The sequence below is a fragment of the Pinus tabuliformis genome, chromosome 3_1 (assembly GCF_031772625.1).
Source record: "Pinus tabuliformis cultivar Carrire ecotype Pingquan chromosome 3_1, CPIR1, whole genome shotgun sequence".
NCBI classification, from domain to species: Eukaryota; Viridiplantae; Streptophyta; class Pinopsida; order Pinales; family Pinaceae; genus Pinus; species Pinus tabuliformis.
Genome location: NC_142301.1, coordinates 962,221,064 through 962,365,242, shown reverse-complemented (window position 1 = coordinate 962,365,242; position 144,179 = coordinate 962,221,064).

The window sequence follows — 144,179 nt, the reverse complement described above, 5'->3', positions numbered from 1 at the left end:
ACAATCGTAAGTATTGGTGAAAAGAAAACGATTGGTAGTGCCGCACCTTGCTATAAGCAGTTGAAAGACTACCACAGGTGTAGGGGCGTGACAGGTGGTATCAGAGCTGGTCCAAATTTTGCAGGAAACTTGGTGAACTGAATCAATGAGTTGATTCTATGAAGACCGAAGACTTGAAAGGAAGTTCAAGTTTTGCAGGTGACAGGTCGAATATCAGGGTGATTTAGGTGAATGGTGGAACAAGTTTGTCAAAGGAGAAGCTTTGTGCTTGGGCCAAGCTGAACGACAAGGCATGGCAGGTTTGGAAGAATGCGAAGGGAAGCTCTTGCTTACCTTATACAGGTTGAAGTGGAAGAAAGAAGAGAATCCTAGGATTCGGAAGGAACTTGAAGTCTTCGAAACGAATGTTGAAGACGAACTTCTTCAACTTGGTTGGACAATGGAGCAAGATGAAGTTGCAGATTGTTCTGACAAGGAAGAGGAAGCCATGATGATTGAAGATGTTGCAGATGTGACAACGATGGAGGATGAACTAGAGATTAACCAAGTTGAACCAGGATCGTGCAGTTTGCAGACATGGATGGATGAGGATACTCACATGGAGGAGCCTCATGATGATGATTAAATAAGTATTGATACTTGTGTTTGATTTGAGCATTTGGTAGATGGACCGTATGCATAGAAGGGCAAAATCAGTTTACCGATGCTACGGAGTATCTTACCATGGATGACTATGATGAGACCTTGTATGGAGAAGCAAGGATTGTTGACTGTTGTAGGACTTGTTAGGGTTGTTTGTGACCTTATGATAGAAGGTACAAAGGCCCGTGACAAGGGAGGAACATGATGATCATTGCGGAGGATTGGGTCATGCTTTAGCCACATGGAGAATTGGCTAAGTGCCCGGCATGACTCATGGATAGATTGGAGGAGGGCACATACTTGAGGTATGATGATGCTTGGGTGGACTTCTCATGGCCAAGAGCAAGAGATAGTCTTGGTGGAACCTTTAGTGGGGGAGCTATGATGGAGAGACTCATGTGATGATGATATGGTTGGGTGACTAAGTTCACTAGACCAAAGATTGCAGACTTGAATGAGGATGACCAATTGTTGTGATGGGTCTACTTGGTTGGACTACATGGGCAGCTTAATTATGGACATCAGGTTGGAGACATGGAGCATGGTAGTCTTATGCAGGGACATTATGCAGGAGCACTTGAAGAGGTGTCGCTTATGGGCATCTAATGAGGAGTGCGAAGACAAGGATGTTGTGCAGATGGATTTGCTGATGTGACATGGAGATGTTTTGCTTATGAGCCAATGGAGAGGTTGTGCATTTATGTACAACAAGGCTATGGACTTGGATTGAGTTGTGGGCAGAATATGGAGCATTCCTACTACATGGAGCGCTGAGGCATTTTACAAAGACCTTTGGGCCGAGACTCGTATGCTTGCTGAGATGTTGGTTGGAGATGACTCATGCAGCTCATGATGACATGAGGTTGTGACTTTTAGGGACTTCATATATGGTGGACTTAATGGATCTGATGCATTGAGGAGCTGAGGTCAGAGACTTTGATGCAGTATGGGGTGCATACTTTCAAGTACATGTATGGGAATGGCTTGAAAGAGTGACTTGATGTGGAGGATCGATATGAAACACTTTGGAGTGATGGAGTTACAGCGATGATGATGCCTTGGTGGCAACACTTGGGCATGAGTTGAACCGAGGCTTAACCACTTTTGGCACATGGGAGCTGATTGATCTATGATCATGGGCAACACATGGATAGATGAGATAGGTGTATACTTGTTTCCGTGGCAGACTTGAGGGATGGCACATTGTAGATATGATGGAGGTTGCTTCATGGACCTGGATGTGGCACATCGAGAGTCGAGAGATGATCTCTTCACTTTGAGGAGACGGATGTTTTGCAGATGGATGATGATGTTGGGGTAGATGTGGCTGATTTCATGCGGCACATTAGTACCAAACATCATGGACAGCCTGTTGCAGATGAGATGAGGGCTACTTCATGGACCTGAGAATGGATTACACTTATATGGAGATGGATTCTTGATCGAGTTGAGGATGTGATGGGATGTTCTAAGAAACAACTGATGGTGGAACGAGGATGTTCACTCTTATGGTTTGAGCGTGACAGTTGGACTGATCACCTGACTAGTTCAAACATGGGGTCTGGAAGTGTACAGAGATTTGTTAGCATTTGTTGGAGTATCATGGCAGCAGTTCAGATGAGGACGACACATGACAGGGACGGCACAAGATGTTGCAGTGGGCATGTAGCTTGAGATGGAGGGACCAGCCTTCCACGATGGGGAGCAGCATCTGGAGATTGCGATGAGATGGTCGATGGTCATGGATTGAGATGATTTCTGATGTATGACATACCGATGGGGAGTATACCTTGGTATGGTGATCTTCGTGACTGATGGTTTCTGGGATGACATATTGTCGAGGATGACAATGACTTCCAGTGGGAGAGGATGTTAGGACCTGCGGTCCGTGTGACAGGCAGGGAGACTCCACTGTGTGAAGGACGTGTGAAATATGAAATGAAACGAGCCAAGAAACGAGTTTATAAGGTGTTGGACGAGTTGGGGGGCCTGACCCTCCTCATGGGCGAGACAACACATGTTGAACGAGTCGGCTTGGGCGTTAGGTGTGGGTCGGCCAGGTGACACAACCCGCCACCCGCCCATATATATTGGAGGGCGTTTGGAGGCAAACGACCATAATTCGATCACACAAGTTTGAACAAGGAGTTCTGCAGTGCGTGGATGAGCTCGCATGACGGGCGGAACTCGCGTGTAAAACTCATTCAAGAATTCGTTCAAGAAAGTTGTTCGAGGAAGTCGTTCGAGAGGTCATTCGAGAAAGTCATTCAAGAAGTCATTTGAGGTAGTCATTCGAGAATTCGTTCGAGAAAGTCATTCGAGGAAGTCGTTCGAGAATTCGTTCGAAAGGTCATTCGAGAAAGTCGTTCGAGAAAGTTGTTCAGAAAATTCGTTCGGGAAAGTCATTCAAAAAATGCGTTCAGGAAAAACTCGAGCGAGGTCATTCGGGCGACGTCGTGTGGCGACCTAGGTGAGGTCGTTCGGGCAACCTAGGTGAAGTCGTGTGGCAACCCGAGTGAGGTCGTTCGAGCGAACCGGGTGAAGTTGTGTGGCAACCCGGGTGAGGTCGTGTGGCGACTCGGGTGAACGAACTTGGGTGAACGAGTTGGGTGGACATGCGAACGGGTGGCCGGGCGACGGTCCACCGAAACGAAAAATCATGTGGATGGGCAACCGGGTGAGAGCGCGTTGTGCACGACGAAATGATGGAAACTGTGAAGTGTTATTGTGAATGAAGGTGTGACCAGTGCGGAGGCGCCCGTGTATGGCGACTTCGTTACAACGAGGCGTGGTCAAGTTGGGCAAACAACATGATCATGCAATGAGGTGAACGATGGGTTGGTGCGTCGTGCGACGACCGTGCGGAGGCACCGACGAGCTGCATAGCCGAGTTTGCCGAAGCTTGAAAGTTGGCTAAGTGTAAATTTGGGGTTTCCCAAGATTTAATTGTACTTGTAAAAGAATATTATATATATTGATTTGGGCAGACTCATATACTGTTGTGCATTTCTCTTGTATAATGCTCGTTATGTGAATGTTATGGGCTTTCACTTGTATAAAGGAACACATTAATAATACTTGGTTGCGAAACACAAACTAAGTAGGATAAATGGAATGTTAGGCGTAGTCTACAATCATAAATATTGGTGAAAATAAAACGATTGGTAATGCCGCACCTCGCTATAAGCGGTTGAAAGACTACCTCATGTGTAGAGGCGTGACAGTCAGGTTGTTATATAAGAGATATAGTTATTTCACAATGGTATTTAATCATACCAGCTTCCTTTTCGTTTAAAAAAATCACACATTCCTACATACGCAATAGATTTATTCAAACAATTACACTAGCAACTTCTTTTTATTTTTTATATAAAATAAAAATCATTAAAAGCACGAAAACCCCATATTTTTCATCACCGCAGAGGTAAGCGACTCTTGGAAAATAATTTTAATGTAACCCACGAATGTGAAATCTCCAATTAAGATTAATAATTTTGTAAAATTGTAACTTATGGATAGTAATTAGTAATCTAATTAGAGATTTTATGACTGTACGCCTAGTAAATTTGATTTAGTTCCTTTGTGAAACAACTAGAAACTTCAAGTGCCATGAGCAACTACAGAATTTGGGATTCAGATGTAACTCACTTCCCTTCGCGTGACGCTTCTTCCAACTTTGAACTTCTAATTCGTTAGAGTTTTTAAAAGCGAAGTGCGTTCTTTTTAAAATACTGTTTCGTTTCTTAAGGAGTATATTAGCATGAATTAAAAATTATTTGAATTGACACTCTTTCTCTTTCCAAATTTGAGATGTAATTAAGATATTTGTTATAGTTTCATATGTCAAAATTTTAAATATGTTTACCTACTTGTGCTCTCTATGAATGATTTATGCGTTATTTTTGTTAACCAGGCTTAAATTTCCCAATTAAAAATTGCATCCTTTCGCAATTAAAAATGGTGTTTATCAACTTGTCGATTGCAATAAACACGTTTATCAACTTGTGCTCTCTATGAATGATTTATGCGGTAATTTTCTTAGCCAAATTTAAATTTACCAATTAAAAATTGCATCCTTTAGCAGTTAAAATTTCAGCCTTTGCAAACTCTGCAAAAGCTAACTATTTAAATGTACCATTTCAATATGATCAGATGGCAGCAGTCCGTAAATTGACATTCACTTTTACAAAATATGGTAATAGAATGACATTAACATTATTAAAGACTAGTCAATGTGGACATGCATAAGCTTTCGATGGAGAAAAGCTTTTGCATTTCAAAATCTTAACAACTATCTGCGCGGTATTAGAAATTGATTATCATGCGACCAACAACATAATTTCCATATATTCGTTCTCGGATTTGCCAAAGTGAGTTGAGCTGCCACACTGGAATTTGCCAAAGTAATTTGAATTGCCATCTTGAAATTCGAAGCGAAGAGTTGGAGCTATGTCTGGCAATCCATAAATGCCAGCGGACAATCAGAAAACCAACAATACAATTTCCCTATTTTCAGGCTTGGAATTTGCCAAAGTGAGTTGAGTTGCCACATTGTAATCTGCGAGCTGAGTTCCCATACTGAGATTTAAAGCCAGGAGCTAGAGTTACGTCTGGCTCTCCATAAATGCTTGGGGAACCGCCTGCCTATGAAGCTCCTCAGGTGGCTAGTCTAATGTAACTCCATTGTCCGAACGTCGGTTTTCTTCTGCTTGCATTCGCATTAACTGCTCACATGAATACCATATTCACTCAGACGCAATACATCTCAATATATGCATATCTATTTATTGCTACCCAGTATATTTTATTGATCATATATGGTTGACCACAAGGACGAAATATAGTCTAAACATTAAATCCAGCGATATATATTGCGATTTTTAGTACAATATTTATTGTGTATATGTCAGTAGAGTATATGCATTATTACTGGATGCATATTATTGAAAAACTATATACGGATAAAACATACTGAAAAATCAGAATGAATACACAAAACGAAACAGATTTATTCCGTTAAAGAAAGAAATAAGTGATCAGTTGATAGAGAAATACAGATGAAGATCGCTTAAATTTTAAGCATCGATAACCTAAACAAACTCTCAGAAGAAAACGGTAACTGATGTGATACATATGCAGAAGAGTAGAGAAATGGCACATTAGCTACCAGAGAGCGATGAGATGAAACAATCGAGGTTTAGCTCTTCATGCCCTGCTTCACCCTGCATGTCTTTGGGGTTCATGGGCAGGGTCATAGAAACCCACACTCCATGAGCTGCCACAATTCTCCTGCGAAGATACGGTTAAGTAGCTCATGGGCTTGGGCATATACCAGCAGCATATGCTAAAGCATCCTTAATTTCCAAAGCATCCAGCTTTACATGTGTATAAACACTCAATTAGAATCGCCTTAGTTAGTGTGGAGGAGTTGCATGGAAAGTTATGAAAATTTTGGCAGAAAATTTAGATAAAGATTTTTGTAACTCTAAGTTATAATTGTTAAACTTCAAATTACAGGTGTTTTAGACGTTTTTGATGGTGCTGAACTTATTTCCATTAACAAAAATACAATTTAAACACTGTCTCTACAAGCTTTTTTGAAATTTTTTTGCCCTGATTCCGACCACTTTTAACAATCCCTGCAATTCTTTGGCCTCTTTAGAGGACCCCGAAAAAAAAAGACTTTTTTAACCAAGATTTTAATAAAATTTAACATAATTTTTTTGGAAATCCAAAATACAATTACTGAATTTTAAGTGTTTTAGATATTTGTCAAGATATTGAGTCCATGTCCACTATAAAAAAATATTCAAACACTTTCGAAATAAAAAATCACCAAATTTCGAAAGTCGCAGCCTAGACAGGTCATCTTAATTACAATCAGAGATGTCATTCGACTTTTGGATGGACAGCGACGTTCATACTTGTTAACCTACCACGTGAGATGCAGCATCTCGCCTATTAGGATTATGATTAGATATCTAGGGTAGCTTTCCAATAACAGCCCTTCAGCAAGATTGTCTTTTGGCTTTACTGGGAGGTTGATAATATTCCACCCATCAGATACAGCATCTCTCCTGCTCAGAGAGAAATTGGGCATATACAGCAGCATATCCTAAAGCATTCAACAGCTCACTCTTTATTGCAAATACAACAGTTCGACCCTGCAAACGTGCACGCCCATTACCCTCAAAAGTCGCCCAGACAATCATTCCATTAACGACTTAATAGATGTGGGCGTCGGTGCTTTCTATGACGATGCCTAAAATATTGACAAAATTTTCGAGTTTCAAACACTTTATCTAAATCTAAAGCTAGAAAACAAATTGATGTTATTTCTTTCTAACCCACCAACCGTGGCCACAATTGTGAAAAATTATAGTTTAATCCACGGTTGCCATGAATTTATAATTTATTTTTCCTTTTAGCATTGTGGCATCATCATAGGTGAGAGGTGAGATTGACATTGATTCGAAAGAATCCTCTTGCCCCTGCCTATCCTATTTATTATTACCATTGCGCAGAAGTGGCCTACTTTTTTCCCACTTGGGAAATGTGACAGTATTCTGATGATCATACGTAACCATATGCATGTATCAGAAGTTATATGTATGTATTAGAAGAGGTTTGGGTGGTGAGTTTTGTATTATGTATGTATTAGAAGAGGTTTGGGTGGTGAGAGTTTTGTTTTCTTATTCCATATAAGTAAGTAGAGGTAATAATAAAGGTGTTGTAATATAATGTTTTGTTTAATATTTTTATTTATTTAAAATAAAAATAAAATAAAAAATAAAGTTAATAATGGTAAAACAAATATTTTTTGTTTTTTTTTACTAAATTAAAATGTTAAATAAAATATTACATACATTATACTATATTATATTTACGATAAGAATACATTATATTATACCATATCTACATAGGAATACATTACATTACACCATATCTACTATAAGAACACTTCTCCTGCAACAAAAACTATGATTTTAACAACTTTTTTAATACATTTGTAATTTTGATTGAAAAAAAAAGAACATTTATGTAATTTGACCAATTCAAATCTCTAATTCTAGCCATTTTTAAGTAAATTTAAAGTAAAAATGATCGGAAGAGAAAAGAGATTTGGAAAACCAAACAGCTGCAACTTTTCTTAAGCCTGAAAATTCAAATCTCCAATTCTAGCCAATCTGGGTTATTAATTTTTTTTTAGAAGAAAAAAATGACAATCTGGGTTATTAATTTTTTTCAGAAGAAAAAATGAACTATTCTTTAAAAAAAATTGCATTTACATGGGATTTTATATCAATCATTGACCCGCCAATCATCCACTTCATTAAAATAAAATATCAAAGGAAGCTAATTAAATCTAAAGTCTCCATCATAAAAACTTTAAGAAACTACTAATCTACCTATTATGGGATCAAAATATCTCCCAAAAGAACTAATACCAAAACTTAGAGAAGAGACTTTGACCAAAGAAAAAGTAGTTGCAAGCCCATGTTGCACAAAAAAATACAGAGCTCCTCATATCTCCAGTTGTCCGTCCCTCAGGAGAGTGCCATATGTGAAGACTTGGAATTGAGTCAAGCCCATTACCACACTACACCCTTATTTAGATAAAGAGTCTACTTCAACGTTATGTTCTTTGTATATGTGCGAGACATAGAACATTTGAAAAGATGAAATCGATGACTTGATCCTAATCATCCAATGGTAGAGGGAAGAAACTTGAAGGGAGGATCTCATATTAGCCCATTCTATGATCACCTGTGAATCTCCAACCACGCTGGTCTCTACAATGGCCAACCATTTGGAACAATAGAGAGTACACCACAAAGCAAGTAACTCTTCCCTAGTATTAGGACCATTGCCGCTACACCATTTAAACTTGAAGAAATCACCAAATCTCATGATAATCAACATTTTGCTACTATAATTCCTGAAACAATATGCCCCATCAAAAAAATTGACTCAGAACATGTTCCAAATGTCTTTTATAGTAATGTGTCTACTCTACATCTTTTTGATCATAGGACCATTCTCTATAAAGTTGGAAAATATCTTAGTAGTAGTGACCTCCAAGGCCAACACCTTCTACTAAAAAATCATCACATTTCTCACTCTACAAACACCCTAAAATATATACAATGGAAGAGACCTATATTCCTCTTTCTCCATGAACCACTTTGATAGGAAGGTTCCCACCAAGTAATAATCCCAGAATGAAAATATATGTAGAATGTCTAGGACCTCCTTCCAAACTATAGCAATGAATGAACATTAAAGAAAGAGGTGGTTTGTGTCTTCCAAAGAAAATATACATAAAGCACATCTTCCAAACCCCAAAAATCCTTTCTTATGCAAATTTGGCCATGTGATAATTTTATCATGGACCACCAACAAATAAAAACATTTATCTTTAGTGGAATGTCCAACTTCCATGCTACAACCCATCTAATTATCCATGAAATGATCTTGTGATAAGAAAGTGTATATATCTTTAAAAATAGGTTGAACTTTAACAGTATTACCATTACATGTGAATTGGTCTTCCTCAACTAATGAAATCGTAGTCAACTTAAGACGAAGGATGTATTTTTTCCACTCAACAGCGAGATCTATAATGAGGCCTATGTCCCTTACCTCTTTCCAAGAACTTTGTTATAAATCAAGGCCTTTATCCACAAAAAGTTCATTTATTTTGGATAAGCCTTTATTGTTATGATATGTCAATAGGGGAAGAGACAATGTGTGATTCTTGGGCATATCTTTAATGACCTCCAACCTGATCTTAGCTCACTCTCGATTGCCAATAACCCATATCAAGTTACTTAGAAACCATGGATTAATTTTAATCACGCTTCTTCATGTCACAAATGCCTCCTTTTTAGTTGGAACACCCGCCCTTATCTATGACAACAAAGACATGCTTTTCAAGCATTTCTTCTTGATTAAATAATGTCAAGTGCCTCAACCACTGATAGCACACCATAATTTATTTATCAACAAAGAATAGTTGAAACTTACCAAATCAATGATAACCGAATAGCCTAAAGACACCTTCCTAGAGATATTTATATTTGACGAGGTGTATCTTCCTCTTACCCACAACACCGACCCATAGAAAGTTGGCTATTAGAAAATTCACTCTGTGGATAACAATACTTAGAGGACTAATAATATGCATCCAAACAATCACTATGTTCTGAAGCACAACCTTAATCATTAAAAGATGGCCTCCCAACAAAAACCATTTATTTGACCATGATCTTAGTCTCTTTTTGAATTTATGCACTAGATAATCCCAATTCTTGATCTCATAGCAATTAGGTTTTTGCAATGGACTCCTCCAACATTTACCCAAATTCATCAAGTTGTTAGGCTAAACATCAGAGGAAGAGATATTATGACATGACCTGAAATCCTAGATCACCTTAAGGATATTGAGTTGACAAAATGTAACCTTATAAACCTTCCTTAGGAAATACATGACCCCAAGAGCTAAACTACCCCTCTAGGTGCCCAAACCTTGAGTCATATTTCCCTTTTTGTCACCTAGATTCCTATTCTCTTGCATGAAATCCATGTGACTATAGGCCTCCAACTACATGCATAAGCTTCCAAGGTAGTGACCATGGTCCCAATTTCTCAATTCTGAGCCCGCAACCCTAGAATCAATTCCACCTTTCTAGGGATTCTCTTCAGAATACTACCTAGAACTTAATGATACTTTCTAGAAAGATAAATAGCATTTCGAGAAAACCATTCATATAAAACTTGATCAGTGACTTAACCTAACCAAGCCTAATCGTGACAATCAAATTCATCAAACATATGGTGAACATCTAATCTACTAGTCATGAATGCATATATGAACATAGGGGTTTGAAACTTATGTGAAAATCAATGAGAAGGTATAATTCTCTCTCATAATAGTTGCAATAACATTTTTTAGTTCATGCATTCATTATCCACTCATAAAATAATAAAAACATATCAAGAGCCATAGTTAGAACACTAGTCCCCATCATAAGTTTTCTCATGCCAAAGATGTCCACTTAATCCTCCACTATGCTTTTTCTTGATTAAATTTTCTCTCATTGAACATTTTGGAATGAAAATTTGACTATTTTTTAATAATAATCCATCCTGTAAAATATATTCAAGCCACTTGCTTCTTTCCATGATTGTTGGGTTTTTAAATGCTCCATAAGCCTCCTTGAAGTCCACACCATATTCAAATAATTCCTTCATAAAATCAAAACCTGTTACATATATCTAACTCTACTACATTATGAATATCCTTCAAGTGAAGGCGTTTTCAATTAGATTATCTTGGGCACCGATATTTAAAAAAAAAAGTTAAACATTGCAAGAATTATATCAATTTAACATGTTTTTGGATGAACGTTTCATACTACATTATATATTGTAAGGCATAATCATATGTATAAAAAACAAATTCATTCAACATTAAATAATTCCTCCACTATTTTAATGCTTGAACCACAACATAAAAATCCTTATCGTAGAACTTTTCAATGAAGTATGCGATGTGTTTCTCGTCTGGACTTAGCATAGCTCTAGTTGCTTCACTCCTACTGTCATTCACAACACTAAGAAAATTTGCTTTGTAATTTCTTTTCTTTAGGAACTACAATCCTTCCTTAGCTTCAACCTTCCATTGTAATGGTTGTTCCTCCTTATTTATGGTTTTTATGATTGGAGTACTCATTTTATTGAAATTTTTGATGAATTTCTATAAAATATATCTAAACAACAAAATATTATGGCTTCAAACACCTTTTTAAGAGAAGGCCAATCTATGATTTCTCTTACCTTGTCAGGATCCATCTTCCTATATGACAAAAACCGAGTACAAAAAATCTAGTTTCATGAATGAACACCTTTTTAATTTAATTAATAACTTCTAATGTAACTTTTCTAGAACATACATTAAGTTCCTCAAATTCTCCTCTTTAAACAATTTGTATACCAGGATATCACCTAAATACACAATCAAAATTTTCCTATGAATTCCCTTAGTACCTCATTCATTAATCTCATGAGGTTTCTAGGCAGATTAGACAATCCAAATGCCATGAGAAACGATTCATACAAACCATCACTAGTTTTAAATGTTGTTTTCCACTCATCCCTTCTTTAATCCTAATATCATGGTACCCACTTTCCTGATCAATCTTAGAGAAATATATAGCACCACTTAAGAAATATAATAAATCATCTATGTCGGGTAAAATAAATATGTACTTGATTGTGATCTTATTTATTTTCCTCGAATATGTTCACATTCTCCAACCACAATATTTTTTTGGTCTCAACACAGTTGGTACAACACATGGACTAAGGCTTTCTCTAATTGTTCCCTAATCTAGTAGCTCTTGAACTTTCTTTTTATACTTTTCATTTTCTTGAGGAGTCATTTTGTATGTCGCCTTGTTTAGTAGATTTACTCCATGTATCAAGTTAATATGATGAATTATACTTCTCATTCATGGAAAATCAATAGCTAAGTCATCCACAATGATATCACTACAATCAGTCAATATTTCTTGAATTACAATGGGTAAATTTGTAATAGTGGTTGCCATAAGAATTAATCTAGGCTTGAAAATTGAAACAAAATTTACCTTAGTGTCTTCGACTTGTTGCAAAAATTCCTTTCTACCAAGAAACATGGCCTTTCCATAATTACTCTCTCCTACACTTTCCTTGCAATGGTACCAAGGTGTGGTTTATGCCATCATTGTGAAACTTATAAGTGTTCTTCTTACCATCATACATAACATTCCTATTGAACTAATCAAATTTGGCACACATCCATGGGCATAACAAAACAAGATATTTTATCTTTATAGTTTCCAACCTACAACTCTACTTCACATTGCTAATTCACTAATAGTTCATGACATTTTTGAATCCAAGACACCTTATAAGTTGTTAGATCTTTAGTCTTCTTCAAATTCAACTTTTATACCACCTCTATGGACACTAAGTTATTTGTACTTCCATTGTCAATCATTACCTTGCATCACTTCTCTTTGACATTACAAATAGTTATGTGTTGGAAATAATACTGAGAGGGGGGGTGAATCAATATTAGCAAATCGATATAACTTTTTCATTTCATACTCTAATTCATATACACTACTTCAGTTAAGGGAACCCGCATGTACATGCAACTTTGTTTAATGCAACTAGCATATATCTAGTAAACTTATCATTCAGTTAATCCATTATATGTTGATCTTTAATTAGTGCATCAAAACTTCATTAACCATATAAATAGTAAACAGGTGCAGTAAAAATAGAACAAATCATCACACATAAGAAACACACATGAACACCATGATGTAAGGTGGAAACCCAATGTAGGACAAAAACCACCTATTGCCATCTTCCTTTAATATAAGAAAAACCTGTTTACAATCTTGTACTGGCACAAACTCATATTAGTACATAGGCACCTACATGCAGAAGGCTAAAACCTTCTCTCGTTCTCTAGCTACTACTGGAAGGGAGTTCCAACCCCCTAGATCTTGCACTAGCCAATATGTTTACCAATACGTAGGTGCCAGCCTACTGAAGGCTTCACCTTCTTCCTCTAGGGACCACGTTTCATAAATATTCATACTGGATACTCCTGGATCACAACACCATAATCTAAAGGCCATGTTTCATCCAATTTTCATACTAGAACCATTAACAACAATGAAGTAAAATATCAATCACCACTACAATACAACCATCAACCACATCTACATCATTAATCTTTTAGTCACCCAAGAACTGAATCACTGAAACCCTGTCATCAAAACATAGTCAACAGAACACAGAACATAACCCAGAACTCTGTAACAACCATCAGAACCATCTGCAAATTTAGATATCATATTTCATTATGTATATGTTACTCTAATGAAGCCAACCTATGTGTATAAGCGCTTTTACCAAAGTGAACCCGCGTACATATCTGCAAATAGTAACTTATAACTTTGTAGCTATTCCAAACATCAATCATACCCATATCATAACATTAATAGACTAAACATACGTCAATAATTTAGATCTAGTCTATCTATACATAATGATAAAACATTCCAAGCCTTAAGATCCCGATCCATCGTTCATCATCATCCACATGGGTGCATCCTTGGTTCAAATCAAGAAAAGCATCACAAACCCATAACCAGCATACTGGATCTCACATTTCATCAGATATTCAATCCTCTCACATCTTTCACCCCTTGGCCTAATGATCTTCTCCTCCTTATATAGGTTTAGGCCTCTCTCAATACCATGGTCCAAAACCACATAGGACCAATACCTTGGACCCAATACCTAGGGTCAATACCTTGGAAAAAATGCCATGGACCAATACCAAAATACCATGGACCAAATACCACAGACCAAAACTTAGTTTTCCAACATGTATGAACCTTTCCTTCTGTGAAAGTGTGTGTGTACATTATACGCTCCTTTTGTTCAATGAACCTACGTGTATACGCGTGTTGGTCAAGGTGAACCTACGTATACCTTTCTTTCTTCATTCTGTGTAGCCTGAACTATAATTCAATACTATTAACTTGCAATTCTTTGATCTTTCATCTGAGTAAGTTGCCATCAAGAACAACACCTGTATCATAATGACAACAATCTCCCTCTTTAGACTTGATGGCAATGTTAACTTGATGCACTATGAACTATCATCTTAGTGAGTTGCCATTATACATTACTTCTGAACTGATTCCTTTGAACTACCCTGCATCGCATCTGTTAACACAACTACCATGTATTTTGTCACATCTGATATCTCTTCCCTGCATCATATCTGTTAACACAACTACCATGTACAAGAGAGTTGTTCTGCTACAAGTGGGTTTCCATCCAGTACAACACATGCATTGTAATGCCAACAATCTCCCCCTTTGGACTTGATGGCAACAACAACACCAAATCACTCTCCCCCTTTGACATCAAGGGCAAAGGGTCATGCTCCCCCTGAGTACATGCTGAATGCTCTGAATGAGCTCCCCCTTTGTTCATGTTGAGATGTATCGTATCATCCATGCTCTCGTAAGCATATGCAAAGTTTGCAAATATTTTCAAGAAAAGTAGCATGACTCTAAAACTCAACTATGTGAGTTTGACCTTCCTATCACAACTAACTCATACATACATTCATTCTCCCAATCAAGTAGGGATATACTAAACTTGAGTCATCCACCCAACTAAGTGGGGATATACCAGGTGTTTGTGTGTGACTGAAATATTACATCATCCTTCCCATGCATAGTAGGGGTACAAATTACATCATATGAGTAAAAAGGGACTCATCAAAAGACTAAAATGGATAAAGACAAATTATTACATCATGATTCTTTATATGACCTTTACATTGAATGATATACATGACATTTATAACAGAGCCCAAATATCTAAATAAGATCATGATAGTCATAAACAACTATCATACACCATGTATGATCTGCTCCATAAGCATCTGTCAATAGTATCTAGACCAGTAACTTGTATATGTCCATGTCAGTGTAGATATCATCAACCTATGACAAAGTATGTCTATGTCAACTCATCCTCTTGATCTCATCAAGATCAACTTGCTTCATTTCCTTCCATGAGTCATCTTCAAGTAGTAACAAAAACCACTCACACCATATCATATGAGAAAACACCATACTCATCACATGATCTTTCACATCATCATTAAGAACTACATGATCTTTCCACAATCAACCATGTATCATCACTAGGTAACATCCTACATCTGATAAGCATCAACCATGATAATATGTGAGTATCAACCTATCATCATAAGGCAAGAACTCATTATCATTATGTGACTAATTAAGCCATGTCTTCGAATATCCATGTATTCAAATAGCTATGTCTTCATGAGACCTGTAATAACACCATTCTCTTGGCCAACCAACAATATCTGTCAGTATGCAACTTAAGTAATCATCCATGTATCTAGCATAGCAATATCTATCTAGCAAACCCTGAGCTCATGGTCATTTGTCAAGATTTCTTGATAACATCAACAATAACCATTCTTAACCATGTAAGAGCCAAGAACTATAGAAATCATAACTACACCATGTGAATTTTATGCATCTTTGGAGGTATGATGACAACAACATAAAGGAAATGAGTGGCTTATCACTAAATAATGAAGCTTTGTTCTTCTCTTTGTCCTTACGAAGATCATCATGTAAGCAACATATATGTACTATATGCATCATCAAAGAATCATCCATAAATATGATCTAAACACCAACTATGTGACCCCAAGCGTCATATGAGATTTTGTCATGGGCAACTCATAACTGTATCATATTAAGATGTATCATAAGCATCATCATCATTGATTAGGTACCAAAGAATTCTAAACATAATGCCAACAATGCTTTATTAGAACCATATAACATGTTCTCCCCTTGAACCGGCTCCATATTTTCACTGTCACATTTGATCATGCATATATCAGCAAGAAGTATCAAGGAATCATCATCAATCAGATATACATCAAGTTAACATGTGAGGGTCAAAAACAACATCTTAAGAGTATCAATACATTTCCAAACATTATCAGCAAATTGTAACCATCATCAAATAGAGAAAATAGTTGGCTGAACCATACCAGACCGTTTTCCCTGAGTCTGTCCCATTGCTTTTCGTCAAACTAACATATACGTGAATGTGCAGTGTCTAAATCGCATATATACATGACTTCTATTGATGAAACTTGTGTATGAGATTTAGAACACTCAAGTTTCACACTTTCAACTCCCTCTGATTATGTCATGTCTGTACATTGTGTTGTGCCACATCTTTTTGATTGTACTTCTTCTTCCATATCTTCGAGTGTGATGATGTTTTCTCCTTTTGATATGGTGCCCGTACTTTGTTCCTGCATTCCTTCCCTATATGTCCAAGCTTGTTACATGCATAACATCTCATATGTTTCATATTCCTTCTATAGAAGTCAATGGCTTTGTGACCAAACATATTGCAAGCAAAAAAATATACCTTAAAGTACCGGAACGTGATGATCTTTCTGTGTGATGGACTTGAACCATTCTACTTCTGCATCTGGCTGCAACATGTCCAAAATTATGACATAGATAACATTCAACATTCTTCATTTGAGGAAATAACTAACTATCACTTCCATAGTAAGGAATAATAGATTTTCTTTGAATCTTTCCTTAGTTGTTGATGGGATTGACCTCTCATCTTCTTGTTGAGCATTTCATATTTTGCATTAGAATTTCTTGTCTTACTTTATGAACTAGATTCACCTTCACCATATTCATGAAAACCAAGACCAGTTTTGATAGTAGGAGACCTTTGACTACTAAGAATATCTTCCAAGATCTTAGTACTATCTTGAAATCATAAGAGCTTATCCTTTTCCTCTAATTTATCTTTTAGAACATTTACCTCAACCTGATGTTGCTCTTCCTTTTCAAGATACTACTTCTTCATTATTCCTTCAGCTTTTCTTCCTTCTTCCAACTAATGTCTTAATTCAAGAACTTTTTTTCTTGTTTTTCAAGAGCTTGGAGTAGTTCTTTATTCTGCTTATTTGATTCTTCAAGATCTTCTTTTAGCGAGAGGATCTTAGCTTCAAGACTTTCATAGTAACTGGATCTATCTCTGAGTTTTGTTAATTGTTGTGCTCCTTTCATTTACTTCATTCGTTAATGACGTTACTTCACCCTGTAGCTTTTTACATTGATCTTCCTTTTCCTTGAATTGCCTCCTTCCCTTGTTTCTTTCCTCTAGTTGAGCTTTTAGTTTGGTAGCTTCTTCTTTGAAGGCACATTCCCTTTTGTCCAATAGACCTTGTTGATCTCTATTTTTGTCCGTAAGCCTTTTAAATTCTGCCTCTATTTGATATCTTTCTTCTTCACTCATAAAAGGAAATTCATTTGTTTTGCTATCACCTTCATCATATTCAAATGGATGGAGAAATGCATCACTGAAATTCATACCTGATAGTTCTTTTGTTTGTTCATCTTCATTCTGAGGTGATTCTGAATCTAAAGAGTTGCTTCCACATATTCCCCAATCAATTCTCCCACTTTCATAGTTCCTTTGAGATGTCTTCTTCTTCTGAGGCGCTTTCTTCTTTACCTTCTTTCCCATTGTTCTACGGATCTCCTTCAAATGAGAAAGCTTCTACCAAAGGACCTGCTCTGATACCAATTGTTGGAAATAATACTGAGAGGGGCGGGGGTGAATCAATATTAGAAAATCAATAATAATTTTTTCATTTCATACTTTGATTCATATATGTTACTTCAATTAAGGGAACCCGTGTGTACATGCAACTGTGTGTATTGCAACTAGCGTATATCTAGTAAACTTATGGTTCAGTTAATCCATTATATGTTGATCTTTAATTAGTGCATCAGAATTTCATTAACCATATAAACAGTAAACAGGTGCAGTAAAAACATAACAGACCATCACACATAAGAAACACACATGAGCACCATGATGTAAGGTGGAAACCCAATGCGGGACAAAAGCCACCTACTGTCGTCTTCCTTTAATATAAGAAAAACCTATTTACAATATTGTACTAGCACAAACTCATACCAGTACATAGGCACCTACCTGCAGAAGGCTACAACCTTCTCTCATTCTCCAGCTGCTACTGGAAGGGAGTTCCAACCCCGTGGCTCTTGCACTAGCTGATATGTTTAACGGTACGTAGGCGCCGACCTACTGAAGGATCCAACCTTCACTCTTCCTCAAGGGACCATGTTTCATAAATTTTCATACTGGATACTCCTAGATCACAACACCATAATTTGAAGGCCACGTTTCATCCAATTTTCATACAAGACCCATTAACAACATTGAAGCACAATATCAATCACCAATGCAATACAACCGTCAACCACATCTACATCATTAATCTTTGAATCACCTAACAACTGAATCACTGAAACCGTGTCATCAAAACATAGTCAACAGAACACAGAGCATAATACAGAACTCTATAACAACCATCAGAACCATCTGTGAATTTAGATATCATATTTCATTATGTATATGCTACTATGATGAACCCAACCTGCATGTATACACACTTTTACCAAAGTGAACCCATGTACAGATCTGAAAATACTAACTTATAACTTTGCAGCTATTCCACACATCAATCATACCCAGATCATAACATTTATAGAATAAACATGTCTTAATAATTCAGATCTAGCCTATCCATACATAATGATAAAACATTCCAAGCCTTAAGATCTCGATCGATTGTTCATCCTCATCCACGTGGGTGCATCCTTAGTTCAAATCAAGCAAAGCATCACAAACCCATAACCAGCATACTGGATCTCACACTTCATCAGATATTCAATCCTTTCACGTCTTTCACCCCTTGGCCTCATGATCCTCTCCTCCTTATATTGGTTTAGGCCTCTCTCAATACCACGGTCCAAAACAACCTAGGACCAATACCTTGGACCCAATACCTAGGGTCAATACCTCAGACCAAATTCCATGGATGAATACCAAAATACCATGGACCAAAACTTAGTTTTCCGACATGTACACCCCTTTCCTTCTGTGAAAGTGCATGTGTACATTATACACTATTTTTCTTCAATGAACCTGCGTGTATACGCAAGTTGGTCAAGGTGAACCTGCGTATACCTTTCTTTCTTCATTCTGTGTAGCCTGAACTGTAATTCAATACTGTTAGCTTGTAGTTCTTTAATCTTTCATCTAAGTCAATTTCCATCAAGGACAACACCTGTATCATAATCCCAACATTATGAAAAATGATTTTCTTTGGATTACTTTAATGGCTTATTTCTAGGTATTTAACAACACTTCACCAACAAACACTCCCCTGTATAAGGTACATTATCTACTTCTTGTACCTCTTCTTCTCTTTCTTGTGATTGTGTGACAATAGCAATCCTTTGGCCCGTCCTTTCATTTTTTCGGAATTCAAGTTACTTGTGTCCCATATTGCCATGTCTATATCATGAATTTGGCACACATCCATGGGCATAACAAAACAAGATATTTTATTTTTATAATTTCCAACCTACAACTCTATTTCACATTTCTAATTCACTAACAATTCATGACCTTTTCAAGGCCAAGACACCTCATAAGTTGTTAGATGTTTCGTCTTCTTCAAATTCAACTTTTATACCACCTCTATGGACACACAGTTATATGTACTTCCATTGTCTATAATTACCTTGCAGCACTTATTTTGACCTTACAAATAGCTACGAACAAGGATTTTCTTTGGGTTGCTTTAATGGATTATTTCTAGGGTTTTAAGAACACTTCACCAATAAACACACCACTATATCAGTTACATTATCTACTTATTTTACTTCTTCTTCTCTTTCTTGTGCTTGTGCAACAATAACATTCCTTTGGCCCGTCCTTTCATTCTTTTTGCATTCAAATGACCCGTGTTCCATCTTGCCAAATCTATAGCATGAATTTGGCACACATCCATGGGCATAACAAAACAAGATATTTTATCCTTATAGTTTCCAACCTATAACTCTACATTACATTGCTAATTCACTAATCGGTCATGACCGTTTTGAAGCCAAGACACCTTATAAGTTGTTAGATGTTTAGTCTTCTTCAAATTCAACTTTTATACCACCTCTATGGACACTAAGTTATATATACTTCTGTTGTCAATCATTACCTTGCAACATTTCTCTTTCACCTTACGAATAGTTATCAACAAGGATTTTCTTTGGGTTACATTAATGGCTTACTTCTAGGGCTTTAACAACACATAAAAAAAAATACTACGTTTTATCAGGTACATTACGTACTTCTTGTACCTATTATTCTCTTTCTTGTGCTTGTGCGATAGTAGCATTCCTTTGGCCTATCCTTTCATTTTTTGGGCATTCAAATGACGTTAAAGAGAGAGTCCATACAGGTTGGTAGAATTTTATGTTTGTGGAAAAACCTGTGAACATTTTATGAAACAAACGTTTTGGACTAGCTTGGTGAGTCCGAAACGTTGGTTTCATCCACAAACATAAAACTCTACCAACCTGTATGGACTCTTTCTTTAACACCATTAGGTCCCACCATGGAAGGGACATAATGAACAATTCTTTAAATTTTGAGAAGATGAGAATTTCCAGAATTTCAAATAACTATTAATAGCTCCATAATTTCTCGCTCTCTCTTCTCAAAATACAAATCTCATTTCCCTGATGATGGACTCACCAAGGTAGTCCTAAACGTTGGTTTCATAAACCGTTGACAGGTTTTTCCACAAACATAAAATTCAAATGACCTATATCCCATATCTCCACATCTATATCATGTATACTCTCTTCCTTTGCCTCTACTTCTTCCTATAGAATAAACTCTTCTACCTCTAGAGTCACTCTATGATGCTTCTTGATGACTTTAGCTTCTAGCTCCATCTCTCTATGCTATATATCTTCCTAGACTAGACTACTATCTTCTTCCTTTGATAGAGCTCTTTCCTCTTGCAAACTATTTCCTTGCAAGGTTATCCTTGGCTTTGAAACCAAGATCATATGCCCCTTCTACAATTTTAGTAGAAAACACATTGATTTCATCCTGGATGTCTAATCTAAGGCCATTTATATACCTAGATGTGTTCTCTGTAATGTCTTCTACAAATCCTTCTCTTATATTTACTTTATAGAACTCCTCTAAAAACTATCTTATAGACATTAATCCCTTCCTAAGGTCCTACAATTCTCTAAACAAATAAAGCTAGTAGTCTTTGGGTAAAACATTACCTTTGATTTTTGCAACCATCCTATCCTAGCTCTTGATTTATGCTTATTCTTCCTACATCTTTTAGCCCACATACCATCCCACCATAAATATGCATGCAATTTTTGGTTGCTAGTGGCAAACATGTTTTTTGTTCATCATCCATCTCCTCATATTTAAATAACATTTCCATGTCATTGATCCAATCCACGATCTCTTTAAGGTTCAAGCTACCACTGTAGGTTGAAAGTTCAGGTTTAGTCCTTGAGGTAGATCTAAGAAATGATATCAAGAACATAAGCTCACTTGTGTTAAGTTATGGTATGTTTATGCTTATAACAATTTACTTCTTTTTCTTATTATATTCCACCGATTAGCAATCACATGTACATAAAGTAAAGTGCAGATAGAACATTAAACGATCGACAGAAAACAAGACAAGACAAGAGACACAAGATGTGGCAGCTAGCCAGGGACAAACCCCACAATGTGTGGGGAAACCCTTTGATCAAATCTTCTTTTATCTTCAATAATTCAACAGAGAGAAATAGTACAATAAATCTGATTCATATCAGCAGTAGAAAACCCTAGATCAGTAGCATCAGCATTAGCGGCTTCATTATCAAACTAGGGCAGACCATATCTCACAAACTGACAGTCGGATTGACTCCATTCCACCACCAAAAGTTTCGGATTCCAGAGGAGGTTCAGATGAACCTACAGCGTAGTTCAGATGAGGAGATATTCTAGGCCACACAAGTCAATCTTTACTTTTGCAGTTGCAGCTTCAGTTTCAGCAGTTTTCGGCTTCAAACTAGGGCAGTCGATATCTTGCAAACCGTTCGTCGGATTGACTTCATTCCACCACCAAAAGTTGTGGCTTTCAAAGGAGGTTCAGATGAACCTACATCGCAGTTTCAAAGAGGAGATCTTTTAGGCCACGCAATTAAATCTTTACTTCTGCAGTTGCAGCTTCAAATTCAACAGCTTCCGGCTTCACATGTGTGAGAGAGAGAGACCCATTTCAGCGCAGTAGAGAAGAGACTCATATCTGCGCAGTAGAAAGAGAGAGATGTGATGAGATGAGTGAGTCCAAATGAGCAAAATTCCTCTTATATTTATACACAACTTTGGTGGGTGAATAGATGCAACTGTTGGGCTTCTGAGCCTACATGAGTTGTAGGTCGGCTTGATAATAATTCCATAATCAAAATAAATTCATATCTCCATGAATACTTATCGGAATCGGATGATCTTTATATCAATCCTACACCTCTCGACGAGAGGAATATAATAAAAATATTATCAGCCATGAATAAGATGACCCACATGAAGTTTTGCCCTGGTTGCCAATTTTAACACTCCCTCTCAACCATGGAGAACTTCATCTGCAATCTCTCTATCGGTTGTTACTATTCATCCATAAAATGCACTGCTCTGTACAGCCTGACCCTTGCCTTGCTCTGCTCTATTCTGCCTATTCTACTTTGTCTTGTTTTGCCCTGCACTGATTTGTATTGTTGTGCTCTGTTCTCCTCTACTCTTGCATTGTTTTGTTCTGCTCTGCTTTTGTCTGAATTATGAAGAAGAAGCAATGATCAAGGATGTATCATATTGACTCAAAGTCAGTCTCAGAGTATGTACCACTGGTCCCAGACCAGTCTCAACCAACCCGAAGTCAGCGTCATAGTGAGTACAACTCCACTGGTCCTAGACAAATATCATCCTCCACTGACTTAAAGTCAGTCTCAGAGTATGTACCACTGATCCCAGACCAGTCTCAACCAACCCGAAGTCAGCGTCATAGTATGGTACAACTCTTACCACTGGTCCCAGACCAGTATCATTGATCCCAGATCAATGGAGGTCATCCTAGCGTAGGGAGTACGGTAGTTACAACGATGCATCCATCGGTACTACTATGGTCCCTAACTTCATTTCCCTGCTCAGTGATTAGATGAGAGGTACTTCCCATGAGTCCCAGACTGCATGGGTAGGATGCCTCGACAGGAGAACTAATCAATCCTGTCCTCACAGGAGAACACATCAATCCTGCTACAATTTCCATGGAGAACACATCAATCTAGGCCTCATAGGAGAACACATCAATCCTGCTACAATTGCCATGGAGAACACATCAATCCAGGCTGCCATGGAGAACACATCAATCCAGGCCTCACAGGAGAACACATCAATCCTGCTACACAGGAGAGCAAATCATCCTGTTCCACAAGAGAGCGAATCATCTTGTCCCACAAGAGAGCGAATCATCTTGTTCTAGTGTGCACCACCAGGGGAGGGTGAGTCACCCTGTGGTCATATGTTGCTCCAGTAGGAACCGCAAGCCCTCAGAGCTCCCAGAGCTCAATGTATGCAACATGAAGGACCCTTGTACAAAGGTTTCTTGCTGACTCCAAGTCGTTTGGGAAAATCACAGATTAGATCTTTCCTCGGGGCTTTGACAAGGTGTATCAACCTGTACATCATCTTAATGTGATGGAGCTTCCTTGCTCATCAACTTACCATATCCCAGATGATGTCTATCTACTGGAGCAATTGACAAATACGAGATTCCTCAATAATCGAATCCCACCTTTGGTTGTTACAGAGAATCACAGTGGTATCCAATGTAAATCCAAATAGCTCACTGAAGAGCTTTCACAACCAAAGTGCCTCACACGAGGTTATGCTAGCAACAATATATCTTGCTTCGGCGGTGCTCAAAGCCACCGACTTCTGCTTCCTGCTCATCCAGGATATGGAAGCAGATCCCAAGGTGAAACAGTACCCGGAAGTGCTATTACGGTCCACCACACTGCCTGCCCAGTCAACATCAATATATCCAAGTAGTTTCACATCTTCGGCGGTGTATCTTAATCCATGAGAGATTGTGTCCTGAAGACATCTCAGAAGATTCCTGGCATCAATCCAGTGAGGCTCAAACAAATATGAGCTCACAATGCTAACTGCAAAACATATGTTCAAATGGAGGTTCACCAAGAACATCAATGAAAATGAGTTTTTGAAACTCAGAGGCATTTCCCAAGTCTGGTCCAACATCACTACCATATAACTTCTAAAAGTTAAGATCCTCGAGGTAGTCACAGGCTTGCAATCCATCATACCGAATCTTTCCAATATATTTACCACATATTTTCCTTGAGATAGGAAAATTTCCCTTGGCTTCTGCCACACTTCAAGTCCTTGGTCCTTCATTTCAAATTCAGAAGCCATCTCCCTCTTACATTTGTGAATGAGAGGGTTTGCACCTGTTAGAATGAGGTCATCCACATACAACACCAGTATGAGAGGCTTGTCATCTTCAACCTTAAAGTGAAGGTTAGGATCAGCTTCACTCCTAGTGAATCCCAGCTTCATCAAGTAGTTATCGATCCTCTCATACCATGCTCGGGGTGCTTGCTTCAGCCCATAGAGAGCCTTCTTCAACCTGCATACATGAGATTTTCAATCATAAATCTCAAATCCTTCAGGTTGCTCCACATAGACCTCTTCTTTGATAGAACCATGCAAGAATGCGGTCGTAACATCCATCTGATGTAGGTTCCATCGTTGTGAAGCCACAAGGGCTATGATCAAGCGGATGGTCGTATATCTGGCAACAGGTGCAAATATCATAGTCTATACCTCCCTTCTGGGATAAACCACGAGAAACAAAGTGAACCTTATACTTTTCCATACTTCCATTTGTTGCATGCTTTATCTTGTAAAGCCATTTTGAAGTAACAATTGTCTTGTCCAGGGTCTGGGAACTACTTCCCAGACATCACTCTCCATAATAGACTCATATTCTATGGTCATAGCATCCTTCCATATTTAATGCTTGATGACATCTAAGAATGATGAAGGTTCATTTTGTATGATCGTGCTCGTGATGGTCAGGTATCCCTGATACCTGTTAAGTTTCTTACTTTCACGAAAGGTTCCTCGGGGTGCAGCATGTCCTTCAGCATCATAAAGTATCCCCCCAAGGCATGAAGGCCTCTTCCTAGAAGAGGAAGGCTCATGTGGATGAGAATCAATCAGATCCATGGGTTCTTCTGCATCAGGCATTTATTCATCATCCTTTTCTTTCGGTTCCCCGATGTCGGCTTCTTGAGAGCTCCTCAAAGTCGGAAGATTGTTCACCTTGCGATGAACTTTTCTTCAGGAGTCTTAGAACCCAATGCTTGATGAGGGCATCGATTTTGTACATATACGGCGGTGATTGTAGTTTCAGCCCATAGAAACATCGGAAGTCTTTGATCATGTAGCATGGCCCGAACAGCTTCCATCATCATGCGGTTCTTCCTTCCCACCACACCATTCTGCTCAGGAGTATGTGGTGTAGTAGTCTCCCTCTTAATGCCAACCTCAGGTATGCCTGAGTGAACCAATTGTAATATATCAGAGGTCTTGCTTTGGCTTGAGGGGAATGGTCCCCTTTTGAGCTTTTCTTCGGCACATCCTGGACATACATCTTCTTTCTCTACTCAAAATTCAGGCATCCCTGTCACGTTTTGTCTTACACCGAGTATAGCTTTATAATGAAGGGGGGAAAACCTCTAATGCCAAAGTTCGAACTGAAGAGATGTGTCATAAGGCATGACACCTAGCAGACTTCCATCAACCTAATATAATGAATCAACACTAAACCCAAGAGTAAAGGTATCTTTAACATTATTTTTCCATATACATACCTTGCCATTGCTGAAGGTTACCTTGTAGCCTTTGTCTTCCATTACCGAGATGGACGCTAGGTTCTTTTTGAGGTCATGTGCATTTAATACATCCTGGACTTTCTAGCCTTCTTGAATGGTTGTCCTCTTCCTCGATCCCCAGCTCTCCTCTTACCTTTGTTGTTGAATTTGTCATTCCTTTGATTTTCCATCAGAGGGATTTTGATCATCATCCCGGTGTGAGTCCTTTCTATCAGGGCACTCCCTAGCATAGTGACCTTCTTTATCGCAGATGTAACATCATCCTTTTCTTCCACCCTTAGGTCCAGCATTTCCTTTTGATTTAGTCCCGGAATTATTTCTTTTCTTAGCATGAGAAGAAAAGGCAGCAGGAGGACCTTTAGGCATGGGCATTTCTTGCTCTTCTTCCCTTGTTTCTTCCTGAATGCATCTAGCCATTAATTCCTTGAAACCAGGAATTAAATTATAGTTTAGAAGAGTAGTCCTGAACACGTACCATTTGTATGGTAATCCTGCAAGAGTCGTGAGTGCCATTTCTCTGTCAGTAATGGTTTCCCCAATAGATATGAGATCCTTCTTGATCTTGGTGATTCTTAAGAAGTATGCTTGCATACTTTCATCTTTACCCTTCTTGATTTCCCTCAACTTATTTCTAAGAAACAAAACTTGATTTGCATCATTAACTTTAAATAAACTCACCAGTCTATCGTAGATTTCCTTGGAGGTGTCTAGATTAGAGATGTAGGCCACCAAGCGCTTCTCGATAGAGTCCCAGATGATCTTCTTTGTTTTGACTTCTTCTGCTTTCCATTTGTTCCATGCAGTAGCGGATGCATTTGATGGAGGCTCAACAATATTGCCTCTTACATGGTCCAGCACTCCTGGATCTTCTAGGGTTAGATCGATAGACATCTTCCATGTGTGATAGTCATCTTTCTCACGGAGCTTGTCTTCGGCAGGAAAGTGTGTTGAGGACCCCATAGTTCTTTTAGGATAGCCTTGCCAATCTTCTCTTCGGTGATTGCTCTTGCTCTTGCTCGGGCTTTGTCTTCACCTCAGCTCTGATACCATGTTAAGTTATGGTATGTTCTATGCTTATAACAGTTTACTTCTTTTTCTTATTATATTCCATCGATTAGCAATCACATGTACATAAAGTAAAGTGCAGATAAAACATTAAACGATCGACATAAAACAAGCCAAGACAAGAGACACAAGATGTGGCGGCTAGCTAGGGACAAACCCCACAATGCGTGGGGAAACCCTTTGATAAAATCTTCTTTTATCTTCAATAATTCAGCAGAGAGAAATAGTACAATAAATCTGATTCATATCAGCAGTAGCAAACCCTAGATCAGTAGCATCAGCATTAGCGGCTTCATTATCAAACTAGGGTAGACCATATCTCACAAACCGACAGTCGGATTAAATTCAATCCACCACCAAAAGTTTTGGCTTCTAGAGGAGGTTCAGATGAACCTACAGCATAGTTCAGATGAGGAGATCATCTAGGCCACACAAGTCAATCTTTACTTCTGCAGTTGCAGCTTCAGTTTCAGTAGTTTCCGGATTCAAACTAGGGCAATCGATATCTTGCAAACCATTCGTCGGATTGACTTCATTCCACCACCAAAAGTTGGGGCTTTCAAAGGAGGTTCAGATGAACCTACAGCATAGTTCCAAAGAGGAGATCTTTTAGGCCACGCAAGTCAATCTTTACTTCTGTAGTTGCAACTTCAAATTCAACAACTTCCGACTTCACATGTGTGAGAGAGAGAGACCCATTTCAGCGCAGTAGAGAAGAGACTCATATCTGCGCAGTAGAGAGAGAGAGAGATGTGATGAGATGAGTGAGTCCAAATGAGGAAAAGTCCTCTTATATTTATACACAACTTTGGTGGGTGAATAGATGCGACTGTTGGGCTTCTGAGCCTACATGAGTTGTAGGTCGGCTTGATAATAATTCCATAATCAAAATAATTTCATATCTCCATTAATACTTATCGGAATTGGAAGATATTTATATCAATCCTACACCTCTCGATGAGAGGAATCTAATAAAAATATTATCAGCCATGAATAATATGACCCACATGAAGTTTTTCCCTGGTTTCCAATTTTAACAACTTGTTTCTTCAGTTTCTTCTACTTCTTCACGAGGCTTCCTTTCTTCGTCACTCACATCACTAGCTTTGGGATCCCTCTATTTTTCAGCTTCCATAACATCCTCAATTGCTTCCAAAATTTTCATTGTTACTATCACGTTAGCATTAGCTACATACCTCCTTCCTCTTTGGTGTCCTCTTCTCAATCTTTGAGACATACTGAATTATCTTGTTCCAAAGCAGATGTTGAATTTACTATGACAATACAAATGAACCAAGACAGATGATATTCATTCAATAATAGTTAACTGTCTCGAAATTGAATTCCAAAACCAATTATTCCATGCCAATGACCCAATCTATGAAGAATTCTACTAATTTATATAGAGTGTTGTGTGTGTGAGAGTGTGTATATATATATATATATATAGGTAAGGGTCATCGAAAATTTCCTTCATAATACAAAACTTAATGTCAAACCCAAAAATGGCTTAGCACCAATGCTAGCAAAATGGGTCATAGGGCTAGGGTCATGTCCACCACACTAACTCCCAACCCCAAAACTCTTTCTAATGAGCCTCTTTGCAACCTTTCCCAACACCTGATGAAAAATTCCTAGGATCGGAATTTTCTTATGACACTTGTTGGGTAAGGGTCTCACCAAATTTTATGTCTAGAGACAAATTCCAAGTCACTGTAATTGTTGGCAATAATATTGTCTTGGCCTCAAATATCAACCATTTTATATGTGTTCCAGCCAATCTTAGCTAGTGAATTTTGGCCTATGACTCTTCTCCAAGATTTTGGTTCGACAAAAAACAAGAACTTTCCTTCGTAAAAAAATAAAACATAGCCTACTAAAAGGTTTCGCAACAATGTTTGAATATTTCTTTGCAAGGGTTACACTTAGGAACTCAAAAGCCAAAATATGTGAATTAGTAAATAAGATAGAAGGACTAATTTTCAACAAACAATCCTCTAGAGACTTAAAGAAACCCATAAATTGTTCGCATCAATAAATAAAATGGAAATAATAGTACTCATTATAATCTACACTAAAGGATTCTTTCATTTCTTAGCAGAGAAAGTACCTCAATTCAGTTAACACATGCAATAAGAATTCTTGTAATGCCACTATAGGTTATAAACCTAAAGAATAACAATTTCACACATGGACCATGAGGTTTTAGATTATACATATATAGGTCAGCGATGCGATACCATTTATACACTCACAAAATCCAACTTTTTTTATTGCTCAAGGTTTGATTAATACATTTACAAATTCATCTAGATCCTTGAGAATAGGATCAAATGGCCTAATTTTGGCCTAAAGTTGGATTCTTCGGGCACTTCCAAACTAATTAACAAAAACAATTAAAATCTAATTACATGGAAACTTTATTTCATTTCTTCTAATCTCCTAAAAAAATAATGAGAAAATTGATGAACGAACTCCTCTAGTAAAGATTCTTTTGAACTTCTAGAGGTCAAAACAAACTTTTGACCGATTTCCTTACATTAGGCATCTTGGATGGGTGATACTACAAGAGACAAATATTTTTGGTGAAAAAGTAAAAAATTATTACAATTTTTTGTTAGAAAGGGAGCAAATCGATGGCTCTTGACATCAAGGGAAGTGTGGGAGGAAGTAAAATCATATGGAATAATCTCAATTTTTCATTCCAATATAGGATAGTATACCCTAGGATCATTTGGGGAAAATTTCAATATTTAGGAACTAAATAAATATTGGTTTTGATGTCATTATATGGGCCTCACATTCTAGTAGAGAAGTTTATTTTTTTTTAAATATCCAATGCATTATAAAGGAGTAGTGAGATGAGCTATGGATTATAGGAGGTGAATTAAATGTTATAAGTCATTGGAAGAGAAGAAAGGTGATCTAAGGTGATTAGGTTTGGAAGTGTCCCAGTTCATAGATCGGATCCAAGATTTACAACTAGCGAATCAAGAATCCATGAATGGGGTCTTCACATTTAACAATTGGTGTGGAGAAAAACAACAAATTTCCAACCGCCTTGATATATTTCTTTTTTTAGAAGCCCTATTAAATAGAGATACTATTGTTGAATCATATATCCTACCTTTTCAAGGCTCATATATGTGGTCAATTAGATTGTAAATATACCTAAAAATGACTCCTAGAAGCTGGCATTTTTTGTTCAAGAGCTCTTTGTTGCAGGATCCAAAACTCATTTAAAAAGCTCAAGCATGGTGGGAAGACATTCACATACAAGGCTTAAATTGCATGCACTCCTTCTAGCTCAAGTTGGAAGATTTCAAGAAAAAAATAAGAGACTCAAACTACAAGGAATCTAGGCACATATTGTAAGAAAAACAAGAGCTAGAAACTTGCATGTATCAGGTACAATAGAAAATAATCAATAAGGGATGCTCTGAGGTGTTGATATTCAAAGAAGCGTAGTTTGTATAAAAAATATAGTAGAGATGAAAATAGGAGGAGACCCTATGGAAACAAAATTCGCGTGTGTAATGGGTAAGAGAAGGAGAGTACAATACTGCATATTTCTGTAAGACCATGATCAAGCATAAGCACCATAAGAGATTATTCTCTATTAAATATAGGGAGGTTCAATGGCTTCTACAATATAAAAAAATATGGGGGGATTTGTCTCACACAACAAAGATATTCGGATATAGATAATAACTAATTATAGGAAGGAAGTTATTCATAGGATTACTTCTCAAATCCCTCCATTCATCAATGAGGACCAAAATGAGGCTCTGATGAGATAAATACATTTCTCAAAAGTAGAAGAGGTGGTGACAGACATGCCATATGAAAATGACTCTAGAATTGATGGATTCACAACTGAATTTTTCGAGCTTTCTAGAAGTTCAGAGGTTGTAAAGTTCATGATTTAGTGGAGGAATATTGGTAGGCCCAAAATCTATGGGATGGACTTAATCCTACCTTAATTACTTTAATCCTCAAGGCTGGTAGATCAGATGAGCCCAATGGATTTTGTGCAAATGAATTATTTAATCTCATTTAGAATAGTGTATCTCATGTTATTATCAGTTGTTTAAAATCCTTGCTTAATAATATCGTATCCATAGAAGAAACTAGTTTTGCTGAAGGGTGAAAAATCTTGAATGATATTGTTACAGCGCATGAGGTTATCCATTCTCTAAAACAATCCAAAAAGTCAAGAATGTTGATAACCTTTAACCTTTCTAAGGCATGTGATAGATTAAGTTGGGAGTATTCTTTAGGTATTTTATTTTCCTTTGGGTTCTCTCCTGAATGGGTTCCTTGGATCAAATAATTGATCTCATCCTATTTCTATTCCATTATTTTAAATGGATTGCCATCCAAACCCTTTAATATGTTCCATGACCTTATTTAAAAGGATCCAATGTTTCTTTGCATTGTAGTCTTTCCATATGATGTCAACCAATTCTTAGTAGTGTTTAGTCTTATAATTATCATTTCTATGCATTGTTTAGGTCAAATGTATGTTCTCCTGTGTTCAGAACAATGCCTCAAAGTTGGATGTCCATAGCTTAAAGCTGAGCTGCAAATTGGTAGGTGAAGGCTTGTGATGATGTCCAGATACCTGCATGTGGATATTGAACATGTTTGGAGGATTTTTTATGGTCAATAGAGACTTGACAATGGTTTGCAAAGGTTTTACATGCTTAGGAGGTGATTGAAGACTTCCATGAAGATGTTTAAGAAGTTTGTAGCTGATCAAATACAAGAAAGGGGTTGAAATCATGACAACTTAGGTTTCCTAAAGGAAACTTGCATTAGTAACTCAAGTTTTATTAGTGAAACATGTGTCAACGCTTAATATAATGTTTTTCCTAAAGGAAGGACCTATGCCACCTCTCGTCAATGACTTTTTTTAGATTCGATCTGCATTCCAGTCATTTCTAAAGGTTTATACTTTAGTATTTTCTCATGGTAAATTATATTGTCGTCTAAGTGGCTAAACATGAAATAAAGGGAAAAATATTATATGTAGGAGAAAAACATGAGGTGTTGGAGGTTGAATGGATTGAGATTGTGGCCAATTGAGAGGGAATTGGTAAAGAAGTAGAGTGTTCATAGGATAATATTGAATATCTGAAGTCAGCAAGAGTTTATTGGGGAGATCCAAACATTTTTATATGTAGGTTGTAGTAATTAGAGTGGAGGAGAAACTACAAAGGATTGTGTGATCAGGACAAATGAACCTCTATGGAGTTTTCTTTCTGCTTATTTATTCGAGATTGTGTTACAGATAAATTTTCTTTAATGTTTGGGGTCCTAGTTTCAAATATGTTGAAAAGTGGCCCTAGAGAGTTTTAAGGGTAGTGGCTCCTGCTTAGTGTGGCCAACTAAATTGTTTAAGGGGTAGTGGCTTCGTGCTGGTGGTGTGGCTAGCTAAATTGTGATAGGGGTGGTGGCTCCTTTCTAGTAGTGGCGAACTAAACTTTATATGAAAATATTTTATGATTAATAGGAGATTCAAAGTAGTGTAGCAGAAATAGGGTGGTTTTTATCCCATTGAGTGTTTCGACCAGAAAAACTTGTCTCTATTTATGCATGCTTGTTTTGATGTTTTTCATGGATTTCTTATGTTGAGATTATACTAATTTTATATTCAAATCCTTTGTCATTCTTGATGTGTGTTTCTATTTAGTAAAGAAAAATAAATAAATTAAAATTATATAAGGGTTATCACTATTGATTCAAACTCCCTCTAAACAGTGACCTACATTTCTAACAAGTAGTATTAGAGTCAATTCTCTTGAGGGAACTTGATCACTCGAGAGTAGTGTCATAAAAGGAAGGGTAGAAAAAATGACAAGAAGACTTTAGATCTAGATGAACCCCTATTTTTGTTCTTCAAGAATAGATATAACAATCACAAAGGTAACTCAAGTGATGCATTTCACATTAATTGTAATTACTATGGTCATTATACATATAGCTTTCCATTTTGTTGTACTGGTAGTGATGATGGAATACTTTAGAATATTTAGCTAGAAGATGATCATTTATCATTTGAAGTTTATTTTCTATGTGTAAAGGCAGTTGATCATCAGATGGAGAAATTAAGATCAAAAGGATTCAAAGATGAAAATAGAATAAAAGCGGCACTTGAAGTTGAGATTAAAAGGATCGCAACTGAAAACAAAGATCAACATTATTTGCTACAATTTTTTGATGAGAAGGAATGTGCCTTCAAGGAAGAAATTATTATACTAAAAACTAAACTAGAAAAAGGAATGCTAGTTGAAGATGGAATAAGGAAGAAATATACAGGAAAGGAGGATCAATGTGAAAGGTTAGAAGTTGAAGTGGTTAATTTTTTTTGCTGAAGCAAGAGACTGTCCTTCTATTTCAATAACCCAAAAGTAAAGTTACAATAAGTACAAAAGGGCTGAAAATCTCAAGGCCTACGAAACCGCCGAGATCATGCTAATAAGGATGTGACCCACTGAACAAAGTAACGGACAAGCTAACCGATCAAATTTTCCCTGCGATTACAAGTTGACACAAGGTCAAAGTCCGCCATACCTTCCATCATTAACTCATAAAGATTAAACCAACTCGTGTCCCCCCAAACTAGCTCGAACCAATCTAACCATCGATTTCCCCCACCAAAAAGGACAGTGTAGAGATATCGGAGAGCCGAGATGCAAGGTTTTTAAGGTGCGATGAAGGGTGGTAAGGCAACCCCCATCCCTACCACGTTCTGAGAGCCGAGTGGAATTACACTCAAAAAACCCAAACTACTTACCATTTGAGAGCCTTGTGATCATAAGAAAACCATTTAACACCTGGTTTTCCAAATCGAAAGAAAAGTGCAAAGGAATTTCCTCTGTGGGAGCGATCCAGCCTATCAATCTGCTGAAACTGACAATGGAGCTTGCCGTCGAGACATTTTGTAGCTATAAATGGGACCTTATTTTGCCATTCAAGAAACGAAGGAGATAATTTCCTTTGCCCCAAAGAAAGTTATCACCATACAGAGAAAGCCGATTTTCAAAGAGCCGACCATCCAAATGAGTGAGAACAGGCATCAAGAGCTTTAATCATAGCCTACCCCTTGAGCCAAATGATAAAAAATTTCCTTTTCCTCTGTGGCTTGAGCATGGCAGAGAGATTTTAGCCTACTTGGAGGCATCTCCTACCAATTCATTTCGATTCTGCAATCTGGATTAGTCACTGCTTGGTTGGCTAGTAGATCTGGAAGTTTATTGGCCTTCCTCCAAACATGATTGAAGCTAACCTGTTTGCAGACTCTGGAGATGTTTTTGGATTCTCTGGTATACTTGTATAAGTCTCCATTGTTTTGAGACCCTTTGAGGCACTGTTCCATAGCTAATTTTCTTAACTGCATTTATAGAAATCTCTGAGTCTGCTTCGATGAGAACATTTGAGCTGTGATTGAGTTTAAGAAGATCTAGACAGTGTTCTAAAGCCATTAATCAACCATGTTGTTGGTGGCTCTGCCTGAATGACAGTGGAAAATAAAAATTATTTTTCCTTCATCATCTCTTAACACACCTCCATAACCTGCAGTCCCTGGGTTACTTTTTGAAGCCCCATCAATATTACATTTCAGATAACCTTATGGTGGAGGATGCCAGTACTCCTTTTCCCTTTCCAACACTCTTTCTTTTTTGTTAACACCCTTGAGGGTGATCTCATGCATTCTCAAATTCTTGAGAGTTCTCAATTCAAGTGGAGTTGGAGGATTCGGGGGATAACTGTGCACAGTGGTGGAAACGGTTCCTTAATCTGCTTTAAGATCAATTCCATCAGACAAAGAGGAGTAGTTTTTCCATCCTTGAAAACTCTCTTATTTCTTTCCTTCCAAACATTCCATATAATGAAGCTTGGTGTCAAGGTCCAGGCTAAATTAAGGATCTCATACTCTGAAAAAAAATTTCTCCACTTGTTCAGGGTATTAATAATGCTTCCATTATATCTGTCTGTCTGTTGAAAATTGATATTGAAAGAATCCCATAGACAGGTGGTATAGGTGCAGTTCTTGAGAATATGCTCCATTATATGCTCTTGAACGTCACATAATTGGCATCTATAAGGCTGCATAACCCCCCTCTTCTGAATGTTCTCCCAAGTTAATATTTTCTTATGTTGAACTAACCACATAAATAGTTTGATCTTCATCCATCCTTGGTGGCTCCAAAGTTTTTGCCAAGACTTAGCCAAAACGCAAGGATCTATGTTAAGGGTAATTCTTTTTGCTTCTTTGATATTAAAGATTCCTTCTTTGTTTTATCCCCATCTTAACTGATCCAGCCCATTTATAGCCAAGATCTTTCTCTGTTCTAAAATTTTCATGAGTTCTTTTATTTTTGCTTTTATGGGGCCATCCCCTGTGCATTCTATTTTCCTCCAGCTTCTCCATTTCTCAGTGTTAAGAGGGAGATTCCAGAAATCCCTAACATTTATTAGTCCTTGGAAGTCAGTTTCCTACTTGATGCTCATAAAGTCCTCCCTTAACAACATTGGTTCTTGTTGCCATTTATCTTCCCAGAAGAGAGCTTGTTCCCCTACTCTGATTTCCCAAAAGTTGTTGTTTTGTACTATGCTCCTATTACCCTAGGCTTTATTCCAGATGTGAGAGCCTTTTAAGTTCCCTGACATTCTGATAAGATCACACGTTTGCTAGGAACTTGCATATTTTTCTTTCCAAGTTTTATCCCAAAGCGCCCCTGGTTCTTTAACCCATCTCCACTAGAGTTTGGCTCCTAAAACATTACTTAGAATCTCCTGATCGTCTAAGCCTAGGCCTCCATGACGTTTGGGTTTACAGATTTTATCCCAAGAAATTAGAGCCCATTTCTTTCTGGTTTCCTCCTTGCCCCAGAGAAAGTCTGTTTTAATGTTCCTGAATTGCTATAAGACCCCTTTGGGAGCTGGCAGGGCTGATAAAAGGAAAATAGGGATAAATTGAATAACTGCCTTTGTTAAAACCAATCTGCCAGCAAGGTTCAACACTCTAAAAGTCCATCTTTTGATCTTGTCTTGCATCTTGTTGAGCACCGATTCCCAGATTTTTTTGTGCATTGGTTTATCCATGAGGGGGATTCCTAAACACTTTGAAGGGATGACCTCTGTATGGAAGCCCAGAATTCTAGAGATGTTCCTTTGAATAGCAATGTTAGTGTTAAAGAAAAAAAAAATTGATTTGGAGAGATTGACTTCCATACCTGAGGCTGAGGCCATGCCATTTAAGATTTTTTTGTATGATGTAGCTTCATTAAATGTGGGGATGCCCTGCAGCATGGTGTCGTCCATGAATTGTTGATGAGTCAAGGCTTGGTTGTTCGCCGTTAATTGTAGGCCTTTGATCTTTCCTAAGAATTTGGAATTTTTAATGGTTCGACCCAATCCTTCCATCATGAGGATAAAAAGAAAGGGACAGAGTGCGTCTCCCTACCTGAGGCCTCTGGAAGGAGTGAATATCTCCAAGGGAAAACCATTCACCAGAATTGAAAAGCTAGGTGAAGTAACCAAAGCCATAACCCATCTGATCCAATCATTGTTAAACCCAAAAGCGAAAAGGACCTTTTTGATATAGATCCAGTTCACCTTGTCATACACTTTTGCAAAGTCTAATTGCATGATCATACTGGCTTGCTTTTTACTAGTGAGAGAGTGAACAACCTCGTGGGCCTGAATAATATTATCCAGGATTTGCCTACCTTCCACAGAACTAGAATGTTCCCCAGAAATCAACGATGGAAGAAGAGGTTTGAGTATGTTGGCCAAGATCTTGGAAATAATTTTGTAAACAACATTGCATAAAGCAATGGGTCTGAACTTATCAGGAGTCAGGGCTAGGTCTTGTTTGGGGATCAGGGAGATGAAGGAGGTGTTGAGGGCTTTTAGAATGGATCTGCATCTTCTGGAGTCCTCTACCACATCTAAAATATCTTTTTTGACAACATTCCAGCAGGCTTTGAAAAAGTCTACATTAAAACCATCTGGACCTGGACCTTTGCCATTTTGCATTTCTTTGATCATCATACTGACCTCTGCTTTGGTTATTGGTTTGTTTAGGTTAAATTTATCTTCTCTAGTGACCATCCTGGGAATATTCTTTCTAATTTCCTTGATGTGTTGGTCTCTGTCTAGATTATTTTCATTTGTGATGCCTCTGAAATGTTGAACCATCACAACTTCAATATTCCTGTGAGAGGTCTGAAGCTCCCCATCTTCATTCAATATTGAGGAGATTCTGTTGTGTGTTCTATTGGCTATGGTGGAAAGGTGGAAAAAATGAGTGTTTCGTTCACCTTCTTTGAGCCATTGAACTCTTGACTTTTGTCTCCAAAAGATTTCCTCCTCTTTGCATAAATTCTTCTAGTCAAGGTTGTGTTTTTGGGCTTGCTCACTTTTCATTTTATCAAAGCCCTCTGTGATCATTGCTTGATTGAGTTCCTGCATTTTAATCTCTACTGATTTTTTGTTTACAAAAATGTTACCAAAATCCTTCTTGTTCCATTCTTTGAGTTTGATTTTTATGTGCTTTAGCCTTTTATGGAGGAGGAACATTTTGGAGCCCTAAACCTGTAGATCTTCGAACAACCATTTTTCAATGTTGCTGATGAAATCTGGGTGGGAGAGCCAGATATTCTCAAATCTGAAGGGTATATTTCTGGGAGCACCAATTCCCTTGATTTATAATTGAATCGGCAAGTGGTATGAGCCTCTAAATGGTAGAACACTTGCAGATATTTTTGTATTTGTGAGCATCAGCTTCTCGGAGATCAAAAAACTGTCTAACTTGGAGGTAACCTGAGAATTACCTCCTCTTTTGTTGTTCCAAGTAAAAATACCGTTATGCATTTCATAGTCAACCATTTTCATGTCTTCTGTGAAGAAATGGTATCCTATTGAATCTCCACTGAGGATTCTAGTGCCTCCTTTTCTTTCTGAAAGAGATTTAATCATGTTAAAGTCTCCTCCAATGACCCAAGGGATATCTTTATGTCTGCTTTTGAGATCTTCCAGGGAGTTCATTAATCTAGGCTTCTAATTTATTCTCTAAGGACCATAGACATTTTTAACCAGGAAGGTCTCAGACATCCCTATTGGTTGAATGATAGCTGATAAGTAATTTCTCATTGCCTCTGCATCTACAATGCTGAATTTTTGGGGGTTCCAAAGAGTGAGAATGCCTCCCGCTGTGTTCTCTGCTTTGACTTCTAGAAACTCAAAATTACTGAGCCATTTTTTATGGATTTGTTTTATTTTCTGAATGGAGCATTTTATTTCTAGAATGAAGATTATGTCTGACATTGGTAGTTTCATTCTGTTACTTAGCATTCTTTGTTTTCTTTTACTACATAGACCTATGATATTCCAGGATATGAACTTCATAATTAAAGATTTGTAAAGGAGTCACTGGTTAGATCTTTCATCTTACCTGAATCTATCATTAGCTTTGCACACTCTATCAGGTTCTCATTTTGCTTTTTTCTACCTCTCTTCTTCCCTAGATTTCTGGTGGCTAATCCTGGAATTAGTTTCATTGTTTTCACCCCTTTGTTCTCCTGCTTATGGATGTTTGTACCTTTCTCCAATCCTCGGTCCTGTGTTTTCCATAAAAACAACTATTGTATTCTGTTGCAATCTTCTTGAGGCAGAGAGTCTATTCCTCCTTTGGTTCCTTGCATCAGGAATCCTTCCAGATCCTGGTTTTCCTTGTCGATTATTTCTTGTAGTTTGTGATCTTCCAGATCTGTTTCACTTTGGGTCATTTCCTGGTCCATTTCCATTTCTGTTTCACTTCTCCTAGCTTCTTTTTGGGAGTCAATGTCCAGAGAATGATTTGTGTCCTATTTTTTATCTTTCTGTTTAGCATCTTCCTCCTGATATTGATTTCTTGTGATTTCTTCAGGCTCTTCTAGCACTTGAAACTTATTCTAACTACCCCTTTTCCCCTTAGTATGTTGTTTCTTTGATCCCTTTTTTCCTCCCCTTGCTCTACTAGCCACTTTCTGAAAGCTTTCAGTGTCCTTCGATGTATTATGTTTTTCTCTGTTATATTCTTTGCTGAGAGGGTAGTCCCTTAATAGATGCCCATGTTCATGACATCTTCAGCATCTGAAGGGAATATGTTCGTAGTCTATCTTCTGCACCCACTCCTCATAAAAAACTTCCAGGATAACTTCATCCGGAAGTGCTCCTGATGGATCCATTTCCACACAGATCCTAGCAAAGGAGGTATATTTTCTCCTTCTTGTGGCTTCAAAAGCTTTGACATAGTGTCCTAGTTTATTGACAATGGCAGCCAACGATTCCGTTTTCCAATAATCAAGAGGTAGAGAGTAAATCCTTACCCACATAGGAACCAAAGAGAAAGTCTCCCTCTCTGGGACAAAGTTCATTCTCCAAGGTCTCATATAGAGACCTGCAGCAGCAAAAGAAAAGGGTCCTCCTTCAAATATTTTGTCTTTATCTTCAATGTTAGAGAACACTACTGTGAATAATCCTTTTGACCCAAGATGTAGGTCAATGCTTCCTTTGGGCTTCCAATGATACTTGATCCACGTCTGTAAAGCGCTTTCAGTGGGCCATAGTCCCATGAATTTACAGATAATGGCGTAGTTTCCCATATGTTCCCTGTGCTCCTGCAGAGCAAGATCATTTAAAATTACTCTAGGAGTGATTTTTGCTTCTGGTTTGCAGGGTCCTTTTTGTATCTTGTCTCTTGAACCCAAACTTTTGTCTTCTTCCTTTTTGTCCTTTGTGCTGCTGTTTCCTTTTCTTTTTCCCTGTTTCTGTAGTTCATACCGCTTCACTATTTGTAGGTGGTGATTTACTTATGTTGGCCACTACATCTTTGTAGGAGGGAGCCGAGCTCGCTCCCCTACCTCGCTCCATGAGAATCGAACTCTGCTCACTATGGAAAACCTAGCTGCTTCGTTTCTGCTGCCACCATCGCTCTAGTTGATTTCTCTTTCGTTTTGAAGCCAAAGTGGTTTCATTGGTAAGGGATTTAGAGAATAAATCCACTTGAAGAAAATCCCAAATTCCACACCTATCAAATCAAATCTCCACTTGTGCAAGGAAGAAACTAGTTTAATTTTGGCTACAAGGAAAATAGATTATAGTAGTAACTAAATTTGTAATAAAGAAAGCCATCATCAAAGCCAACAGTCAAAGGAGGAGTCCAAGAAAGACAAGCCAAAGTTTGTGCCAGGACAAGCACCTAGAAGTTCATTTTCACGTTAGGGAGATGTGATATGTTCTTCCAAGACAACGTGAATAGGTATGTTATGTAGACGTTCCAGGTAAAGTCGGTTGGTGATATGTTTTTACATAGCATGCCAGAGGAAGGCCCACAAAGTATAATGTAGCATAAGAGGATGAAACTGAAGAAGAAGATGATGTAGAGGAGAAGGGGGTTAATCTGGATGAACTATATAATACTGACATTGTGTCTAATGAATAACTTGAAGAAGTAGAAGAAAATGTAGAAGAGGATGTTCTAGATGATGATATACTAGACAATGATGATGATGATGATGATGCTAATCTAATGAATCCTAATTCTAAACTAGTTGATACAGATGATGAGTTTGAGGAGGAAGAAGATTGATGATATTAAAATGTTGAAAAGTATGAGGTATATATTTATCTGTATTAGTTGGTTTGTTCTCTTTCGTTCACCATAAATTTTATTTTCCTAGTTTTTATGATTCAATGTTAGTATGTTTTTTTTGAAATATATTATAGTATATAGATAATCAAGGAATTTAAGTGATGTGATGGGGGGAGGGGGGCAATGGCCATATAATATTCCACCCTCACATGGTTTTCCTTTTTAAGTAGAGAATATATTATTCTTAAAATGAAGAGAAGCTCATTTACATTTATACCATAATTTCCAATTTTGACTTTAATGGTTTATTAAACAGACGTACTAGGCGAGTTGGGCGATGGATCAACCATGCGACACAATGATCAGGAAGACACGCGCGAAAAGTTTTTCCCATCAATTAAGTTCCCACCAGGGTCTCTATAATTATTTTTTAGAAAATTGATTAAATTAATGTTTAGGTTTTAAAAGTCAACTTATAACCGATTGATTAGGTAGCATTGACATACTAAAAAATGATAATACTTTTTTATTGATGATCTAATGATTTGTGTTGGCTAACTTGTACAACAAGGCAAATGCCCATGCCTTGGATGCACCCACTTGAAGAAGGAGTGCCTGGGCTCCCCTGAAGGCATCATGAGTTAGGCTAGCCAAGACATCGACCCGGTAGGGGTCCTTGTGCGATGACTTGGCAGGTGTTCTCGACTTGGGAAGGGTTGCACACATAAAAGAAGTATGTTCGGCCGATGAATTCCCATGAACAGAGTTACCACCATTAACGGAACTAATAATGATTTTTAGGAAATTAATTATGCATCTTTTTCATCGACATGATATTTAACATAATCATCATCATCATCATCATCAACATCATCATCATCGTTATTGTCATCATCATCATCATCATCATCATCATCATCATCATCATTAGCATCATCATCGTCGTCTTCAATGTCATTGTCATCATCATCATCATCAACATCATTTATATGAAAAGGAATGATGCCTCAATGAATGTCACATTATTTATTATATGTCTCTCTTATGTTGTTGGTGTTAAGCTTATTGTTACTTGTTGCGGGCATACCCTTAAGTACAAATCCACAAATTAACATCTACCAATTAGTTGAAATAATGATTTAATTGATTGACTCCACACATAGTGACCTATGAAAGGGGCCAATGTTGAAATATTTTCAGTTTATTCTTGTATGCATTGAAATTTGACATGGTTATAGTAGATACATGCATTGACATTATGGGAGGGTATGAAAAAGTGTATAAGTTAGTAATATGTTTTTAATTATTATTATTTTCTAAAACGAGTTTTCACCAAGTCGATAAAATGAAAAATATGTTTTGAGTTATTATTATTTTCTTCTTATGATTTAAAAAATTAGGTTAAACATGTTTCATTCCATTCATCGTGTTGTTATGTATTTTTGAATCTTGTCATCATTCAAACCCAAAGACACATACACTTTATGATTTTCAACTCTCACTCCCAACTCTCTTATGTCACATCACCATTTATACCTCCTATACACTTCACCCTTCAATATCAATAATTCCATCTCTATGTATTTCTTCTTCCCTACCTATCTCCCCCTCCAACTCCATATCTTTGTGCCTACCTCTCTCTTCCTCTCTCTCATCCTTCCACTCTCTCCCTTTCTCTCCTATCTCCCTCTCTCCCCGCCATCTCTCTCTCTCTCTCTCTCTCTCTCTCTCTCTCTCTCTCCCCAACCCTATCACTATATCCCTCCCTCTATCCTTCGTTCTCTCCCCCTCTCCTCCCCATCCATATTTTTGTATCTCTCCATCCCTCTTTACTCTTCTCTCCCCTCACCTTCACTCTACCTCCATATTTCTCTTGTCATCACCTTTATCTCTCCACCTATATGTCTTTATTATTCTCTCCATACATATCTAGAGTTTAATCTATTGTGATATATCAATATATATTATAATATTAAAAAGATAATATTATATTAAATTTAACATTGTATAAGAATATAAATTAAAAAAATAAAAAAACCAGAAAAAAAACAATAAAACAAAACCATATATATAACATAAAAAATAAAAAAATCTTATATTTCCCTCTTAACCTATCATGTGATCCCTTTACCTAGCCCAATCACATATTTTCCCACCCCCAACTTGCAAGAGGAAAGCCTCTTCCATCTCCCTAGCCCAAACCCACATTCTACCACCTCTGAGCTACAAGAGGAAAGCCTTCACCATTACAACAGAGACCTTAGTCGTCTCTACCCACCTCTTAGCTACAAGAGGAGTTTTACTACCACCATATCCCGTCGCCCACCTCAACCCACCTTAGAGCTAAAAGAGGAAGAACCTCGTCCCACCTCTGAGTTTCAATAAGATGAGCTCTTACCCACCTCTAATATAGAAAATGAAGATCCTCTTCCTAACTTTGAGCTACAAGAGGAAGAGCCTCCACCATCATGACATGACCTGAGAAAAAATCATCTTGAGGAAGTTGACCTCTACCATCAACCGTCACCCACCTCAGCCCACCATAGATCTGCAAGAGGAAGAGCCTCCTCCATCATGATATGGCCAGAGGGAAATCCATCTTAAGGGCCTTAAGAAGATAAAAGAAAGAGGAAAAAATGTCTTTGGTAAGTTTCAGCTACTCTAGCCCCACCTATGAGTTATTTCTTACGTTTTTTTACATTGTACCACAGTAGAAAAATGAATTTTTTTTACTTCCTGCAAACATAGGACATCTCATTAATAAAATCGGGAATGAACGAATAGGGATCAAGGTATAAAGCTATGCTACATTCAAGTTACAATATGATATAACAACAACCTTTTCCTTTACCTAGCCCTAATAGAAACCTATGGAAAACACCTCTTTCACCTCAACAAAGTAACTCCAATCCATATTATGCTATAATAGATAGTACCACAAGGAGGCCCAAATATTTTTGGAAAAAAAAGTGCAGTAGAGTCCCACCTATAGATGTCAACACCTATCAGACATTCTATTTTCTTACAAGTTATTTGAAACACTAAAAAGTCATTTGGCATGGATGCTTCTAGTGGCCTGACTTCCCTACCCTAGGTATGTTATCTACCTCTATCATTTGAAACCCTCATATGTATTGTACCTATGTCATTTGAAATACTCATATGTATTGTACCTATGTCATTTGGAACCCTTGCAAGACTTTGTAGAGGGTTGTACTAGGACTAGAATTCCTTTCTTACTCGTAAAACTAATTGTACATAGGAATCACTTGTATCATAGGGAACGGGGGGAATTTCATAGTTTCTATTGTAGATTTGTACAATTCTATAACGTTCATTCTAGAGACACATCATACCTTCAATGGAGGTTGATAGTGACAGTCTACACTATTGCTAGTGCTACTACTACATTGACCTAGGTATTTCTTTGTAGTGAAAATGAGTTTTTAAGCCTTGATAGAGGATTTCATGAAGGAAACATCTTGATTTAATAATATTATTCTTTTCAATTCTGGTATGATGCCAAATTCGGTTTAGTATTAGACTAAAGTTTGACATACTTCAGTTCATGTAAGTATTTTTTTTTTATGAGAGGCTTGTTTCTCTTTATAATGAAAATGTGTGTGGAGTTTATAAATTGTTAGTTACAGTGTGTTTTCAAAGCCAATGAAATAATTTTCCAGCTGATGAAAATTTGTGTGGAGTTTAAAAAATGTTATTTATAATGTGTTTTGAGAGGCATTGAAATAAATAGGCTTCTTGAGTGCTAATTTATGCCTCTTCCAGGATGACCTATCCTTCTGGTATCTTTTAGACCAATCTTTTTACATAAAATATGTTTCCTTTCTTTGGTACACAAGACCTTAAATGGAATTTACATCATGAACTTGACTTTGACTCTTCTTCACAACCCTAGAGAATTCAGTGGGTGCTTTGAACTAGGAAAAATAAACAATGGGTAAGAAGCCCATTTCATAATAAAATAATTTTCTTTTTAAAAATAACTATTTTCTTTTCTTTCTTTTGACAATTACAATAATTACATGTAGTCATGACTTCATTATATTTATCAATACAAACACTAGTTACTTCTTCAAGAGGGCTTACTTCAAACCCAAACATTGCTCTTTCCCCATAAACTTGAAAGATTCCTCAAAATTGTAATTCAACCAAATTATAAAACAACCTATAATGACAACGATGTTCTTTAATATAGTAAGTGGGGAGATTAAATAAAGGAGTATGTGAAGCCGACTTGTCTTTGATCAATGCTACCTTAATGTAACCTAATTTTTTAGATGAATGACAGGCGTTAACAAAACCTGGAACTAATCTTCAAAACCTTAAAAAAGGAAAAAATTACCACAATATCAAAATGTAAAAGTATAATTTTGTAGATACTTCTCAAACAAAGCAACAGTATTGATCAAGACAACCAATATTGCCTCGTATCTTCACTAGTAGCATTTTGGGCATCTATGAATTCCAAACATACTCATGCATAGATGTGATACATGCTACTGGTGAATATGAGAGACAATATTTGTTGTCTTGACCGGTATCGACACTATATTTGAGAGTATCTACAAAATTACACTTTCAATTTTTGATATTGTCATAAATATTTCCTTTTTTAAATTATAGTGTCAACTAGTGCACGAGGTAAATAAAACTCTAATGCTATTTTTATTAATGAATAATAACATAAAATATCAATTTAACATTTTGCTTTTGTTACGACTGATGATCCACCCCTCTTGCGGTAGCGTCAATAATTTCATGAGAACAAGACCAAGCCATCAAAAATAATATAAAAGAAAACAAAATTATTGTAAAATTTATATCATTAGAAACATGTCATACCATATTATAAAAATATATTTTTGGTGATAAATTTTCTGAGATGAAGTATTTTGTGTCTATGATTAATGAATGATTAATGAATGAATGAATCAAAGATATATGCTAATGAATAATTGTGATATTTCTCTTTATGTACATGACGTTGTTTCATATTATATAAACATACTTTTTATGATAAAATTTATTCATATGAAATTTTTTGTGGATTTACAAATGAATTAATGAATGTTTTATATTTGATATTTTTTGTATCTTAATGTATTGCTTTCAATTATTTCCTATATAGTAGATAGATTGGGAACTGGGGAATTTAGAGTGATGTGAGTGGAGGGAAGTTTGCTCCAAGATTAAACTACTCCAACAATTTATTCTCGAAACCAAGAGGAGTTCATTCAGCTATTCATGCATGAAAGTATTTTTAACTATTATTTATACATGCAGTTAAATTTTATATTTCATCTAATTTAATCTATGTTTACCTCATTTGTCTCAATTCAGATGTTGAAGTGGAATAACTATCTCAGGCAAATAGCTTAGGTGAGACAACACATTTGTTTGATATTTGTGTTGTATGTCTTGGTTGAGTGGGAGTTACATAAAGTTTTAGAACAAATAGGAAAAAGATTGATGAGAAAATCTAATGTAGTATTTGTCTTTCTTTCACAATTGTGTTTGTATTTGAGTGAACGACCATAAACTGTCATTTTTCACGAAGGGCAGTAGGAGAACCTCTTACTCTATTAATTGGTCATAAGACACTAGTATGATTTTTTAGGAGAAACTCTTACTCTATTAATTGGTCATAAGACACTAGTATGATTTTTCTTCTATTCTATTAATTATTTATCACATCTAACTTCTCTTCCTGCCTTTGTTTTACACATACTTTTATTCACACATATGGATTTGAAGGATTAACTATGGTTGGAGTCATATACATGAAAAATATTCATCGAAGTAATGCACAACTTTAGCCCCCCGAGCACTTGGATACTAGGTTGTTAATTTAGTTTTGTGTTTCATTTTATTTCAACCAATTTTTTATTTCTACATTGAAAATATTCCAAGACAATAGATGTTGAGAAAAACTAAGGAAAACAAAATTAGGGATTCTTTTATAACGTTTTCTCTGATTATATTGACAATTATTGTGATATAATTTTAGTTCATCATCATCATTAATATTTTGTGGTCATCATCAAGAAAATGGCAATAACGAAGATCACAAGGAAAACAAGGATACTAGAAATAGGCTCTAAGTCATCAGGGAAAAATCCCTCCATTGGAGTAAAACTCAAAAACTTCTCTTCTTATAGAAATTCAAAGAAGACTTCCAAGACCTTTAATCAAGATAAATCACACTATGATAGCCCAACCACCGAAATATCAATGATTCTCTCTATAACTTTGTATGTTATTATTTTGTAGCTCAAAATATGAACAAAGATAACTTTCTTCCCATACGTGCAAACTTGCCAAACAAATAATTGATGCACAAGACAAACAAATAGACCTTATTAATTTCCTTTCCATTATTCACCTCTTTCTCTCTCTCTGAACTTTTCTTAGAATTCTTGAAGAGATCAAAATACTTGTCTGACTTAAATGAGATCCAATAACTCTTCTTTGTTGAGAAATCTAGGGAATTATGTGAGTTATATTTTTCAATTTGATTTCTCTTACCTTCACATTTACTTGTGAAATGCTATGTTGATTTTGTTAGTGTATACAAGAACACAAGATGAAGGCACATAGCCACAAAAAAACACTTATGAAAGAAAAAACCTAGTCAACTCTTTCTCTAGTAGATTAAATAAAGTTGAGACACACTTTACCCTTTGACTAAACAAATATGCTTACTCTAACCACTATACCAGTTTCTCCCACAATTATCTTTGTAATCATGGTTCTTGGCTCCTCCTATTTCAACATTGAAATTTAGACCCTCCTTCTACAATAGGCTCAACCCTCCTACTTTAGAAATCTCGGCCTTCCTACTTCATAAATCTAAACCTTCCTTATACAATAGTAGTAACCCTTTTTGTAATCATCTCCACAACAAGAGACTTCATCTTCCTTGTAACTGTTTCTGCAATTCAAACTTTCAACTTCCTCTCTATAATAGTCTTCTAATATTCTCAACATCCTCTCCATTTCTTGGTCCTTTAATAGTTCCTTACTTCTTGAACGAATTCTTCACTTTCATCCTTCAAATGGTGAAATATTAGGCTATTTATACTTATTGGTCACGTGAATTTGAGCAAACATGAACAACTTGACATGAACCTGACTTGCAAGCTTGTAATAAAGGTTGACTTGATTATCTTCTATTTGGACGCCACCTTTGAAGGATGAATGGAAATCCTTTAGGGATAAGGAATTGATTTGATGGAGGAGATATTTAGACACAAAAACATTTTTCCTTTCTTGACCATAAGGAGCCCCAGAAGGGTCTCTTACAAAAATGAATTTGACTTTGACTAAAACTATTGGCGTCAAAATGCCCAAAAATATTATTTGAAGGAAAAATTTAAGCAATTAAATTTCAAAAGCCTCCCACTTGCTCATTTAGTGTTGTATATTCTATAATGGCTATACAGTCAATGGAACATTTCTTGTTAACAAAATATTTCCATGTAAATGATCAATTTTTGGGAGTTTATGATAAAAGTTGAAAGAGATGAAAATTATGTCTGTTACCTAAGTATCAACTCCTTGGAAATATGTTGAAGGAGATATAAGCCAAGCACAATATCCTTTTCAAGATATTTCATCACATTGCTTACTTATTGGGAGGTTCCAAAAAATTTCTTTATTAAGCTTGTAATCAATGTTATAGAAACAATTGAGAATGAAATTAAAGATGAAACAAAAACTTGGAATGTTGTAAAGCAATATAGAGATTTAGATGACCACCACACATGTCTTAGAATTTTATCATGTGGAATTCCTTTGGATCCATTAATTATTTTTAGATTGAGCGGAACCACCCTTGAGGTACCATGAATGAAATGTGAAGTGATGATCTCAAAATAGGTATCTGCAATAAACACATGCTACTAGAGATGACACAAGGGGAAATCTATGGATAGCTATAGACATAGAGCCTATTAGAGATTACGCAGAACTAGGCCATTATTTAGTTCCTTGATGTCGATAGAAAGAGAGAGGAAAATCGTATAAGCCCACCAATTAGTGAAATATTCCCATGCTAATGGTACAATACCCTAATATTAAATATAACATTTGTTTATGTGTTGTATTCCTGGTACCTTTACATGTTGAATTTAACATGGTATTCGAACATTTATGATCCTTCAATGTCCAAGGTTTGTATCCATTTCACTTGAATGAATCAACTTATTTATGTGAAGTTATTTATAAATTTGTTTGATCCTTGTAGACTCAATCATAAAACATAATCTCCTACGGACCTGTTGATCAACTCAGAATTTTATTGAAGGGTTTATTATTGAGTTTCCATTATTGGCATAGTGTTTATTTGTGATTAGTCATATTTCATATTTACAATATGGTTCACACTTATTTGTGGCTTTTGTTCTCATGTCTTCTAGCTCATGAATAGTATGGTTTTCACTTATTATTTGAGGCTCACACTTTGTAGCTCTATTTTTAAGGTTCACTCTTTAAGGTTTGTGACCATCTCACAATGATATTGTAGTATATATATATATATATATGCCATGATATTTCATTCTTTGTGGTAGGATCTTATAGGAAGGCAGAGTCTTCCTCTTTATATAGTGTTCCAAGGGCTTGACTAGGCCTCTCCAAGCCGACTTCATATTTGTTGGTCGACTTTGTACTTGTTGGACGAGATGTCACTTTTCTCCACAAAGAATAATATGAATAAGAGGGTTAGATTGAATTTTTGAATACATTGTCAAGGAGGGTTGAAGTCACCACTATAATAACCAATTAACTACTAAGAAAATGTACTTGGTCAACTTCAAAAGTGATCACAAATGGGAGAGTGAAGCTCTCTCCAATTCTCTGCCAAAGTACTAACATAGATATATATATATAAGAAATCCAAGTCATTATGTCAATGAACTCTTGAGGAGAACCAAACTGTAGCCAATATAACCTTCTTAAGATTCTTCTCACTTGTAGATATACCCTATAGATATCTACTCTTTACATGTGTCTCCATTATGTTCTTCCCTATTGATCAATTTCCACTTATACTCAACATTAGATGGTTGGCATGCAAATCACATTGTCATAATATTTAAATTTTTCCATCAATATTAAGTATAGTCATTTAATATCTAGCTCAAGATGCATTCTACCTTAGCTTGAATATAATTTATAGTAGTTGGTAGGTCATTGATTCTATATATTTTACTCTTGCTCTGATTTTTGAAATAAAGCCTCAACCATAGTTATTTTTAAAATACTTCTATTCTTGAAGAATGTAACATTAACACTTAAACAATATAAGTCAATAAAAGTCAATTCTCATGAAGGGATCATCACTGGAAATCCTTCTCTCAAGTGCAGTAAGTTTATTTTACCTTTTGCTTCCACTTATAAGTCTTTTAAGTGCATTTTGTAGCCAATTTCACCTTAATGGTTAGTTTTCCATAATTAGTTCTTGCTCACTATGATTTCAAGAAGTCTATAAGTACCATGTTGAAGTATTCTACCTAGAAAGAAAGGCTTGTTATGAGGAGTAACCTAAAGCTTAGTGCATAATGATAAGAAGAACTCCATCACAAGTTTCCTCCTAGATATGTATGTGGCCATAAGGGACATGAATTTTCTAGATTGGTCAGTCACCTACACAATCATTAGGGGAATTTTGAGGTCTAAAATGGGCCTCCTAAGGAAATTATAAAACAATAGTTGGAATAATAAAATAATATTAGATTACATCATCAAATTTTAGAGGGAAAAAAGACAACACTATTTGTTCAACTCATATTTTCAACTTATCTCCCCATATGTTTACTCAAATTTAGATCAGAAACACTCGTTGAATGAAAAATTTGATTCCTCATCCAAAGAGTGCCCATTTTTCATACTTTCAATGGACCTTGCTACACTATAAATGAGAAATACATGAAAAATGTCATTGCAATCACATTTTTTCATGTATTCCTAATTTTTCGTGTGGTAGGGTCCATCGAAAGTATGCAACATGGGTACTCCTTGGATGAGGAATTAAATTTTGCATCCAACGAGTACTCCTGCTCAATATTTGAGTAAAAAATTATGGAGATAAGTTTAAAATAACAGTTCAAAAAGTAGTTTTATTATTTTATTATTTTTTCATCTTTGTACATTTTTACTCCAAAAATGGTGAATCATCCTCAATGGTTGACATCATCATCTTAACTCTTATTTGTTCTTATAAAGTTTATTTTGGTTGTACATTTTTCTTAGGAGGCCCATTTTAGACCTGAAAAATCCCCTAATGTCTCTAAAAATTTGAACATCCCAAGAATAAGGGTCCCACCAAGATTTTTGATTTGGAGGGAAATTATGAGAAAGAGGGTCTTGAAATAGATGAGATGGATAGTGCCACCTTGAAAACATCACAAAGTATTATCTACACTCCATAATTCGAAGCCCAACCATTTCCCTACATTGGGAGATGGTAAAGTGGTTCTTTGAGCATACAAAAACAAGAAATTGTACTATAATCAATGATAGTGAGGAGGAATTACATTTTTGGGTAGATAGGGAATCCCTTACCAAAAAGAAAAATGTGTCTACCTAACCTTGCTGTTTCACCCAAAATATAGTCTCAGCATTGCACTAATTTTTTTTTAAATGCAAACCTCCATCGAATATTCAAAGTAAAAGGTAGGTCATCTCATATTCGATGACTATTGGTTGCAATAATCATTAGATAATTTATGCCCAATTCGACGAATAGAAGAATTAGTAGATTAACATTCCCTTCAGACAAAAATCTCATATGTTACATATCTAATGCTCAACAACTGGCCTGCGAGGGTTAGAATGATAACACTCCTTTCACACAATTTACCTATACTATGGATTACATGACTCATAAATTTTGGTGTTTCCCATAAAAAAAATTACCTATGTGTCGAATTCCTGACTGTATACGGGCACGAGACATCTTGGATATTTGGCGTTTGATATGTCGAATATCCAACTATTTTTACTATCACAAAACCAACTTCTAAACATCAACTTTTTATTGAAAATTATGACCTTTATGTGTTAGATAATTGACAGCTGTACTGTCAAATATCTGACAGTTACTAAACTTCCAACTATTTGACAAAATTCTAGTAACAATTTGATGGGAACAAATGTATTTGATAGTTTACGCCAAAATGTTGCATATCGGACTAATAGTCATTGAATTTTGGACCCATTAGTACTAGTGTTTTGACTTATGGAAACAAATTTGGAACAGAAAATATAATCCAAAACTCTCTTAGGTAGGTAAATTATGACCCATAAGCTATCCTTCATGTTCATTGATATTTAATTTGGCCAAATGAAACTAAGACTAGGTTTAATTGCACGTTTTCTAAGTTATTAGAGATGGATGCATGATCCATGTGGATGTTGGTGGTCACCCACCTATCCCACTTGGACCCCCACAACTATCTCTTTTAGTTTTTCAGTTTCCATAATTGTAGCACAATTCACTATTTTTAGCAGTTTTTCGAGTTCTGAACTTCTGCAGCCATTTTGAGGCTCTAAACGATATTACTTTGGAAATATGGGAGCAACATGGGTCCATGGGCCGATGTTGCTCTTCACAAAGTTGTACTGGATGGATAGATCTTTCTAACGAGCTATTGTACGCATCAAACGGAGATCAGGTGCCAAAGTTACGACCCCGGGAAGTTGATGTACCAACTTACCCAAAACGAGGCCCAAAATTTGGCATTTCATCTTCTAGGGTTAGGTTCTGGGATGTTAAGGGTTTTCCATTGTTTCTCAACAATAAATAGGCTTTCAAGCCTCATTGTAACAGATTTCAGAGGCATGTAGCTACCACATCTCTTCTCAGAGGTAAGCTACCATCACCCTAGCTGGCTTGTTTCCATTGCTGTTTGTAAGCATATTTCAGTATTTTACATTAATGAAATGAAGTATTATTTCCATTGCATATTTGTGTTTATGGTTATCTCTGTAATTTGTTTCGTTCTTATTTAAATCCAGATCAATGCACTACTTAATTTTTGCAATGCTCCTAGCAATATATGCCAAATTTCGGTAGCCAATAGGAGCTAAGGGAACTAAAGGCCTAAAAATGGATGTAGAAATGATAAAAGGTATCTTATTTATACAAACTACAAGTAGGAGAGGATCAGTGGCATATTTTAAAAAAGTAGGTGGATTGGTCAAACACCACCGCAACTGGCTTAGTGACCTACTTTGGCATAGGAATTACAAAATTGATGGATTGATGTGGATTGAGCTCCTGACATGATACAATGGGAATACTAATAAAGGGAAATTTTTAACTTAAATTAGGATTACACTCTATTTTTTGAACATAACACCTTCCCTCGAGAGCTTCTATGGAGTGAAATCTAGATGTCGAAACTATAACCCAGAATTGCTCAATTTCTCTCATTGGTAAGACACTAGAAGTTGTTAATATGGGATCAAATTCTAAAGAAGGGATTTCAAGGATGATATTTCTTCTCAGATCTTGAGAAGAAGAAACATAAGAGCATCATATAAATACTTTATGGTTTTAGTTTCAATAAAGGGACAAGTAGTGGAGCTCCTTTCCCAATCTCATTGATCTCCTAAAAGTATCACTTAGGACCTTGAACAATGAAAAGGTATTTTCTTCTCCAGTATGGTGATTAATAATTCTTGGGAGCTTTCAGTCAGTTCTACAATGTGAGATATTTGAAAAAAATAAAATAAAGGATTCTTATGTACCAACAAGTGTCTGTAGCAAGTGTTTGGAAAATTATAAAGAAAAACAGACGAGAAACCATCCTGGCTATGTCTCGATATTATGAGGACTAGAAGGAAGCTCCTTTAGAAATACTTATCATGGAACAACTTGACATTTCCCTATCCACATTAGGCCTTCATTAAACACAATTGTTAAGGGGCTTCAAAAGACACCTCAAGATAGCTAGTTTTGGAGGTCGGGAGGGAAATATCAGTATGCTATCCAAATATATGTAGCTAATTATGACACCACCAACAACAATGAATCATAGTTTTTGGCACTGGAAATAGGTCTATGAATACTTTCCTTAATTAGCTTGTTAAAGCTTCAAATTCATAGTCAATCTCAATTGGTCATTAGCATAGCTTAAAAGATTCTTCAAGGTACTCCTAGTGATAAACTATTAAAGAGATGGTGACTTATTAAGCTTATTTTCCAAGTGAAAACTTTGCTACTATGTTCCATTATATTATTACCACACACACCATCAGAGCTTGAAACAAGGAAGTCAATTTCTTGGCTAATCTGGGGTGTAACAAAAGAGGCTTCAACATAGATGTAGGTTGGGATTTAGACACTCAATATGAGTGGAAACATTAGCTACATTTTATAATGTAAGTGAATAAAATGATCTAGAATGAGAGGCTTCCAATGAATGATAAACTACTTTGATGGGGGTGAATCCTAGGAAAAGGTGAATAAGGGGCCACACCTGCCACCCTGCAAATTCAAGGAGACTTAATATGGGAGATGACATGGAATTCTCCTTGCATGCATAAGGATTCATTCCATAACCACCATCTATGATATTTATTGTGTCAGAAATAACATGGTTGGGGTTTAAGCGAGTTGGTATGGACATTCAGAGTGGTGGGGGGTTTGTTACCTATGCTAAGAGAGATTTTAGGACAAAAACTTGTAGAAGAATTGGTAGCATGGTCTTTGGTTTTTGTTGAGTGTAGAAGCTTAGATGATAATCTTCATTAGCGGTGTTGAGTTCAGTAGTCTAAGAGATTCTTAGAAGGTTGACCTATGACGCAATTCACTCGAGGAAAGACTCATACAAAATAGATGGCATATGACACGAATGGAGGAATAACCTAGTTGAGCCTAGGCTTTGGGACATAGTCGTGTCAATTTAGATCACAACACCTCACCTTGCATGGAATTGAAGGGTTTCTCTACACCATATCTCATTAATTATAAAACGTTAAGGAAATTTCCTATTTTTAACATGGCATATCTTCGAAAAGATATTTAATTGTTTAGAGATTTAGTCTAAATTTTGTATTGGGTTAAACAAGCCTTGGTTGCCTAGCTATAGGGTAGTGTATGTATTATTTGTAATAGTATGAGCTCTTAGTTGTGGCATCACAAGAAATTGACATCTCAATTGGGCTTGTGATCCTCTAGGTTGTACCTTTTTTCTCATTCATCAGGGCCTGTCATTCTATGGTGGTATGACTCTATGGGGTTATCTTTTGGTGATATCCTTGAACTATGTTTGGAAGATGGAAACATTTGGTGATTCATTTTTAATACGAGTAGTTTTATATTGTCATGGCATTTCCTATATAACATCCTAAATTGGATATCTTCTAACCAGTTTGGAACCGATTCCTTTAAGATACTTGGGTTTATAATTTACACCCATGCTAAGTTGGTTTTATGTATTAAGAATTCTAAAATAAAAGTTAATTTATTTTGCAAGATTATGGAGTACCATAGAGTGCACAACAAGCATGGGGGATGGATTCATGGCCCCCAAGGTCAAAATAACACTCGACATTAGGCCTATGAGGTTCTTGATAATTATCATGCAATAGTTCCCCACAATACCCAAGAGGTTCAAAATTTGCAAGCTAGGGTAGTGCAAGAAAGATAGTTCCTCTCAAATTCTTAGATCCTACAAGACATAATCATTGTTCCTCACAATCACAAAACAAACTCAAAAATTCTCTAAACTCTTGAACAAAAAAGCAGCTGTTGTAGACTTCAACTCTCACTCTAAAATCAATGCCTCACAAATTTCCTCTTTAAAATCCCTTATCAATCATAATCTTTTGGTTAATAACAATGATAACACTGGAAACCTAGAACTAACAGCAAACCCAACACACAACAATTTACCTTCTACCTCTGTTCAGAACACACCCGGCAACACTCTCAACCCAACCTCATCGCAGCCTCATAAACTGTCAGCGCTATCAGAAGTCATTGTAGACCATTCACAATCCACTCAAACGCTTATCACTCAAAGCCCGCAACATAAAGCCCTACCCTCGTTTAATCTGCAGGCTCCAATACACTCCACGCAGTATCACACACCCCCACGCATTATACAGTCACTTGCGCTGTCTGTCACGCAATCTCCCGCAGATCATCATGCTGTCCTACACGATAGTCAACAGCATGCAAGTTTTCCGCAGCAAACAACCCTTCATCAACAGCACGCAAGTTTTCCGTAGCAAACAACCCTTCATAAAGCCCTGCCCACGTCTAATAATCAGTCCCCTACGCATTATATTACAGCCCATGCGCAATACGATTCTGCTTCTATGCATTCCCTCACACAGTCTAGCGCAGAAAGTCTTGAATACGCTGTCCTTCACAATAGTCAGCAGCACCCAGGTTTATACAATACCACCTTTCCACAGCAAATAACCCAACCCAAGCTTCTAGGCTCACCCACGCCGCCCACGCTATCCCAACCTGCAGAAAGTCATAAATGTGAACAATACAATAATGGAAAACATATATCACACACTAATAACAATAACAGCAATAAACCCAATAATAAAATGGACAATTTGGTCATAAATTTATCAAACATAGAACTAGATGAACATACCTTAAATTTATTAAGAAAAGGATTAAATTTCTCCATCACACCAAGAAAAATTCCTGTTGAAGACATTTTGTGCAATATTGAATATGGCATCAAAAACCTTCCTGACAACATAAAGGAACAAATCAGACAAGACTGTTCAATCACCCTTAGAAAAGCAAAACCCCCCAAAAGCAATGTCAGCAAACAAGAGTATCTAGCTCTCAAAACCTTGAACTCCAACCCTGATATTGTAGTGTTGAAAGCAGACAAAGGAGGAGCCACAGTTATCATGAACAAAAGTGACTACAAAACAAAAATGCTAGATCATCTAAACAACAGTGGCTGTTACAGAAAACTTAACAAAAACCCTTTAAACAATATCTCAAAAAAAGTATGCTACCTAATCAAAAGTAGTAAGATACAAGACAACAAGAATCTCATAGTGAGCAATCCATACACACCGAGAATCTATGGAGCTCCAAAGATTCACAAGGAAAACATCCCTCTGAGACCTATAGTTAACACAATTAATGGACCTACATACCATCTAGCAAAACACCTAGCCAAAAAACTAAAACCTCTAGTGGGAAACACAGACTCTTTTGTCAAAGACTCAACCCATTTCATTGAAGAAATCAAGAACATCAAACTTGATAAAGATGACATTTTAGTTAGTTTTGATGTCACCTCGCTATATACCAATATCCCCATTAATGATGCCATGGAGGTTATCTGTAAACTGACAGACCCTGACACATCCAAGCTCATAGAAATCTGCCTGAGATCAACCTTTTCCAGCTTTAGTCGCCATGGGGTCACCCCTGTCCCCCATTATTGCCAATTTATTTATGGAGGACTTTGAAGACAAAGCCCTTAAAACAGCACCCCTAAAACCTAAATTATGGAAAAGATATGTGGATGACACATTCATCATATGGCCTCATGGGAGAGAAACCCTAGAAACCTTCAAGCAACACCTAAATAGTTTATCCCCTTCCATAAAATTCACTATGGAAGTGGAGGTCAACAAAAGCCTCCCTTTCTTGGATATCCTCATCACCAGGAATGAGGATGGCTCTATATCTCACCAGGTATATAGGAAAAAGACTCACACCGAACAATATTTACATGCCTCCTCACATCATCACCCGACCCACAAACTAGGAGTCCTCAACACCTTAGCAACCAGAGCACTTAGAATCTCTGATAAAGAACACCTAGAAAAAGAAATAGAACACCTTATTAAAGTTTTCCTAAGAAATGGATACAATAAACATCAAGCTATCACAGCCATAAATAAAGCAAAAACACAACCTAACAAAAATAAAAACTTTGACAATATAAAAGGTAAAGTCAACCTCCCTTACATACAGGGGTCTACAGACAAAATCTCCCGCATTTTGAAAAACAATGGAATTCTAACCACTTTCAAACCCTTAAACACAATCCGCAATTGCCTTAATCCTGTAAAAGACAAAATTGACCCTAAATGCCATAAAGGTGTCTACTTAATTCCCTGCTCATGCGGCAAACCCTATGTAGGCGAGACAGGAAGATCATTTAACACAAGGATCCAGGAACACTCAGCAGACATTAAACACAACCGATCCAAATCCTCAGCCCTAGCTGAACATTCTAATAAAACTAAGCACCAAATATGTATAGAGGACACCCGAATCTTAGCCAGGAGCGATCACTACTTCATAAGGAAATTCAGGGAAGCCATAGAAATTAGCAAACACCCCAATAACCTTAACAGAGACGATGGATGGACCATAAGCAAAAACTGGGTTCCAATCCTATCATCCAAATCTACCCCTAACCAGAATCCTCCAGATCAGAATGAATAATAATAATAATTAAAACCAAAATTACAATTAATAAATAAACTATAGCCTATATAATTATAACAATTAAAAAAAAATAAAAATAAAAATAAAAATAAAAATAAAAATTTAATAATTAATTAGAATAATAATTAAAATAAATAAATATAAATATAAATATAATCAATACAATCACTATTAATTAAAATAACAATTAAAATAAACAAATAATTAAAAATATTTTGCATAAAACAATTATGAAAAAAAAAAAAAAAAAATTATAATAATTAATAATTAATAATTAAAATAGTTATAATAACTGAAATTAAAATCAAGATTATTAATTAAAAGAATTATAATTAAAATAATAAATAATTACAATTAAAATAAGGAATAATTAAAATTAATAATTAAAAATAATTATAATTAAAATAAGAAATAGTTAAAATTAATATAAGGAATAATTATAATTAAAATAAAGAATAATTAAAATTAAATTTCAATTACCCGGATGCGGGTGATAGGACAGGTGGTAGTGAGGAGCCACATGCCCGCCATGTGCTGCCTCGAGTATAACCTGAGAATTCAATGTCTCTCGCCGCCGAGGAATTAAGAGCTCAGGTGAGAGCGAAGGGAATTCAATGCAGCGTCAGGCTAATTGGGGCGACTGCAGAGTGCAGTTATGGAGAACAGGTCTCGAGGGAATGTTGAGGATTTTAAGAAGGATGAGGGAATGGGGCAGGTTCATGCTCAGCGCTGGGATCACGCAGTTCAGGTTCCTGCTTGCTATTTTGTTATCCAGGCTACAGCTCTTGCTGTTAAGGCCTGCATTCAAGGTGCTGAGGGCTGTCTCAAGCTCGGAAATTCTGTTGGTTGCTGTCTCTGTTCTGTTGAGTGTTGTCCCAGGTCTGCTGGGAGCGGATTCAATTCTGTTGGGGGACGTCTCAAGCCGGGAAGGCCTTCTATTGCTACACTGCTTCAAGCCACCGGCATTCCTGCAAAGATGGTTAGACCCCGGCAAAGATTGCTCAGTCGACGAGGTTCTGCTCGGGGAGGGTCTTCTCGTCCTCCAGTCACAGAGCCCCATCACCACTGTTGTTGCTGTCACTGCCACAGAAGGGCAGAGGCCAATCCTATCCAGGCGAGCCAATTCATGGATGCGAGCAGTCCCAGCTCTGAACCGAACCCTCTTCCTGCGTTCGGCTCCGCCATCTTCACTTTCGGCAGCTCGATGGACAAACCCCGCATTAATGCACACATTTCGGTTTTATTCATCGAGGAAACTCAGGATGGTGAAGGTGGTTCGCGCAGTAAGGAGAAGCTCCCAGGTGAAAGCTTGGAAGACGACAAGGAGAGACCAGCGGGGGCACCCGAGCAAACTCCTAATCGCCCTCAGGCTCAGGAGGCGTCGACTTCCAAGAAGAACATGGTTGAAGATTGGGACGCCTTCCCAGAGCATTATGGGTGGTGCAGAATTGTCGAGGAGAAGCCGGAGGAATAACCTCCAATGGTTCAATCTATCGTCCTCCATAATTGTTCAGGTCCGGTTTCGGTTTTACGTCTTTGTCTATGTCTCTCTGGTTTATGTATATGTCTATGTCTGCTTTGGCTACGTTTGTATGGCCCGTAAGGGATGTTGCTATAAGTCTTTTGATGCCCCTGCGAGGGATGCATTTTTTTGCTCCGGTGCCCCTGCGCGGGATGATTTTGTATGGTCTGGATACACTGTCGTGTTATGTTGTACTGTGAAGGTAGTTCTGTTTGGACGTGCTGCCCCTGCGAGGGCTGGTATTGTGCTGAGAAATCCTGGCCCAAAGAGCCACAGTCGGCCTTGGGCAATCTGACTCTATGTTTGTAATGTTTTCCTGTATATAATAGAATAGAATAGATTTACCGAGAAAAAAAAAAAATTCAATTAATAATAATAATTAAAACTAAAAATTACAATTAATAAATAAACTAGAACCAATATATTTATAACAATTACCAATTAAAAATTAAAAATAAAAATAATAAGAATAATAATTAAAATAAATAAATAAACATAATAAATACAATCAATACAATTATAATTAATTAAAATCCTATAATAATTAATAATTAATAATTAATAATTAATAATTAAAATAGTTATAATAACTAAAATTAAAAATAAATAACAATTAATATTAAGGTTATTAATTAAAAGAATTAAAATTAATAATTAGTAATTATTATTCTCATTAATTATTAATTATTAATTATTAATTAATAAATAATAATTAATAATTAATAATTATTATTCTCATTAATTATTAATTATTAATTATTAATTAATAAATAATAATTAATAATTAATAATTAAAATAGTTGTAATAACTGAAATTAAAATCAATTAAAATAAATGACAATTAATATTAAGATTATTAATTAAAAGAATTATAATTAAAATAAGAAATAATTATAATTAAAATAAGGAATAATTAAAATTTAATTACAATTAATAATTAAAAAATAATTATAATTAAAATAAGAAATAGTTAAAATTAATATAAGGAATAATTATAATTAAAATAAAGAATAATTAAAATTAAATTTCAATTAATATTAATAATTAAAACTAAAAATTACAATTAATAAAGAAACTAGAACCAATATTATTATAACAATTAATAATTAAAAATTAAAAATTAAAAATTAAAAATTAATAATTAATGAGAATAATAATTAAAATAAATAAATAATCATAATAAATACAATCAATACAATTATAATTAATTAAAATAGCAATTAAAATAAACAAATAATTAAAATTTGCATAAAACAATTATGAAATCTATATAATTATAACAATTAAAAATTAATAACTAAAATAATTATATAATCAAAATTAAAATTAATAATTATAATAACTAAAATTAAAACTAATTAAAATAAAAAACAATTAAAAAAAATAAATTGAAAACAAATATAATGAGGAAAAATTAATTAAATAGATTAAATAAATAAATAATTATTATTATTAAATTAATCATATCTGTCGGCTAAGCATCTCTATATATATAGAAAAAATAAGATCAGTCTTTCAATATTTTCGCACATCCTGAAGATGAACCATCATTGCTCGTTTGAAATGTCGATGGAAAAAAATCCTTATGCGATGGATCCGGAAGAGAATCTAAACAAAGACATAACCACTTTGATTCTCAACCCAGGGCATGCCTGCCAAAAAAGGAAGAAGTATTACATGACACTAAATTTATGTTGGAAGATGAAGACCCTACTAGGAATAATCTTAATGGATAAACAAGTTGAGAGATATAAGATATTTGTGGGCTTGTAGGATGTCAAAGTATACTAGTGCAATCATAACTACCATTTCAAGAATATTTAGGGGATGAATTGTCACATATAACTTCATTTTCAGTGTAAACTAGATTCACATAATCCTACAGGATCAAATGAAAAAGATCTTCCTTAGTCTCCTCTTTAGATACTTGACTATTCATGCTAATGTAATTTTTTTTTTTTAATATTGCACTCATAGATAACCTATATATGCTTGTGATGCTAAATCTTCTTGAATTTTGGACTAATTAATCTATAATTAGGTGGTCAAAATTATCTTCTTTACCATTTGGACATATTGAGACTTAATTCAACATTTTATATTTTAATTTTGTTTTTTTTTTTTTTTTTAATAGAAGTTTTCTATTAATACAAAAGATTACATATCCCCATAAAAATTTTCAAAAAGTTGTTGGCCTCACACTTACTAAGTTTACTGGCCAATAAATGCATACTTAGATACATATAAATCTCCAAAATAACAAGAATTTACATAAAATAGCAAGAAAATGATAATAAGAAACAAATAAGAAAAAAAGAAAACCATCATTATAATCTTCAAAATTCAATAGTGTAGAATGATCTAGACCCAAGCCACTGAATGTCATAGGTTTCAATTTGCAGTGAACATTCCCATCCGTGTGAGCCAATCTGGTTTCCATATGGTCAAGATTCTCCTCCATATTATAGAAATAACTCAAAATTTGTAGCTTCTAATGAATTCATACCAAAAATAATAGACACAAATTTCCTCTACTCGATCTATGGAAGGGAAAACATACAATAGAAACACATGCAATCACTCAATCACAATGAGAATAGTTTTTATTGGGGAACCCAATTGGGAAAAATCCCTCCTCTATTAGTATTATATCAATTGAGAACAATTATCTATTATAATAAGAGCTTCAATGCTTGAATCTCAACCTATTGATATCCTCTTCAGTCTGCTCTGGTTGATACTTAGGGAAAATAGGTCTTTTTCTTCCTCCTATTTCCTTGTGCATGATCGCTTGCTACATGAAAACTTTTTTCACTCACTAGTATACAATAATGGTTACACATATGCGTTTTTCCTCCACTTAACTAGGAAATTTGAATTCCATGTATGACTAGGTCTATTTTTAGTAAATTGACTAGTTAACTGAAATATTAGTGAGTTAACAAAAGTTAAAACTACTCAGGTGAACTCATACAAACTTCGTTCTAGAATTGAGTTCAGATAATTGACTTTCACTAAGGATAACAAATCTAGATAACTAGATCTTAGCCATAAATTTACACACAATTTTACTTCTAGCCCATAAAATTGAATTGACTCACTTAATGGAGTGATTTGGCCATATCACTAATGGTAACTTCCTACCAACTCATCTTTTTCAATTGAAAATTTGAATTTCTTCATTTGACTAAGGCAAGTTCAAATGAAGCCTTTTCTTGCTAGAATTTAACACTCCCTTTTAGCAAGAAAATTATTCTAAACAACCACAATCCTGCTCCTAGGGAACTCAAACTTACCTCTTGACAAAGCCTTTGTCAAAATGTTTGCATCATGTTCCTTTGTAGGAATGTACTGTAACATAACAATCCTCCTCTACACACAATCTCTTAGGTGGTGGTACCTGATGTTTATATGCTTGGACCTATCATGAAACACTATATTTTCAGAGAGTTTTATATAACTCCAATTGTCATAGTGGAACAATGTAGGCTCCATCACCTAACTAAATATACCAACCAAGATCTACCTCATCCAAATAGCCTTGCATGTTTCTTAACTAACCACCACATACTCGAAATATAAGTTGAGAGATACATATCTCTATTTCCTGCTATAAAAAGAAACAATTATTGACCCAACATTGACGATTACTCCCATTGTGCACTTTGTATTTAAGGGACTCCCTCCCCAATATGCATCTTTGAAGCCTTGGAGCTTCACTCCATTAGTCTTCATGTACCATAACCAAAATTATGTTATGCCTTTGAGGTATCTAAGAACATGTTTTGTTTCATTATAATGAATCTTGGTAGGCTCCAGCATAAAATAACTAATTTGGCTCACTGCAAAGTAGGTATTGGGACTTATGTTCACCAATTACATCAATAACACCAACAAATTTCGGTAGATAATACCATTTCCTACATCACTTGTAGAATCATCGTCCTTCATCCACTTAGTGTGTTGAGTAGTATCCATGGGTTGGCAATCCTGGATATGGAATCTCTAAAGGATTTCAGAGGTGTACTTCCGCTATCCAACAATTATCTCTCCATCTCCCTAACATGCCTCCAAGCCAAGTAATTAGTCCATCGAACCGATTTGTTTGATCTCAAACTCTCTTGTAAGGTCCTCCTTGTAAGATTAGATCAACCTGTCATCTCGTATCAATATCAAATCATCTACATAAAGGGCTAATATGAGAAGACTACCATCTATCATAATGTAGTAGAGGTTGGCATCCATTTCACACTTAGTGAAGCCCAATCCACTGAGATACAAATCTATGCGAGTGTACCAAGCACGAGGAGCCTAATTAAGACTAAAGAGGACTCTCTTGATCCTACAGACATGTTTCTCCTTTCTAAAGGTCTTCAAACCCTCATGTTGCTTAATGTAGATCTCTTCCTTAACCACTCCACTGAGGAAGGCAATCTAAACATGCACTTGTTGGATCCTCCACCCAAACTATGTTGCCAATGCAAATATGATCCAAATATATGAGTATCTTTCCATGGGGAGAAATTTGTCCTCATAATTAATCCCCTCAACCTATGAGAAGCCCTTGGCCACAAATCTAGCCTTGTACTTCTCAACACCACCATCAGTTACATGTCTCACCTTATACACCGACCTAGAGCCAATAACATATTTTCCCTTGAGTCTAAGTACAACCTCCCAAGTGTCATTATTCATGATGGGGTCATACTCCTCCACCATGGCATCTATCAACATGTCCTGGGAAGAAACCTCTTCATAAAAAAATGGCTTAAAATCAATCAAGTCTGATATGAGTGCCATATCTAATACATTTGTCCGGTGATCTTCTCTATCTTTGTGAGGAACTACAAGCTACAACCTCCTCTTCAGATTCCTGCAACAATGTGTCAGCCATCCTGGTCCTCTTCCTCCCTTCTCTGGAAGGATTTGTGTGAGTGGGTTCCTCTACTTATTCTACTCTATGCTCCTCCATATGTGTATTCTCCACATCATCCTCCTAGAATGTCCTCTTGCCTTTGAGTAAGATATAACTTTATGTATTCGATTGAGGCTCCTCCTTTCGAGATAGAATCTCCTATTTTGGTTGTATTCTCAGCTTTCACTCTAGATAACTCCTCATAACAGTCATCTTGAGTGAGGGCATGTACACCTGGTAAATATGAGGTGTCTCTATGTATCCTACAAACACCCCCCTCTCTATATTGGGCTTCAACATTTTCTTGCTATCTTTGATCACATCAAAATAGACTAGGGATCCAAAATGCAAAAGTGGGAGGCATCTCGCTTCCTCCCAGTGAAAGCCTCTTTAGGTGTAGTAACTCCAATAATTTTGTGAGGGCTCTGTTTCTACATGTAAAGAACTTATTGCAATATCTTTCCCATAAGGATAGTGGCAATCATTGGTGATGTTATAATTCTCTAGAAGCTCCTATAATAATTCTATTTTTCCTCTCTGAAGCCAAATTTTTCTTTGAGTTATGTAGCGCAATAAAATCCATTTTAATACCATCCTTGGAACATAAATCTTTGAACGCATTCAACACAAAATCTCCTCCATTATCACTTCTGAGGGATTTAATTTTCTTTCTATTCTCATTTTCAACTAATGTTTGAAATTAAACAAACTTTGAATAAACGTCATATTTATTCTTCATGAAATAGATCCAAAATTTGCAAGAAGAATCATCAATAAGGATCACATAACATATGTTCTTTGCAATTGAAAATGTGTAAAATGGTCCACACACATCTGAGTGAACTCACTCCAAGATGGCTCTAGCTTTTCTATATTAGCCCTAGAAGGAGGATTTAAATATTTTCCAAGAGTAAATCCTTTGCAAACAACATGTCGATCAAGGGTCCACTTTATAAGTTTAGTGGTGATTTGATGCATTATTTTCAAATCTCCATGGTCTAGGTGTCCCATGTGCATATGCCAAAGCTTTCTAATGTCTCGACCTTAAATATGTTTTCCTTGGTACTCAATGCAGCACATGCATCCACCTCTAGCTTATAAATATTTTAAACCCGAGTGAGGGCATGTACACCTATTAAATATGAGGTGTCTCTATGTATCCTACAAAAACCCTCCTCTCTATATTGGTCTCCAACCTTTTCCAGCTATCTTTGAATACATGATAGACTATGGATCCGAAAATACAAAAGTGGGGGACATCTAGCTTCCTCTCAGTGAAAGCATCTTCACGTGTAATCATTCCAAGAATTTTGTGAGAGCCCTTTTTTTGCATGTAAGAAATTATATTTCAAGCTTCTTCTTACAACAGTAGTGGCAATCATTGGTCATGCTATAATTCTCTAGCAGCTCCTACAATGCTTTTATTTTTCCTCTCCGCAACCCCATTTTGCTTTGATTTTTGCAGCGCAATACACTCCCTTCTAATAACCTCCTTGTCACATTACGCTTTGAAGACATTTTAAACAAATTCTCCTCGAGTATCACTTCTCAGGGATTTACTTTTCTTTCTAGTCTCATTTTCAACTAAGGCTTTAAATTCAACAAACTTTGAATACACCTCATATTTCTTCTTCATGAAATAGATCCAACATTTGAAAGAAGAATCATAAATAAATATCACATAATAGATGTGATTTTCAGTTGAAACTGTGTAAAATGGTCCACACACATCTCAGTGAACTCACTCCAAGAAGGAGAATTTAACATATTTTCCAAGAGTGCATCCCTTGCAAACATCATGTTGATCATGGGTGCACTTTAGAAGTTCAGTGGTGATATGATGCATTATTTTCAAATCTCCATGGTGTAGGTGTCCCATGTGCCTATGCCAGATCTCTCCAACATCTCGAACTTAAACATGTTTTTCATTGCTACTCAATGCAACACACATATCCACCTCTAGCTTCAAAATATTTTTAACCCGAACACTAATTTTTTTTCTTGTCTTGTAGAAAAATGCTTTACATATTCCTTCCCTCTATTGAACACCACATCATATCCTTTGTCTTCAAGTACAATTATAGAAACTAGATTTTTATTTGGAACATACACACATTGCATTCTTTAGGTGAAGATGGGAGCCCACTCCTTAAAGGTGGCAATTAAAACCCCTTTGATACCATAGCTTCCATCATCGCCAAGATCTATATGTAATTTTAGGTCTTTCTCCTCTATGATACTACATAAATCCTTATTTCTTGTTATATGAAATGAAGAACTAGAGTCTAAGTACCATACAGTACCTCATGTTGTACTTGTCATGCAAGTAATGAGGGTGAAATTCTACTTGAACTGTGATGTGAGATCATATCCTCCTGATCCTGTTGTAGGCTTCTTACTAGATTTGCTGTGTGGAAACTTGGTTCCATAATGTCCATACTCATGGCAGTGAAATCATTTAATCTCACTAAGATATTTCTTCTTTCCATGGTTCTGATTGTATTTTTCCTTTCCTTGGGCCCTCTTTCCTTTGAATTTATTTTCTTTCCAGCTAAGGAAAAATTTTCTTCCTCATTAGCTCTGGATGTGAGTCCATCTCTAGTGTTTCTTCTAATATCCTCCCAACGAAGTTAGGCCAAAGTCTCTCCCTATCTGGGAGCTTGTCTCTTCCAATAACTAAATCTTGATAGTTGTGCTAGGACTTTGTAAGACCCATGAGTTGTAATCTCACATGTTTGGATGGTGGCATAGTCCCTCTAACTCCTCAAAGTTATTCTCTCACCTGAGTTAGCCTAGATAGGTATTGAAAAAAAATTTCATTTTGACTCCTTTGAATGCTCCTGATCTTATCTCTCAATGCCAACTTCCTAGCATCATTGTTTCTGTCAAATAGGTGCGTGAGAATTTTCCACATTGCAAAAGAAATATCCTTTCCATGCAAATTTGAAACCACATGGTCTATCACTCCCTCCAAGATAATCCTCCTAGCTTTTGTAGTATCTTTCTTCGAATGGGTGTATTCTTATGCATCTGATAGCATTTGTTTTGAAATATATGTTTTTTGTTTTCTAATACTCCATTTTCATTTATCACAACTTCATTTTTTTCTTTACAAGCACAAAAATTTGACGTTCCCTCCAATTCATACTCAAGCCTTAATCCATTGAAAGACATTGTTCCAACACTAAAGAAATACTTGCACCACAAATTCTCTGTTCAAAAGTTCTTTGAGAGATGAGCAAGAACCTAGTTTTATGTATATTTAAATAGCTACGATACCATGTAGAAATAACTCAAAATGTGCAGCTACTAATGAATTCAAAATGAAAATGATAAACACATATTTCTTCTACTCAATCTATAGAAGGGAAACCATATAATAATAATAAATGAAATCATTCAATCACAATGAACATAGTTTTGACCAAGGAATCCAACTAGGAAAAACCCATCCTATTTTTGTATTATATTAGCTAAGAATGATGATCTATTATAATGATAACTTCAATGCTCGAAGCTCAACATGTACTGGAATACTAATCTCCTCCTAAGTCTTCTTTGGCCAATACTTAGCCAAAATAGGCTTCCTTCTTCCTCCTTTTTCCTTGTGCAATTCCTGGTCCTAAATAATAGGGAATCTCCTATTTAATTGTGCAAATCCCAAGAGAAGTGGCTCACCTGCTACGTGAAAACTTTTTACAATCACTAATATACAATAATGATTAAAAAGATTCATTTTTCCTCCACATTAATAGGAAATTCAAATTGCAAGCATGACTAGGGATATTTTAGTAAATTGAATAGTTAACAGAGAGATCAATGAGTTAAAAATATTTACAACTACTCATCTGGACTCATACTAACTCTATTCTAGGGTAGAGCTCAAATAACTAACTTTCACTAAAGATAACACCTCTAGATAACTTGATCTAACCCACCAACTTGGACACAACTCTATTTCTAGCCCATAAACTTTAAATGATTAACTTAACTAAGTGATTTTGATATACCACTCCTGCTAAGTGTCTGCCAATTCATCTCGTTGAAATGGAAATTGAAAATTCTTCATTTGACTAAGGCACAAGTCAAATGAAACTTTTTGTTCGATTAACTCATACACCACTATAGTATTTAGATACGGAATATTCAATCATGCATATCCCAAAAATTTACTTGAATGTGATTCATGAAATCTATAAGGTCATTGTGATCATCTTATCAGGCTCAATTGAGTTGATGAGAGGAAATAATCAACTGTCAAATGATACTAATATATGTTCCAACTATGGGGAATTTAGTGTTAAGGGAAAAGACCGAGAAGGTTGATGGTCCACCATTTCTCCATGAACTTTCTCATTTTGTTGTTGTCTTATCTGAAATCTATTGCCTCCATTCTTGATCCTAACCAGTCTCGTTGAAGGTGCATATTCACCCACTGCTCAATCTTTCACCATGAAAGAATAAATATCTACTGTACCTACAATGCCAATTAAACAATCGGGGATGCCCCTTCTTGATTCTTTGGCCAAAAATTTCCCCTTCTCCAAATGAAAAAGCTTTCCACGAGACAAGACTTTGCAAGCCACCAATGAAAGCACAAAATATGATATATAACAACCACTTTGTTTTTACCTAGTCTGACGCCTATGAATATTACATCCATAACCTCTCCTAGATGGTCGAAATAATCTTATCTTGGTGTGAAATTTTTTTTTAAGCTTCCGAAATTACATGAATACCTCACCATCTAAAACATCCCCATTTATAAAGAACACCAAACCCATGCATAGCCAAAGTCTGGAACACTCACACCACTTTGTGTCTATTGTAGAATTCTGTGCCCAACAATAAACAACCAAAATTCCCACCTTCCTTATTGTCGATAAAAAATGTAAACAAATATTCCCATTACCAAATGGCCACTGCCCCAGACATACTCAGTGAGACTAAATTCTTCAAACATGAAAATAAATAACAAAAAATGAGCATTCATGATTAAATCTTTATGCATGGTGTGGATAACCCACAACAACTGTATCTAAATATAGAGAGCATGTATCAATAATAGAGTATGACCACACCTCAAAAATTATTCCACCACATAACTTAATTTTGAGTTTCCAATTAATGTCACACTAAAATTCTTTCTCACTCAGGCGCTTAAGGAAAATTCCTCTCAGTATTTCTCGTACTACCACTAGACTGGGATAGGAAGCCTTCCCCTCATACTTCTTTGTGCATCTTCGCACACAAGCATACAAACTACCATTCACCATATTGACCATTTTACCCTAAAACATCTCTCATTATTGGACACACCATGAGTTGCTCCTCTAGTACTAATCACCAATGAATGAAATGACTAGCCTTATTATCCTTAATTGCCACCCTACAAAGGCTTGGGGCTATGCACAAGAGTGAATCCTACCCAGTTATTATGAAATAACTCACAAGGCAGAGCGATGAGCCCCAAATACAATCGAGAAATCCCTATGATCTCAGACCCCATCACAAAGAATTTTGTTTTTATTAATAAAATTACAAATAAATTTTGTAAATTGTTTTTTTGGTGAAACATATATTACAATATATATTCTCAACCATAATTAATCTTAAAAATATCTCCAACCTATGTTCATATGTTTATAATTATATATGTATGATGAGAGTTTTAACATGATTAGGAATACAAGTATTTCTAAATATAAATATATAAAAAAATTATAAATTATAAATTTATTTAATGATAAAAGTTAAATTAACATAACAATAATTCATTCTTATAATCGTGATATTTCAGAATTAATAAATTTAATAAATATATATAAATTTGATACTTATAATTAATTCGTTTTCGATTTAAAAAATGCGAAAGAACATATATATATAATTTGCATAAATTATCTTAACTCGTGTTTTTAAAATATTTTTTTTGGGAAGGGTTTGTCGAGGTTGGTTCCAAATGTTAAGAGTGCGATTATATGTAACATATAATTTTAGGGATTTATGGCAAAACTTAATTGATTATGGCAATATTATGTGCGTTAAATAAACAATGAGATAGAGGTTGAAATCCAAGGGTGTACGATTAGGTTGAGGTTATAGTGTTACTAGTAGGAATTAACCCTGAGTTATTTGTCTTCGAAGTAATAAAAGGAAAGAAGAAGCATATGATCATTTGAAACGTATGGTGATCATTAAGAATTTAAGGAATTTATGGGAAAACTTAATTGATTATGGAAATATTATGTGCAATAAATAAACAATGGGATAGAGGTTGAAATCTAAGGGTATAGGATTAGGTAGAGGTTAGAGGTTGAAATCTATAGGTATACGATTAGGTAGAGGTTATAGTGTTATTAGTAGGAATTAACGATAAGTTATTTGTCTTCAAAGTAATAAAAAAAAGAGAGTAACCATATGATCATTCGACATTTATGGCGATCATTAAGATATTTTTTAATAATGTTTCAAATTTTGAAAATGAAAAAAAAGCTTGTCCAAACATGTTACTTATTAGTTAAACTATTATAAATTATTAGAGAAAATAACTCTATACAATATAATATAATATTGACTAAATTATTAACAATTAAATTTGGAGCAAATTTGTGGTAAAAATAATTAGATGAAAATAGCTCTAAGAGTAGTTAGCAAATTTAATTCCCCTTCCACTTAAGTTTTATTCTCCACAGGCATGATAACCCGTGTCGAAAATGTTTGAAGAAGTTGAGAATTTTGAAGAGTATTTCTTATAAGCCTATAGGTATAGGAAAATTTGAAAAAAAATGTAGTATGTATCTTAGCCTTTATGGAAAAAAAATTGAACAAGTTGAAAATCTTGAAAAGTAATTTGCATAAGGTAAAGGGATAGGAAAATTTGAAAAAAAAAAATATTTTATAAATAAGAATGTATGTGTGTGAAAGAAATGTATATAAACTATAAATAATAATTATAAACTCATTTTATCATACAAATTTAGGTAATAAAGATCTAAAAACTTAATATTTACGATCAAGATCTTTTCTAAACTTTACACAAATATATATATATATATATATATATATATATATATATATATATATATATATATACTATGCACATAAAAATTGAAATAAAAAATTCTAAAACATGTGAAACAAAAATAGAAAATATTTATTATATGTATTATGAAGATCTTAATATATATATATATATATATATATATATATATATATATATAATTTTGAATTTATTAAGGGGAATCAAATATCAAATCCATTGAGGCCTAAACATTTCCTCAAGTTTTGAAGTGGAAAGCAGGATTTCATTTAAAAAAATTTAATTTGTCTTAGTACTGGGTAAATGCTGTAAATTAATAGTTATTATGGGATTTTTATTTTGATGTCCAACTATATTTCTTTTTTGGTTAAAGGTTGAGTTCATCTTCCAAATATTAAGAGTGATATTACATGTAGCATATAATCATAGTATTTCTAGGGGAAACTCAATTGAAGATGACTATATTATGAGATAGTGAAGGCTTGGTAAATGCGGTAAATTAGTAGTTCGGATGGATTGGTGCTATCTTTTAATTTTGATGTCCGATTATATTTTTTTTGGTTAAATGTTGATTTCATCTTCCAAATATTAAGAGTGATATTATACTTAGCATATAATCATAGTATTGTCGGGGGAGAACTCAATTGAAGATGAGTATATTATGAGATATTGAATAAAGTACAAGATTAGAGGTTGGAATACCCCATTAATTTATAGTGAGTTAATGAGACAAAAACATGTGCGTAAAAACCTAAAATTTATAGTGGTAGCAACAAGAACTCCTAAATTGCATCTACTTAAAAAAAGAAAGAAAAAACAATAATCATTGGGCAGTTATTACTAAGATTAACGTTGTTTTAGATTAGAAAATGAAAACAGAAAAGTTTCCTAAACATGTTAAATTTGAGAGACCAATTCCACACTAAAACTTATTTGACATTACATTAAACAAACATATAATACATCAGTTATAGAAATTCTATCTTAACCACATAATCACTTAGTTAAGCAAATTTTTCAACTAAACACTAAACTAGAAACTTTTTTAGTTAAATTAAATATCTCAATGTCCAACTACTTAACAACTATACAACAATTGCATTTAATGATGAGAAACGTCATTAAATGTGCACAAGACAAGTAGGAGTTAAATATCCAAGTCCCTCCCTTAACGAGTACTTTTCTTTAATCATAATTTCATAGAGTGAAGTCCATCAATTTATTTCATAACCCTTCTTAAGGTGTAATTAACATGCTAGATTCCCGAGTTCCACTCTCGATCTCCCGAATCATAGATATCCTGAAGCCAATAAGTAAACAACATCCCAAAGTATCGCATAAATTCACGAGAAGATCACTCCCATGTATTAAAAAATGAGCGACCATTCTCTAGATCCGCGACTACTAAACTATTGGCCAACCATCAATATCGAGTTTTACTTCTGCTTGATCTTTTAAAATAATAGTTTTAGACACAATAAATTACATGTTTCCAATAAATGAACCATCAATCATTCCATGGATGGGCTTCCATCCACTGAGATACATGGGTGCTAATCATTGTACTCACTAGTTTTATAGAAAAGTTGTCTAGATACCAAATATATCTAGAATTAGTGTTAAAAAATTATCTTTATTTAATTTTGGATATTCATCCTCATCAATTTTACAAAGCAATTATAATACAAAATTTATTCTATCAAAAAATAATATAAATATATCACGACTGAGAATTCCTATGGTGATCTTCTATAAATATATTGTCTATCAAATATATGTGAGTATAAATAATCCAATCAAACCTATAGAACATTGAAGTTGTGCTAAATCCTTTTCACGTACTAAGTTGAAGAGGCTTTGAGACAAACAGTGACCGTTAAGGTTTCCTCCCACATTTAGATGCTTATTCATCCAATCATTACCAAATTGATCGGAGGTTAACTTCTTTGTTCCCAAGCCAAAAAATGATGCTAAAACTGTGGAAGTACTGAATGAAACAAGTGTTATTGATAACATGATAGCATTTCATTTCTCGCACAACACACATGAAACCTCCAATGTGAGGTGACCATACAGAATTGGGGGGGGGGGGGGTGCATTTGGAATCCATGAGAAGTTTGGACCATCTGCACCGATTGCAAAATGATCTAAATGCTTGGTTTCTGTTGCCACATTTCTGATTTTCCTCTATGAAAATGCAGTCATGGCGATTGCCTTGAGAATTTGAACATCACTTCCAAGGTCTAAAATGCTTGAATTGTAGTAAAATGGTGGTTTATGTTGTCCCTTTATAGACGACTTGATTGATATCATAAATTTGATATCCACCAATCAAAGTGGAATTTTAATAGCCAATATCAACATGAATGAGATAGGTAAGGTAACATTAATATCCATTCCTATGAGTTTTTTCTTCATGAGTACCGTACCATTGATAGTCTATGGAGGGACACAAGGTTCCCAAAACACACCACCAATAGTGTGACTTAGTGACTATCTACTTAATCTCGATCAGATCCCAAATTCAACTCCCAGTGATGTTCATATCTAGCAAGGAGATATCAATTTTCTATATCACCGGCATGAATTTTTCTCTCATTAATCCTAGCTACCTAGAAGACATTACCATAAGAGGGAGGGTGAAGCTAGGTGGTCCATCTTGCAGTAGCCTATAGGCAATAGCTGACTCCCTTACACATATTTAGGGACCACTAGCCCTGTAACGATTAATCTCATTGTACTTCAATGCATCTATTTCACTTACAAGAAACTCAATAAACACAGACATAGCAATCACACAGTAACATACTCCAATAGACAAACCACCACACACTATATTATCTCTCTAGGACCATAGGTCCTCTCATGAGGGAGGCAAGCCCAAAAGGGGTTTGATACCAATTTGACAATCCAATTGCACACTAACATGTATTTCTCATTACATTAAATACACATATAAATACATCAATTATTGAATTTCTATCGTAATCACACAATCACTTAGTTGAGAAAATCTCTCAACTAAACACTATAGTAGGAACCATATTATTTGAACTAAATATCTCAAAATCCACATGATTAACAATTGCATTCAATGACGAGGAAGATCATTCAATATGCATAAGTCGAGTAGGAGTTAAATCTCCAAGTGTTAACTATTGGTTAAATTATTAGGTAGTATTGGAAATGATAATGCTATAGAAGATGAATACTAATTAAATTGTTACCACAATTATATTTGAAATAGATTGTGTTAAAATGAAGAAATGTAATGCTATATATCTATATATATAAGTGATGAATCACTTAAAAGTGCTTTAGCAATTTATTAAAATATAAAAATATACACCGTCTACCTCCTATTAATATAAATAACTATTCTTTAATGTAATAAATTAAATAATTCTCTATAAATTTTGTTAATACTAAATAAATCATAATGTGATGCTAGTCATCTATAATTCTAAATTCTAAATCTTATTTATTTATTGCAATTACAAATATATAAATAGAAAAAATTATATAAAATGTGAACAAATATATTAAATACTTTTAAAGTTATAAATAAGTTATTTTTATCTGATTCTATTAACAGCGTGAAATTAAAGGCGTTCTTTCTGCGAGAATGTGTGCTGAATGCACTCACAACGAACGTGGAATACACAAGGATCGATGAATTTTTAGGTCAGAAAGAATTTCAAAATGCACTTTACACCTATTTGATTTTTTATTAGTTACACCCGCGTCACATATACGGATACAGGGAGAGGATGGAGATCACAACAAACAAATATATGTTATAAAATTTATAACAATTTGTTAATAAAAAAATGCCACAAGCAGATCAACCTTTATTTTAATAAAGGTCACATTAAAAAAGCATTACTCTTCAATCCGGTTCAAAATAAAGCATACAAAGTCTCGGATATTGGGAGGAGCATCTACGGAATATTACGCAACAATATCCAATATCATCCAACATGGTTGCTTGGTTGCAATATAAGAAATATAGTTATTTCTCAATGGCGATATGCAATATACATAAAAGGTTTAATCATACAAATAAGATTCCTTTATGTTTTAAAAAGATCATACATTCCTGCATACACAGTAGTCTGTCCAACAATTACACTAACAAACTACTTTTGAATTTTTACATAAAATAAAAACCATTAAAAACACGAAAACCCCGTACTTAATTTTTTATGACGGCAGTAGTAAGCGAACCTTGAAAATTAATTTTAATATACTTCACGAATGTGAAATATCCAATTAACTTTAATAATTTTGTAAGAATGTAACCTATGGATATTAACTAGTAATTTTAATATACTCCACGAATGTGAAATATCCAATTAACTTTAATAATTTTGTAAGAATGTAACTTATGGATATTAACTAGTAATTTAATTAGAGATTTTATGACTGTACGCCAATTAAATTTGATTTGGTTCCTTTGTGAAGCAACGAGAAACTTCGTGTGCCATGAGCAACTAACGAATTTGGCATTTAGATTTACCTCACTCCCTTCGTGTGATGTTACTTCGAACTTCCAATTTGTGAGAGTTTTCTAAAGCAAAGTGCGTTTTTTTTTAAGATACTGTTTCGTTTCTTAGGGAGTATATTAGTATAAATTAGAAATTATTTGAATTGATACTAGTTCTGTTTCTGAGGTGTAATTAAGGTATTTGGTTTAGTTTCATATGTCAAAAATTTAAAAATATATGTACGTTTTATATCTGTTTGTTGAAAACCCCGAACGTTCGTAAAACAATTTAAAACCATACACAAACTATTTTTTGCTTCGCTAGATTTCGAAGAAAAAAATATGTCCATGCCATTTTGAAAGTGTATTACAGCACAATGACAGCTAGTATAATTGGTTGCATTTTCGAGTATCAGAATGTTGTCATTGTTATTGGGATTAAAATCCTTTTAATAAGCTAATGGAATGTTAATGAAAAAAGTTGACATTCAATTGTCACATCAGTGATTAAATCTGTAAAGAGATCCTTCACATTGTTAACATATTTGTTGTTGTCAAAGAAACAGTCCAGTAAAACGTTGACGAGGATTGCACTAAGAAACACTAAAATTAAATGTTAGGAGAACAGGTGTTTCAAATTTAATGAAATATTTGTCATAATCGAATTGGAGGTTGTAGCCCGCAATATTTCCAAATGATGTCTGCGAGCGGAATATTTTATAGCCACAGCAGAGCCCACGAAGATATATTACATTATTAGCAGTGAGCACATAAAAGCGTCTGAATGTTTTCGCATATGCTATTAGTATATGCTCAAATCCATTCCCTTCTCAAGCATAATTCGTAAGAGATATTTTTCAGCACATGCAGTGCTTACTTTGACCGCGATGTAGCCCAGGCTGAAGCGCGCAGAGCTCAATTACCCTCATATGATCCGCTTAGCAATCTAAATTGGTATTTCTCTAATACTCTAAATGCCCAATGGTTCCCTAACTTTATTACCATTTTCAATAGTTTTAATTGTTTTTTCCTGTAAATGTAGTTAAACGTGTTGTGAACTGGATTCTTGCCTTTTTTTTCTTCACAGATTGCATTTTTAGCCCCTGCGGGCTGCAGGGACTATAGTAATAGTTGTTTTCTCGAGTGGCTACTAATTGACACACAAACCAAGCAAACTTTTCCCCAGCAAGTTTTTCCTTGTTATATTCAAATGAATATTCTCTTTTATCCAATGAAGGCTTTTGCCATCTTATTTGACCTTATATTTAGGCCAAACGTACGATATATTTCATAAATTGCACAATATTTTTATTAATATCATGAGCGCAGAGAGGTTAATGTTAGTATTAGTTTTCAAAACATTGAATGCCCAAGATTAAAATAGCTTTTTTTTCCGTAATGGCGAATACTAAAAAAGGTGGCGAGCATGAAAACAAGTGGTGAGCATGAGGATGCAAGTGGCGAGGTGAGGTGGTCTTTTGGCTTCGACCAATATTAATTAGAACTGTTCATCAGACTTGTTTTGGACAAAGTGCAAACTCAAGCACACAGGAATGATGAAATATCAATGAGTCTAAAATAAGAGTTCACAACACGGACAAAAAACAGTTCACAACACGGACAGAAGACAATTTTCCTGCCCCTTCCCCTCTACTGGAAGAAACAAACTTCATTGACCGAATTGGAATAAGAGGGGCGGGTCCGGGATCCAGCGATCGAAGTGGTGCTATTTGTAGTATGATGCTTAACCTAGAACTAGGTTGAGGTTAGCTTATCTACCAGTACGTGCTTTTTTTACTACGAGTATGTATTGTACCATACGGTAACGTATAAACATCTAGGAATATAACTAGTCTCTTTACCACAAGTTGAACTACTTAATAACTGGTTTAATTCATTATTCCTAGGTATTAATGGTGCAGGGCTCTCAAGCGATATTCAACCGAATAGCATCGGCGTACACATTACGTTCTTTTTCCTAGAAATCCAGGGTATTGAAGCTGAGAAGTGTAATTCTACTTGGACAACTACAAATTCTTGAATCCAGAGTGGAATTCTTTCTTTACTCTGCAAGCACTACTAATATTATTACATAGCCTAGACAAGGGTAAGATTTGGACTGTAAAATGTTTTGCAGTATGTTTGGCATGTAATACTAAATAGGGGATCCATATAAGCTGCCCTGTTCTAGTATGGGGTCTATGAGGTATATAATATATATATACTTAATAACGCGCAGAGCAGTTCACAGAAGAGTTTGTTAAGGATATAGTATAATGGTAGTACCATTATCTTGAAAGTCACTTGTCCAGGTTCAATTACTCTTATCCTTGTACTACCACCTTTCAATTAGAAATTCAAAGGACCATAAAAAGCAAGGCCAAGTCTTTAGAGTTCTAGCTAACCCAATGCAAACTTCGAACTTCGGCGTCAATCGTTCCTGAATGGTATCTCTGACCATGCACAAACTGCCAGCTGGGGGTTCTGGCCATGTTTAGTTCACTTCTGACGTCTATCCTAGAGCTTATCACGAATCCGAGAGAAAAGCAACCAATAATGCTTGAACACGGTGAAGAACAATATACAACTAGCTACAAGTACAACATACTACTACGAGTACCTGTAATTGGTATGTAATGAATATCGCTGTTGTTGAACAAGCTGGTCGTTGTAACACGAAGAAAGAGCTAGTGCGTAATATTCCCTTATTCGTAGTTAAATTATGCCTAATATTCCCTTATATTCGTAGTTAAAGTACACACTATAGAAGTATTGCATAAATATAATAGCAGAATATCCTAGCTAGATGCGACCAAGAAACAACTATCCCTTTCAAAACACCTAGTCAAGCTTGTTTGTTCTGGATGCTTGAGCTAAAGAACTGGTAAGCAACTGCATCCTGTACTGGTTATACAACTCCATAATAACAACTCCCCATTTTAAGTTTTAACACGTTGTAACATCAACCATGAATTTCTAAAAGACGCATAGTACTAGCACCTTGTGTAACTTTGCTTCTTCATCTAGGAGCTCTTCTAATAATGAAATTCTTTTACATTACTGCTCTACCTACTTGCTCTCTTCTTTCTTGAAGTATGACGACAACCTTTGTAGTATCTTGAAGTATGACAACAACCTTTGTTGTATGACTTTAGTGTATACTCTTTTAATATGACTTTAATGTATGGTTTTTAACATTAGTCATTGGGCCGAGAGGGGCATTCTAGAGTCTAGTATGACATCAATGTGTAAGTATGTCTATGCTCAAATTTAAATTTTAGGTAATGTTGGCCAACATAAAAATAAAAAAATTAGAAATCTAAATAATATTTATGTTAAATTTTAGGTAATGTCGGCCAACATAAAAAAAATTAGAAATCTAAACAATGTTTATGTTCGTCTTTCCAATAAATTATAATAATGAAAATAGAAAAACCACTACCATTTCTTAAATCAAAATAAAAAGGTTAATTCAACACGAATAATCAAAAATCTTGCTCTAAAATCTTTTAATATTTATTTTAATTAATTATTTGTAAATTGAATCTTTAAAAGGAAAACCATATTTTATGGATATATTAAAATCTCTATACACATAAATATTTCCACTTCAAATTTGTATTATTCCAAAATATTCATTTGATGTAGTTTTGCTATAAATTTTGTTATCATGCAATGTAAAAAACATCATTAAATCTAATATTAATATTATTATTAAATTTAATATTCATATTAATATTATTCAACTTAATAACTTTTAATTAATACAATATTAAATTTAATATAAGAATAAATTTTTTAGAATATAATGATATATATTAACTCTAGATATATATGGGAGGGAAGAACAAAGATATAGAGGGATAGAGACAGTGAGAGAAAGGAGGAGAGAGGGAGGGATAAAGAGATGGATTTGGAAGGAGAGAAAGGGAGGGAAGAAGAAAGACATAGAGAGGGAAAAGCGGAGAGAGAGAGAGGGAGTGACAAGGAAGAAATGGAGAGAGAATATTTATGCTTATGGTGAGAGAGAGAGACAAAGAAGGAGAGAGGGAGGGATATAGTGGCATATTTGGAGGGAAAATAGAGAGAGAGAGAGAGAGAGAGAGAGGTGGGACAGAAAGGGAGAGAGAGAGGAAGGTGAGAAGGAAGACACATAGAGAGAAAGGTAGAGAGAGTGAGAGGGAGTGATAAGGGAGATGGAGAGAGGAGAGTAGGAGGGGAGAGAGATAGAAGGGGGATAGAGGGAGAGAAGGGAAAGAGAGAGAGGGAGGGAGATATAGGTAGATATGGAGAAAGAGTGTGTATGTTTTGGGGGTGATATAGAAAGACAAAATAGATAAACAGGGAGATAGATATATATATGGAAGGTGAAGAGATGGAAGAAGAGAGAGAGAGAGATAAATATGGAGAGAGAGAGAGCATGTGTGTTTGGGTGGGGCTGAGATAGTGATACAAAGAAGGAGAGATAGAGGGAGATATAGATATAGATGTAGTGGGGAGAGAGGGAAGAAGATTTTTTGCACTAGATGCATTTATTTCATTGTAGATGTTGATTTCTAATCCTATTTGATTTCTTGCACTGAAGGAGATAAACTAAATTAGAGGGGAGAGAAGGAATGAAGAGAGAGATAAGGAGAGAATTGAGAGAGGGAGATAAGTATAAGAGAGAGATAGGGAGACACAAAGATGGAGGGGGAGGGAGGAGAGGAGAGAGAAGGAAAGGGAGAGAGAAAGTGATAGGGTTGGAGGGCAAAGAGAGAGAGAGAGATAGAGAGAGTGATGGGGGGAGATAAAGGGATAGAGGGGAAGGATTATAGAGAGGAGGAGAGAGGGAGGGATAGAGAGGATGAGAGAGGGAGGGACAAAGAGATGGGGTTGGAAGGGGAGAAAGGGAGGGAAGAAGAAATACATAGAGAAAGATACGTGGAGAGAGAGAGAGAGAGAGAGAGAGAGAGAGAGGAAGTGACAAGGGAGATATGGAGAGAATGCACATTTTTGGGGGTGATATAGAGAGACAAAGAAGCATAGGTGGAGGGAGAAATAGATATAGATTGAGGGGGAAGAGCGGGAAGAATATTTCTTGCACTAGATGCATTGATTTTAACCTACATGGTGATTTCTAATACTATTTGATTTCTTGCACTAGATGCATTGATTTTAGTGTAGATGTTGATTTTTAATGATATTTGATTGCTTGCACTAGATGCATTGGTTTTAGTGTAGATGCTCATTTCCAATCCTATTTTATTGCTTACACTAGATACATTGATTTCAGTCTAGATGTTTTATAATTCTATTTGATTTCTTGCACTAGAGGCATTGATTTCAATGTATATGGCTATTTATAATCCTATTTGATTGCTTGCACTATATACATTTATTTCATTGTAGATGGTAATTTATAATCCTGTCTGATTTCTTGCACTAGATGCATTTATTTCCGTGTAGATGTTGATTTATAATCCTATTTAATTTCTTGCATTAGATACATTGATTTCAATGTAGATGTTGATTTATGATTCGATGAAACTGGATGAATGATGGTAGATTAATTTTAAAGTGATTGGATTAACAACATGATTGATTTTAGTGTAACCAAAAAAAATTTATTGAGAATGTGAATTGGTTTTTGTGTTATAGCAATTCAACCTATTAATATTGGAGAGAAAAAGAGAAAATGTAAGATGTCTACTACAATAGCTCGAGTTAAAGATTTGAATGGTTTACGATTTCAAATTCACTTTTCATATAATTAATATGAAAATATGGAAAAACTAATAGGGGTGACAATAAGAATAGTAGAAGAAAATAGTTGAGATTGATCACAATGAAGACTATTTGTAATTGACTACATTTTTATTATTCACATTTTTCTTTATTCAACACTATTACATTGTTACTTTACATTCAAAATTCATATTTTATCATTTTTCATAATTAAATTTATTAACAAAATATATCATCTCAACAAACTGGGGTAACTCAGCAAATTCAAAATTAAAACTACTCTTCAAGATATATTTAATAATACGTGGAGGGACACAATTAAGAATTAATCATTTGTTAAAAGTTGGGATACCTAAAATTAAAATTAATAGATGTGCAATATCAATCCTCCTGCAATCTAATTACAAGATTGTCTTCCTTCTTCATCACCAACTAATTACTAATAGACAATTACATACACATATAGAAATATAACACACAAAAATGTAACATTCACAAACATAACCATCAAAATCCAAACACATAACACACAAACCACTAAAAGCATCTAAACACAGACACACACAAAGCACTCAAAACATCTAAACATAGATGCACAAACCATTCAAGGCAAGCAACATAGACTCAATTAATGAACAAAATTATATGGTCATGTCAAGCAAAGAAAACATAATGTATATTTCAAAGTATGAAGTTTATCTCAAACATATATATAGTAATGATAACCTAAAATTATGAGATTTCTTCCCTCAGCTAGAACCAGTATAGATCCATCTAACTCTTTATTTGTCATGCTCCGAGAGGGATCCAATCCCTCGAGTTGCAAACCTTTCCTAAAATTCTACACTCCAAAAAGAATGTTTGCACCTCAAACGATTTGATCCCTCTCGTCACATGAAAGATCCAAAGTTAGATGGATTTATGCTAGTTATAAATGAGTTTGAATCATTTGCTATAGTGGCATCCAATAAGCTTATGAGTCACTCTTGAAATTGTTGACTCAGTTCTCTGTGATGCACATCATGTTAGTTAAACCCCTTAAAAATTATGAACTAAATGGCTTGAAATAATTAACTGAGCATGATCTCCAATTTGTTCAAGGAGGTCTCCAATATGAAAAATTAGACGTGATGAATTGAATCATCACACAACCTCGATTACATGAAATCTATTAATGAAGCAATAAGATGAGTTCAAACCAAGCAGTCAAGCACAACAATCCAACATGAAAGCACAACAACTTGAATTTTCCATTCTGTTTCTGGTCAAACCAGAGATCAGAGAGGAACTCGGGAAAACCAAATGTCAGATCAGTAGAGAAATGCATGATAACTTGTGAAAGATGGTTTCCAAAAACATGATTGTTTTATAGAGAATAGAGAGTCTCACAATTAAGACTCATGATAAAGATTTAATTAACGCTATCATGACCACACGTGTGCGTTGCATGTTACTTATTTTATATTAAATAATTAAACTTATTTTACATTAAATCTTAAGCTTTTGTTGAGAGAAAAAATTAATAAAAAAATAAAATACAGTAAATAAAACTTGACTAGGGCTTTCATGCAAGCCAAGTGCTCCTCTTTGAACTGAAAATTCACATTTTAAGACCTTTTTTCTATCATGCATCTGAGTGTTACTTGTATCTAACATTGTGGTGGACTCATAAAAAAATACAGAGGGGGATTGTACTGTTCTAGGGGACCATGGCAGTGAATATGATCAATGGAGCAAAGCAGTGAAATGTAATCCAGAATATAATTTAGTGGGCGTCTCAATGGGTCATGGAAGAATCCATGTGGGTCGTTCTCTAAACTTAATAGCAGTGGTATGTGCATGTCTGCCAGGAACAATATGTGCATGTCTTTGAGTAACAATATGTGGAACTTCACATCAAACTAGCTTGCAATTCTTATACAGAGTTGCAGCCCACACATATGGATTGGTATAGTTGTGTATGAAGGAAGGGATTTGTGTAGTTGGGTCTAAAGGAAGGGGATTTTGTAGATATTACACATTGAGTAAGATTTTTTTATTTATCTGAAATTTTATATATAACATTGAATTGAATTGAATTTATCTATTTGTTAGTTAATTGAAGTCGTTAATACTCCTTGGGTTGGCTCTAAAATTATCATTGCATTTTGTCAGTGATTTATATCTCAAGTGGTTACTGGATTTCATATGTGCTTCATGTATAGTGTCTCCCTTGAACTACCATTGGGTAACATTCTCTATTCAATTTGTATAAATGATTTTCAGTCGATGCAAAACTTTCTATGAAGACATAGTAAGAATATATACTCGATGATGTTCCTTGTGTAGTTAATTCTTTGTTGCTTGCACTAACTTGGGTCATTATATATTTAATCTTAGGGCTTTGAAGAGTCATGTTATATAGTTGAGAAAATAAATCTTTTCATGTTGGTTATGGAAAACTTTCGTTTGGCATGGTTCAACGCCATTATGAACAAAATTTCAATTTTCGCTTTCATGTCTTCTGGGGAATAGAAGTCAATTGTTTGAACACCCAATGTTGGTTTTCCTCTGGATTAATTTTCACATATATTGAGATGCAAAATAATTAAAATGGATTGCAAATGACCCATGCTTTGCAACTAGGCTAGTGTTTACGGTTTAGGCTATGTAATTTTTATTTTTAGTTGACCAAGGTCAAAGTCCAAATAAGTATTGCTTACAAATTTTCATTTGTAGTTTTGGTAACCTAATTATGCATGGAGTATCCTTTTATTTATTTAAGTTAGTGTAATGTAAAGTTAATTTTGAAATTTGGAAGGTATTGAAAATTCCTCTTTGAATTCCAACTTAATTTTCTCTCATCGGCTTTTAAATCTTATTAATGAATTCAAACTGCAGCACCCTTCTTTCATATATTTTTAAAGACTCTATTATTCCTTACTGTAAATGGAGTGTTCACTCACTCAAAACATTCATATTAGTATAAATATTACTTAGTAGCTTAGGGGCGTACTCCTATACAAAGGGAAAGGATCAACGGATAAGAATAAAAGAAGAGCAGAAAAGGACTGGAGGGAGGAGGGGATGTTCGAAAAACATAAATAGGGAGACTATAATAAGTTAACGCCCGCAAAGTTTTTCCAGGTAAAATATATTATGAATCGGAACCTTGTGTCCATACTGGCCCTCTTGTCGACTTTGGGTGTCATTGATTCTTCATATGAGGAATGGATCATTTCATATCGATAACAAAGTACCTTGCCTAGAACCTTCAGTTGCATTTTAGATACCAGTTACCATATAGAACATCACATCTCATCCTCTTTTTACTTTGAAAATATTCTACTAGAGATCTACTCACTGAAATTACAAAGGGTACATATTTCAAAAGTAGTTTGATGTGTCTGTAATTCCTTAAGTTCAAGTACAAACAAGTACTTTAAGTGGTCAATGTGCATCTCTAGAAATGGAATATCTATAGATTTTTGAACCCTGAATCTATCTAGTTCAAAATAAAAGTCGAAGTATATCATCTTTGTTGGCACAAGCCCTTACAATTAGTTGATTTCTCATTCTTGTTCAACTGTATTTTCCCAATGGTGGGAGGAAAATTAAGTACTATAACATGATTTTGTAGAGAATATTTCATTGATTTTGTTGGGATTAATCACATGATATCTTCCATTGATGGAAACCAAAAATATACTTTGATAATTTTAAACTGGACTGGTTCTTGGATCTTTATTTTGTTTGTGTCTGTTGGACAATATGCAGGGGGATTTAAAGAGTTGAATTTTCATTGAGCACCTTATTCAATTGCATTGATTCTCTTCAAATCAGGTATATTAACATGGATCCTCTATGTACTTAGTATGGGAAGCCAAAGGGATTATCCCTTAGCCATAGTGCACTTATCATTTCAAGGTCCCCTTAGATTTGCGATTAGATTCAAGTGATCAAATTTAGGTCAGTGTACAATGAAGGCAAGGTCTCCTATAATTTGTTATTACATGGAAACTTTCAATCCTTAAAGATGTCAATAAATTTAGTTTTAAATCCTTCAATACTTCAATAAATTTAGTTTTAATTGATTAAAAATAGTTTCATTAAAGTTGAAGCACCAACCATTTGAGTTCTCGTGCATCCCACTTTCTTGAGTTTACTTTTCTTTTCATCCTCATGCCAATCAGACATTTTCGGATGAGATGGGAATTGACATCACCAAATCTTTTTTTTCTGGTTAAATTTCTATTTACTACAGGCCATCTGCCTAGATATACAAAGTTTAATCAACATCCATTCCTCATGGTCAGTTGACTATCTTCTTGGATTTCCAAACTGGGATCTACGATGAACCTTAGTTAGCCTCTCCCGGCTGCAAGAATTTGCATCAATAAAAACTAAAACAATACAATTCTTAATGTACTTATTAAATTGTTAGAAAGTCTTGCATTAACTTATCTAAATGAAAATTTCAATCACATCTACATTGTTCTATCCATATAATAGCATAGCAAGCTTATGGATTTTACAGATATTTAAAGTACCTAATTTGTTGTGTTACCTAATTTGGTGTGTTCCTTGTAAATATTTCTATTGATAGGAAGGATACAACCTTTTAAGAATGTTGCCAATGGTTGACAGGTTTTCCTACACATCCCGCAATATTTTCTTTCGAAGAAAAACACTTTAGGATAGATGAACATTTAATCTTTGTTGCTAAAGTACTAAACTAAGAAATCCATCCTCATGTTTTGTTGAAGAAATCATAAAAATTTCATTTTAGGAAGCATTGTTGGCAATTTTACCCACACATGCCCCCACCCCAAATATTTTATTTGTAATAAAAACACTTTAGGATGGATGAAAATTTGGCCTTTTTTGTTGAAGTACTAAATAAAGCAATCCAACCTTGTGTTTTCTTAACCAAACCATACAAATTGGCAATTAAAGAGAAGCTTTATAAGCACATGCAAATTTGAGAAATCTGCAAATTTGAGAAATCAAGAGATTGTGAACTTCAATGCATAAGCATCCTTGATCATATGAAACAAGTAGATGAAGAAGAAGAATTTGGTATCAAGAATCCAATCAGCCACATTAGGAATTCTAGTGAATAAATTTTATGGTGGTACTAGAAATTCATGATACATATAGTTGGAGCAATAAGCTTTGATACTACAGTCCACTAACATCTTATTACCTTTGGAAAAGTTCGAGTTAAAAGGTTGCTTAGGCAAAAAGAAACTATACTACCACCAAGAGAGAAGGTTTTGCCATTGTCTATGCACTTTCTAAATTTACACAATATATGTTAGTAAGTCACTTCAAGTTCTTGAAAAATCATTCTACACTAAAGTAATTAGTAAATCAACATGTTTTAGAGGAAAGAAATAACTTGATTATTCCAAGGATACTTGACCATTTTCTCTATTCAAATTTCTTGTTCAAGTGCTTCTATCAGAGTTGCAATCCTTCTCTATAGAAAACTTGTAGGTGATTAACTGAACTAGTGTTCATAATTTTCTCATGACTATCACCCACAACCTAGTTATTGGGTGAAATTTCCATTTTCAAAAGATAGTTCTCATAGTGCCCCTCATTCCTTGTGACCATAGCAAGTCCCACCCATGGTGAGGCGAACATAAATCTCTATCATTGATGCATCGCTAGGCAGTACTATCATGTTACACTCTAATTTATTATATTACCATAAGTATCATGGATGTTATTCCATGGACTACTAAGCTTCTACTATGCTTACTCTAGCGAAATGCACTCTCAAGAAAAGAATGAAAGATCGTTATGTTATCTCTCATTACTCCAAGCAAGATTAATGCAAAACATTCCTCAACTAAAAGGGGTTGAGTCCAGTGCTTAATGTATAAAGTAAGGAGTTGTTTTCGAGAAATTGCTATGAGAAAACTGAGACATGCACCTGGAAGCAAACTTGCTCCTTTCTTGAATACTCTAGTCTTACATTCTACATCTCCTTTAGGAGATGCGAGGTGCACTGATGATATTCACCAATCGATATGGAAAACTATTTAAGGAACCTTTCTTACTTTCAATCGTAAGTTCCAACCAATGGTATGCTTAGAACTGTGGCATCCATGGTATTTTTCAATATTTTAATAGCCTCCTTTCCATGATCAAGCTGGCACACGAGAAAAAAAAAGTAAACGTGGTTACCTAGGAATGCAACAAAGGGTTACTTCCTAATGAGTAAGAGATCCAATTCCATGGTACATGTCTGCAATGGAAAAAGAGCCAAACTACACGAAACAACACTTAACTCGACCTTTCCATCATTTCCACCTCTCACTATACTTGCCCCCCTCCCTCTCAAGGTAGGGACTTGCTTCCCTGCAACTTTCCTTATTTTATTTTATATAGGTTTTAATAACAAAACAACGTTTTTATATAACTTCGGCCTGGGACAATCCAGCAACTTTATAGTTCAACATGTCATTTTATGTGTTATAGTGCTACTTTATAGGTACCATCCTGGATGCACAAAAGATTACAAATATTTGAAATAATTTCATTATTTAGATATACGTTAAGTTTATTTTACTACTATATATGTGTTATGTTTTGCTTTATGGAAATAGTAGTTCGCAATATGTTAATTTGTGTCATGATACTTTGTGGCCATGAGAATGGAACGTGGATGTATAAGATTAAACATATTTGAAATTCAATTTACATAAATCTTAAGATAAGTAATTTTACTACTAAAATTAAGACTACGTTTATTTGATGCCTGAATAACTTTTTAAGTTAGATAAAGATAAGATAGATAATTATTTTGGTTTTCCAGTTTAACATTTTTAAAGATATTAATAAAATAATCATATAATTTTTTAATAAAAATAATTATATAAATGGGATGCATGTTAAGGTTGATTAGGTTTATAGATAATTCTAAAATTTATTAAAAATAATCCGTAGAATTTCATGTAATATTTTAAAATTCATTAATTAAAAAAAATAATGTTGATTACTAGAAAAATAATTTTATATGTATTTCAATTTTTTATTATATAAAAATAATTAATATTAAAAAAAATACAAAATAATTTATTTGTTTAATAATATAGATTGAAAAATAATATTTAATATACTAATTTAATATTAATATTATAAATTATATATGAATATATTAAAAAAATTTAAAAAAATATTATAACAAAAAAAATATTTTAATAGCATGCCAAAGAAATATATAATTCCTTGTATATTAATTATTATGTTTAAATATAATATACATCTATCAACAACAAAAAATTATTATGTTTAAATACAATGTACATCTAGCAACAACAAAAAATCACTTCAAAGTGTTTAATATTTAATAAACAGAAAAGGAAATATTTGATGATGATGATGATGATGATGATGATGATGATGATGATGATGATGATGATGATGAGGAGGAGGAGGAGGAGGAGGAGGAGGAGGAGGAGGAGGAGGAGGACGACGACGACGACGACGACGACGACGACAATGACGACGATGATGACAAACGTCCGCTAAGACCACTTTGGTTTATCGAACCTCAAGAAACAAGTGTCTAATGGTCATTCTTAAAAATCTTGTTTCTGTGATCAAAGAGCAAGGAAATAAGCATTCAAAGATCCTCTATGACCACTATAGTCTATCGAGCCTCAAGAAAAGAGAGTCTACTTGTCATTCTTCATAATCTTATTTCTGTGATCAAGGAGCAGGGAAATAAGCATTCCAGGATCACTATAGTTGGGCTAGATTAATAAGTCAAGAAGATTGGAGGTGTGGTTGATGATAGGGAATTAAGAGCGGATGTGGACAAGAGCTGGGCAGTCTAAAAGGAAGTTCTTTTCATCTTCCACCTTCTTAGTATCACAAATATGACAAATTTTATCATCCCAGGAAGTGTTGGAAGTAGACCATCGCCCGGTCTTACTATGAAGCTCATGAGAGTTAGTTCTGACCCTAGCGATGTTCATTTTCTTCTTGGTGCTAGTCAACATAGAGAGGTAATTCTAGTCATCGAGGGTGGGGTTGATCACCTCCTTATAATACCTTAGCTTCATTTTACGCTCTAGCCCCTTAGCATCCTACATCTTATAGTTAAAACTGGAGGTAATAGTATCTTTGATATTGTCCTTTCTTCCCATGATGATCTCACCCTTAATCCCGCAAAGGTTGAGCCAAGACTAAGCATCCTGATGCCACCCACGCTTGAGGCACACGTGGTGGTTTCGACTAAATTTAGAAGCAATTTTTGGGAGCCTCTTGGATTCCATATTGTGAAGCTTCTTCTTATACATTAGCTATCTAAACATAGCCACACTTTCAATGAAGGACAGGCCAACTTTGATCAAGAGGATAGGATATGGATTATTTTCCTTGATCTTGAGGTTATAGGTTATGAATTTATTTTGGATCGTCTCAATATTTCTCCACAAATCCCTATATATATTTCACCCCTAAACTTCACATTTGTATAAGATAACAAGGGTGATGAAAGTCTCAAAGAGGAACCTTTTTTTTACTCCAAATGTAAATATTGGTTGACTTACAATTATTTTCAAGCTCATAATAAGCTTTCCAATCTCCAATAATTCTTTTCTCGATGCTATAATTCGAGTTGAGTTGATGAGGAAAGTCAATACCCGAATATTTATAACAAGAAACATGTTCATGGCAATTCTTATCGTAGACAAAACTACCATGGGTGATCTTTTTGGATTTAATGATCATGACTTTAGTCTTGTCGATATTAACTGTCATACCCATCTTGGAGCAATAGGTATGAAGAGTTTTAAGCTGCTTGTCTAGGTCATCATGGCTCCTTGCAAGAAGAACAATATCATCAATATAAAGGAGAAGAGTAATGATAATATTAAATTTAAAAAATAATATGAAAAAATAAATTGAAATGATATAATTAAAAGTTTAATAATATAACGAAAATATATAAATTTTGTTTACTTAAAAAATATATATTATTTAAGAAAACGATTAAATTATATTAATTTTATAATATTTATTTAATTATTTATCTATATTTTGAGCAACATTAACAAAATTATAAATATTTTTTGTGATACCACTAGTAAAAAAAATGCCTTTTATTTTGACATGTGGCTGAAATGGGACAAATAACATGTTGATATAATATAAATATTTATTCTATTTAAAATTCTTCTCTGTCATTATTATTCATTAAAACATATTAGATGTTATCATATGAGATTAGACTCCTTATTGCTAGCAAAATAGTTGGAAACAATTATGATCAAGAAGGGGCACGAATGAAAGAAGAAAACCTCCCTTTTTACCATAATTGAATTGTTGGAAAGAATAGAAGACCAAAAATTTCATGACTGCAGATAAAGGTCATGGGTGGAACCTATGTAAAGTGGACTGCGGGAGATAAGACACTCAATTTTAAAATAAATAAGGCAATTAACTTTAAAATAAAGGCCAACGTTGAGAAAGATTGTACCTGAACCTTGAAATTAGCAGGACTTTGCTAAAGGGTTAAGGAGGTAAAACTAAATAAGGGATCCTATGTGGTTTTCCTGGCACGAAGGAGTAGAGCTCGAGGGGAAGTACTGAGAACGTATCTCACTGCTTAGTGGAACATGGCAGTTGCTAATCTATTTCTAGGATGCTTTTAGATAAATATATGGATGTATAGAAGGATATTTGTTCAGTAAGCCATTTTCATTGTTCAGGGAATGAATAAATTAATGAATATGCTTCCATTATGTTCATAAGAGTTTGTATTTATATTAAAGAGAAATAATTTTTAAGTTTTACCAATTTTCTAAAAATAAAATATGTATGGATGTGTATGTCTATTCACGTGATTTTGTGTAGGAAAAACTTACTAATACATGCCCACATTAAATATTTCTCTATTTGAGGAATTGGAAAAGAAAGTGTTTGTAACCAAGAATTAATCATGGTAACTACTGTACAAGTAAAATATGAAAATTAATATGAGGGAGTTTTGATAGAAATAAGTTATAATTCAGGTTAAATTAGAAATTGGAACATATAAGAAAGATGGTTAAAAACAAGAACCCCTATTATCATATAGAACTTATTTCATTTGCATACTTTAGCAGAAGATAATTATTGTAATGTAGTAAGCAAATTTTATGCCCAAGTTAGCACACCAAAAGACAAAAGGCTAGAAGATGGTCAATTAGCTACAAGGTTGGCAATGTTGGAAAAGATAGTAATAGGGCCTAAGAGAAAGCTTTAATAGAGTCCCATGATAGGATTCCACTAGCCCTCTAGAATAAGTGTGTGTCTATTCTCTTAGGAAAAAAAGAAAATAAAAAAAAGTACAATAATAACTACATTATATCTACAAGTACATAGACACACATAAGTAGAAATATAAATATACATTAAATTTTAAGTTTGTAGGGAATACCTTATCGCGCATGCATGGAGAAGAAAAGAAGTAGAAGTACTAACAATATTGTCAACCAATGTTACAACAATTTATGATGCACTGTAAATGAAGGTAACTTGTAAAATTGTATAAACTACTCTTCTTGAAAATAGATAAAAAGGTTACATTGGTAGGTCACAAGTCAGCTAGAATTATATTCAGTACTACAAAATCATTATTTAACCAACAATGGGGTAAGAACCCTTAGTTAAAAAATAACATATATAGCTTTGCTTTTGTGTTGGCCTTCGACCACCACTATTAATAAAAATAAAACCTTAAAATTCTACGCAAGAATATATTTGTCAAACCTTTGTTGGTAAACGACTTTTCTTCACAATCTAACACAATAATTTATAATGGAGTTGTCTTTAGTGCGACTTTTTGGACATTCCAGTGTTGGAATCTAGTGGAAGAATTTGAGGAAAAACCTTCATTTCTGTTATTTAAAGTGGTTTTCTGACTGTATATATGGATTCAGCACACCAAAAAACCCTTAGGGAACTTTGATTGTGGAGGCGTTATCCATAAAACCTGTGATTTCTATAAATTCCTGCTGGATTTTAGAGAAATTAGACGAGAAAGACCCAACAGAAAATCTTACAAAAAGTCGCGCTAAAGACAACTCGATTTATAAGTAGTTGATGACAGGGTAAAGTCAAAAACGAAATTAGACACATGTACAAGGATAATTAAAATATGTACCTGCATACCAAAACTTGAAATAGAAACTTTTACATGAAATTAACTTCAAAACAATGCCTTAGGAGAAATCCTAATTTGCTCATAAACTAACCTTTGGACATAGAGAGAAACTCCTTGGCCGATCTTTAAAACTTCTTAACAATTCTTGTAAGAATGTTGATGATAATTTCAGGGAATTTGGGATCTAAACTTTAAGGAGACATGTGTAAACATTTTCCCCTTACTCTACTCTAATGGAAAAAAACACTAGTAATATATATATATGAACAAGGAAAGCCTCCTAAGCAAAATTTGAGCTAGGGATTGAATTTTGCATGGAATTTTGAGCTTACCCAAGAAGAAAATACCATGAAGCATGGGTGGCAATATCAAAGTCCTTCCCAAAAAAGAAAATGTCGATAAAAACCCTTGAAGGTGGCTCGAGTCTACTTGTATCACAATATCAAGCCATGAAAGTTAATGGATATAATAATGCGATAAATCAAACTAAAATTACATTTGTAATAGAGATAAATGAGTCAATGGAACAAGAGGGATAATTTCAAGACCTAAAAATGACAATCTCACCCCGGTAAGAGAGAAACCTTCATTTTTGGGAAAAACTAGTATGATAGTCCAACTATGATAGTCAATCCTTCGACTGTTGAGTGGGAAACTCCATAATTACCATAACAATCCCTAGGGTTAAAGAGCTTGGATTTCAACCAGTCTGTTAGGTTCCTATACCAATAGGAGTCATAATTTTGAATGACTAAGGTTAGCCTATTAATATTGTACATACCTTTGCTTTCTGAAAATGTTTTCCATATTAAAAAATTCAAAAATGTAAACAGAGTATGTCTTAAAATAATAATCAAAGGACAAAAAGAATGAAAACGTCAAAAAATTGAAAATATATGAACCCCAAAAGACAAAAAGAGACCATGAAATTGTGCAAGTCAAAATACCACTACTATTTACTTTTTATGCATAATAAATGATTGTGTGTAGCTTATTACTCATGCCACAATCCATGATATTCAAATCATTTGAACTTCACTATTTCATGTTATAAATTTTATGTTTATAGTTAGAGAATAAAATCTGACCAAACAGTATAATCTTGGCAGATCATTAGAAAGGTTGAGTGAATAAAAGGATCTCATCAGTTTAATCTGAGCCCTTGGATGATATACTTGGTTAGATTTAGATAGCTTGCTATGTAAAGCAAAGAAAAATATTGATAAGGGTTTGCTAGCCTAAATGCACCCAAATAAATCGAAGAAAAAATGGTAGGGTAAGTATATTGGTATGCAGTAAAAAGGTTGCAGAAATATCATGTGATTACATAAAAAACACTTATGTCATCATTCCAAATGCATCTTTTAAATATGCATAAGTGATAAAAAAAGCAAAGGCAATGGTTCACAATATGATTTAGTTAACATCCCCATCATTCATTTTAACCCCTATGCAACTCACTAAGTTCCCTTTCATAATAAAAATATTAATACCTATAGTTCTTTAAGACAAAAAGGCTCAGAGCATTTCTTGACTTCTGGTGGGACCGGACCCTTGGCGTGATGATTTAATAAGGAAAGGTGTTAAATTCCCTTGCAATTCATTCATCCCCCTCACACAACCCCTTTTCCTAAAGTTTAAACTCTTTTTGCCAAGGAAAACCCCTTGATAAACATATTTTATGCAAAAAAACCCACCAAATTAAATTTATCCTAAGTACTAAGTGTATGGAAAGTGCATAACATTTCATGTACCTAAGTACAATACCCCTTCTTCTCTTTTCATCTCATATTAAATTTTTAATTAAATATATAAAATTCTCGAAAAAACCATGATCCCATATATATTTAACTCTATATAAAATAACCCCACCCGTTAGTTTAGTTATAAACTATGTGACTACCCCATATCCCACAAAATATATTAAAATCCAACCCTCAGTCCTTAATCATGTGTTAAAGCATCCCCAATGAGATTAAGTTCTAAGTTATTCTTATACCGCTAGTGATTAGACCCATGGGGCCCCCGAACACTTTATGTGTAAATCACCGTGCAGCTCCATCTCCCGACCACCATTGATCATCCCTCCCCCTCATCCAAAGACCCCTGATGATATCGGTCATGCCTGATGTCTGTCCTTTACCCATCCGATAAGGAGGTTTTCCCCTTGACCCCCAACGCTATGTGTCAAACGATGAATGGAATCGGGCAACCTCTCCCAAATACCTCCTGCACCACAAAAGCAGTGCGATGGCCCTCCTAAACCACTTCCCCCATTTAACTGAGAAAACCTACATTGTTCATCAATAAATGAACCCACCAAAAAATAAAGTTTTTCTATAAAAGCCCCATTATCCCTTTTTTCTCTCTTTTCGCGCATTTGCTAGTGAGAACACAGAAAGCCGTTGCGACCCTTGCAAACTAAGAATTCACTCATAGACTTCTGCCATTGCTCCACAGATGCTGCAAACAATCCAGCTCATTCATCAATATGTACCAGAACTATACGGAACTTTGTAGCCTCCATCAACAACCAATTACAGTCAATTTCACCCAATTCCAGGTATTTAATCATGGAAAACCAACTCCATTGTCAAATTCCGAGTAAATTCACCCTCATAACACGGTTATTTAAGTAAAAAATATCAAATTTACTTTGATTTTTACTCTCTGATCCATAACCATCTCCAAAACTATCGTTACCCTAAAAACTCTGAATTACCCCCCACACTCAAATCGACAAGAACTGAGTATGACTCTAGTTGTCATTTATGACTATGCCCAATTTATAACTGATAGGATGCATGAACAATTCCTTAGAATGAGAAGTGAAAGATTTTTCAAGTATTCCTCAGTCTTATACCATCTATTCCTGTATTATTGGTCAGAGAAGTTTCCTTTTACCCTTCAAAAGCTTGACACCAAGGGTTAAGCCAGGTCAGTCATTTTTTGGACCCCATTGATCCACCAATATTAGTATCCATACTCTTATTCTGATTTCATTGATTTATTTGTACACCTAGTCATGGCAGTGTTGACTGGAAGCCCTCCTCCTAGAATCAGTCTACAAATAAGGAGAGTCCTACAACTGTCCAAACAGACGAATGTTGGTGATTGGTACTTGTACCAAAACCACACCGAAATTAGAATCTACGGTTGTATGTTGGCACCATACAAGCTACCAAGATACCTCCAAATGAGGTTGTTTGCATCAGAATACTATAGACAAATCATCAATGCAGATGAAGTAAACTTTGTCAATGTCAAGAAGAAGGCCAATTTCAAAATAAAAGACCAACTAGGCCCCTTCATATGCAACAATAGGGAGGCAAGCAAAGAAGTAGATTTGATATTACAGAACATGAAGTTCCAAAGAAGTTTTGTTTGGAGATATGACCCTTTGAAATTCATCACCAAGAAGAGAGAAATGGTTAAGCTAGGACCTTTCATTCACCATCCCATACTTGAAATAGAAGCCTATGCTAACCAAAAATAATGGGTGGAAGGAACCCTAGTGGACCAAGACAGCACCAGGGTATACTTAGAGAATACTCTCATTGATCTAGAAAGACAACTTGATAAGGGTTATTTCCTGCAAGTATCAGAGCAATCAGACCAACCAGAGGCAACCATGAGTACCCCTCCAATTATGCAGACTCCTCAAAATGAGGAGAATAACCTGAAGAGAAGTAGGGAGGAGGCCATTACATTAGCAAGAGAAACCTCATACGCTCAGCCAGAAACCATCCAACCAAAAAGGAAAAAAATGAATCATGTCCCTGAACAGGAGGATATAAAGGGCTTAATTGAGGTCAAAAACATAGATGAAAAAAGGAGGAGGTCCACCACCCCATCTGAAGGCATGTAAGAGCCTTCCACATCACAAACTAAGATGTTGGAAAGGCAGCTTAGTGTGGAAGTGTCTTCATTCAGCAGGCCTACTGGCAGGGACCAGGACATCAAGGAAAGGCATAAGGAAATCAAAGCAAGAAACGAAAGGCTCAAAGCCCAAACCTATGCTCATTACCTAAAGCTAACTCTTACCAATCAAACAAGGCTAATGTCATCCTTTGACACTAAAAAGGGGAAGCTACAGATGTCTTTCATCAATTCTACAGCCCAGCAGCCAAAGATAGCATATGATTTCAAGAAACTAGACTTTTAAGTGTTGGCAAGGGATTTTCATCCCATAGACCAGATTGAACTATAGATATTGGCTAGAGAAATGATATACTCCATCCCGACAGGTAAAGCCATAGTTTCCAATCAGCTACAAAACTCTCTAAACAACATTTCATCACAGTTCCAGTTAAAGAAGGCCTCCTCATAGGCCAAGGATACCAGGATCAAGTACTTAGAGGACTTAGTGATTGAATTGGGACATGATCCCGAGGATATAAAAGCTACAGAGTAGCTCATTAAAAATAAGAACAATGACATAGTTTCATTTAAGAAACAGCTAAAAATACCTCAGTTGTAGCATCCATAAACATTGGAAGGCCTAGAAGCCCAACAGAGGCATGAAGAACTCATGGACTTAGTTTTAAAACTGAATGATCAACTAAAAGAGATGGAAAAGGAATTGGATGGTTTAATCCAAATAAAGCAAGCAGGTGCGGCCACTTCTTCAACAAATGTTATCCCTACAGTCTCCACATCAGTGCCATTGACACTAGCAGCATCTTTGACACATACAACTCCACTTGAAACAACCTTGCCGTCAACAATAGAATCTACATCAGCAGCAGGTGCATTAGGAGAGAAAACAATAGAACTAGTCAAAGCCATGGAAGAGATGTCTATCCAGGCTATTGAAATGAATAGGTTAAGAGAAAAGGTTGCGAGTTTGGAAATTGACTGCAAAATTTCCCAGTTGAAGTAGAAAGAAGAAGCACAAAAAGCCCAAAGAATGAGTGAAATGATCAAAGTCTTAGAGAAAGACTTAACACTGGAGAAACCCCTTGGGCAAGCCAAGGAAATGCTGTGGGCCAATATCATTGACTCTGTCAATGATATTTGGCCATCAATCCAAGTTATTTTTGAACAAACATAGTCAGTAAAGATAGCTACAGAAGCTATTCAGAAAGTGAAGGAGGATTTGGGAGATAAGCCAGAGGATGCCAATAGATTCATCCACTTCCTGAACAAAAAGAATAGATATGAGCTCCATGAGCTACATATAGAATATAGGACTGAGACCATTTTGGAAATAAGGAAGGTCCTTTCCAAAAGGAACCTTATGCTTAACTTACAAGAAAAGTGCCACAATATGCAAATAGCCATTGATAGGTTCATGGCTAAATTCTAGATTTTGAGGGATAAAGGTCTGCCTAGTCCTATGGTTATCAATGACAAACTCATGACACAATTGGACTATGGCGATAGACTCAGATAGTTGGCTAAGGAACAAGACAACTTTTCATCCATAAAAGCACTGCCAACAGGCAAAGTTTTGTACAACACATTTGAAAATTATTTTTCCTGGAGCATGAGATCAAACATTTATTCCTCACTAAGCCCAATTTCGCCAAATATACCAAAGCTAATGAAATCTATAGGAGAATGATGAATCTAAAATTACTTGATGCAGAATGGTGGGAGACAACGATTGATTTACTGTGATAAATTTACAGCAAAAAGTTACTGCATAGTAAAAACAGAATAGCCATGTAAACAGGTAAAAACAACACATCAGGGTCAATGAGTATCAGGGTCAAAGAGTATCAACTGAAAGGTAAAAGTTAAAGAAGGCTCCAGCATGAAACACTACAACAACAAGCCAGCATAAACAGTTACACTTCAACTATAAAGGCCAACACAACCATAATAAAAGGGACAACATGAAATAGTTCAACAGTTGTCTCTATCTTCTTGCAAGAAGATATTTGTATTTCCTAGATTAAACATCAAGATGTTTTGAGATATTTTGTAATAATTTTTGTATAAATACTTCACAAATCGAAGTATGTAGTGTGGATTCCAAAACATTTATATAGACTTCTTGTTCTTATGTCTGGAATTCTATTGTATCAATGACTGGATCAGCTAGATGGATCAAGGAATAAAGATAAGATATTTCACTGGATTCTTGTATAAAGCAAAGTTCAAATAAGTATTCTCTCACATTCAATGTTATTTTTCTTTGAGTTTTTCCACATTCTTACTTGTATCTCTAAAAATCTAAATGCTATAACATGGAATGATAACTCAGAAATTGGTTAACTACACTCTGTCTTGATTGTTATGCATATTGAATGTTTTCTTCACAAATCTAAGTTAAGGAATTCTTGATTTCCCCTTAGTTTAGGTAGTTCCTTGTGATCTATAGCAAAGGATTCTTAATTTCCCTTTATTCATGATTATCCTTTGTTCTTCATTTTAACCTCGGTTAGAGGATTCTTAAGTGCTCTATCACCCTAGTTAGGATCATTTCACCCATTTGACCTAAAGATTTACACTTTACTTTGCTAGCCTACCCTGTGAAAATTCTCTTTAATGAATTGATATAGTTCTGCTATCCATTTGTTGGCTCCATAGCCCAATGGCTTAAAGACCTTGCTCTATCCATCTGTTATAAGAATTCCACCACCCAACATTCAATTCAAAACCAAAAACCCAATAAACATTAAGAACTAGCCTAAAATCCCAGTAAAACAAAGCTAAATTAGATAGAGAGCCCTCTCTGAGTCATAGGTTGGCTAGAGCCTATACTTAAAAGATTGGTTTGTGGTTAGCTCGATTTCTTCTTTCTTTTGATAATTTCAAAGGAAAATTCTAACTGATATCATAGTGGCAACCATACTGGGGACTCAAATCCTCAGTCCCAATAAAACTTTAATAAAATTTAAATCTGTATTTTGAGCCTCCTAAAGTAATTTATGAGAAGTCATTTTAAAATTTTCACAAAAAGAAAACTAATAGAAAAAATTTGAAATTCTGGCTTCAAGGAGAACTCATTATACTAGGGCTAACCCAGATCCAAACCATGCCCCAGTAGTTCATAATCCCAACCTTTTTCCAAGAAAATAAAAAAAACAAGAAAATTCAACTAGCCACACACCTTTAGTTAAAGCTAATTCATGTCCTGATGAGTGGTTGTTTCTAGAAGATCTTCTCTTTGATGAGCAATTTGATTTTCCATTATTTAAATCAAACTTTGAAAGTGAAATATATGATACTATCCTAGATCCTGAGTTTATTGTAGACCTTGAAGTCCAAAAAGACAACAAATAAATTGATGAGTACATTTTGAATTCACCACAATCATACCTTAGTGCTGCCAAGATCCCTGAGCTTTCTGAAAAATTATCCATTTCTCTTAGTTCACCATTATTCCATTCAACTTTTGAAGTCCATTCCCCACCACCATTCATACCCTCACTCCCTTACCAACCTAGCACTGCTCATTCACCACTTATTAGTATTAGTTCATCCTCCACTACAGTATCATCTTCCACTACCTCAACCCCACATCTTAGCCCCTCTCAGCTTATAGCCATGGAAAATAAGTATGCTACTCTTCTTTTACCTACCCCACTTGGTGCTATGCCAGCAGACTACCAAAGAAAAATTGTACAATTTGATGGCATAGGACCCTACACTGCATAACAGCATGTCAATAAGATGACATATTACTTTGAATTACATGAAATTGATATAGGTGATGTTCATCTGAGACTATTTTCTTGAAATTTAGCTGGTGATGTTAGAAAATGATTTAGAGGGTTACCTTCTAATAGTATTGAAAGTTCATATGTGTTTTATCAACAATTTTTAAATAGATGGGAGAAGGAAAAGAACCCCTTACAGATCCTTTCAGAATATGAAAATATTAAATGGGGACCTAATGAAACTGTACAACATTATTGCACCAGATTTAATAATATATACAACTCAATTCCACTTAACCTTAGACCCCCTCCTGATTAGAATTAATAAATTTTCCTGATGGTTTTGACATGAAGATGGCATACCAACTCAGGGAATGAAACCCCGCAACCTTAGAGGAACTAGAAAATCTAGCAGTTAGTGTAGAAGCTAATTTGTTAGCTAAAAGAACCAAAGTTAGGAATGAAAGAAGAGGATCTTCAAAAGATGAAGTTTTCGCCATCTGACGTCAACATAGATAGTTTAGACAAAAGTATGGAGAAGCTAGTGGATAGAATAGAAAATATGGAGAGGAAACCTCAATGGGATAACCAATAAGAACCTCTAGTTAGAAACCCAAATTTTAGGAGAAACCAAAACCAAAACATTGGAAAAAGTGAACCTAATTAGAACATTAGGCCTCCTTTTCAAGAAAATTATATGAAAACATTTCAGCCAGATGATCCAGAACCAGATACATAGATTAATCTGATGGGATTAGATGATGAGGATATTGTTTTCCTGATCCAAGATGAGCAGGAACTACATATGCTGCATCAATTGCAAATCCAGTCTGGAGAGTCATTTGATTATAAACAAGGATATGATTCTACCATTTTTGAAGTGCATAAATAGTATAACATAAGGAGTAAAAAGAACTCTGATATCCCTAATCAAACCAAGAGAAACAATGTCAAATCAACCCATGAAAATCAAAGAAGCCCCGGTTTCTAAAATCCTCCATATTCTCCCTAGACAAAACCATAATCTTTCTGGCCCCACCATTGTAGATATAACCCCTAATCAACATTCTGATGATTAGCCATCCACTTCAATTCCTCCTAAAAAACCAGTGGACACACCTAAAAACACCTGACTTGAAAACCAACAAAAAGAGGTCCCCAATAGGGGAAACGAAGACCATCCCACCCAAATCCCTGCTATGAAAATTCAAAACCCTCAAATAGAAAATTCCCCTTTTCGATACAATTTTGGAGCAAAGATAGCTAAGCTTAATATTTCAGTCCCTTTAACAAAACTAATCAAGAATGAAACCTACAAGACACAGATAAACCAGAATTTAAATGTTGTTGAAAATGAGGATTCATTCAACCTGTTTGATGACTAGCCATAACTTATATTTTCTCCTAATGTTAATGGAAAACCACTAGAAGGAGGAATACCACCTTTCTACATTATCCTTAGCATCCATGACAAAATTCTTCACAATGCAATGCTGGATTTTGGGGCCTCCCAGAACTTAATGCCCAAATTATTAATGGAGAAATTAAACCTAGAAATTACAAGACCTTACAAGGACTTATTCTCATTTGACTCAAGTCAAGTAAAGTCTCTGGGATTGATTAAAGACCTGTGTGTTACCTTAGTTCAATATCCTGCCAAAAGCATCCTTATGGATATTGTGGTTGCTGACATCCCACCGAAGTATGGCATAATGTTATCTAGATCATGGGGAGCCCTACTTCAGGGATCTTTACAACTCGTGATCTAGGTTTGGGTGTGACGAGGGACCCTTCCAAGACGTTTTACTTTCATGATGTGTTAAATTTCATTTTTAAAAAGAACATTAACAAATACATCTACATGTTGTAAAGAAGAGGAACATGTCAATCATCGGCAACATAAAAACAAAAGCATTGATAATGGAGTTCGTCTAGAAGGTACTACGTCTCCGGGCCATATGTCAAGATGATGTAGTCCGCTGCATTAAGTGTTGTCAATAGTGATGATGTACACAAGATATGATGTCACGATCATACAAGGAAAATGCCCTCACATAGGAGTGGCTCCAAGAGATGTTCCACTACAGGAACTCTCAGTCAAAACATTCCTATCAGTTTGACACAAAACTCATTCATGATGAGCATCCTGCCAACATGGCATAAAAGGGATCTCAATGCAAACATGCATGGTTACACACGAGTATCCCATCAACATACAACAAAGAGATCTCAAAACATAACATGATGAATCATGACAAAAAGTACATCACATAAGAGATTTCGCATCACATCAAGTAGGAATCATAAAAATGAATAAGAAATAGGATCCCACATCAAACATCAATCAAGGACCTAAGCAGCATAATGCATAGCAAAAGAAGTACATGAACACTGCATATACCTCACAACCAAGGGGCCATCTAAAGAAGTGGATGTCAAACTGCTGAAGCTGCTCAGACCATCTATCTTACAACATCAATTCCATGACTACTCGCACATGGATGTTGGCACATGCATTCCACTTAGAAAAGTGTATGAAGAATAGAATGAGAGAATGAGAAACGTGAATGCACCATCAGATTTATGAGTTGAATAGTGCAAAATCGACTGTCCAAATTTTGAATTCTGAGAAGTTGAGAATCTGGGGCTCAAGGAATATTTTAGATTCCCCATAGATTCCTCAAAGATATTGCTCCAAGGGTGGACTAAACATCTACAACTCCAAAGGCGAATTTGACTTTTCCATTGTGATCCCCGCAGAAAACCATGAAAAATGACTGTAAACTTGACTATATTTCGACATGGAGAAAAATTACGTCCTCAGGAAAATTGCAAGGATCATGTTTTCGCTCCCTATTTTGTAGCAACCATGGTTCCACCCTCATACTGAAAATGGCCAAAAAATGTAGAATATTGATGGAGACTCGGACAGCGCCATTGCGTTCGTGGCATTGAGAAGTGTTGAAAACATATAAAATTTGTCAAATTCTGACAAAGTGAAATTTCACCCCTCTTGCAAAATGCTGCCTCGAAATGCGTGCGAAGCTTTTCCCTCCTCTCTCTTGAAATTCATGCCAGCTCCTAGTTCCTCCATTGTGGGTGCACTGGGCAAATGAAGTTTTATATTAAATTTTTAGGGCTAAGTTTACAAGAAATTCGTTGGGCTGATTTGGTTTAAAGATTTGGTTATTATGGAGGAGGGCGGGTGGTCAAACCCAACCTCCGCCTTCTTACATAACAAATTCTTTTTTTATACATAATCCAATGTATTTTTTTTTTTAAATTAACAATCAATGGTTGGGTCAAGCATGCCTTGGGTGGCCCACCCACCGTACCCAACTGTTGATGCCTCGAAAATCACTACAACAACAATAGGGGATAACCACTCGGTCCGGACCTTAAAGAAGCTCCTTTTCCGTTTGGTGTGGTGGCTCCGACTGGCTTAACTAGGTCCAGTTACCTTCTCCCTATTGCTATTGGTTTATTATATACCTTTAACTACCAATAGATAGGGATATCAAATCAATTATTCTTGCTGATCAGGCAAGAGAATGACCCTTAAGCTGATTTGGGTTCAGCCAAGCCACAACTAAAGTTTTTCCTCTTTGAGGAGAGGACTTAACAGAATGTAGAATTTACTCTAAATGCAAGCTTATTCTATGATGCAAGCAAAAGAAACTAATCTAAATCCTATCTTAATTAGGCAAATATAGATCTAACCCAACTAAGAGCAAGATAATAAAAGTATTGGGATTTAAATATGTCTTGTTTATAATGAATATCAAGTTAATGAAGTAGTTCAATTAACTGATATTATGGTTATCAAAACACATTCTATTGAAACCTCTTAACTGAAATAATAAACCAACGACACTTAGGAAGTAGTTCACAAAGATGATATTGATTATCATATCAGTCAATCCAATCATTAAACAATAATACGTGGAAATAGTTCACAGCACATTACCATTCGATAAATCAGTTTTATAAGATAGATTTCTGAGTAAATAGTTACTCAGAAATTAGAAATTAATTCATAAGAGCAGAGATACATAATAACAACATTGAGACAAATTACTCATATTGACAATAGTTCATAAACATGAATAAAATGAGACATTCCTGTTACCATAAAAATGAAACTGATATTTGAAGCAATAGTATTAAAAATATCAATTTATTGGCTCCATTTCTCTGACCTTGGTCTCCAACAGTCCTTTACATTGCTTGAACTTCTACCTTCAAAACTAGAGCCACAATAGTGCAAACTCTGCCCTTCATACATAATTCAAGATACAAAGGAAAAATCCTCAATAATCCCCAGACCTGAGATTTTCTCTCCTCTCTCCTACAACTCTAAATTCCTATTATAGTAGTGCTTTTAGAAGTCTAGAATTGCAGAGGAGAGCAGCCCCTATTACATTCTGCAATCTGCTATTTATAATATTTGTGAAGGAATTGTTGAAGAGGAAAGTTTGTTCTAGAGAAATCTGTCAAATCCAATTTTATTGGCTCAAAAATCGTGATCTTCAATTTCCGGATCATTTTCATTGATTGAGATCTTTTTTTCCATATTTCTTCCACTGTTTTCCTGCAAAAAGAAATCAAAATAAATTAAGATGCAATCAAAATATCATTTCTGGCAATTAAATCAAATCTAATCAAATTATATTTAAATAAATAATTGAAAATAAAATATAAGCTCTCTATTGATGTTTGGGGTGGTTTAATTGGCCAAAGATATTATTAACTAATGGATCTGCAATTAGAAGAGGCTTTGGACAAATGAAAATGAAGAAAATAACTCAGAAAATTGACTTTGTTTTCAAAATTCGGAGCTTGATTTTCTGCCTGATTTTTGACCCAATAAATGATTAAATCTATTAGTGAAACCTCCACAAAAATATTCTCCTTGATTTTCTCTTTCCAATGAGCCATCCTGGGCCTCATTTGGCCAAGTATAACTTAATCTATGAGCCTCCAAAGTTGATGGATCAAATTTGGCATGAATCTGGAAATTCTATTACTGGGCTAAAGATGAAAATATTAATTAAAAAATTTAATCCTAAATTAGAATAATAATTAATTCTAAATTAATGGTTAATCATAAATTAAACTAATTGTTAATTAACTAGTCATTAATCGAACTAATTAATTTAATTATTTATAAACAAAATAATCTAATCAATAATTAATTATATTTTAATTAACTTAATTCTATTCTACATATTAAATAATTTAATTAATTTAAATATTAAATTTAATATTAAATTAAAACTAACCTTCCTACGTCACCTATTTCACTCATACGTATGGGTGATGACTTAAAACTCAAAAGAAAACCAATCATATTACATGGGCTTTGGTTTAAAGTTTATGCGTTATGCCCATTTGCCTTTCGACTTTTTAAATATCGGCGATCGGGGATATGCCTTTTGACCTTTTAAATATCAGCAATCGGGGATATCATGGGATATCAGGGTTTTAAAATATGTATCAAGTGAAAACCTCCGATCTGATGCATTGAATGTTTTAATGATCGGGGGATCGACAATTAGGAAGATTGAAAGTCCTCCAATATTGTTATAATTTGAAAACTCCCAATCCGATCCTCCAATCCGATCGTAAAAAATATTATTATTATTATTATTATTCTTTTATATATATTTTAATTTTTATATTGTTTTATTTTAATGAGATTTATCTTATAAACTACAGCTACTCTAATAAAAATGAAAATTAAACTACAACCACTTCAAAACTTTATTTTTTCGAGATTAATAATAAATTTGGAAATTGAATTAAATTTCTAAAATCTCGTTGTTTCATGATTTGGATGCATAATTAAAAATGGAAAAATATTAGTAAAAACTCACTACAGGTTAATATTTAAAATGAATGCATTATTGAACTAAGTTATTTACAAAATGCAATATTGTACATTTTATACATTTTTTAACTTGGACTAGATAAATAATGGGACTTCAAAAGAGTGCAATTTTCAAACTAGTTGACCAAACGAGGCGAAACAAGCGTCAATGGGAAGCTTATAAAAAATTGATTTTAACAAAGCAAACAAAACAAGAATTCAAAGAAAATGGAAAATTAACAAAAGCATAGGATAATCAATTAAATAAAAATCCTAAAAGGCGTTTAGCCAAAAACTTATAGAAAGGGTCCCCATTATTTGAAGTGAACAAATAAAAATGAGGGGGTTGTGTTTTACCACAACAATGGCGACACACGGGAGAAGAACCAATTATCTCTGTTTAATATGAATGAGGTTTCCTCTAAATTCAAGTAAAAATACTTAAATAAGAGAAAATTGTGCTTGAAATGCTTGACTAGGTTTATTAATCTGAATAAAAACCAGAATCATCTAACTGTAATTTTTTTTTTTTTTCTCATAAATTAAAATATTTCAAAACTCTATATCAATCCTTAATTAATCAGGGGTCACTTTACATCTTAGCTTTTTAAAATATACTCATTTTCCATAAGTAGAGCCACTTCTGCCAGCAAACATCTATAGTCTTGACAGGGTTACCTTTTAATCATCAATGATTCAGGATCCCATCTCATTAAGAATTATTGACCTAGAGATATATCCATTAATATATGTTTCTTTTTTATTTTTATTTTATTTTTTATTTTTATTTTTTAAGTAAATCTTTAAAAGCCATTGTCCCGGTATGGTAGCCAGAAGGTTGACAATGCCATTCACTGGTTAAAATTGGACTGAACAAGCTAGCTCGTGATGAGACCCCTTGTCTTATAATTGTTTGCAATCATAAGCCATTACCCTGGTTTGTTTAGTAGTGTTGGTAATGTCAGCCTATTTTTCCTCTATGATCATGGTAAGCAGGCTCATGATGAGACCCCTTATCTTTTAAGTTTAAATATATTTCTGGATTATACTCTAGAAAAATAAGACTCTTTGGGATAGGGAGAATCATTGACTCCTTAAGAGTTAAGAATGACAATTTCAAAGTTAAAGGTGCTTTGCTGTAAAGTGTTTATACTTGGTTAAAAATAACTTTTCTTGACTGATAATAGAACTCTGAAAGATCCTAATGAAATTTTGAAATCTCAAAATGATTACAATTTGATGAAAAAGAAATTTTCAGATTTTATGATACTTTGCCAATTTCTCTTGATTGGTAATCTCTTCCTTAAGTATGTTTACCTTTATAATCAGAAAATCAAAATCTACTAAGAGATTTAAGAAAAAACTAATAGGTGACTATTAATATTTTTTCTCCATGTATGTTGACCATTGTTAGGTAACAAGTAGACCTTCCATATAAATCACGGCAAAGTCACCAAAATCAAAACTGAAAACCAAAAGAAAAGAATTCTTATGCTAAAGTGAGAAAAGAAATCAACAAACAAAATTAAAATGAAGAAATGTGAAAAATGAAGGAAAATCCAAGTTTCAAAAGATAAACTCCTACAAGAATGTTTATACCAATCTCTTCAACAATATGAAGAAAAATAAAATAAGCATGTAATCATTCATTTTTATGTTGAGATTTAGAAAAATCATACATTGCAGGGTTGTAAGTGTTTTCGGCATTTTGGATAGCAGTGACGATAAAATTTAGCCACAATGAAAATTTTCTGTCTGATATCAATCTTCTTGTTTCAAAGCATCGTCTTGATCATTTTCTAATAAAAGGAATGCTTAAAGAAACAAATAAAGGTTTAGAAATTCCCTGGTGTAGCTATTTCGATGAAGACTATCGTTGCTTCTTGAAATTAAGCCAGGAGAAGAGTATGGACTTCGAAAATATGATCTGGCGAAGGATTGGAAGCTTCAAATGGAGAACTACAAAACAGATTTTTTATATCAGCAAAAACAAAACTGAAACTAAAGTAACGAAATGGAAATTAATGAAAGTGGGTACATGAATCTTACCATTGGATAGTTTTTTTTATCTTACCTGAAAGGTATCAGTTTCTCCAAACTACCTGACTTCTTATTTTAATTAACATTAAAAACATGAAGAAGTCAAACTAACCAAAATCATATAACCCAAAATCATTATTTATTTTACTTACACTAGAGTAAGCAGTAAAATGCAAAAATGGAATGTTTAGTGCTCAAGGAAATTGAAATTAAAATAAATGCATCTAAAATGATAATGAGAATTTGCAGTAATGACTGTTTCTCAAACTATTATAAGTTTCATATAAACTCCATGATTTTATAAATTGTCCAGAATCAAGACCAAATCCAAGATAATAAAATTTAAATATGAAGATAGAGAGGTCTTGAATTTCTTTTTTAATTATGGAATTTTATATTTGAAACTAAAATGTATGAGAAATTGAAATGATTTTTTTATGCTGCAAATTTGTCATCAATTGCTTTCTTACCATAGTGGTTACCCAAGCTCGCTTTTAAAATAACACATCAACATATCGGATGATTCACATCACATGTTTCTCCTCCATGCTTCAAGTTTAATTTGCAAGACTCCACCTTTGTTGCTATGCCATATATCGATTAAATGTTAATGGCTCAAAGGCATGCATTGGAAGCTATTGCATCGGTGGTTGAAATATCAAATTGCAGATATGAGATCATGTGAAGAAAATATGTGCGATGAAATGTAATGATCACACTATTGAAGAGCTGTTATATTGCAAATCGGGGATAGTCATGCTACAATTCTTATATCGCACATCGCATCTCGCGATTTGTATTTTGCACATTGCGCTTTGCAGATTGGGAATAATGGTATGGCCATAAATAAAAATGCGAGGAAGCGATTGCGATATTGGCTATGCGATGAATTACATAACTAATCGGCGATCGACAATCTTAAGCATCTGATGTAATACAATATGTTTCTTGCGATGCCGATATGCGATGAAGAGTGGACCCAATAATTTTATAATGAAGATTTAATAACATATCGGATCCAGGACATCGGCCCTTTCAAATTATGCCCTTACTTTTATTGCGATTGAACGGACACGATATTTTTTATGAATCTGATTTGAATTTTATATCGAGTCCAAAATTATGTGTTCATCGCAATATCGGTAAAGTCGATTATTGGAAATTCACAATAATGGAAGTATACTTCAACTGCAAAGCTCCGATATGCGAAATGCGATATGGAATATGAGTAAGATAATACATCAGAGGTCTTTTATGGACAATTTTTTATCAAAAGAAATGCTAATAACTACTTCCGATGAAATCTTATGATGCGAATGGTCTTATGATATTCCTTGAAATTTCAATTGGGTTTACTGCTTACTTTATGTTTTGAAAAGAAATAAAAACCTAAAAATAAAACAGAACACAAATAAAAAATAAACTAAGGAAAAGATGAACTAACAATGGATGAGAATAAACTTGTAAATGCGTGCCTAAAAGGAATTTGTCTGTAAATTTTACCTTATGAACCTTCAAATTTTTCCTTCGATTTATCAAAATTTTGACTTTGTTCAAAATCATCTCATCATTTATTCTAAATCTAAGTGTGCAATCAGCCTAAATAAAATATGTTTATTCATGTCCAGGGAATATAAAATTTACTAGAAATAAATATGAAACTATGCTTCCCTTTTGAAGTGAAACAACAATTTATTACCTCTGCTCATTCCGAATTAATCTTGAGAAAAATCTGTATTGTTATAGTGACTGTTCAATAATGCCTTTAGTAAATAAAGATGATGCGTTTTGCAGCATTAGATAATAAACTAAAGATTAGAATGAGATTAAGTCATTAATTGTGGAAAAATATCAAAACAGATTTGAATGTGTGCACTTAGCAAAATGGACATCCTTAAGGTCAGCTTTTAGCAAATTCCGAGAAAGATAATATGAACTTCATATGATTACCGTCAAAGGTTAGACTGACTAATAATGACGGAATTAGAATTAAGCTTATCATAGATAGTCATACATTTCATGGGATAATGGGGTCATGAAGCTTTTATATCCTCAAATCCTTACCATATAAATTTCAAAAGAAAATCTTAGAAGGAAATCCCGAAATGAAGAAAAGTGGCTTTGAGGCAATGGATGCCAAGTGCAACTTTTAATTGAATTTAATCAAGACATTTTTCAAAATAGACAAAGTAGAGGTATTGCTGTAAAAAAAAATTAAAAGGAGAGCAAGAACTAAAATTTTCTGATAGGAAGAAAATGTTTTCAATGAACATGTATGAGAAGGGCTAACTGCTTTCTTTATTTTTAATCTGCAAAACTATTACAAATAAATCAACCACCTAAAACAAACTAATTGAACTAATTCTACTCCTATTCTAACCATATACATGAAGATGACTAGGTATAGTCATATTTCCAGTGTAACCATTCTCTCATTTTTATTCCCGCATATATGTACAATTCAAATGTTAGTAATAAACATACAAATCTAACTAAACTGAGGAAAATAAATCTGAAATCAGAATGTACAGTTATTGTTAGCAACTTAATTAAAATCTCTTTCTCTTGAAATTTCCTTTCCAATTGAATACCAATTGGATCATAGAAATCTGGATGGATTTATATTAAGGATTTAGTAATGTTCAAAGGGAGAGATAACAGGGCAGATTGTGAAGATGAGATTTTAAATTCAAAGGCCTGGAAAGAATTGTTAGTATTATGTACAAATGTTAAATCATTTGACAATTTTCCTTGAAGGAAAAATTTCCAAATAATTTTCAAATGAGTCAATGAAAAATGAATAGAAATCTGTTAAATACAATTGAAAATTATTAATTAAATTAGATTGTTGGCCAAATTGTAAAAATACATTCTCTTGTTGAAATTGCCTTTGAGAAGATAGAAGCATTCAATAAAACATTAGCATTGATTGAAATTGAAGTTGAAATAGCTTTTGACGCTGATGATTATAATATGAAACTTCAATTTCCCAATAAAGCAATTCACCAATTAAGTGTTTGATAATAAAGTGCTCAATATGGCAGCATAAAGTGTTAAAATCCTGAAAGATAAAATCAGAAAATAAATCTAAATTTAAACAAAATAAGTGTGCAAGAAAAACTAAAATGAAATCACTATTTTTACAACTAATGTTACAGCGCAATTGGGATTGTTTTGAAATGATTTTTTTTTCATGAAGATTGACCAAAATTATGGAATTTAAGTAATTTCGAATTCCAACTTGTGAACTAGAAAACGAATTATGATTATGAGTAGGAATGAGAGCTTGATTATGATATGAATCATAAATTGGAATGTTTTTTTGAATGGTGAAATCATGAAGATAATTTGTTATTTTAAAATGAGGATAGTTTGGAATAATTTCTAAATTGAAATGTTCCTCATTCTCAGATGTTATCTGAATTTTATCATGAGGATTCTCTTGAGAATAATAGAAATCAACATCCTCAATGTCATAGTAATTATCATAAATGACTTCACAATTTTCTCTAGAATTCTCTTCAATCTCATCCAACATATCCAAACAAAGAGGAACAAGAATTTCATGTTCATTAATGGCAAAAGAATGATCATTAATTGCTTCTCTATCTTGATAAAAACTTAATGGTAATTCATTTAGATTAGCCTCTGTATTTTCTGAAATATCATTAATACCAAGAGGGAAAAATTACCATCATTAAAAATATCAGGAAAGAGGGAAAAATGTGAACTTGAAACAATGTATTTAAAAGTGTCTCTATTTGAGAAATCTTGTGCATTATGCTCATTGTAAATTTCAGATTACAGATCATTCCTTTGTGTGCTTATGGTTTCTTGAAGAAGGCTGCTTTTTTGCTCATCATGGAAAAATTTAGAAATTTGTACAGCAGTTTGCATTTTATTATTTACTTTGATTGCTACTTGTACTTGTTGATTCATGATCTGATTTTCTGAATTGACCACAGAGTAATTTTCAGATTCCAAGGTAGCTCTTTCTCTAAAATTTCTGTGTTTTCTTCTTGCATTTGATTAGAAATATTTTCCAAGCTTTGTGAAACCACTTCATCACAATTTATTTGCACATCCAAATTGGGATTCTCATTTATATTGTAATGGGATGGAACAAAGCTTGAATTAATTTCATATGGATTGGGAATGGGTGGAAGAGAACAAATATATTCAAACCAATCTAACGATTCTTCTTCCATAGGTTTATCTTTGTCTTTAAATCTTAAGCAATTCAAATGAAATCAAATATTAAAATCATTAACAGACTCATTTTCAAACCTTCGTAGATATTCAATTTCTTCACATACTTGTTCATAATCATAGCTGTCAAATTTACAAATGAAAATTGTAACAAATTGATCCCAGCTATGGATTGAAGCAACTGGAAGAGTTCCACACCAGCTTCTGGCTTTTGCCGCAAATGTGAGAGTAAAAATTTGCATAAAATGCCTTCATCAATTCCTTGAAAATCATAATTTGAAACATTTTGAATAAATTGAAAGACATGATTAAAATTAATAGAATTTCTCTTACCATTGAACTTTACCTGAGACAAGAGTCTTACCACTTCGGGTGGAGTATTGGAGGATGCACGTCCATGGATACAACTCCAAGTTGGAAGTTTAAGAGGAGCCATCATGATTTAAAATATTAAAATTGAAAAGACTCCAATAGACAAAAATCTCGGCCCTCCTTCTAGCGCCAAAATGTTGATGCCTAAAAAATCGCTGCAACAATAATAGGGGATAACCACCCAGTCCAGACCTTAAAGCAGCTCATTTTCCGTTTGGTGTGGTGGCTCCGACTGGTTTAACTAGGTCCAGTTACCTTCTCCCTATTGTTATTGTTTATTATATATCTTTAACTACCAATAGACAGGGATATCAGATCAATTCTTCTTGCTGATCATGCAAGGGAATGACCCTTAAGCTGATTTGGGTTAAGCCAAGCCACAACTAAAGTTTTGCCTCTTTGAGGAGAGGACTTAACAGAATGTAGAATTTACTCTAAATGCAAGCTTATTCTATGATGCAAGCAAAATAAACTAATCTAAATCCTATCTTAATTAGGCAGATATATATCTAACCCAACTAAGAGCAAGATAATTAAAGTATTGGGATTTAAATATGTCTTGTTTATAATGAATATCAAGTTAATGAAGTAGTTCAATTAACTGATATTATGGTTATAAAAACACATCCTATTGAGACCTCTTAACTGAAATAATAAACCAACGACACTCAGGAAGTAGTTCACAAAGATGATATTGATTATCAGATCAATCAATCCAATAATTAAACAATAATATGTGGAAATAGTTCATAGCACATTACCATTCGATAAATCAGTTTTATAAGACAAATTTATGAGTAAATAGTTACTCAGAAATTAGAAATTAATTCATAAGAGCAGAGATACATAATAACAACATTGAGACAAATTACCCATATTGACAATAGTTCACAAACATGAATAAAATGAGACATTCCTATTACCATAAAAATGAAACTGATATTTGAAACAGTAATAATAAAAATACCAATTTATTGCCTCCATTTCTCTGACCTTGGTCTCCAACAGTCCTTTACATTACTTGAACTTCTGCCTTCAAAACTAGAGCCACAATAGTGCAAACTCTGCCCTTCATACATAATTCAAGATACAAAGGAAAAATCCTCAATAATCCCCAGATCTGAGATTTTCTCTCCTCTCTCCTACAACTCTAAATTCCTATTACAGTAGTGCTTTTAGAAGTCTAGAATTGTAGAGGAGAGGAGCCCCTACTACATTTTGCAATCTGCGATTTATAATATTTGTGAAGGAATTATTGAAGAGGAAAGTTTGTTCTAGAGAAATCTGTCAAATCCAACTTTATTGGCTCAAAAATCCTGATCTTCAATTGCTGGATCATTTTCATTGATTGATATCCTTTTCTCCATATTTCTTCCACTGTTTTCCTCCAAAAAGAAATCAAAATAAATTAAGATGCAATCAAAATATCATTTCTGGCAATTAAATCAAATCCAATCAAATTCTATTTAAATAAATAATTGAAAATAAAATATAATTTGTCTATTGATGTTTGGGGTGGTTTAATTGGCCAAAGATATTATTAACCAATGGATCTGCAATTAGAAGAGGCTTTGGACGAATGAAAATGAAGAAAATAACTCGGAAAATTGATTTTGTTTTCAAAATTCAAAGATTAATCTTCTTCCTGAGTTTTGACCCAATAAATGATTAAATCTATTATTGAAACCTCCACAAAAATGTTCTTCTTGATTTTCTCTTTCCAATGAGCCATCTTGGGCCTCAATTGGCCAAGTATAACTTAATCTATGAGCCTCCAAAGTTGATGGATCAAATCTGGCATGAATCTGGAAATTCTGTCACTGGGCTAAAAATGAAATTTTTAATTAAAAATTTTAATCCTAAATTAGAATAATAATTAATTCTAAATTAATTGTTAATCATAAACTAAACTAATTGTTAATTAACTATTCATTAATCTAACTAATTAATTTAACTATTTATAAACAAAATAATCTAATCAATAATTAATTATATTTTAATTAACTTAATTCTATTCTACATATTAAATAATTTAATTAATTTAAATATTAAATTTAATATTAAATTAAAACTAACCTTCCTACCTCACCTATTTCACTCATACGTATGAGTGATGACTTAAAACTCAAAAGAAAACCAATCGTATTACATGGGCTTTGGTTTAAAGTTTATGCCTTATGCCCATTTGCCTTTTGACTTTTTAAATATCGGCGATCGGGGATATGCCTTTTGACCTTTTAAATATTGGCGATCAGGGATATGATGGGATATCGGGGTTTTAAAATATGTATCAAGTGAAAACCTCTGATCCGATGCATTGAATGTTTTAATGATCGGGGGATCGGCAATCGGGAAGATTGAAGGTCCTCCAATATTGTTATAATTTGAAAACTCCCAATCCGATCTTCCGATCCGGTCATAAAAAATATTTTTATTATTATTATTTTTTTTATGTATATATTTTAATTTTTATATTGTTTTATTTTAATGAGATTTATTTTTTGTAAGAGTTTTTTCGGCGAAAATCACATGGAATACCATTTGTCGATGCGTTTCGAACCAACTAGTGTGGTTCATCGTATTTTATAAACTACAGCTACTCTAATAAAAATGAAAATTAAACTACAGCCACTTCGAAACTTTGGTTTTTCGAGATCAATAATAAATTTGGAAATTGAATTAAATTTCTAAAATCTCGTTGTTTCATGATTTGGATGCATAATTTAAAATGGAAAAATATTAGTAAGAACTCACTATGGGTTGATGTTTAAAATGAATGCATTATTGAACTAAGTTATTTATAAAATGCAATATTGTACATTTTATGCATTTTTTAACCCAGACTAGCTAAATGATGGGACTTCAAAAGAGTGCCATTTTCAAACCAGTTGACCAAATGAGGTGAAACGAGCGTCAATGGGAAGCTTATAAAAAATCGATTTTAACAAAGCAATCAAAACAAGAATCTAAAGAAAATGAAAAATTAACAAAAGCGTAGGATAATCAATTAAATAAAAATCCTAAAAGGCGTTTAGCCAAAAATTTATAGAAAGGGTCCCCATTATTTGAAGTGAACAAAAAAAAATGGGGGGCTTGTGTTTTACCACAACACCACCTCCATTTTGAATGTTAACACGGTGCTTGTTAATGGTCAGAAGGTCAGGTTTGCCCCCCAAGGGCCGGCCCACCTTTGTTGATAACATTGAATGTTTTGGGTTATGGATGATGTGGTGGCTCTATGGGAGTGATGGAGGGGTTGGGGTCATGACCTACCCCTCCCTTTTATATGTTGTAACTTCTTTGTGGGCAGGGGAGGGGCCGGGTGTCATGGCCCGCCCCTCCTTCGTTATGTGTTTGTTTGGGGTGTGCTTGTGGCAGGGCCAATGGGGGTGATGGCTCGCCGGCCAATTTTGTTTTATTTTTTTGTTATGTGGGGATTTTTGGGGTGGCGAGGGTGGTGGCCCACCACCATAATATTTTTTATTAATTTTTATTTAAAAATAAGGTATTTTTTTCAATTCTTTAGCACATAAAGGATATTGCACAAATTAATGAGGCTGCAATTTCGACTGATTTTGGGAGCTAGGTTTCATGCCTCGGGGTCGGTCAAATTATGGGACACTTAAACCTGGCCCATAGCCAAACTTTGACCAAAAATTTGACTGGCTCGTTCTCCCTCATACGAGTTCAGATTGATGAATCGTTCGCACCTCTGTGATCAGGATGATGTGATCTATGCTCTAGTCTTGGGTCGAAATCATTCTAAGCACTTCAATTTTTTAGCGTTCATAAGCCCTCTTTGTCCTATTTGTGTCTCTGGAGCCACCTGGATCAATCCTCCCCACTGAGGAGCTTTTGGTCCTCCAAAAGCATGAATAATAATCTACAACTCCTTTGTACCATGTCTGCATCACGAGCATCCTGGAAAGGCCTCGCTTCCATCTCCTTCACTTTTGTTCTTCAGAGCCTTAAGCAATGAGCTGACACCTGCAACCTCTAGCACATTGTTTCACAAATTACATGCTTGACTTTCATGACCAACTAATGGCCCAAGCATCCCACACTTGCCACGAGTTTATAACACATACTCGGTGGTCAAGTTTATATCAAGATGGACGCAATATCCCAACTATGAAAACAAGGCCAAAATATCATTGTTACTTCAATAAGAGATGGAAAACACCTCATCATTGCAACACATGATTTACAAAATAAGGCCAAACACTATTGTTCTTTTATAAGTGATGTAAATACAAAATCACTTTCAGAGTGTGAAATGCGACTCAAAATAAGACTAGACATCATTGTTGTTGAGCAAGTGATGGAAAACACATCATCACTTTTACATTTCAAAATGGAACAAATGATTTACAAATGAACGACCATGAAACACTAGCATATCTAGAAACCATTTTTGACTTATCAATGTGAATGGGCTGCCTCCTTGTGGTGGTTTTGCTTATCGAACACTCGTTTCACCTGGTTCATGCACCGAAACTATGTCTTTAAGGTGATGTTTTGGATGGAGACTAGTGGCTCTTTTATGGCCAATTCTATCACAATTGCTGCAATAGGTTTTCTTCCTCCAGATATGCTTAACATGTTTCTTTACCTATTGTTGAGAGGGTCTTTCACACCTCATATTTTTTTGTGCTACCATTATTTTCCAACACTTCGAAAATGTATGGTTATGTAATCCACAAAAGGTACATGTTTTTCGACGCCATGTTTTGTGCTCATCATTAAAAACATGATTATAATTGAAATGAACATTCGAAGATCGAAAGTAGTTATACCTTCCCTTTCTATCTCTAATGTCATTATGGCGACGAGAGCTTGCCTCAACTCTTTCCTTGAAATGGAAACTACCATGGGATGATGGGGATGTTTTCCCATCATTCTCTTTCCTCGACAATTTCAATGGTGTCTCGGATGAATCTGACACCTTCGAGCATTCTCCTTTACTGTATCTCGAGCCTACAGATTGAGGTCTCTGCATAACCTCCAAAGGTTGAGTTATGTCTTGGTTATTAACACCAATTTATTTTTCCTCCTCGCGGCTAATCCTTGTAAGGAGCCTCATGTTTGTCCCTATAATTGGGATCTCCAAATCTCCAATAGAAATCATAATATGTGACGATGAAACTGAAAGGAAATCAACATATTTTACCTCCTTTGGTTATTTGGAAAGAACTGATGAGGATTGTTCATCATCTGTTGTTGGTGGTTTGCTTGTTGTCTTAGCACATTCCCTACCTTCCTTTCTGACATACCCAAGTCCTGTTCGACACAGTAATTCCTCTACTTTGATGGGGTTGAAAATTCCTTGGCCATTGACGCCCAAGCCTTTTTCCTTCATACCCCATTTTCTTCAATAGTTTGGAGCCAATTCTTGTGGTATGATTTTCAAAAATAGTGAAATCATCATGAGGACACATGCATGAATTTAGAGAACTACTTTTTACCTCACATGGGTCACGCTGTAGCTTTTCCAAGGCCTTATCTTTTGCATGCAGCTGTCGTAGGAAACATTGTTTCTCCTCTTTCTCTTCATGTAAACGCATCTTCAATTCAACATTCTTTATTTGAAGATTTTGTTTGTTGTGCTTCAGTTCTTCCAGGGGCTCTTTTGTGGCTTGCAACTAAAGTTGCAATCTCTCCTTTTCCTTTGTCTCTTTCTTTACAGTTTCATACATTACTTCCACTCTTTTGGAAACTTTGAGCATGGTCTTGTACATTTCTTTTTCATCCTGTGTCGTTGCACATTCCATTGTTCATGCTTGCAATTCACATCAATGCAAAGACCGCTCTGATACCACTTGATCTAGGTCTGATTGTGATGAAGGACCCATCCAAAACCTTTTACTTTCATGATGTGTTAAATTGCATTTTTAAAACAAAATTAATGGACACATCTGCATGCTATGAAGATGAGGAACATGTTAATCATCAGCAACATAAAAACAAAAGTGTTGATAGCAAAGTTCGTCCAAGAAGGACTACGTCTCTGAGCCCCAGCGTCAAGATGGTGTACGATGTTTCATTAAGTGTTGTCAATAGTGATGACGTACAAAACAGATGATGTCACGATCATACAAGGAAAATTACCTCATGCAGGAGTGGCTCTAAGACATGTTCCACTATAGGAACTCTCAGTCAAAAGACTCCTATCAGTATGACACAAAACTCATGCATGATGAGCATCCCGCCAACATGGCATAAAAGGGATCTCAATGCAAACATGCATGGCGACACATGAGTATCCCATCAACATACAACAAAGGGATCTCGAAACATAACATGATGAATCACGACAACAAGTACATCATATAGGCGATTCTGTGTCACATCAAGTAGGAAACAAAATAATGAATAAGAAACAGGATCCCACATCAAACATCAATCAAGGACCTGCGCAACACAATGCATACCAGAATAAGTACATGAACACTGCATATACCTCACAACCAAGGGGCCATCTGAAGAAGCGGATTTCAAACTGTTGATGCTGCTCGGACCATCGATCTTATGGCGTCAATCGCATGATTTCTCGCACATGGATGTTGACACCTGCATTCCACTTAGAAAAGTGGATGAAGAATAGAATGAGAGAATTAGAAATCTGAATGCACTATCAAATTTATGACGTTGAATAGTGCAAAATTGACTGTCCAATTTTTGAATTCTAAGAAGTTGAGAACCTAGGGCTCAAGGAATCTTTTAGATTCCCCCTATATTCCTCAAAGATTCTGCTCCATGGGTGGACTAGAAATCTACAACTCCAAAGGTGAATCTGACTTCACCATTGTGATCCCTACAGAAAACAATGAAAAATGACCGTAAACTTTACTATATTCTGACATGGAGAAAAATTACCTCCTAAGGGAAATTGCAAGGATCATGGTTCTGCTCCCTATTTTGTAGCAATCATGGTTCCACCCTCATACTGAAAATGGCCGAAAAATCTAGAACTCTGATGGAGACTCGGACAGTGCCATTGTGTTCTTGGCATCGAGAAGTGTTGAAACCATATAAAATTTGTCAAATGCTGACAAAGTGAAATTTAACCCCTCCTACAAAATGCTGCCTCGAATTTCGTGCCAAGATATTGCCTCCTCTGTCTCGAAATTCATGTCTGTTATTGGTTCCTCCATCATGGGTGCACTAGGAAAATGAAGGTTTATATTAATTTTTTAGGATTGAGTTTACAAGAATTTCATTGGGCTGAGTTGGTTTAAAGATCCGATTATTATGAAGGAGGTCGGATGGTCAAACCCTACCTCCTCCTTTTTACATAACAAATTCCTTTTTCTATACATAATCCAATGTTTCTTTTTTAAATTAATAATCGATGGTTGGGTTAGTCTTGCCTTGGCTAGCTCACCCACCGTACCCACCTCCATTTTGAATGTTAACACAAAGTTTGTTAATGTTTGGAAGGTCGGGTTCATGCCCCAAGGGCCAGCCCACCTTTACTGACAGCCTTGAATGTTTTGGGTTATGGATGATGTGGTGGCTCTGTGGGAGCAGCAGATGGGCTGTGGTCATGGCCTTCCCCTCCCATATGATATGTTGTAGCTTCTCCGTGGGCGGAGTAGGGCTCGGGGGTCATGGCCTGCCCCTCCTTTGTTATGTGTTTGTTTAGGGTGTGGTTGCAGGAGGGCCAGCGGGGGTGATGGCTAGTTGGCCCAAAAAAAATTTGGTTTTTTTGTTATGTGGGGATTTTTGGGGTGGTAGGGGTGGTGGCCCACACCATAATATTTTTTTATCAATTTTTATTTAAAAATAAGGTATTTTTTTCAACTCTTTAGCACATATGGGATATTTGGCAAATTAACAAGGCCGCAATTTCGACTAATTTTGAGAGCTAGGTTTCATGCCTCGGCGTTGGTCAAACTGTAGGACACTTAAACCTGGCCCACAACCCAATTTTGACCAAACATTTGACTGCCTCGTTCTCCCTCATATGAGCTCCGATTGACGAACTATTCACACCTATGTGATCAAGACGATGATATCTACGCTCTGGTCTTGGTTCGAAATCATTCTTAGCACTTTGATTTTCAGGTGTTCATAAGCCCTCTTTGTCCTGTGTGTATCTTTGGAGCCACCTAGATCAACTTGATATGGCATATGCAACAATCCCTATTTTTGGACAACTCAGGAAGCTGTATCGAGAAACTTTAATGAAATACATGGTAAGTAGCCAGGATCGGCCTAAAAACATTCCTATATAATCCGTACATTCAGACATTGATTCCTTTATCCTGTATAATGCCGATCAAACACAAGAAACTATTTTAGTCAGTATTGATATAGAACCAAAATAAATTTCTGTTTCAAAACAAGAGGAAATTTTCCAAACTTCAGAACTTTCCACTAAATAGGATAGTCAAATTACCATAAATGACGAAAAGTTTATCACACGAGATGATGAAAATTATGAACATGAGATATCGTGGCATCTTGAATTTGATGGATCAGTAAAAAAGTTTGGAGCAGGAGCAGGAGTTTGGATATATAATCTGGATAGTAATCACTCAGATAGCTATGCATAAAGACTAAATTTTAAATGCACTAACAATATGGCCGAGTATGAAGCACTAATTTTAGGCCTTAAATTAGTTAGGAATATAGGAGATAAAATATTTTATGTCATGGGAGACTCCGAATTAGTTATAAACTAGATTGATGCTCTATATATGACCAAAGACCCTAGATTAATTTGTTATATAGGAACCATTGTAGAAATACTAAACATTGTCTTAGAAACCAAGCTTGTTGTAATTCCTAGAAAAGATAATATGCAGGCTCATAGTTTAGTGATGTTTTCCAGCACTTGCAAGTTACCCTTTCAACCTAACCATCAGTACACTACTGAAGTTAGGCACAGACCTGCAATCCCAGATAATTTGAAGAACTGACAAGTATTCTCTAATGACAAGTAGATAAACAATTTTTTAATCTTGGAAGAAGAATTTGTAAATAGAAATATAAATACTCACACATCAAAAGATCCTAACATTCAAAAAGAGATAGAAATATATGAGATAGAAGGTGAAGAAATAGATATATTTCATCCCACTAAATTTACAAAATCAGATGTAGAAAACCTAAAGGAAGTTGAGATTGATGAAAAAATTAACAAAGACACTGAAGTTATTAATCTCAAAGGAAATTTTTTACCTAAGGGATTAACCCATTTAGAAGATTTGTTTGATTCAAATGATCTTCCTAGGAAGCCTAAAATGGAACCTTCAAAATTTGATATAGAGGAGTGTAATATAGGCACTAATGAAAATCCAAAATTGATCAAACTTTCGAAGTCACTACCTCCAACTGAAAAAGTGAAATACGTTGAGTTATTAAAAGAATTTCAAGATGTCTTTTCTTGGAGTTATGAGGACCTCAAATCCTATGAAACCAACATCATACAACACACAATCCCAATAAAAGAAAATGAAAAACCTTTCAGACAAAAACTTAGAAGGATTAATCATGTCTTATTACCTTCAATCGAAAAGGAGATCCAGAGAATGTATGATGCTAAGGTAATTGCACCAACCATATTTTCTGATCGGGTTTCCAACTTGGTGCCAACTAGGAAGAAAACTGGCGAGATCAAACTCTGTGTGGACCTTAGGAACCTCAACAAAGTATCATTAAAGGATAATTACCATCCTCCCAAAATGGATCACATTTTATAAAGGGTAGTTGGATAAACCAGGATCTCATTATTGGATGGGTTTTCTGGTTAGAATCAGATCTTAGTTCATCCTGATGACCAAGCCAAGATGACCTTCACTACACGTTGGGGCACATTCATGTGTGTGAAAATGCCTTTTGGACTAATGAATGCAGGAGCCAGTTTCCAAAGGGTTATGGGCATAACCTTTGCCAAAGAAATTCATGATTTCCCTGTGATATATCTAGGTGACATTACTGTGCTTTCAAAATCTAATAGTCAACATTTGGATCATCTAAGGCATGTTTTTATTAAATGTAGGACATATGGAATTTATTTGAACCCAAAGAAGTCCTTTTTTGGGTTAGAAGAAGGAAACTTATTGGGTCATATAATCTCAAAATATGGTATCCGAATAGACCCTACAAGAATGGAAGCCATCTTACAGATTCAACACAAAACCCAAGGAACATTAGGGAATTACAAGCTTTCTTATGGAAAATTAACTTTCTTAGAAGATTTATTTCTAATCTAGCAGAATTAATTAGATCACTGAACAATATGTTAAAAAACGATTCGACCATAAAATGGACTATTGAGGCTAAGAAATCCTTTGAAGACATTAAACTAGCGTTAAGTAAAACACCAGTTTTGATGAGTCCAAAATTTGACAGAGATTTCATCTTGTTTTCCTTCACTTCTAAGCACACAATTGTTGCAGTTTTACTATAGAAAAATGACCAGGGCTATGAACAACCTATTGCTTTCTTTAGAAAAGCCCTGAGGGATGCCCCCTTATAATATAACATAATGGAAAAAAAAGCCTTTACATTGGTCAAAGCTATCAAGGATTTTACAGTGTACGTTTTATATTCTCATATAGTAGCCTATGTTCCTAATTCAATAGTCAAAGACATCCTAACTTAGGAGGGTCTAGATGGAAAGAGTGGAAAATGGGTTGCTACTATTATAGAATATGATATAGAAATCAAACCAACCAAGTTAGTCAAGGGCCAAGGTTTAGCCAAGCTCATGGATGAATCGAACTATCAGGCCCTGGATATAAATTTTATTGCATAGATAGATAAGGAAGAGGAGATGGCGGCTCCACTAATCAATCGGGCCTTTTTTAAATCACCATGGTATGCTGATCTCATTTATGTTTTACTAAATTTACAAGCTCCTCCTGAATTATCTAAGACCAAAAGCAGATTTTTAAAGATGAAATCCTTAAAATTTTTTAAATTAGACAATGCTTTGTTTTGGAAAAATCATGAAGGTATTCTTCTCAATTGCTTACTAAAAGATGAATCTGACAAAGTATTACAAGAGTTTCATGCAGGTGACTGTGGAGGACACCTTTACTGGAAAACCACTGCTGATAAAATTCTTAGAGCTGGTTTCTACTTGCCTACCTTGTTTTGTAATGTAAAGAAATATGTGACCTCCTGTCACAAATGTCAAATTTTTTAGGGAAAGAAAAAGCTTTGACCTTTACCCCTCAAGCCAATCTCTACTGAAACACCTTTTCTACAATGGGGTTTAGACCTCATTCAAGAAATTCGCCCACCTTCCTCTGCACAACACAGATGTATCCTCACTGCGATAGATTATTTCACAAAATGGATAGAGGCCATACCTTCAAGGCAAGCCACTCACACTGTTATCATAACCTTCCTTGAAACCAACGTTCTATCAAGATTTGGATGTCCAACTAAGCTCATTACTGATAATGCAACAGTGTTTAAATCCAAAAGAATGATAGATTTATGCAACAAGAATCATATAACCATAGGCCATTACAAAACCTATTATCCTCAAGGAAATGGAGTGGCAAAATCCTCAAACAAAAGTTTGGTGAACATCATCAAAAAGTTGTTAGAGGATAATAAGAAAACATGGAACAAAAAGCTAGTCAATGCCTTATGGGTAGAAAAACTAACCACTAAAAAATGAATTGGTACCTCTCCCTACCAACTAGTTTATGGGTTGGAAGTTTTTTTTCCATGCTCCTTGGGAACACCAGTGATGAATTTTCTTCAATAATTGCAGGTTGAAGCAAATGGTATCCAAAGAAGAATCAAGCAAACAATTCATCTTCAACAAACCAGAGAGGAAGTATATATCAAATTTCATGTTGTGCAGGAAAGGATTAAAAAGATTTTTGATAAGAGAACCAAGGTTGAGGATTTCTACCTTGGTGACAAAGTCCTAAAGTGGGATTCAAGGAGGGAAGATAAAAGTAAACATGGAAAATTTGATTTCGTATGGAAAGGCCCATATGTCATTTATACTTTCAGAGATAATAATACTTTCTTCCTAAGGGAAATGGATGGTACAGAAGCATAAGGTGGACTAGTGAATGGTTGGATGCTAAAACATTATTTTGATCCTAACTACTGATTTTTATCCCCCACTGTACATATTTCATTTTTCAAAAAGTCTAGTTTGGATTGGATGGTGATTTTTGAAGTTGAAGCCCGAAGAGAAGGCCCTAAGCTTTAAGGATTTATTGTCATAAATATCAATAATGCAGAGACATAGAGGAGAAATATTGAAAGGTAACATCAAGAACAATTCAAAGGCTACTGATATACAAAGTTCTTGACATTTCACCAGGAAATTTCATCCCCAAGTGGAGCCACTATTAGGTTCCTATACCAATAGGAGTCATAATTTTGAATGACTAAGGTTAAGCCTTGTAATATTGTACATACATTTGCTTTCTACAAATGTTTTCTATATAAAAACAATTAAAAAATGTAAAGAGGGTATGTCCTAAAAGAATAATCAAAGCGCAAAAAGAATGAAAAGGTAAAAAAAATGAAAATATATGAACCCCAAAAGACAAAAAGAGACCATGAAAGTGTGAAGTCAAAATGCCACTACTATTTAATTTTTATGCATAATAAATGATTGTGTGCAGCTTGTTACTCATGCCACAATCCATGATATTCAAATCGCTTAAACATGCCTATCTCATGTTTTAAATTTTATGTTTATAGTTAGAGAATAAAATCTGACCAAACAATATAATCTTGGTAGATCATTAGAAAGGTATAGTGAATAAAAGGACCTCATCAGTTTAATGTCATCCCTTGGACGATATAAGGTTAGATTTAGATAGTTTTCCATGTAAAGAAAAGAAAAATATTGTTAAGGGTTTGCTAGCCTAAATGCACCCAAATAAAGTGAAGAAAGAATGGTAGGGTAAGTAGATGGGTAACTAGTAGAAAGGTTGTAGAAATATCATGTGATTACATAAAAATCACTTATGTCATTGTTCCAAATGCATATTTTAAATATGCATAAGTGGTAAACAAAGAAAAGGCAATGGTTCACAATATGATTTAGTTAACATCCCCATCATTCATTTTAATCCCTATGACACTCACTAACTTCCCTTTCATAATACAAATATTAATACCTATAGTTCTTTAAGTCAAAAAGGCTCGGAGCATTTCTCTGACTTTTGGTGGGACCAGACCCTCGGCTTGTTGACTTATGAAGGAAAGGTGTTAAATTCCCTTGCAATTCATTCATCCCCCTCACACAACCCCTTTTCCTAAAGGCTAAACTCTTTTTTCCTAGGAAAACCCCTTGATAAACATATTTTATGCAAAAAACCCACCGAATTACATTTATCATAAGTACTAAGTGTATGGAAAGCACATAAAATTTCATGTACCTAAGTATAATACCCCTTCCTCTCTTTCACCTCATATTAACATTTTAATTAAATATATAAAACTCCTTAAAAACCTGCTATCCTGTATAAATTTAACTCCTTTACGTAAAATAACTGCACCCCTTAGTTTAGTTATAAACTATATGACTATCCCATATCCCACAAAATGTATTAAAATCCTGCCCCCAGTCCCTAATCCTGTGTTAAAGAGAGATTAAGTTCTAAGTTAATCTTATAACGCTAGTGATTAGAGCCATGGGCCCCCCGAAAACGTTATGTGTAAGTCACCGTGCAGCTTCATCTCCTGACCACCGTTGATCATCCCTCCCCATCATCCAATGACCCATGATCATATCAGTCATGCCTGATGTCCGTCCTTTACCCACTCAATAAGGTGGCTTTCCCGCTGACCCCCGACGCTATGTGTGAAACGATGAATGGAATCAGGAAACCTCTCCCAAATACTGCCCGCACCACAAAAATGGTGTGATGGCCCTGCTAAACCACTTCCCCCATTTAACCGAAAAACCGCCACTGTTCATCAATCAATGAACCTGCCAAAAAATAATGTTTCTCTATAAAAGCCCCACTATCCCTCTTTTCACTCTTTTTGTGCATTTGCTAGTGAGAACTCAGAAAGCCATTTCGACCCTTACAAACTAAGAATTTTCTAAAAAAATCTCCTCCATTGCTCCACAGATGTTGCAGATAGTCCAACACATTCATCAATCAATACCAGAACCATACGGACCTCTATAGCCTCCATCAACCACCAGTTACAGTCAATTTCACCCAATTCTAGGTATTTAACTGTGGAAAACCAACTCCATTGTCAAATTCCAGTTAAATTCACCCTCATAACATGGTTAATTAAGTAAAGAATATCAAATTTACTTTGATTTTTACACTCTGAACCATAACCATATACAAAACTTTTGTTTCCCTAAAAACTTTGAATTGCCCCCGACACTCAAATCTACAAGAACTAAGTATGGCTGCCCCAATTACAATGGACGTAAGGCCCATCTCTACACCTCATTTAGACCTGGACCACCTTCCTTTAGCTGATAAAGATTTCCAAATAAAAGATACCGCTGCCCTAGAACCCCTGCTCAAAGTACACTACCAAAGTAAGGACAAGTACCTCAACCATGCTAATGATATTGGCCTTTGGGAGTCAAATTTACCCAAATACAAGTTCCCCCAAGTCCACATTTTCCAAGTGATTGTCCACTACTATCATGCCAATTACATCCCTAGTCAGAGAGCAGTCTTGTCCCCAAACCAAACCATACTATTCACCATCACTGCTGAGTCCATAAACAAAATGTTGTAACTCCAACCAGGGCCAAACCTAACTCCCCTATCAATTGGAGACCTGTTGGACCAGTACCCCAAACTTAGTGCTGTAAAATTGGCCCAATTGTTCCAAACCTTCACAAGCGAGGAAAAACACATCCCTAAGGACTCCCCTGCATATGTATCAATCATTTTCTCTCCATGGGGCTAGAATATTGTAGCCATGATATCATGTGTGTTGGGCTAAACCACTAATGAATATATTGATGAGTTAATCCTTGCCTTCCTGTCCATCTACACTCGAGGACAAACTCTGATTGTCATTTATGATTATGCCCAATTTATAGCTGATAAGATGCATGAACAATTCCTTAGAATGAGCAATGAAACAGTTTTCAAGTATTCCTCAGTCCTATACCATCTATTCCTGTATTATTTGTCAGAGAAGTTTCCTTTTACCCTTCAAAAGCTTAACACCAAGGGTCAGCCCACGTCAGTCATTTTTTGGACCCCATTGATCAACCAATATCAGTCTCCATACTCTTATTCTAATTTCATTGATCTATTTGTACACCCAGTCATGGCAATGTTTACTGGAAGCCCTCCTCCTAAATCAGTCCAAAAATAAAGAGAGTCCTCCAACTGTCCAAATAGACCAATGTCAGTGATTGGTACTTGTATCAAAACCACACCGAAATTAGAATCTATGCTTGCATGCTAGCACCATACAAGCTACCAAGATACCTCCCAATGAGGTTGTTTGCATTGGAATACTATAGACGAATCATCAATGCAGATGAAGTAAAAAATTTCAATGCCAAGAGGAAGGCCAATTTCAAAATAAAAGACCAACTAGGCCCCTTCATATGCAACTCTAGAGAGGCATGCAAAGAAGCAGATTTGATATTACAAAACATGAAGTTCCACGGAAGTTTTGTTCGGAGATATGACCCTTTGAAATTCATCACCAAGAAGAGACAAATGGTCAATCTAGTACCTTTCATTCATCATCCCATACCTGAAATATAAGCCTATGCCAACCAAATATAATGGGTGGAAGGTACCCTAGTGGACAAAGACAGCACCAGGGTAGACATAGAGAATATCTCATTGATCTAGAAATACAACTTGATGAGGGTACTTTCCTGCAGGTATCAGAGAAATTAGACCAACCAGAGACAACCATGAGTACCCCTCCAATTATGTAGAGTCCTCAAAATGAGGAGAAGAAACTAAAGAGAAGTAGGGAGGAGGCCATTTCATTAGCAATATAAACCTCATATGGTTAGCTAGAAACCAACCAACCAAAAAGGTAGAAAATGAATCATGTCTCTGAACAAGAGGATACAGAGGGCTCAGCTAAGGTCACAAACATAGAAGGAAATAGGATCTAGCCTACCACCCCATCTGAAGGCATGCAGGAGCCTTCCACATAACAAAATCAAATGTTGGAAAGACAGCTTAGCGTGGAAGTGTCTTCGTTTAGCAGGCCTTCTAACAGAGACCACAACATCAAGGAAAGATATAAGGAAATCAAAGCAAGAAACGAAAGGCTCAAAGCGTAAACCTATGCTTGGTACCTAAAGCTGACTCCTACCAATCAAACAAAGCTAATGTCGACCTTTGACATTAAAGAGGGGAAGCTGTAGATGTCTTTCATCAAACCTACAGACTAGTAGCCAAAGACAACATCTGATTTCAAGAAAGTAGACTTTGAAGTGTTGGCAAGGGATATTCATCCCATAGACTAGATTGATCTACACAAACAGGCTAGAGAGATGATATACTCCACCTTGACAGGTAATGCCATAGCTACCCACCAACTACAAAACTCTCTAAACAACATTGTAGCACAATTCCAGTTAGAGAAGGCCTCCTCAGAGGCCAAGGATACTAAGATCAAGTCCCTAGAGGACTTAGTGATTGAATTGGGACACGATCCCAAGGATATAAAAGCTGCAGAGAAGCTCATTAAAAAGAAGAACAATGACATAGCTGCATTGAAGAAACAACTAAAAATACCTCAGCTGCAGCATCCACAAACATTGGAAGTCCTAGAAGCCCAACAGGGGCATGAAGAACTCATGGACTTAGTTTTAAAGCTGAATGATCAACTAAAAGAGATAGAAAAGGAATTGGATGCTTTAATCCAATTAAAACAAGCAGATGTGGCCACTTCTTCAACAAATGTTATCACTACAGTCTCCACTTGCAACAGCCTTGCCAGCAATAACAGAATTTACATCAACAACAAGTGCATCAGGAGAGAAAGCAGCAGAACTAGTCAAAGCCATGGAAGAGATGTCTATCCAGGCTACTGAAATGAATGGGTTAAGAGAAAAGTTTGCAAGTTTGGAAACTGACTGCAAACTTGCCTAATTGAAGCAGAAAGAAGAAGCACAAAAAGCTGAAAGAATGAGTGAAATGATCAAAGTCTTAGAGAAAGACTTAACACTGGAAAAACCACTTGGGTAAGCCAAGGAAATTTTGTGGGCCAATATCATTAACTCTGTCAATGATATTTGGCCATTAATCCAAGTTATTTTTGAACAAACATAGTTAGTAAAGATAGCTACAGAAGCTATCTAGAAAGTGAAGGAGGAGTTGGGAGATAAGCCAGAGGATACCAATAGACTTATCCACTTCCTCAACAACAAGAATAGATATGAGCTCCATGAGGTAAATATAGAAGATAGGACTGAGACCATTTTGGAAATAAAGAAGGTCCTTTCCAAAAGGAACCTTATCCTTAACTTAGAAGAAAAGTGTCGCAGTATGCAGATAAACATTAATAGGTTCATGGCTAAATTCCATATTTTGAGGGAGAAAGGTCTTCCCAGTCCTACAGTTATCAATGACAAACTCATGACACAATTGGACTATCGCCATAGACTCAGATATTTGGCTAAGGAACAAGCCAACTCTTCATGCATAAAAGCATTGCCAACATGCAAAGTTTTGTACAACACACTTGAAAACTTGTTTTTCTTAGAGCATGAGATCAAACATGTATTCCTCACCAAGCCCAATTTCACCAAATATACTGAAGATGATGAAATCTATAGGAGAATGATGAATGTAAAATTACTTGATGTAGAATGGTGGGAGACAATGATTGATTTACTGTGATAAATTTACAGCAAAAAGTTACTGCACAGTAAAAACAGAAAAACCAGGTAAACAGGTAAAAACAACACATCAGGGTCAAAGAGTATGAGGGTCAAAAAGTATCATCTGAAAGGTAAAAGTTAATGAAGACTCCAATGTGAAACACTACAACAAAAAGTCAGCATAAAGGGTTACACTTCAACTATAAAGGCCAACACAACCATAATAAAGGGACAACATGAAACAGTTCAATAGCTGCCTCTATCTTCTTGTAAGAAGATATTTGTATTTCCTACTTTAAATCTCAAGTTGTTTTGAGATATTTTGTAATAATTTTCGTATAAATACTTCACAAATCGAAGTATGTAGTGTGGATTCAAAAACATTTCTATAGTCTTCTTGTTCTCCAGTTTGAAATTCTATTGTATCAATGACTGGATCAACTAGCTAGATCAAGGAATAAAGATCAGATATTTCACTAGATTATTGTATAAAGCAAAGTTCAAATAAGTATTATCTCATGTTCAATGTTATTTTTCTTTGAGTTTTTCCATAGTCTTACTTGTTTCTCTAAAAATATGAATGCTATAACATGGAATGATATCTTAGAAATTGCTTAACTGCACTCTGTCTTGACTGTTATGCATGTTGAATGTTTTCTTCACAAATCTAAGCTAAGGAATTCTTGATTTCTCCTTAGTTTAGGTAGTTCATTGTCATCTATAGCAAAGGATTCTTAATTTCCCTTTGTTCATGATTATCCTCTATTCTTCATTTTAACCCCGGTCTAAGGATTCTTAAGTTCTCTCTCACCCTAGTTAGGATCATTTCACCCATTCGACCTAAATATTTGCACTTTACTTTGCTAGTCTGCCCTGTGAACATTCCTTTTAATGAATTGATCCATTTTTGCTATCCATTTGTTGACTCCATAGCCAAATGGCTTAAATACCTTTCTCTATCCATCTGTTCAAAGAGATCCACCACCCAACCTTCAATTCAAAACCAAAACCCCAATAAACATTAAGAACTAGCCTAAAATCACAATAAAGCAAAGTTAAATTACATCGAGAGAGCCCTCTCTGAGTCATAGGTTGGCTAGAGCCTATACTTAAATGATTGGTTTGTGGTTACCTCGGTTTCTTCCTTCTTCTGATAACTTGTAAGAAAAATTTTGATTGATAACACGGTTAAAAAACAAAATGAGCTCAGTGTGGCAGGGGATTGGGGTAGGTAGTTACCATAATGGTGAAAATACTATTCCCACCATTTATCAAAGCCTATAAATCATCACCATTCAATATTTGACATGCCCATGGTTGGATTAGAAGGTGATGACCCTCTTCGACAGAGCAATATCATGTGATTCGGATCACCTAAAGACTCCACATATGCACTCAATGGTGTGAGACTTCCATGCAGGTATATTGTGTCACAAGGGTTTTCATAACTCAAGAACCTTTTTTATATTATAAAATTTTCATTATGACAGAGAGGCTTAGTATGTACCATCATGAATGGGTTTATATATATATATATTTCAATTACAAACCTTCTTAACTTAAGGGTCACGATGGCGACATATATACAGATATGATTTGTACTATAATGATACAAATATGATCTATAACATGAGAATGGAAATATAAGGATACAAAGTTTAGCCTATGGAATATGTATATATATATATATATATATATATATATATATATATATATATATATATATATATATATATATAAAGTTACACGGTAGGTAGGGTAATTAGACAAACCTTCTAGCATAAGAGATCCTTGAATAAAAACAAATATACAATAAACGTCACTATTGTGTTTAGACAAGTTGGAACTCAAGTCAAAATAAAAATTCATAGAATCATACAATGTAGTTAATCATTGAAGACATAAAAGGAATATGGGAATCAAAATGGATGTTACCTCTATGAAGAAACAATTAAATAGTCATCGTGATAATATTATAGTTAATGCATGAGTGTATTATTGAAGAAGAAAAAAATTTACTTTGCAATTCATGGTAATTCTTAATTATTTTTCTAAGTTATTGAGAGGGATGTTACATAAGGTATCGTAGAAAAAAGTTTCAAAATTGTGGTCTTTGTGTTGATCATGATTTCATTTTAAAAAATGAACATTTTATTTTTCATAGAATAATAAGTAAAGTATGTATAATGAAGAAGTGATGGAGAAATCCCAAGAAGACACTCACATAGGTGAGGAAGGAATGTAGGTGAATCTAGGTGGACAAGGGAAAATGAAAATTCCTATTGTAAAATTGTTGAATATGAGAAGAGATTTGAATACAAAGCTAGTGAACCTCCATGTCAGACATGAGAAATTATTGAGGGTTACTATGGAACAAGAGCAACTTATTACAAAATTGATAGAAAACTCGAATCTCAAGACTATGGAAATAATAAGGGGGAAGAAAATAAAGGAGAGATGTCCATGTGGAATATATTTAAAGAGGTGATTTGGATTACATAATTATCTTATTTTTAATCCATCTCAATGTATTCCGAGTGGAAAAACTGGAGGAAATAGGTCATGGGACTTTTTTTACCAGCGGGACCCAGTTTGGCAAATCGGGGTTTGAAAACTTTTGTGAGTGTTTTGAGGAATCAAACGACATTTTTTCTTTGTAAAACTATTCCACTCTAGTTCCACATGATTTCATGTTGTTCTACACACATAGATATTTCCAATGGCACAAGAAGCACGTCAATCAGAGTCCATATGAAAAGGTTATGCCACTTAGAAGTTGACCTTCTTGTTTTCACACCTATAATTCACTAGGATTCCTCATCAGCCCCCATTATTCATCATAAAGGGGCTAGCCACGTGTTTGTGATGTAAAAGATTCTAGAAGAGTCTATATTGTAACTCTAGTTAAGAGTTGAAGTAGTCACAATTAACAAGTAGTAGGCTATCGGGTTGTGTTATAATCGAGCCAATAGGACGAAGAGACATTCAATTCTTTTGAGACAATTTTGTACCATAGCTGAGCAATGATAACCAAGAGTGATGGGAGGTAGAGAACACGGGGAGAATTTGCACACTCTAGCATCCCACAGGCCATAGCTATTACTTTTTTGTACCTACAACCATATTTTCCAAGTAGAGAAATAGAGAAAACCGACCTCACCTTCCAGTTGGGTTTTCTCCCGAAATGGTTTCCCATAACATATTTTGTGTCTTATGTGTGTGGGTGAGATTATTTTTGTATTCTCTTCTTTTCCCCATAATTTCCATTCATATGCATGTACTAATTACAGTTGAGTCTATAGATCTTAAAGCTTAATAAAATTGTAATAGTGTAGAACTTCATATTTCTAATATAATATTGTCAGATATGTTGTGATGATTTGTCCAGTGGAATATTCAAGGCATTTACGGATCAAGAGGTGGTTGAAAGCAAGGAAATAAATTATGAGGGTAAGAAAGAACATAATTTACCAAAATTTTATTTCAAATATGGAAAGAAAATAAAAATGGAGCTACAAGGAGAGTTCAAAAAAATCATACCCCCAACCTATGATGGGGAATATAAGTAAGAAACAGAAGCATGGTTGCATATATCAACAAGTATTTCCAATTTTATGATCATTCTAATGAGTTAAAATCTAAATTAGCTTCTTACCAATTATAAGGGAAATCTCCCTTGTGGTGGGGGAACGTTTGAACAATGCAGAATTAAAAAAATAAGGATGTTTATTGCCAATAATTTTAGTTATATTTTAAGTAAAAATACTTAACTGAATCTTATTTTTATGACAATGCCAAAGAGATTCATGATTTTAAATTTGGTCAGATGTCAATGGATGAATTAGGGATAAAATTTATTGATGTTTTGAGACATGTCCCCTATATAAGAAAAGAAAAAGAAAAAGTACAATGATTTATAAATTGTCTCCCAATCTCCTTCAAGGAATGAATGGAGTATAATAATCCCCAAAGAATGGATGAGGTCATTCGAAGAGAAAAAAATTGTCTATCATTGGGCTAATCATAAGATTGAAAAAATTAAATCACGGCCTAATAAAAAGAAGGATAGCTTTTACTAGGGTGGTAAGGGAGGGAAACGTAGAATGTTTATGAAATATGGTAAAGGAAATCATAGTCAAAATTTCATTTAGAACAATAATCAGGCTCAAAGAAATCAGACACAAACCCAAACCAGATCCAAACATGAAGAATTCATGAATAAAGGATTAATAATGAGAAACATAAAAAGATCTTAAAATGTTTAGGTTGTGGGGAACCCCATCTTTTGCGAAATTATCCCTATAATACAATATCTTTACAAAACTTGCAAAACATTCAAGAGGCCTCTAGTGTTAATGATATGGTGAGAAATATTCCACATATTAATCTGGCCTTGGAGGAGCAGTAGAAGAACATCAATCCTCCATGGTAGAGATAGAAGGTAAAACTTTTAACTAACCTATTTCTATTTTAATATACCCTATAACCATTTTGAGTTGTATTAACACCCATATAGTAGGAACATGTAAAGTCAAAGTCTAAAAAATATAGAAATTCATGGTTGGTCTAGTTAGCTATTGACACAAAAAGAAAAATTACTAATTGGGTAAAGACATTCCCATTTACATTAAATGGAAATCATACCACTATGAATTCGAAGATTCTGCGACTGGGTTGATATGATTTTTTAGATGGGATGGACTACTTGGAGGGTCATAGGGAAATTTTAAATTACATTAATAAAAATATTACCTGCATTTTCAAAAATGGAGAAAATTAAACTATAAAAGGCATACCTAGGCCCATTTTTTTACAACAAATATCTTGTTTACACTCAAAAAATGATGCGAGGAAAGGATTCCAGGTTTTTTCTATTCAAGTGGAGGACCATCCCCAAGATAAACCGACCAAATCCTTAAGAAATTTGGAAAGTATACGGGATTATCAAGATCTATTCCTTGATGAGATTGGTTTTCCACCTAAGAGGGGAATTTTTATTTCAATATAACTAATACAAGGAGCTACATTAGTGTCAAAGGCACCTTACTTGATGAGTGTACCCAAATTGGTAGAGTTAAAAATTGACTTATAGGAATTATTAAGCAAAGGATATATCAGACCAATGTTTCCCCATGGGGTTCACTAATATTATTTTTTAAGAAGAAAGATGGAACCTTTAGATTATGTATTGATTATTGACATTTGAGCAAATTGACAATTAAAAATAAGTATCATCTTCGCATTATTGAAAATTTATTTGATCAAGTAAGAGGGGTGACTGTGTTTTCTTAAATAAATCTCAGATCAGGTTATCATCAAGTAAATACTAAAGGTGAAGACATTCCAAAAATTACTTTCTTAACTAATACAGACATTATGAATTTATAGTGCTTCATTTTGAACTTACAAATGCCCTTGCTACCTTCATGTGTTTGATGAAATAATGTCTTTAGAAAAAATTTGGACAAGTTTGTATTAAAATCTATAGATATATTAATTTATTCAAAGACATCATAAGAGCGCAATCAATATTTAGTAATATTTTTTCATATTTTGCATTAACACCAACTATATGATAATTTTATCAAGGAAATATACAATATCTACGACATGTGATATCTAATACTATGATAACAATGGATCCTGAAAAGGAAAAAGCCATTTATAACTAGACAAATTGCAAAGACCTAGTGGATGTAAAGTCATTTATGGGTATCATCGGGTACTATCATATGTTCCTAGAGGTATTTTATAAGTAAGACCTCCCTGCAAAATAAGTGGGTGAAGTTCAAGTGGACTAAATTTTTTTAAGAAAACTTCAAATAGTTAAAATATTTACCTACAGTTGCACCTGTGCTGAAAATAAAGACCTTGATAAGGATTTCATAGTGTGTATTAATTCTTGTTTGAAAGGTTTAGGACGTTTGTTTATGCAAGAGGGTCATGCAATGGCTTATTAATCCCACAAACTAAAGGAATGTAAAAGAAACTATGAAATTTACGACCTTGAGCTAGTTGCCATCATCCATGCACTTAAGATATGGAGACACTACTTAATTGGTAAAAATTTTACCTTCACCATGGATCATCTGTGTTTAAAATATTTTTTAAACCAACCTGACATGAATACTAGGAAAGCTAGATGGATAGTCTTCCTGAGTGAATATGATTTCGACACCAAGAATATAAAGGGAAAAGAAAACAAGGTGGTAGACACGTCAAGTCGAAGCGTAAAATAAATTTTTGAAGTAATAATGAGTAAAGTTGAAACACATTTTGTTTAATACATTAAAATGGCAGCATGTGAAGATAAGAGTTATAATCGGATTTTTGAGAATATGAAAATTAAAATCAAACAAAGTAAACAACCAGATTATGGAGTTAATGAAGGTGACCTATTAAGATGTAAAAACAAACATTATGTTCTATAACTCGCCATAATTAAACAATTCATATTGTATGAAAAATAGAAAAGACCCTTCTCATCTCACCCAGGTTATCATAAATTTATCACTACTCTTGAAAAATAATTTTCTTGCCTGGTATGAAAAAGAAAATAGTTGAATGCTTGACAAGGTTCCAAGAATGTCAATAGGTGAAAGTAGAACATCAATGCCCAACAAGGTTATTGAATCCCCTAATTGTGCCAAAAAAAAAAAAAAGAGGTGATTTTGTTAGACATTATTACTTGATTACCTAAAACTGAGAGACAACATGATTCTATTATGGTTATGGTAGACAGGTTATCCAAGGGTGCTCATTTATATATATTTAGTCTAATTATAAAGTAGTATTGGTGGCATAATTATTCATGAAGGCAATTTTTAGACTTCACTGGATATGAAAGATGGTTATATCAAAAAAGGATACAAATTTCACATGAAAATTTTGGAAGGTATTGTTTACTAGAATGAGTACATAACTAAGTTTCAAAATACCTTACCATCCATAGATAGATGAACAAATAGAAAGGACTAATAAGGTCCTTGAAGACATTCTAAACATGTCAGTAATGAACCATGCCATGAAGTGGACTATATACATTTAGTGGAGTTTTCCTATAACAATAGTTATTAGGCATCACTCAAGATGAGCAGTTTCAAAGTTTTATTTTGAAGGAAGTGCCATATTCCCCTAAGTTGGAGTTGGACTTAACATAGGCTTGTGTTCTGGCTAGATTTTCTATAGGAAATGGAACATATGGTTAAAAGTATTAAGAAAAACCTAAAAGAAACACAAGACAAGAAAAATAGTTATGGAGACCTAAAAAGCACACACATAATTTCAAGTGGGTGACCATGTGTATATTAAGGTACGGCCAAAAAAGAGTTCCTTAAAGTTAGGGATTTGTTCTAAACCAATCCCTCATTTTTGTGGTTCATTTCAAATACTAGCTACGATAGGGTCAATGGGCTATCAACTAGCATTACTAAGCCACATTAGAGTTCATGATGTATTTCATGAGGGTATTTTAGAAAATCATATTGATGTTCCTACGTATATAATCTATTGGAATGTTGTACAAGTTGAACTCGAAGGCAAGTTTTAGGTTGACCCCCTACAAATTTTAGAGTAGAGGTAATTCACACTACTGAATCAAGCCATCACCTAGGCTAAAGTGTAATGGAAGCACTTTGGGCATAAGGCGGCCACCTGAGATATGGAATATGAGATGAAAAAATCCTTTCTTTTTCTTTTCCAAAGAAAATGGAACAATGGAAACACTAGGAATGGTGTTCCATTTTAAGGGAAAGGGATATTTGATACCCACTGGTAAATTTATTTATGGATTTTTTTTGACATGTGGCTCAAATGGTACCCATAATATGTTGTGACAATGTAAATATTTATTCTGATTAAAAAAACTAAAAAATAAAAAATAAAATAAAAAAGTTGTTCCTTATTACTATTCTTGAAAATATATTAAAGACTGTCATATGAGATTATACTCCTAACTAGAAGGGAAATAGCTGGAATCGGTTACGTGTAAGAAGGGGCAAGAACAAAAAAGAAAATCCTCATTTTAACCATTGAGTTGAATTATTGGAAAGATCATACACCTAGAAATTTCATGATTGGAGATAAATGTCATGGGTGGAACCTGTTAAATCAGGCTACAAGAGATATGGCACGTGCCTCCATGGCCTAACTGGAAATAACCCCTAATTACCCAACTTTTAAAAATTTTCCTTAGTTATAATTAAGATTTCCTTGGTTATAATTTCCTTGCCTACATTAATGATCTTAATCAACTCTACTATCATGATCATCCATCATGATTATAGTCTTTCTATTATCATGCATAACTAACCGGTTTGGCCTAATTAGATTCAAATCTTAGATCAAAAATTATACAGGCAACCTATCTCATACACTTATAAATATTAAAATTATTTACCGAGTTATGATGCAATACTAGAGATATTTTCATTATAGCCATATTAGGTATCATCAGCAACCTAGTGATATTTATGTCAATTTCATTGGACATATCACAGAAACATATATGCATAACTAAAATAATATACCATCAATTCCTTATATTGCATGCAGGAGCATCTAATTTCATTATGGACGACATAGACCATGGTGAACCTTTTGATAATACTAAGGGAGACATTCCTCCATAATTGTTCCACATGCATGAAAATCTGTAAAATACTAAAGCATGCTACCATTTATTATAGTAGTAACTTCAATATGCATATGAGAGTACATCGCAATCTCTCACATTATCAAATCCATCATTTACATCATAAATATTACTATTAAACAATTGACAAAATTCAAAGCAATCCTTATTGGGTATACATGCAATAGAAAATCTGACCATAATAGATTAATCTATTACCTATATTATACTATGATAATCTACAACCATCTACCACTATCTACCATATTAACCAGAAGCTTTATATAACAGTAAAAGTTCCTTCACTAACATAAAGAATATTTCCATTTAGATTCATTTAGTATCCTACTCATTCATATGCATAAGAATGAAATACAAATAGCATCATACCAACACATAAGCCAAGACGGTTAACATATCCAATACTAAATCAAGTAAAATAATCACATGAAGGGAAAGAGACTAACATGCAAACATTTCATGCAAATGACACCAACTAAATCTCACTTGGAGGGAGGAGCACCACCACCTAACCATGAATCACCTCTAATTCCCCCTGAGCTGAAGATCTTGCCAAGGATCAACTGTCCTCAATTGATTGATGCATTGGGTATTTAATACCCTCTTTCATGGTGTAGTTACCATTAACAACGTCCTTCTTTATGTATTTTTCCATTAGCCTAGGTCTTTTCTAGAAAAGCTCGTCTTTATCTCCCACGAGGATTTTCCACATAAAAGTTTGCCTTTATCTCCCATAAAGCTTTTATGTCTAATGGATATTTATCTCCCATCTATCTGATGGATTAGCAATCCATCCAAGCTTTTCTATAATCACATCTAGAAGATTTATCATGAAATATTCATCCTTATCAGATTCCTAAATGGATTTGGCAAGAATCTCCTCTCTCTTGGTGCTCCGCCCTCCAAGTGATTTATTTTATTAATTTATTTAATAACACATTTAATTTTCATATTATATATCACCTATCTTTCCTCAGCTTAGGTTTAGAATAGTTTAACCCACAAGGAGCGTATCACACCTAGCTGTAGCTTAGCTTAGGTTTACAAAATTTAGCACGCAAGGGAGGATATCACAACTAGATTTCACTTAGCTTAGGCTTACAATAATTTAGTACACAAGGGAGGGGTGTTCCATACTCCACCACTGAAATTTTACACGGTCCTTGGTGTATCACTGTATCATGTCCTCATTCAAAGATAGCTGGTTTCTAAATCAATAACTCTCATGGCTCGACCATCTGATGCAACTTTTCTGATGTATATCTGTCACAAGGATTGCTCCCAACTCCTCTCCTTCCATGGCTATATCGGTCTCAAGGAGTGCTCTCCTTTCATAGCTACCTGTAGCATTTTTTCAAACCATTTGTGAGAATTTATATATGGAGAAGTTTAACTATGATAAATATCATAACCTGTTACTTAATATTCTTAAAGAAGCTATTGCTTATCAATTATTTTATCTGAGAAATGCATGTTCTATGCTTTCATTCTTTCAAGCCTTTGTGCTTTTGTCGAACACCTACTTCTTACAGTCTCTCTGCATACAATATATAAGTTAGCATATTTTCCACATTAATATGCCTGCAAGGTCATAACAAATTATTTCATATCAGAATATATATTTATATACATATATTCAGCGTAATTTATGTATGCTAATTTCCTTCTTCTAGGTAGCCTCTAAGTTGGTTTACCTGGCCAAACATCCATCCAATGACTACTACATACCTACACACAAGGTATGTTATACACACCAATACACATTTGATTTTGCAACCTTGTAGCATATGTAATCATACGGTCCCATATGTATTGTTGTACATAGTCTAGCTGTGGTACAACCAATAATACCATCCTCACGATATCACCTGCATGACATAAACTTTATCCACATATTTTTCCACCATGTTAGTATCATACCAACATTCATTTTATCATGGTTCGTCTATGTAATTAAGAAAATTTTTATGTCATGTGTAAATCAATTCCAGATGTCACGTGGTCACAATATCAGTCACATATTATTGGATTCATGCATATTTTCATCTTAATAATACCTTTTGCTTAGTTCAGAAGCAAACTATTAACTCATGGCTTTTGAAGTTTAATATTCATCCGATCATTAATTCACCTCATATGTTTTACTTTTTCCCTTTTTGTGCCTCAACAACCTATTCGCCATGTATAATTCAGTGTAGTTATGCATGAAAGTTTTTACTACTTTCAATCCTACACTACTTGTAGTTTTAAGTGTTTATGATCTTAGGGTATTTACATGTTAGCTCATTCTTAACATTAAACCACCCTTTACCAAAAGATGAATTATCTATTTTATGAATTCTTGTTTTAATCATGTAACATTTCCTTACGTTGTCGAGACGCCTCATCAATGCAATCCAATAAGAGATCCTCTCAAAATTTCTTGGTACAAGCTAGGACATCAATCTATTTAAATAGATTTGCTAAATATCACTTAATTGACCCCGTGGTCCATACCATTTGTGTTACTTCATCCATTACTATGGTTTTGCATTCAAGTATGCTTATATGTTCTATCATGCATATAAATAAATAAAATTCATATGTCCTCAAAATCTGTTAAGGTTAAGTTTCCCTTTAATCATACTTTCTTCCAACCAAGGAACAAGTCACATTGTAAGCAAATGCATTAATCCAAGGATTAATTTGACCACAATTTGTACAATTAAATAGTCTTATCCTATAACATTCTCTTACCATCCTTTACATTGGTATAATAATTTCATGGCAACTATACCATTTATAAATTCTTTTTATAGCATGATGACGATAGTTTAATCTCTCATAAGAATCATAGTCCAATTTTATGAGAATTATGATTCTTGCATTCATGAAGGAAACATATGTAAGTATGCCACTCAAGTAACGATATCTTCCACCCATATGAATTACTTGTTATTAATTTTAACAAAATTGAACAACAATATTTTAAGGCATTTTCTCCATATTTCATGCTATAATATTTTTGGTTATAATATTTTTCATGTCAATAAGATTTAAAACCTTCAATTTCTTTGTCCAGCACAACTCTAAACATAGTCATGCGTAATTTTCCTATTTACTATTGGAATATATCAGCCCAAGAATGTATGCTATCAATAACTTCAATATAGTTCAAGAAACTCAAATCCCCTGCATGTAGGAAGAACTAAATTTCTACATGCTATGCATATTTGTAAGCATTGATAGCAGCATAACATTGATTCTACAAATCCCAACTATGCCCAACAAAACATACAGTTTATCACAACACAAAAACAATTCCACACTACTTTACCAATATAATCATTAGGTCAATTACGCTCTTTTCTTCTACAGAACATACTCCCCCTTACTAGTCATTAGTGTAACCAACATTTTTATTATTCTTGAGAAATGAATTTTACTTTCTTTCAACATGTAAGAGACTATCAATACCAGAATTCCTTAGAAAGTGCTTACATGGATGGTCCATATGATTGTTTACTATACATGAATATTAAGCATGATCCATTCTAAAGCATGTTTATCTGAATGACCATTTAGCTAGATTATGGTAACACCTACAATTCATGTCAATACATGGGTGTATGTATTATACAACAATCTAACACTGATACAACCATGGCTTTCTCTGTTACCTAATATTCCTTTCCAAGATTAGGTGATTTTATTTAGCCATGCATCTATACCGTAATTGGAACAATCAATTTCAATATAGTTTTCCCACATTTTTCATCAACTGGTTCATGTCATCGTTTGGGATGTTGATCCAATAGTAGAAATTGTGTTAGATGTTTTAAGAAAATATTTCTAATTTCTCTTCGTCATTCACAATACCATTTTTTCTCAAATTTCCTTTTCTTTACATCTAAATGCTATCATGCATATATATGTACTTTTCCTTCACTTTCGATACCACAATCTCCACATGCTCAAGCATGATTGTTTTGGAGATTTACATGAAAATCAACCCAATAGAAAATTTGCCTATAGATGAATTATTGTTATAACACATATAGGTCATTTCGACAATGATTTATTGTGACACATATCAACAATAGCCTTTTTCTATGATGATTAGTGCACGCTTTTCACTAAGTATTGAAAGTTCTTCATAGAGTCAACATGGAACAAGATAGCAGTGGCTATAAATTATAAATATTATGTTGCATTCTATGAGTGAGTTGCTAACAATATCATTAATTATAATGTATTTACTTTATAATGCCATATGCATCAAATGTTTGTTCCAGTTGCAATAATAAAATTACACAATACTTATATTCACTATGATCTCAGCAAATGTGAGTCTCCTTACTGTCTTACATCATCACTACTTTGGTTTAAAGCCACTATAACATTTTAAATCCACAATCATAGCCATATGCAATGATTAGTGCTGCGCTACACTATTAGAATTCTTTA